We start from the raw sequence: 143,239 nt of genomic DNA on the forward strand, positions 1-143,239 counted from the left end.
CAGGCTGTGCTGCTATGTCTGATAATGCTCTGGGCTCGCTTCTGTCAAGAGATGTGACATTTTAGGAACCACCTTTGCTGAAGCAAACTGGGTCTTGTCATTCTCCCGGAAGCCAGTGCAGGGCCAGGTGCTGTGGGAAACAGGCTAGGCAATATCTGAGTGCTACAGGGACTTACTGTCAAGGCCTGTGACTGTATCCTTTACTGTGACAAAACGGATGGCAGAAGGGACTCAAAGGGTGTCATGTCACACCTTTAATCATGCCCTTAGGTCTTTTTTTTTATTTTATTTTATTTATTTATTTATTTATTTATTTATTTATTTTTTGGTTTTTCGAGACAGGGTTTCTCTGTGTAGCCCTGGCTGTCCTGGAGCTCACTCTGTAGACCAGGCTGGCCTCGAACTCAGAAATCCGCCTGCCTCTGCCTCCCAAGTGCTGGGATTAAAGGCGTGCGCCACCACGCCCGGCCATGCCCTTAGGTCTTGTCTCTAAATCTGATCTCTACACTTCTAAGTCACACTTAGAAGTTAAGTTACACACCTTTAATCTCACACACCCAGGGTATCTAAACCAAGATTATCGGAGTGTGCTCAGCTGTTGTAGGCTATTGTAATCCAAGTCTCATGTCAGGGTATATGGCTCAAGATGGCTGCAAAGCTGATAGCCGCTTTCTGCTAAAAGTCGGCCCCCAACAGGTCCCCCTTTTAAATTTTTTTTCAAAATGGAAGGCTGGGAAAACTTACGGAAACCGTGCCTGTCCTAGGTTGGAACAAAGGACACCAGCCTCCCTTTCCCATCATTGGATACTCAACAGCCATTTGTTGAGCTCCTGTCTTAGGATGGTGAGGCCTCCCTTCTTTTAGAGGCAAGGGTCTCGGTATGCTCTCTTTGATTATCCGGCTTAGCGCATAAGTTAGGGGATATACCTCATTAGTCTTGATGACAGAGGTTTTACAATCCCCTACTTCCAGCCTGTAATAATGGACCTGTGTGGGTTTCATTTGAATAGCGTATATCTGTTGTCATACAAAAGCCATCAGTCAGTTGAACCATATCAACCCAAGAGACAAGAGACTTAACAATGCCTGAACAGTCAGTATGATAGCAACACTCTTTTTTAAGGGCAACACATAACTCCCTCTATCAGAGGAGTAAAAAGTGTAAGCTTCTTCTATTCTGTTTATAAATGTCTTAGAATCTAAATCTATAGAAATACAAAACTGATCATAGCTTTGATCTAAAGAAAACAAGTAAGGAAATCCCTGTTCCTGCTCTAGTCAATCTCAAACCCAAAAAACTATAGTAACTGTGGTAGTGGGTTTTCTCCTGGGTCTAAACAATCTAAATTCCCACTGAATCTAAAACAATCTAGTTCCCCACTAAATCATAAGCCAGGGAATCAAGAGTCCAATAGAGCCACCCTGGAGATTCAGGTGGTGATGTCTCCTTCAGCACTGATAACTTCTCAAGTCAGGTTTACTTGTTGATCTGTTCCAGTTTGAAGGCAATTGTGAAGCATCTTCATGTTTCCTGTGAAGAAAAAATACGCTTCTCAGAGGGTTTCTCCTCCCTGGATTTGTTATTGTCTATTTGTTTAATCACTCTCTCTGGCAGCCAACGTGCAGCATCTGCAGTTTGGGAATATATGCAAGCAGAACCTCTTCCCCAGATAAGCACTGGATCTGGCCCATTCCAGGTTCCAGTTAATGGGTCTTTCCAGAGGACTGTTGCAAAATTCTTTTTGGTATCAGGATGCCAGAATCTATCTGCAGCAGATTTTCCTTCAGAATCCAAATTTTAAAATTTTAAAATGAAGAGTGCATGATGAAGGATATTTCTGGGGGATCCCTTGGTAGGGTACCATTCCCCCTTTTTAATTTTTTCAAATTGACATTTAATGGTTTGGTGTGCCCTTTCTACCATACCTTGGCCCTGAGGATTATATGGAATACCCGTTTTATGTAGTATTCCCAATCTTTCACAAAATTGGTGGAAACTGGAGCTTGTATAACCTGGGCCATTGTCAGTTTTTATCTGTTTAAGCACACCCATTACAGCGATTGTAGCAAGCATATGAGCGATCACTCATATGCTTGCTTCTCCAGTTTGTAATGTTGCATAAATGAAACCACTGTATGTGTCTACACATACATGTATATATTTTTGCTTGCCAAGTTCATTATAATGAGTAACATCCATTTGCCAGATACTGTTTGGTATCAGTCCCTTTGGATTTACACCCAAATGAGGAACTGGTAAAAGTTTAACACATGATTGACATTGTTTAACAATTTGTCTAGCTTGTTCTTTGGTAATTTTAAACATACCTTTTAAAGTTTTAGAATTAAGGTGATGTAATTCATGAGCCTTTATGGCCTGATTCAAATTAGATTGCTGATCTGATAAAGTCACTTTGGTGGATAAGGTCTCAGATCCCATTTCTGGAGTTAATACTATGTGGGTGGCAGAACTGAGGTCTAGTCCTGCGCTTTCTGGTGTTGCTCAACTAAGTTCTGAAAGGGATTGGTGTTTGTTGGCATAGAACTGACTGCTCCATAAGCCTGTTTTAGCTTGTGTCAGTTCGGGGCCTGGAGCTGGCCCCTGTTCCCGTTTCCCTGATTATGGGAAAGGGTGTTACCTTGTGCATCTTGTTTAGACCTACAATCACTAGCCCAATGCCTTCCACGTTTGCAATGTGGGCAGAGCCCAGGCTGTTTTCTGGGCTGTCTCTGGCTTAACTCATTTTCTACCTTGCAATCTCTTGCAAAGTGTCCAGGCTTACCACATTTAAAACATGCCTTTCTGTCTTTACTTGCCAAAAAATCTCTTACTGATTGTCCTTGCATGGCAGCTGCCATAGCTAAGCCCTGTTGGTAAGAGGGACCTATGTCAGAACAGAGTCTGATATAACCCGTAGTAAGGTCTGTCTTTTTCCTATAAGGTCTAATGGCCGCTTGGCAGGCAGGATTAGCATTTTCATATGCAAATTGTTTCACATAATCTACACCTGCCTCTGCATTACCAAAAATCCTCCCTGCTGTTGTCATTAATCGATGAACAAAGTCAGAAAATCGCTCATCAGGCCCTTGCCTGACTGTTGTTAAAGATGCACCAGGGTCTCCCTTTACTGGAAGTTTATGCCAAGCCTTCATGGCTACATTTTGAATTTGAGCATATAAACCTGGGTCATATTGCATCTGGTTATCACTAGAAGCAAATTGCCCTTCTCCTACTAAGGCATCAAAGGACCAACCATTGCCTGCCTGAATGTTTCTCCTAGCTGTCTCTTTACAATTCTCATGATACTCTGATTTCCAAATAAGATAGTCTCCACTGCTAAGAACTGCTCTCACTAACGTATTCCAATCACTAGGAGTCAGCCACTCCTCTGCAACAAACTCTAAAATTGCAAGAGTAAAAGGAGAAGTGGCACCATATTGTGATACTGCATTTTTAAATTCCTTAATAATTTGAAAATTAAACCCTGTGTGATGTCTCCAAGCAACCCCTTGAACGTCTCTGGTCTCTGATACAGGGAAAGCCTCAGCATCTCCCTCCTCTGGCTGATCTGTAGCTGAACTAAGGCTAGAGGAGAGGGACTGCCTTTGGACACTGGGTTGAAGAACATGAAAATCCAGGGGATTTTCACAGTTAGTCTCTTGAGACGTCTTCCCTGTCCTTAATTTCTGTAACTGATTACTTAAGTCCTGATACTCTTTTTCTAACTCTATCAGTTGTTTAAGGGTAGAAATTTTGTCCTGTAACTCCTTTTTGGGATCTACAACCATTGTCTCCATTGGGGGAGCACTTGGAGGTGGAGACACATAGGGCATTTCAGCGTCATAAAATTTGACTTCCTCTTCCTCTTGGTCAGCACAATCTGGCTCTGACAAATTGTCATCAACCTTTGGTTGTATTTTGGATTCTAACTTATGCTTCCTTTTATTTTGAACAAAAAGGACAGCATTCAAGAACCAAAGCAGAAAATTAACACATGTGAGCAGCAAACAAAACCAAAACAGAGAGTTGAATTCAGGCTGACTAATTTCTTGTCCCATTTTCATTACCTTTCTTGAAGCAAACCAAAACAGAGAGTTGGGTTCAGGTTGACTAATTTTTTGTCCCATTTCCTTACCTTTCTCTACGCAGCAGATTCCTGCGACAATCAACAGATCCTTCTTCCGGTAACGTCCCTCACTGGATCTCTCATTCTTGCTGCCTCTTGTTGAGTGACAAAAAAATGTTGGGAACCGCACTAGCCCCCGTTCGGGCGCCAAAAAAATGTTGTGGCCCGAGCAAAATGTTGAGGCCTGGGCTGCCCCACGCGTTTGGCGGCCACCCGTATCCCGGCCCAAGCTGCCACTCCGGTCCGCGGGTTGGGGTTCAGCAAGAGAGAGAGTGAGGACGGACTCGAAGAATGGAGACCAGAGTGTGATTCAGTCCCGTTTATTCTTCAGTCTCTCTTCCTAGTCCAAGTCCCAAGTCTAGCTGTACTCTCTAAAGAGTCTCCCTTAAGAGTATATTTCCTCTAAGTGTCTGATTCTCTCATCTCTCTTCTGTCTGCCTCTCACCTTTATATGTCTCACTTCTAAGCCATGCCTTTTGGTCATTTAATCGTGCCCTTAGGTCTTGTCTCTAAATCTGATCTCTACACTTCTAAGTCACACTCTTAAGTTACACACCTTTAATCTCACACACCCAAGGTATCTAAACCAAGATTATCAGAGTGTGCTCAGCTGTTGTAGGCTATTGTAATCCAAGTCACATGTCAGGGTATATGGCTCAAGATGGCTGCAAAGCTGATAGCCGCTTTCTGCTAAAAGTAGGCCCCCAACAAAAGGGAGAGACACTGACATGGGCTTATTGAAACTGTCTGTCACGATGGTGAAGACGGGGCTGCTACAGTGGCTCAGCCAGAGACGGCAGGAGGTCCTGGTGTAGCTGCTATATTGCTTTTTCTGGGATGAGGCAGACCACTGATGAGGTATTAAATAAAAAGTCACAGCCAGACAAGGTGGTGCATGCTTTTAATCTCAACATTCAGGAGGCAGGGGCAGGTGGATTTCTGAGTTCAAGGTCAATCTAGTCTACAAAGGGAGTTCCAGGACAGCCAGGGCTACATAGAGAAACCCTTTCTCAAAAAATAAAAGAAAGACAAAGTGTGGAGCAGAGACTGAAGGAAAGGCCATCCAGAGATTGCCCCACCTGGGGATCCATCCCATATATAGTCGCCAAACCTGGATGCTATTCTGGATGCCAGGAAGTGTTTTCTGACTGGAGCCTGATATAGCTGTCTCCTGAGAGGCTCTGCCAGAGCCTGACAAATACAGAAGTGCATGCTCGCAGCCAGCCATTGGACAGAGCACAGAGTCACTGATGGAGGAGTTGGAGAAGGGACTGAAGGAGATGAGGGGGGGTTGCAGTCCGGTGAGGGGGGCAGCAACAGTGTCAACAGGCCAGACATACCCTCCCCCGGAGCTCCCAGGGACTGGACCGCCAACCAAAGAGTACACATGGAGACTCCGGCCACATACGTAGCAGAGGATGGCCTTATTGGACATTAGAGGGAGGAGCAGCCCTTGGTCCTGTGGGGGAATGCCAGGGTGGGGGTGGGTGGGTGGGAGTCAGTGGGTGGGAGAGGGAACACCCTCACAGAGGTAGAGGGAAGGGGGGTGGGATAAGGGATTTCTGGAGGGGAGACCTGGAGAGGGAATAGATAATATTTGAAATGTAAATAAAGAAAATATCCAATAAAATAATTTTTTTTATTAAAAAAAAAAACAAGAGAAACACGCACATGCACACACACACACATGCCCACGCACAAACACACACAAAACAAAAAGAAAGAAAAATCTCACCCAGAGTTCAGCTTGGTGGGTCAACGGGCCATTCAGACTTGCTGACAGGAGCACAGTGCAGGGAAACTCAAAGGCATGGATGACTCAGAAAGCTGTGTCACCCAAAAGTCCCACATCTCTGTGGGATGGCCTCCTGAGAATCACACCGTGGAGTCCTGCTTTCAGTTTCCCTCCCTTCTATGAACTCAAGGGGAGTTCAAGGCAGAGGGGAGCAAATGAGTCCTCGAGCTCGGGGCTGGTGACCTCTCCACCTCTCTCACCATCTTGGATGACGAGCATCGGGCCCAGGACCCTTACCACACACCTAGCCTCTGAGTGTGTGTGCTGGTTTCATTGCTATGACTCCGGGGATGAGGGATAAGAGGTCTACTGGTCACCACAGCAATCTTTGCTCCACCACAGAGGAAAGTTTTGACATACCTGGATGCAAAGCTACCAAGGGGAGGGGCTCATTTGTATCTTGGTGGACAGGAAGGCCCACCAAACTAGAAACCTGTCAGCTGTGGCCTTCAACAGCCTGCCCCTAGGGACCTATGTGTACAAGGCCCTGAAGATTTCACAACCTCCCGCAAGCTCTACAAGCTGGAGATCAAGTGTTCAAATGCCGGAGCCTCTGGGGGATATTCCACATTCAAATCTCACAGTGACTAAACAGGACTGTCCGTTTGCTCGGTGTCTGCTGCTCACTGTGCACCAAGCGTGTGACAGATGAACAGGTCTTCTCATTCACACGTCAAACCCCTGCGAGCGAGCGGTTGCTATAATTATCTGCCCTTACAAGATAAGACAACTGAAGTTCTGAGGGGAAGGGACAACTCTAGCAAAAGCAAGGAGGAGAGGGGGAGGCAGGCCCAGCTTTCATACCTCAGAGCCAGTCTCTGTTTCCCTGTTCCCTGTCACCTAACACTCCCTCTTCAGGCATTATTGGAAGCTGAAGGGCGTGGTATGGTTGGGGAGGCTAAAGATGTGGGTTTGGGAACCAACTCCTCTAGTTCCCCGGGCCAGAGTCAACCCTCTCCAGGCCTCAGTTTCCTAGTCTGTAGAATGAAGTGATGCTTTGCATATAACTGAAAACTAGGGTCAGAGATGAGTGTGCCTTGCCAGTCTGTGAAACCTAAGACGTGGACTTCTTAAATGCCAATGGGAGATGCGAGACAGGAAGTGGCCAAGTGTCTCAGAGTCGTTGTTCCGCCCCAGTGGAGGCCCTAGAATAGGAAAGGCTGGGTAAGAGGACAAAAACAAAACCAGGAGTCTTTATCTAGAACTTTCCTTTCAGAACCTTCCAGGGAAACAGAAACTTCTGGACTGTCATTGCTGAGTTCCAAACATTCCAGAGGGCTCAGCAGGAAATCTGTCATCATCTGACCCGGGCGTTGGCATCAGCCAGACAGAAGGCTGGCTGGGAAAGCCCCTCCTACTGGCAGCCTCTCTGTCTTGGTCCTGCCCTGCACTGAGTCGGCCCTCCCCACAGCTGCAGTGGAGCAGATGGCTGCCCAGCCCTCCCACTAGGACCGGGAGTCCCTTCTCTGGGCAGCAGCTTCATCCCCGGCCTACAGAAAACTGTAGGATACCAGCATACTGTGTTCCTGATGCAGACCTTTACCTGCAGGGTCACAACCCTTCCTGAGTCCTTCTTGGCTGGTGGGGAAGTGTGTACCCCACACCTCTCTGTTGGTGGATGGAAAGGCTCAGTCCCAGGGGTGCCCAGGGAGTGGCTATGTCCCCAGCCTTGCCTTTAGCACTGTCTGAGAGTCCTCTGAGGATTGTGACAGACGCTGCTCCCCTTGGCCTCCCTCGAGGTTCTGCTGAGGGCTTAGCACTGACTCCCATGGGTGTGCTCCTGGGCTGTCCCCAGTGCCAGTCACCAAGAGCTCAGATCACTCATAGAAGAACCCCCATGTCTGCTCCTCTCTGCGCCACTCAGTCCCTAGGTCCCTCTGTCAAAGGCTCCTCCAGGATTTCTAAGCCTATTCCGTGGGGGTCAGGTTCATGGGCTCAGGGAGGGGGCTCAGGGCTTGTCCAGTCTCACCCTGTCACCCAGGGCTGTTGACCTTCACCTTTCATTTGGGGAATTTACACAAGAGTCTTTTTCCCCCCTTGGTTTTGTATTGGGAGGGCTTGAACCCAGGGTCAAAAAAAAGTGCCCTACAAGCGAGCCACAGTTTTCACAGGACTTTTTTTCCATAGCTCTACTGCAATAAAACTGATATAAGTCACCATATAGTTCACATGTATAGGTCAAAGTGCTGTTTACTATGTATGGGAGTTTTGCTTGCATGTACATCATGTGCACACAGTACCCTCAAAGGTCAGAAGACAGTACTAGATCCCCTGGAACTGCAGCTACCACGTGGGTGCTGAGAACGCATCCCAGGTCCTCTGCAAGTGCAGCCAGTGTGCTTAACCACTGAACCATCTCTCCAGCCCTGAAGGGCTTTTTCTTAATTGTTTTATTTAAAAATATATGTGGTGCGTGTGTGTGCCTGTGCGCGTGCGCACGTGTAGCTGTCTGCATGTCTGCATGTGAGTGCACAGGCCAAAGAAGACAAGATGTGTTGGATCCCCTGGAGCCAGCTGATGTGAGTGTTGGAAACTGAACTCAGCGCCTTTGGGAGAGCATCAAATGTGCTTAACTGGGCTGGAGAGATGGCTCAGTGGTTAAGTGCACTGACCGCTCTTCCAGAGGTCCTGAGTTCAGTTCCCAGCAACCACACTGTGGCTCACAACCATCTGCAGTGAACTCTGATGATCTCTTCTGGTGTGTCTGAAGAGAGCAACGGTTCTGAAGAGAGCAATGGTGTACGCATATACATAAAATAAATAAATTTTTATAATAAAAATGTGGTTAACCACTGAGCCATCTCTCCAGCCCATTTTGAGGTCTGACACCTGCAGTGAACCAACACACTTTGGCCTTTTGAGGAGCTCCCTTAAAACAGCAAGAGGTGGGATCTGAAATTACAGGATTTTGGTTGTTTCCAGAGAGTGTTTTCTGGAACCTAAACTGGCCTTGAACTTTTGATCCTGGTGCCTCCAGCTTCCAAATATGAAATTATACTCAGCTCTTTTTTATATTAAAAAAAAAAAACCATGACAGGACTTGAACCCAGAGCCTTGTGCATGCTAAGTGAACATTCTACCCACTTAGCTACACTCCCAACCCAAAGTCTTGATGCTCAGGCTCAAAGCAGTCATCTTCCTGGCTTGGCCTACCTGGTCAACGTATAAGCATGTACCGGTGTCCAGTGTCACAGCCTTTCTCCTGAGTGCTGGTAGCTGGGGGCTTTCAAAGGCCTCCAGATGAGTGGGAGGTGACTGGGAACCAAAGAAACCTCTGTCTCCAGACACCTGCGTATCTTCTCGTTCCTCACAATCCCACTGTTAGCAACATGTGGACACAAGGCCTGGGGAAGTGAGCCCAGCTGTCTGACAGAGCTGCGTCTCCGAGCTGACCGCCAGCCTGTCTACACTGATCTTGGCTTGGCTTCCCAAGGGCTGAGACTCCGGGGCTGCACACCTCAGAACTCCATAGTTGCACTCCATGGCTTTAGGTTAATGTTTTCTTTGGGTTCTCCTTGGAGACAACAGCCAAACCGGGCAGGCGCCACCGTGTGAAGGAGATAGGGTGAAGGGAGGTGAGTCCGCCACACACTGGACACCTGACTGAGGAGAAGGAGGCAGTGGGAGGCCAACATCCTCTCTCCGGCTTTATTTACTTATTCGCCTTCGTTATTTGTTTGTTTGAGGGTTTGTTTTTGTTTTAAACAGAGTCTCTCAAAAAAAAAAAAAAATAGAGTCTCTCAACATAGCTCTGGCTGTACTAGAACTTACTCTGTAGACCAGGCTGGCCTTGAACTTACAAAGATCTGCCTGGCTCTGCCTCCTGAGTACTGTGTGTGTGCCACCACACACACACCTAGCAGCTGGCTCGTCCTCCATTAGTTCCACTTGTACCCTGTCCTCTCTTCCTTTAAAGCAGTGACTTTAGGGGCCAGAGGTCAACAAAGACCCCACCCCACCCCACGCAGAGGCAAGCAGGATCCCTTCTCATCCTTAGTTATCATCCCCATCACTCGAGGGGGTGCTGCTGGAAGGAAGGAGAGAGACAAGAACCCCTTCCAGAAGCTTCCATCAGGTTTTCCTTCACTTTTGGAATTTCCAGAAGTAACCAGAATTGCTTAAATCAACTTTGGTCAGGAAATGTGTAAGCAGAACAGGTCATTCAGACAATACCTCCTGAGGCAAAGTGTTCAGAGGCCTGGAGGGCAGAAGGCAAAAGGCCCTCAGCCTCTGCTTCTGCAAGGAAGAGGAGGTCGGCAGCAGAAGGGATTTGCTTGAGGTCTTCATCCAGTGAGAGGCAGAGCTGAGCTCCTAGGTTTGCTGGGTCTGCTGCCTTTTTGATACCTTTACCTTTACCTTTTTGATACTCTCTCCACGGAAGGTGAAGCAGAGAGAGACTCATCAGGAGTCTGTAAGGACAGCTTTACTCATTCTGAGGCAGAATGCATAAAGTACAAGCCATTTCTCACCCCTTCAGCTGGAAAGGTGAGCCTCTCACCCTCATTTCACAGAGGAGAATAAGAAGCTTGTCTGAGCAGGGCAGTGGTGACGAATGCCTTTAATCCCAGCACTTGGGAGGCAGAGGCAGGCGGATTTCTGAGTCCGAGGCCAGCCTGGTCTACAGAGTGAGTTCCAGGACAGCCAGGGCTACACAGAGAAACCCTGTCTCGAAAAACAAACAAACAACAAAAAAAGAGAAGCTTGCCTGAGGTGAGGTCAAAGGGAAATGCTGGTATCTGAACTGTGCTTGGTATCCCAGGATCCCAGCATGCCTAAGGGGTCAAGGTGGAGGCTCACACAGTGAGTCAAAGGTCAGAGAGACTGCCCTCGACCAAGTAGAGACCCCGAGCCATAACCAGGGAAGGACAAAGGCCCACTGAGGGGCTGAGACCAGGACAGCTGGCAGGCCAGCCTGCAACCTGAGCCCATCACCACCCAACCGCCCAGCCTCTCGGGTTCCAGGTCTCCTTCCCAGCCCCCTTCCAGGAGTCTGAGGTAGAGATGCAGGTTTGACAGACAAGAAGTGCTCAGCTGAACACACCACAGACACTTCTGCTCAGAGGCACCTCCAGAAGTTTGGGACAAAATGTCTTGTTTTAGAGACAGAGAAACCGGGCAGTGGTGGTGCACGCCTTTAATCCCAGCACTTGGGAGGCAGAGGCAGGCGGATTTCTGAGTTCGAGGCCAGCCTGGTCTACAAAGTGAGTTCCAGGACAGCCAGGACTACACAGAGAAACCCTGTCTCAAAAAAAAAAAAAAAAAAAAAAAGAGAGAGAGAGAGAGACAGAGAAACTGAGGCCAGTTGTTCACAACTGTTCAATCTGTTCTTTCTGCCCTTTCAGTTCTACTCACCTGGCTGGCTCTCAAGAAATACCGTCAGAATGGCTGAGTGCATGAATGGGCCATGCTCCTGAGTACATAACACACATGGTAAAGCAGGCAAGGCTCAGGTGACAGCTGACTGTCACAGTTCATTCCAAGCCCCCATAGCAATAGGGAAGCCAGTCACCAGGAGCAATGGCTTTGCTCTCCCAAGGCTAAACCACTCATAGGCATACAACCTGGAATCCATCTCAACACCTACATGTGAATGCACTATGAGAAGCTACCATCAGGGTCCTTGTACGACCCTAAGGGAACCCAGAAAACTAGACAGAATACCTGTTGTACTGCCAACCCTTGAGAGGCGAAGACAGGAGAGTAAGTTCAGCTACGTAGTGATTAGGGGTTTGCCTGGGACACAAGAATACATGAGATCATATCTCAAAAAAAAAAAAAAAATAGGGAGGAAGAAATAGAAGGAGGAAAAGAGAGAGGGGACTGGAGAGATGGTTCAGTGGTTAAGAGCACTGACTGCTCTTCCAGAGGACTTGAGTTCAATTCCCAGCAACCACATGGTGGCTCACAACCATCTGTAATGGGATCTGATGTCCTCTTCTGGTGTTGTCTAAAGAGATCCACAGTGTAAATAAATGACAGAGAGAGAGAGAGAGAGAGAGAGAGAGAGAGAGAGAGAAGAGAGAGAGAGAGAGAGAGAGAGAGAGAGAGAGAGAGAGAGAATGAAAGAAGGAAGGAAAAGAGGGAGAGAAACTAGAACATAGGTTAGAAGAGAATATCCCAGTGGTTAGTGCTTCCGATGCAAGAAGCCCTGGGCTCCCTCCTAGCACTGTGTGGTGTCTCATTGTACAACTCCAAGATGTGGTTGGAATGAGGGTCCTCTTCCACGACATAGCAAGTTCAAAGCCAGCTTAGGCTACATGAGACTGATCCTTACTCAAATAGCAAGAAAAAGCTTAGATTATTAAAAAACAAAAATGACACTGGGGCAGAGTCAGGTGGATGTCTGAGTTCCAGGACAGCCTAGTCTCCATAGTGAGTTCCAGGACCGTGAGCTACATAGAGAGAGCGTGTCTCAAACAAACTCCCCGCTGGACCCTGGAAGGAGCAGGCCACGCCCAGATGTGAAGAATGACCAGGGTGAGGTCCTGTACTTGTAGTGGCACAGGGACCTGAGTCTGCCTGGAAAGAGCCAATCACCTCAACTCCATCCAATGTGGAATGTGGCCAAGTCTAAGATGGCCACAGACAGGTTTAATGGCCTATTTAAAACTTGTGCTATCTGTGGGGTCACTCGGTCAGACAAATCTAATGATTCTATTCTCAGATTGACCAAAGTCAACAGTGTCATCTCAAAGAACTTCTGAACAGAGGAAATTGGGTAATATTTGACATAAATAACGAGAAACAGAAACAGTCCCAGGTCTCTCTGGGCTGGAAAGTCCACGTCTGTTTTCCTTCCTCCCTGCTGAGACGTATCTGAGCTCCTAGTTGCCTGAGTCCAGCTTTCTGGGCCCTCCACTCCACAGCAGTGGATGCCATGACCCAGCTGGTGCTGGGCAATACCAGGGTCCAGGGCCACTACTTACCCACAAGGGCTGTATGACCTGCGAGGTATGGGGCGTGGAGGGTGGGGAGCCGGGACTAGGCACTCCTCCATCCCTTCCCAACCCCCATCTGCACAGCCGAGAAGTCTTGCACCCACGCACATGCACAACACCATCCTTTGTCCCTGACTTCTCATTGTTCCAGGATCCTTACGTCACCCTTTCCCCAGAACTAGCTCACGTCTGTGGCTGAGGCCGTTAAGCAAGTTTTAACCAACAGAAACCAACGGATCCCTGGCTCCTTCGTGGTGATCCTTGGTCTGCTACAATCCACTTTACAAGGTGTAAATGCCAGCTCCAGTCCCTATTGGTCAGAGCACTCACACCGGGGATCTAACTGGTTGATAGCCAACCTATAAGATCGTCCCATAGGACCTCCTGCCCCACCCCTAAGCAGATTTGCTGGAACCACATTTGGCTTTGGGTTTTTGCAGAGGATTTCTTTGCTTCCTCTGACTTTTCTCTGGCGCGGGGCCAGTTCCGCGTGCTCTTGAACCCACCTGAAAGCATTGTTCATTGTTCACGGAGGTGCAATTCTCTTTCCTCCCTGTGCCCCCCCCACCCCCCCTTCTTCCCAATGACTCCTTTTGGATGTTCTGCTCATTCGAAGTCATGGCCACCCATTATCTCTTTAGGCAAATCTCTTGCCCTCTTTGAGCTTAGGTTTCCCCATGAGTATATTTGGGCTGCTAAAAGCCACCCAACCAGGTTAAGAAAGAAGTGTGCCGCGTGTCGGTTTCTGCCTGGGAGCCCGCAGTAGATGGTGTGTGTCCTGCTTGGCTTTAGTGCTTGTGGCTGGCAAGAAGCCCAGAGGCAGAGTTCAACCAGGAGATGGGGGAGGCTGGAGTCCAGGCCTCAGCTGGGCACCAAGCTTGCTGAGTGACCTGGACTAAGTCCCCATGCCTTCCTAAGACTCAGTTTCTTCATTTACCAACTGAGACTTGGTCTAGAGGAGCACTTCCCAAGCTAAGAGGCATCAGAGGAGGCCGGAGGTGGTGGCGCTCGCCTTTGATCCCAGCACTTGGGAGGCAGAGGCAGGCGGATTTCTGAGTTCGAGGCCAGCCTGGTCTACAGAGTGAGTTCCAGGACAGCCAGAACTACACAGAGAAACCCTGGAAACCCTATATCAGGGGGGTGGGGGTGGGGGGAAGAGGCATCAGGGGAGATGCCGTCCTAAGTGGAACATTTTTATCAAAAGTCCACACCTATTGAACGCTAAGATTTCTGAGGCAGGACTGGCACAGACCTTTAATTCCTGTACTCAGGAGGCAGAGGCAAGAGGGTCTTGACTTTTAGTCAGTCGGTATGATTTAAAGTCCTAGACAGGGAGAATGTAGTTGTTCAGTTGGTGGAGTGGTTGCCTAGTGTGCTCGAAGCCTGGGTTCAGTCTCCAGCGTGAATGATGGTACATGCCGTAATCCGAGGATTCAGTATGTGGAGACAGGAGCGTGAGGTCCTACATGTCACAAGCCCCGTGTCCTAGGAAGGCCTAACAGCGGCCACTGTTGCACACACGGATTAAAGCAACCGTTTCCTCATGGAAAGTACTGTTTGACAAGGCTGTGTCAGCGAGGCTGTATAACCCAGCATTTTCCTAACACACGGCCATAGGCTGCTATCTGTATAGAACCTCTGTGGCTAGCTTGAGAAATGGCATCCCTCCCAGGAACAAGGACTGAAAACCCTGCTAGGGCCAGGGTTGGGGGACATCCTCAGAGGCTCCTCCAATCCTGAGCTTGGAAACATCCCAGCAGTCAATTCAGTTCCTCCCAAGGAAGGAACTGCATGTGTTCCGCTGAATAGCTCTGGCTTGAAGACCATTACCATTGTGGGAAGAGATCCGGCCCACTCCCGTGTTGCTGTCTTGCACTGAGAAGAAAAGGCAGAGAGCCTCATGTTCAGGGAAGTAAGGTAAATGGGGTTGTCTGAATGACGGAGACAAGGAGGTGACACTGGAGCAGGAAAGGGAGTGGGGTTGGGGTTGTAACTGTCCTGGCAAAGATGAAGATGGTCTGAGAAGAGCATCTTCTATCCTGCTGGTACCAGACTGTTGAATCAGAGAGTCTCCTGAGGCATTTCATGATGAAAGGAAAAAAAGTAGTCAGGCAGTGGTGAGGTCCTACATGTCACAAGCCCTGTGTCCGGGGGAAGGCCGGTAAGAACAGTAGCCACAGTTGCACACACGGATTAAAGCAACCATTTCCTCATAGAAAGTACCATTTGGCAAGGCTGTGTGTTTGGCAAATCTTAACAGAGACAGGCAGGTGGATCTCTGAGTTAGAGGCCAGCCTGATCTACAGAGTGAGTTCCAGGACAGCCAAGGCTATACAGAAAAGCCCTGTCTCTAATAACAAACAAACAAACAAACAAAAGCCGAAGCCCAGCTGGGCAGTGGTGGAACACACATGGCTTTAATCCCAGAACTTGGGAGGCAGAGGCAGGTGGATCTTTATGTGTTGGAGGCCAGCCTGGTCTACAGAGCAAGTTTCAGGATTACCAGGGTTACACAGAAAAACTCTGACTCGAAAAATACAAAATAAAATAAAGATAAAAAGGAAAATAATTTCAAAAAGGCAAAAGGCCAAGCTTGGTGTGGTGAGCACATCACTCAAGAGGCAGAGGCAGGGGGCTGGAGAGATGGCTCAGTGTTTAAGAGCACTGACTGCTCTTCCAGAGGTCCTGAGTTCAATTCCCAGCAACCACATGGTGGCTCACAACCATCTGCAATTAGATCTGACGCCCTCTTCTGGCTTGCCTGAAGACAACTACAGTGTACTCATATATGTAAAATAAATAAATAAAATCTTAAAAAAAAAAAAAAAAAAGAGGCAGAGGCAGGCTTGGTTTACGCAGCTGGTTCCAGGACAGCCCGGGCTGGCTACATCATGAGACCCTGTCTGAAACAAAACAAAACAGAAAGCTAAAGTGGACCAATGAGATGGCTCAGCAGTAAAGGTGCTTGCTGCACAAGCCTGGCAAAGTTAGTTTGTTCCCCGGAGCCCATTTAACAATGGTAAGAGAGAACCAACTCCCAAAAGTTTGTGCCTGACCAAACATAAGCTGTGGCAGAGGAGCACATAATTGTTTTCAAAGCTGAGTGAGTATACAGAAGGAGGAAGATGTTGTCTAGGAAAACGGGCCCCCTTCTAAAAAGACTCAGAGAAACTGAAGACAGAGATGGTTCCAAGACAAACCAAGGCCCATCTTCCTTGGACTTGCTAGACGGAGGGTTGTTTGCCCTCTCCTTGAACATGGGGTCACTGACGACTTGACCAACAGCGTATGAACAAAATGACTGCAATTTTGGGAAATTACAGCTACTATTTCCCATTTCCTGGGAAGTTTGTTCTTGGAAGGCAGCCACCATGCTTTGCCCGGGGCACTGAAGAGGCCCTGTTTGGTATTTAGGCTAATTTTCCCACCTGAGTTCCAAGTCGACAACTGGCAATAGCTTTCAGAGATGTGAGAGAGGAAGCCTTAGCTCACACTGGGTCTGCTCATGGTTTGACTGCAACCCCAAGGACGCCAGCATCTCCATCAAGGATGCCAGCCCTGTTCAGCCAGCCTGCAGAACCCCAGGAGCCAATGAGAGGGGCTGAGCCAGCCATCAACAGCAAACACCTATAATCCTAGCACTTGGGAGGCTGAGACAGGAGGAGTCACAGAAGTATAAGGCCAGCCTGAACTACATAGTGAGACCCCCTCCAACCCCAAAATCTGGGGAAAAAAAAACCAACCACAAACCAGGTTGCCTAAATCTGAGGTCTAATCTCACCTCTCTCTATGAGTTTCAGTCTCTTTATCTCTGAAATGAAGGTGGTTACATCAGAGCCTAATATAATGGCGACTGAAGGAGAGGAGTCCAAGTTAGCAGGGTCCGGGGCACACACCTATAATTCAGAGCTGAGCAGTGTAGTGAGTTCAGGGCCAGCCTGGGGTACATGATAATCAACAAAGGGCTCGTACTGAGATGGCTCAGCAGATGAGGACACTTACCACCAAGCTTAACAACCTGTGTTCTATCTGTGGGACCCACATGGTGGAAGGGGAGAACCCACTCCTGAGTGTTGTCTTCAAACCTCCACATGTGTGCCTGTGTACATAGACCTATGTGTACACACACACACACACACACACACACACACACACACGCTTGGTTACACACAGCTGAGTAAATAAACATTTAAAAACCTTGTCAGGGTGGCACACGCCTCTAATCCCAGCACTTGGGAGGCAGAGGCAGGCGGATTTCTGAGTTCAAGGCCAGCCTGGTCTACAGAGTGAGTTCCAGGACAGCTAGGGCTATACAGGGAAACCCTGTCTGGAAAAACCAACCCCCCCCCAAAAAAAAAGAGAAAACAAAGAAAGGAAGGACAGAAGAAAGAAAACCTTGTCAGGGTTGGAGAGATGGAGTAGCTGAGTAGCTGTTAAGGGCAGTAACTGCTCTGTCAGAGGACCCAGGTTTGTTTCCCAGTGTCCACGACAGAGGCTCACAACTGTCTGTAACTACAGTTCCTATGCCCCCTTGGCATCCATGGGCAACTACAAACACATGACAGCCACCATGCCTGGCTTCCTTCCATGTGGTCTTAAGATGGAGCCTCGGGCTTGGGTAGTACTTTACCAACTGGAAGGTCTCCCTAACCACTGGCTTTTGTATTTTGTATTTTTGAGACAGGGTCTCACTACAAAGCCCTAGGTGGCCTGGAACTCACAGACATTCACCTGCCTCTACCTCTGCTTCTGCCTCCCAAGCACTGGCACCACCTCCAACTTTCTTTCTCTGCCTTGGTCTGTTTGAGCCTCAGAAAGACCTTGTAAGCCTGGCTCGTGGCAGTGAATTGGTCCCCATTTAACAGAGAAAGAAACTGAGGTCCAAGGTATTAGTAGATCCTCTGTCCAATGTCTCAGTGCCTGCAACAAATCTAGTTGTCCCTTCAACAAAGGCACCGGGATCTAGAGGCCCACAGTCATCTCCCTGTGTGGGTTCTAGAAGCACTGGCCTGTGCTGCCTTTTGCTCCACAGGCCTTCTGGTGTTTTTCTACTTGGTGATGGACAGCATCCAGTGTAAGACATCTTCAGGAATGCCTGACATTCCTTCATCAGTGATTCATCCTTTCTGTTGGGCAAGTCTTTCTCTTTCCTTTCCTCTGGGAATTTTACTAAGGGCTTTGAAAGCTAAGGACAGGCTGAGGATGGTGTCTAAACTTGTAATTCCAGCATTCCAGAGGCTGACCTGGGCCACAAGTTCAAGGCCAGCCTGGGACACACACAACCTTGTCTCACAAACAAAAGAATACGGCGGGCCATTGAGATGGCTCACTATGTAAAGCTGGGCAAGGAAGCATGCTGACCAAGGTATGTGGAAAGAGAGCTGACTCCTGAATTCATACGTGCACGTGCATGTGTGTGCTTTCATGCGTGTGTGTGTGTGTGTGTGTGTGTGTGTGTGTGTGTATGCACATGCTTGCATGGGGAGGAAGGTGGGGAGTAGAAGGGACTAATTTACTTCCTTCCACAGATGGAGGAACTACAGTCCAGGAGAGATGTGACAGTTCCCAGGGACACAGCTATCTGAAACCTGGAATGAGAGAGCAGGGTATCAGGTCAGGTTCCTGTGAGTCTCACAGCCACAGGGAACCTCCCTCATGCAGCTCCATTCTGCAGTCTGGAACCCTGACTGGGAGGTTAGGCTGTTTGGGATGCCCCGCCCATTGCCCCGCCCACTCCTTCCTTTGCTCATTTATTCCTTGGGGTGTGGGGGACTGAGTTTGGAACACAGGGCCTTGTGCATGCCATGCAAACACTCCACCACTGAACCACCCAGCCCTACCACTTCCTTTTCTTTTGGTATAAGGACCTGGTTTGTCATTATGGGAACCAGGTGGCCTTCACTCTGCCCGCTGTCACGTCCCTGGAGCCATGTTTATAGGTGGTCCAAGGCCTAGCTCAGCTCCTCTCTAGTCCATGAGCTGTCCTGAATCCTTCCCACCCATTCCTTCCTTGTCTTAGTAGGCTGAAATAGGTCTCTTCTGTTTGCATTAAAAGACTCTAAAGTAAGGCATGGTGACACAAGTCTGTAATCTTGGTCCTCAGGAGGTGGAGGTGGGAGGATTGGGAGTTCAAGGCCAACTTGAGCTACATAGCATGTTTGAGGTCAGCCTGGCTTACCTGAAGACTCTGCCTCAAAAACCAAAACTAAGGGTCATATGTACATTTTTAATTTTGTTTGTTTGTTTTTTGTTTTTCAAGACAGGGTTTATCTGTGTAGCTCTGGCTGTAGACCAGGCTAGCCTCGAACTCAGAAATCTGCCTGCCTTTGCCTCCCAAGTGCTGGGATTAAAGGTGTGCACCACCACTGCCCGGCCATAATGTACATCTTTAATCTTAGCACTCAAGAGGTACAGACCAACAGAGGCCAACCAGCCCTATATAGTGACACCCTGTCTCCAACAAACCAGAACAAGAATCTTAAATGAAATACTTTGCCAAGCATAGTGGCTCACACCTCTAGTCCCAGTACTTGGGAGGCAGAGGCAGGCAGATCTCTGTGTTCAAAGTCAGCCTGGTCTACAGAGCGAGTTCCAGGACAGCCAGGGACGCACACAGAGAAAATCCTGTCTTAAAACACCAGAAAATGAAACACTCACTTTCCCGTAGACAGTGAAGACTGAAGTGGACAGGAGTGGCGGAGCTTGTACCTTGGCAGTCCTCAATTCCTGCCTCAACAGCCAGGCTGCTTACCCCCCCCACCACCACCACCCCAGGACAGTGCCAGCTAGAGAAGACAGGTAGGTTCTGAGGTAGGAAAAAAATGTGGTGTGCGAACTGACTGGATCTAGAATCAGATCCAAATCTGAATCCACGATCTATCAGCCTCATTGTGAGAGCCTAGCTCTCCTCAACTACAATGTGAAGAAATGAACCAGGCCCCAGGGAGATTGTTGAGTAGCTCACTGAGTGGATTTTTGACCTCAGGGCCCCGCCCCGACTCAGTTCCTTTGTGCAATGAACTACCTGGGCCGCCGCTGCCCCAGGGATAAGGATAACACTTGCCTTCTATGGATGTTTTGAGGGTCAAATGAGATAGGAAGTTCTTGGCGCGGTACCCAGACGTTTAGTAAGTCTTCAGTAAACAGGGCGTTATGACACAATCATGGCAGGCTCGGTCTGGAAGACCCTGGCAGTCTATCAGGAAACAACAAATCCTTGGCCTCTCTCCTCACCACCCAGCTCTGGACCTCAGACACCTTCCTGGATTGCCCCAGGGCTCTGTTGCTCCTACTAGGTCTCTTACGCTAAGCCGTGCGGGAGGAACGCAGTTCTGGCTTCTCTCCCATCACGGCATTCAGTTTAATGAGAGCCTGAGATATCCTAGAGCCCACCCAGCTTCAGGTCTTCTCCAAGTCTCCAAAGGTTCCTGGGATGAGCCTAGCCCCTCCCTCCACTCCTCTTTCAGACTAGAAACAAGTAGAAGCCAGAATGTGGCCTATCCAAGAGTGCAGTCTCTGCAGGCTGGAGCCTGGTACAGCAACGCAAGTCCCTCTAGCCTCCTTTCAGGCCAGCCTGGCCCTCCTGGCCTAAGGCCTTTGCGGGCTTCTGTGAAGGAGCCACGTGTGCTGGCCCGGAGCCACTGCGGCTCTTGGGCGACTCTCACAATGGCTCCATTCAGAGTGGAGCCGGTTCATGGGGCAGGGATTCGGGTTCAGACACTGCGGAAGGGCCTGGCATGGATGGAGGGAGTGGTGGTGGCAGCCCTCAGCACAGCACAGCCTGATGTGGGGGTGGCCACCCCCACAGCTGGGGCCACCGAGCTAGGGCTCCCTGGCGCCCGGCAAGTGTAAGTGTGGGAGCAGACAGAGGGAAGGATTACTCATGGGCCCTCGCCCATGCTCTCGCTGGCATCTGTAGGCCCCTAGCCAGGAATGACGTGGGCTTGGTTCTCAAGCAACCCAGCTGTAACAGCTGGAGCCTCTGTTCGTCTTCTCCTGGGGTCCTGAACAGGAACCTGCGGCTCCCTGCAACAGTCTCTGTCCCCTCATCTCCTCAAGCCGCTCAGCATTAGATGAAAGCCTTCACTGGCTCACTACTGACAATCACCTCAGGGTCCAGACTGCCTCCTCCTCCCGGCAGCTTTCCCACCTGAGCTTCAAACTCTACCGTTGGCCGGGTAAGAAGAAAAGCAGCCTCATAGTATAGATAGACACTGTCGGGATTCCCAGACCCAATATTTGATGACTGTTTCTGGCAGTCACATGACCTGAACCAATCCAAGGCTGTTCCATCCCCCAGTTTGGGCATAAAACTCTGGAGAGGTTTTGAGGAGGCGGTCCAATTGATAAAATAGTTTCCAATCCCAGATCCACATGTGACAGCACACATTTGTGATCCGAGGGCGGGGAGAGGTGGACACTGGAGGATTCCTGGTGTGCCGGCCAGCTCCAGACCAATCAGAAACCTTATTTCAAAAGTCTGCCTTGTTGGGGTTGGGGTTGAGGTTGGGGTTGGAGATGGGGTTGGGAATGGGATAGTGGTTCAGACTTTTGTTTGTTTGTTTGTTTTTTGTTTATGTTTTTCGAGACAGGGTTTCTCTGTATAGCCTTGGCTGTCCTGGAACTCATTCTGTAGACCAGGCTGGCCACTCAGAAATCCACCTCCCAGGTACTGGGATTAAAGGCATTCACCACCACTGCCCGGCTGTGGTTCAGGCTTTTAAACCCAGCATTCCAAACCCTGGCAGTGAGCTTGCTGTCATTACCAACAGATTGGAAGACTGGGGTGGATTGCCAGAGAGAATTGAAGGAGTCAGGCTGGTGGGAGGGGGCCAGGCTAGCCCAGGTCTGTATCTGTGTGGTTCTGGTTGTTAGGCGCAGGGACCCTGCTCAGAGTGTGCAATGTGCCAGGCTGAGCTTCAGACTTCCACAGTCTCTTCACTGAGCCTCTCATATCTGGAGTCCAGGCCTGCGTCCCCCAGTGCCTCCTGGGAAGTCTGGGGAGCAACCCTGCGTCCCCCAGTGCCTCCTGGGAAGTCTGGGGAGCAACTGATTTTGCTTTCTTCATAAGTGAGGCGTTTGATGTAGAAAGCTTTAAAAAGGCCGGGCAGTGGTGGCACACGCCTTTAATCCCAGCACTTGGGAGGCAGAGGCTACACAGAGAAACCCTGTCTCAAAAAAAAAAAAAAGAAAGAAAAAAAAAGAAAAAGAAAGCTTAAAAAAAAAATTCTTGCAGGTTTGCCAGGCATGGTGTCAAACTCTTGTAATTTCAGGCTTGAGATACTGAGACAGGAGGACTGAGAGTTCGAGGCCAGCCTGGTCTACATAGCAAGTTCTAGGCCAGCCAGAGCCACTCCTCTGAAAAACAGAAGAGGGATGAGCCTGGGAACTTTTTCCAACCCAAATCATCCATTCCCAAAGGTCACCCTCTGACTCTCTATGTTCCTACTCCCTCTTTAGGAGTTGGGTTGCACTGTGTACCCAGACACCCTCTGGACCTCATTGCTATCCTCTGAAACAAATTCCCTATGTCCTGGTGAAAGTTGGGGCTAGCTGTAGAATTCAGGGAGCTGAGCCATGAGTCCAGCTTCCATGGGGTAGCTTATGAGGTGGTTTAAGTATGCTTGGCCCCAGGAGTGGAGCTATTAGGAGGTGGTGTGGCCTTGTTGAAGTGGGTGTGGCTTTTTGGAGAAAGTGTGTCACTGTAGGGGTGGGCTTTGAGACCCTCTTCTAGCTGCCTGGAAGACAATAGTTTTCTTCTGACTGGCTTCGGATCAAGATGCAGAACTCTCAGCTACTTCTCCAGCACCATGCCTGCCTGCACACTGCCATGCTTCCTGCCTTGATGATAATAGACTGAACCTCTGAACCTGTAAGCCAGCCCCAATTAAATGTTGTCCTTTTAAGAGTTGCCTTGGTCATGGTGTCTGGTCACAGCAATGGAACCATATAACTAAGAGCCTACTGACACCTGTGTCTCTAGCAGGTCTGGTGGTCATCATAGTCTAGCAGAAAGGAGGCTAGGATGAGACCAGAAGACCTGGTGCAAAGGTTGGGTCCTTCAGGGGTTTGGGGTGGCCCACGGGAAGGATAAGGGTGACTGGATATTCTCTGGAGTCTGTCTGAGTCCTCAAGCCACAGGCCTGGACCTCAGCTAGAAGGCCCAGGGTGCTTGCTGACTATCCACAACAGGACTACATCTGAGTAACAGCATGCCTCCAGGAAGGACAGGGTCTCTATGAGACCAAACTTGTCACTTGCCAGCCATTTGCCTGAGAAGATACCTAGAGGGAAGGCCCCTCCCAACTGATGGCAATGGCCCTTTGAAAGTGGGAAGGACTACAAGCTTTTAGGGAAGGGCAAGGCACTAGGAAGATTTGTAGAACAAGTAGCCTGGGCAACTGATGAGGCCACCACTAGCCACTGCTTGTCATCACATCTCCCAGGCTGGCACAGAGCTTTCAACCATGTGTGCCACACCAGTGGCTTCACAGCTGACTGATATGTGACACTAGGTCAGGTCACAGACTCCAGGCTCAGTCACCTCATTGGAAGAATAGGGTTAGTTGATTTTGTATCGTTTCTATTGCAGGGTCTTGTGTAGTTGCCCTGCACTCTCTGTGTAGCTGGGGATGACTTTGAACTTAGATCTTTGTGCTTTTGCCTCCTCGGGCATCCAACACAACCCTGGTTTAGAGTATTCTCCTTTAAAGGTTGATTTTATTTATATATATATGAGTATTTTGTCTGCATGTGTTTATGTGCACCGCGCACGCACACGCATGGCTGGCATCCATGGGGGTCAGAAGACAGCACCAGATGCCTTGGAACTGGAGTCATGGACAATTAATGTGTGGTTCTTGGGAATTGAACTTACGTCCTCTGGAAGAGCAGCCAGTCCTCTTAACCTCTGAGCTGTCTATGTATTCCATTTTCATCTTGACAAGGGCCGGAGAACTAGGTACAGTTTTCAGGTTTGAGAAGCACAGAGGGAGGCTTAACACACAGTTAATTCGAATCCACACAGTGAGTAGCTGAGATTGGAAAATGCACGTTCTCTCCCGAGAATGCAACAGAAAGGCTGTCACAGGTCACATCTCTCAGAGCAGGCAGGCGTGGGAAATGTGTGCCCATGCAGTCTCAGAACAGGCTCTGGCACGCAGCAAGTACTTCTCAGATTCAGGGTGAAGGGCTGGAGAGATGGCTCAGCAGTTAAACACTTGACGTTTTTCCCAGAACCCACACAGTGTCTCAGAACCACCTGAGGACCATCTGACCCATAAGCCCACCTAATGGCCAGGTCCCACCCCCCTGGGGCCAGAATGGCTGGCCGCAGCTCCCCACCCTCACCTCAGCCCCACCCCGCTGCTCTAAGAGACATAATGGTCATTTCCAGCCCCTCCAGATGCAGGCAGCCAAGCTTTGCCCTACAGAGAAAAATAAACAAATAGCCCAAGATTAGGCCACAGAATCCCACCAATCCCAGGCCACCCTGGAAAGCCCCGCCCCCAAATCCTATATAAAGCCTGCCTCCTGCTTGGTTCTTTGCTTTCTCTCTAGAGCAGCTGTGAGCACCCTCCTATGTCTTTCCCAATAAACCTCTTGTGTGAGGTTTGTTGTGTGGTGTGACTTTGTGGTAATCCTTGGCTCCTGATGGCTAGGCTACCTTTCTCTTCAGAGCTGCAACACTTCCACTGGGGGAACCTTTCCCCTCAAAGCTGTAACACAGATCCAGTGCCTTCTCCTGGCTTGTGAGGGCCTCAGACATGCACATGGTATACAGAAGGACATACAACTAAAACAACCATCTACATTTAATAAAATGTAGGTGGAGATATGAACACCCAGCTCAGTGTTACCTCACCACCAGCAAGACTGAGGAACGTTTGTGAGGTAGCTTAGATCTGTGGTTCTCTGCCTGTGGGTCGCGACCCCATCGGCAAACCTCTGTTTCCAAAAATAGTTATATTACGATTCATTACAGTAGCAAAATTACAGTTCTGAAGTAGCAACAAACATAATTTTATGGTTGGAGTCATCACAACAGAGAAACTGTATTAAAGGGTCACTGCATTAGGAAGGTTGAGAACCACTGGCTTAGAGAATAAAGGTGCTCTCGGCCAAACTTACTGATCAATCTGAGTTTGATCCTGGGACCCAAATGGTGGAGGGAGAAAATCAACTTCCACAAGTTGTCCTCAAACCGCCACATGCAAGTCACAGCATGCATGCACTCATCACCCTCGCCACCCCTCACCCCAAATTAAAAGGTTAATACAATAAAGAAAGGCTGGAGAGATGGCTCCGTGGCTAAGAGTGTTTACTGCTTCCCAGGAGGACTTGAATTTGGTTCCCAGCACTCATTTCAGAGAGATCACATCTGCCTGTAACTCTGGCTCTGGAGGTTTTGATACAGTTAACATATCCTGCAAGTATAAAAATAGCCCTTTATGTTCAAATAACAGTGACGCAGGTTTAAAGTTTGAACCCATATGACTTGGGCAGGACATCTTTCCTTCCCTTAGACATTTCCTGAAACTCTCAAACAGAACTTTAAACTGTGTTAAAGATAGCCTACCTTCCTGTATCCCTGTGGGGTGGTTTCTACCTCATCAATCTTAATCCTGTCAGATGCTGTCTCGGGAACCACCCAGTGACCTCACCTAGATTTCTTAGCAACCAAAACCCTCCGACATCCTATATATGGCAATTGAAAAACACCAAGGGCTAGGATACCCCTATGAGGTGCCTGGACCCTTATGTCTTATCCTTCCTTGAAAGACCGAGACTTACAGTCTCGGGTGTGTCTCCCATCCTCGTTCTCCCAACCCTTAGGCTTTAAATATCTCATTGAACTTCAGCTTTGCTTCGTATTATCTAGTCCTGAGATTCCTTTCAGCACCAGAGGCATCAATTCCAGTTTGCCTTCAGTCAAGGTGCCTAAAAATCTACGGGAACTCCTCCAGCTGCTGCGGGTGAGGGCGACAGCGAAGAGCGGGGAACAGTCTCAGGAGATGCTGGGCATAGGAATTGATGGATACAGTCTCAAGTGAGGCCTAAGGAACCTTGTGTCCCCACTCTGCCTCTCCAGGTTGCTTTGATCCAAGAGTAGTGGGGTATTGGTGGCTGCCATCAACATTTTGGAGACAAAGTGTCCTGGAGCTTGCAAAAAGAGACCAAGATGACTGGGTAGCTCAAACCTGCAACCTCAGCACTTGGGAAGCTGAGGCAGGAGGATGACTGAGAGTCTGAGGCCATTAGAGAAAATTTCAGGATGGCCTATAGTACAGAGTGAGTGTCTGCACTCAAACCAAACCAAACCAAACGAAACCAAACCAAACCAAACCCAAACCAAAGAATAAAAAAAAAAAAAAAAGCACCGACTACACTAGCCGTTTATGATTGGGGGAACTCGATCATGTGGTCTACCCTGGACCAATGACAGCACCTTGAAGCCTCTGGAGCCCAAAGTTGGGCGGGAGTGTGTCTTTCCGTAGTGGGTTGGAGGGAAGAGGGATTTGTTGGGAAGCCACCAGGGGGCTGTGGCTGGAGCTTTGAGAGCCTTGTGGGCTGGGGCTAGTGCGGGAGGAACCCCGAGTTACACAAACAACTTAAGCAGCAAGGAGCTGCCCTGCACTCTGTGCTGTGGACCCCCGGAGGAAGTGGTTTATTTGGACTGAGGGTGGAGGTGTGTTTGCCAGAGATCCCTAGAGGCTTGAAGTCTGAAACCCGAGAAAGACTTGGAACGCCGGGGGAGTATGGGAACAGGGTCAGAGGGGACAGTATGAGGCAAAGGTCTGTGGGCTTCAAACGCCAAGGCAGCGGGGAGTATAGAAGGTGATATCAGCCACAGAGCCAGAATCGAAACTGGGGGCGTAGCTCAGCTAGAAGCACGCTTACCTAGGAGGCACAAAGCCCTGGGTTCAATCCCCAGCACCTCATAAGACAGGGGCGTGTGCCTAACATCGCTTGGGAAGTGGAGGCAGGAGGATCAGAAATTCAATGCCATCTTCAGCTTCAGGTGAATTTAAAGCTAGCCTGAGATATCCCCCTGAGAGCCTGTCTTAAAACAAGACTCGAGAGAACTCCAGCGTATAATGTTAAGGGGTGCAGCAAGGTAGAGTACCTGCACAGCTGCACTTAAGTTCCTGAGTTCTGTCTGTGGCATCGTCTCCATGTGAGAGGGGAAAGGTTAACAACAGGGAGCATTGCTGAGTAAGTCGTGTGACAGCTTTATCTACTTGGGAAAACTGTTACTCCCCATAGAGACAGGAAGGTTAGTTGATTTTCTCAGAGCTACACAGTGGGTGGAGCTGAGCAAATCCAGGAGACTCCAAGGGACTCAGGTCCCCGCCCCGGCAGTAGGAAGGAGAGAATACCTAGTCGCTCATATCAGGCGGGAACACATCTGGTAGACAAAGAAAGAAAGCCCCAGTTTGTCTCTGAGAACTAAGATGAGGTAAGAGAGGTATGTAGAGAGATCTAAGACGTTGGAGATGTGGCTCAGAGACGCTGGTTGTTTCAGACACCAGGCCAGCAGGAGGGGGCTGTGGAAGCAAAGCCTGCGTTTGTCAGCTGTGACTGGGGTGGGCAGCTTGGCCTTGCAGACAGATTTTACTTTCCCATGTACTTGCCCTCAAGAAAAACAAGAAAATTCATTATTGCTGGGCGGTGGTGGCGCACGCCTTTAATCCCAGCACTTGGGAGGCAGAGGCAGGTGGATTTCTGAGTTCGAGGCCAGCCTGGTCTACAGAGTGAGTCCAGGACAGCCAGGGCTACACAGAGAAACCCTGTCTCGAAAAACCTAAAAAAAAAGAAAAGAAAAGAAAAGAAAAAAGAAAAGAAGAAGAAAATTCATTATTGATAGCCCTCTGGGAGCTGGGGAGGTGGCTCAGTGGGCAGAGTTCCTGCATCAGAAACACAAGGATCTGAGTTCAAATCCTCAGCACTCACATAAAAAGCCAACCTGGTGATGGGGCATGTGTAACCACAGCGGAGAGGTGAATCTCTGAAGCTCATTGGCTGGCTAGCTTAGCCAATCGGTGAGCTCTAGGTGCATTTTATTTCCCCTCTCTCAGGAAATAAAATGGAAGGCTGGTGAGCCGGCTCAGCGGCTCAGCGGGTAAAGACACTTGCTGCCAGCCTGGATAACCTGAGTTCCACCCCCAAAACTCACACGGTGGAAGGAAGAACGGGCTCCTACAGGTTGTCCTTTGACCTCCACGTGGGTACCATGTCAGGCATGTGTGCAGACACTGAAGTGGAAACGTAAGGGATCTTTGAAAAGTCAGTTGGATGGTGTTTTGCTGGGGCAAACACGTGAAGGAGTGTTTCGTTAAAGTGGACACACGTATGAAACGCTAAGGCCGACTCGTGAAGGAATGTTTCACGGAAGCAGACACAGGAGAGAGGATGTTCTGCTAATTTTTTGCTAATAATATGAATGTATTGGTTGGTCCGCCTTACATCGTGTAGTTGAGCCCCGTTTGTTGGGACGCCATAGAGGGAAACACACCAAATAACTGGTGGTGGTGTGCTGCAGTTTCTTGCCCCTGCTTCCGAGAACTCGGGCTGATGCACGTACTGAGGCAAGGCACTTGGAGGACACTCGGAGAACTTCTCGTGGTGTTCCTCCTGTCCCTCCTGCTGGCTCCAGCCTTGACTGAGGCCTGGTTGTCTCTGCTAGGTCCTGTCACTGTCATTGCTGTCCCGACTCTACCGAACTGGACTGCTGGTGTATCGGTGAAGTGTGTGTGAGTAGATCTAGCTGCCGCTGCTGGCCTGTGAACCGAACTGCCGATTTCCAGACAACACAGATGGGAGTTGCTCCGAAGAACCTTTCTAAACAGGTCCACTTCCCCTGTATCCTTTCTTTCCCACTACCTCTGGTGGGTGGTGGGCTAAAGGGAGGTAAAAGCGTTTTAAGAACCATCTCTAAGAATAGAATTTGGAAAAATTAAAATTATAAGACATGAGCACACAAACACAAGTAAATAAATGTAATAATAATATTAATATTTTGTATATCATTATGTTACACATTATATTTTATATAATTAGTTATATATAGTTAATAATAATAATAGCTCAAAAATTAAATAAGAAATATGGGCATTAAGACACCTGATGTTGACCTCTGACCTCCACATCCAGGTACACAACATGCACCCCATATATACATTCCCAGCACAGAAACACACATGCAAACAAGCAAGTCATCTGTGACTATATGTACACCAACCTATTCATGTATGCATAGAATGTCTTTGTTTTGTTTTGAGACAGGGCTTCACATTGTGACTCTAGAACTCTCTGTGTAGACCAGGCTGTCCTGTGAATCATAGACATGCACCTGCCTTTGCCTCCCAAGGATGTGCACCGCCATGCCCTGGCGAGACCCTGTTTTGTTGTTTATTTATTTATTTATTTATTTAATAAATATGAGTACACTATTGCTGTCTTCTTTTTTTTTGTTGTTTTTTTGTTTTTTTTTTTTGTTTGTTTTGTTTTTTGTTGTTTTGTTTTTCGAGACAGGGCTTCTGTATGTAGCCCTGGCTGTCCTGGAACTCACTCTGTAGACCAGGCTGGCCTCGAACTCAGAAATCTGCCTGCCTCTGCCTCCCAAGTACTGTAATTAAAGGTGTGTGCCACCACTGCCCGGCTATCGCTGTCTTTAGACATACCAAAAGATCCCATTACAGATGGTTGTGAGCCATCCTGTGGTTTCTGGGAATTGAACTCAGGACCTCTAGAAGAGTAGTCAGTGCTCCCAACCTCTGAGCCATCTCTCCAGCCCTATTTTGTATTTTTTAATTTAACATGTATTTATTTTAGGTATATGAGTGCTCTATCTGCATGTACATCTGCAGGCCAGAAGAGGGCATCAGATCCCATTACAGATGGTTGTGAGCTACCATGTGGTGGCTGGGGATTGAACTCAAGGCCTCTGGAAGATCAGACGTTGTTCTGTTCTTAACCACTGAGCCATCTTTCCAGCCCCGAGACCGTGGGTTTTTTGTTTGTTTGTTTTTGTTTTTTCAAGATGAAGAGGGAAGACATGCCATCAGGAGGGGGAGGGGAAGCTACCGGGCCTTAGCTGGAGGTCCAGCCCTTCTAGTCTCCTGAACTCCAAAATGTTTCTGAACATTATTTCAAATCTGTAGAAAAATTGCAAGACACATACAATGAATCCGAAAATACTCTTTGCCGATGTCATCTTTTTTTGGTCACATTTTCTCTATATACAAAAAGACTTATGAAGACATGATGCACAGCTATTCAAATAGACATATAGCTGGATATCGTGGCTCACACCTGGACTCTGGCGTTTGGGAGGATGAGGCAGGAAAATTACCATGCAGCCGAGGTCAGCCTTGGCTATATGCCAAGCTCAAGGCCAGCCTAGGAAACAGGGAGACCCTGTCTCAAAACAACAATCATAAAGAATAAAACAAAAATAAAATATTTTAAAAGTTGTATTAGCACATATTAATACATAATAATGTGTTTTAATTTTTAAAATAATTATTTGTCAACATCAGCCCATATTCTTTATTTTTCCCCTGTCTTTTTTTTAAAGATTTATTTATATATATTTATATGAGCACACTGTAGCTGTCTTCAGACGCACCAGAAGAGGGCATCAGATCCCATTACACATGGTTGTGAGCCACCAAGGGGTTGCTGGGAAATGAACTCAGGACCTCTGGAAGAGCAGTCAGTGCTCTTAACCACTGAGCCATCTCTCCAGCTCTCTTTCTTTTTTGAGGCAGGGTTTCTCTGTGTAGCCCTGGCTGTCTTGGAATTCTTTCTGTAGACCAGGCTGGCCTTGAACTCAGAGATTTGCCTGCCTCTGCCTCCCGAGTGCTGGGATTGAAGTTGTGAGCCACCACCGCCGGGCTCCTTTTCTTTCTTTCTCCATGGACTTCATTAGGTTGTGTACAGGTGCATGGGTAAGAGGTCATTTATAAGAGCAAGGGGGCCTTAACCTCAGCTGCACCACTGAAGAAGATGTCTCCCTCTCACAGCAACCATGAACTGCTTAGAGATCCTCCGGGATGGGCGGGGCCACCGTTTCTCCTCCAAGATGCTCCCAATATGGCACAGGCAATCAGCTGCTTGCAAGATGGAGAGCCAGCAGCTGTATCATGGCCAGAGACAGTGTCCCACAACACCGCCCTAACTCTCACCCCTCTCCTGTGATCTTCCCCAGCCTTGCTTTTTGTTTGTTTTGAGGCGAATGTCATATGTCCCAGGCCAAGCATGGAAGACCTTCAATCTCCTGGTCCTCCTCCCTCCATCTCTAGGCCTAGAACTTGCCACAGACCCAAAACTCCTACTTCTACCTCTAAATTGCTGCGAGTGTAATTGGGCCAACATGCCTGGTTTATGTGGAACCGGGAGTGGAACCAGGACTTCGTGTGTCCTAGGCAAACATTCTTCTAACTGAGCTACATCCCCAGACCGTAATTTCAATGGCTTGTGTGTGGGGGGGGGGGGGGGGGAGGAGGGGTAGGTCAGAAGGCCTTTCAGTACTCAGATATTAGATTTAGGAAATTTACCAATCAGTCAGTACTTTTATTTTTAGAGCTAGGGTTATAGAGACGAAAAGTTCAAAATTCAAATAAGACAGAAATCCCCACATTTTAACAGTCAGATCCTGACCCAGTGCCTTGGAACAGCTTATGTAAACATTCAAACAGGTAACTCCCTGTTACCCACAATGCCTGGCCCTAAAAGGCCCAGAAGAACAAGTCCTTTAAATTTTACTGCTTAACAGTGTGGTCAGCCTGTCTCCTCCCCTATGGACCCAGACAAGTGGCCTGTGAGATAAGACCCACAACCAACGCCCACTGCTGAAAGACTTCCACCCCTCAGCCTGGAGATGGGAACCCGTCCCAGGGAGCTGAGTTGTCCTTGCTTTGTTGATTTGTGTTTGAGACGGACTGGCCATGAATCCCAGGCTGCCCTTGAATTCATGGCCTCTTTTGCCTTGGCTTTCTGAGTGCTAGGATCATGGATGAACACTACCATCCCCTGCAACCTTCTTTTAGTTTGGTCATTTAGAAGAAACAGACCAGTTATTTTACGGACCATTCCTTCAGTGGGGTGTGTCTCATTCTCCTGTGGTTCACACTGGGATCTGACCTCCCTCTAGGCTGGATTGTTATAAAAGTGACACCATGTGACTCAGTCATTTCCAGAAGTGCCAGGTGTTTGTGTGCCTGATGTTAGGATTTGTCACCTGTTATGAGTCCGGCAGGTTTTTCCATTCCATAAAGGTATAATTTTCCCACTTCCAAGTAGGGAATGAACAGTCTGCTGGGACACTTCCAGGTCACAAATATCTGCTTCCAGCTGATCTGAAAGCTCTTATCCCCTTTAACTTTGTCGCCCTCACCCCCTGCAGGTCCTGAGATGGCTTCTCTCAGCCTGGACTTTAAGCCTTCTGCTGTGGGAAACCATTGTTGTTAGCAGCACACAGGGCTGTGTGCTGGACACCCTTTTCTCGGTTGCAGGGGTGGACCCTGCAGCCAGATGGGCATGGGCTGGCTCATCCAAGAAAGGAATCCTTCCAGAACCACACCCCCCAAACACAGAGGCCAGAAGCAGATGAGAACAGCAGATAAGCCCGGGCCTCACTTGTCAGGACCCTGATGGTGTCTGGGAAGGATCAGCTGAGACAAGGGGCTTGTCCTTCTGCCACGGGGCTGTTCCTGGTGCGTTGTGGAACGGGGCAGGGCAGAGGCAGCGGTACAGGGCGTTCTGCGGGAAGACAGGCTGCAGGCAGGCCCCAAATAAGGGCATGCAATAGGAAGCTTGGCTCCAGGAGTGCAGACGCCTCACGCGCAGGAAGCAAACCAACCAGCCCTGCCCAACTCCCAAGTATCACACAAGCTGCCAGCAAGGGAGCGGGGGGGGGGGGGGGGGGGGGGGAAGCCTGGGGCTGTCAAGGGGGTAGGATGCGGCTGGGAAGACATCAGATGCCTGCATCGCTGGGGCTCTGCAGGCGCACCTCAGAACTGGAGAGCGCCTTTATTCTTTGGGAAGTGAAGGGCTCTCTCATCTGGGAGAGTTACAGATGGCTTCAAGCCTCCTCTGATTGCAAGCTACAAAGCAAGGAACTGATTGTTCAGGCTTCAGAAAGACCAAATAAATAAGCCGATAAATGAGCCGTGAATCACCAGAGTCCTGAGCCACGGAAGAGTGGAAGAAGGGTCCTCAGTCAAACCGAACTTTCTGAGGAGGAAGGGCTGGCCTGCTGGGCTCTGGTGTTGCTAGGAGCAACTGAGGAGTTTTCTCAGGGCAACGCTGGCTGTCCCTGCACCTTTCAGAATGGGAAATGGTCACTTCATCTGAGCCAGGGCCACTAGCTTTGCCGTGAGAACCATTTCTCGATGTCAAAAGTCAGGTCTGTATTCTGAGCTGAAAGGGCTCCTGGAAAGGCAGGCATCTGGGAGAGACTCCTTCTTCGCTCACCCTGTGGCTGCCAGCGTGACAATTGATGGTGACTGTGGGTGGGTGGGCGGGGCTTCGAAAATGTGCCCTCTGAAGTCAGAGCAGACTTGAGTTCGAATCCCACCCTCTCTCTCTCCACTTACCAGCTGTTTTACTCTGCTAAGTGATAGATCCTCACTGAGCCTCCACTTCCCCCTGTAACGGCAGCACTGTGACATTTAACCTGGATAGAGAACCGGAACCAGACAGTGTTGTGTGATTTTTTTTTCCTAGACAGATGAACACATGTCTACTTATCAACCACAGACCAAAGAAACAATTCATACCCAAGTCTGGCTTGGTTCACCAACAGATTCAGTTAGGGTTACTTACAGGTGAATGGCAGTTTGTCAGTGCCTACTCACAGAAGACAAGGTTTCTTACTCTCCCCAGTTAACTGTCTACACATCCTCAGGGAGGGGCAGGGACTTGTGAACTTCTTGCCCCAGCAACCTTTAGCTGCTTATGCACACATATGTTCCTACGGATGGGCGGCTCTTCCAGAGTTCCTTCTCTCAGTCAGTCAGCTGCCTGTAAATCCTGGGGTCTGGGCTTCAAGAGCCTCTCCCCTAGCAAGCCCCACCCCCACCCTTCTGTGTGTGAGTGTATCCCGGTAGCTCCCCCAGCAACAGCTAACCTTCTATATATCTTCAGGGAGGGGCACTCAAGCCACTCCCACTCTGAAAGTTTAACTGGCTCAGCCTTTAGAAGCTTCCTGTGAGTAAGTCCCAGCTGCTGGGATCTCAAGGCCCTCGAGGGCCTCATCAGGCCTCCAGGCCAGTGTTCCACAGCCGATAGTACATTGCAATGTATGCAAAAGGCACATATTAAGTGCTCCATAATCCACTAGTAACAGTACAGGGTCTGGTGATGGTGATGATGGTGATGATGATGGTGGTGGTGATGGGGATGGTGGTGATGATGGTGGTGATAATGTTGGTGATGATGGTGGTGGTGATGATGGTGGTGGTGATGATGGTGGTGATGAGGATAGTGGTGATGACTCTTTTTTTTTTTTTTTTTTTTTTTTGGTTTCTCGAGACAGGGTTTCTCTGTGTAGTCCTGGCTGTCCTGGAACTCACTCTATAGACCAGGCTGGCCTCGAACTCAGAAATCCGCCTGCCTCTGCCTGAGTGAATAGAGAGATCCAGTTAAACTGCACAGGACTCACTATGTTCACTGGTGTGTCAGCAGAAGGCCTTCCTGATGACAGGGAGAACCGTGATCGCTGGACACATAGCACAGACTTAATTTGGGTGGTAGCCATCCAAGATTCGGCCGCGATGTGGAGGAGGGTAAGGGCTAGGGAGGAAGTGCTTCCTTTCTTCAGAGCTGCAGAGAGAGCTAATGGCCTCCCTAGGAACCCAATCCAATTAAAGGCCTGGCTTCAAGTCAACTTGGGTTCCTATCCTGCCTGGAACAGCTTCCAAGTGACAAAAAAACCCCCGAAACCTGTAACTTCCCCAAGACAAGCCAGTCTCCTGGCCCACAGAGCTAGAGGACGGGTGGGGAGTAGGGTTTCTGTTCCCAGGGGAACCACAGGATTTGGGTGAAGTTGGGGGAGAACGGAGCAGGATGGCTGCAAGCCATGAGAAGGAGCTGAAAGCAGGCCAGGGGTCAGGGTTCTGGCCTTTTTCTGCTCCCTTCTACCCCGTGACAGGGAAGGGCACAAAATGAGGTGAGGAGGAAGAGCCTGCCTTAGGCCACACAGTGTCCCACTGCAGAACTGGAAAGACCAGCAGCCAGCCTGGTCAGACAATTGCTTTCTCAGAAGGTGCAATCGAGGTTGTTTTTTTGTTGTTGTTTTGTTTTGCTTCTCTTTAAAGATTTATTTTAAGCTGGGCAAGGTGGTGCATGTCTTTAATCTCAGCACTCTTGAGGCAGAGCACTGGAAAGGCAGGCAGATCCCAGTGAGTTCAAAGCCAGATCAATGGCTACAGCCAGGGCTAAACAAAGAAGCTCTGTCTCAAAACAACAAACAAACAAATAACATTTGCTTTAAAATCATGTGTTTATGTGTGTCTTTTTGAGTGTATGAGATTCAAGCTTGGAACCCCTGATACGTGTTTTTATATACGGAACCCCAGTCCCCTCAACTGGTGTGTGTGTTTAATTTGTTTGTTTGTTTGTTGTTTTGGGCAAAGGTGGGCATGGTACCCAGCACCTAGCTCATGCCAATCAAATGCTGTACCACTGACTTATAACCCTTGCTCCTTCCTTATTCCTCCCTCCCTCCTTTTTTCTTCCTTTTTTTCTACCTTTCTCCTTCCCCATCCTCCTCTTCCTCTCCATACAGGGAGGGTCCCAGGTAGCCCCGGGCTACCCTGGGTTCCATGTGTACAGAGAGTGACCTGCAATTTCTGACCCTTCTGCTTCTACCTGCCTAGTGCTGGGGTTACAAATTTGCATGGCCATGCTTGATTTTATTCAGTGCTGGGGATTGAACCCAGGGCTTGGTGCCTATGAGACAAGCCCTTTACCAACTGAGCTAAATCCTTACTTTTCTCCTTCTTCTCCTTCTTCTTCTTTTTCCTCCTCCTCTTCTCTCCTTCTTCCTCCTCATCCTTCTTCTCCTTGTCCTCCTCCTCTTCTTCCTCCTCATCATCCTCCTTCCCCTCCTCCCTCTTTCCTCCTCCCCTCCTTCTTCTCCTCTTCTTCCTTCTTTTGTTTTTCAAGACAGGGTTTCTCTGTGTAGCCCTGGCTGTCCTGAAACCAACTCTGTAGACCAGGCTGGCATCACACTCAGAGATCCACCTGCCTCTGCCTCCCGAGCCCTGGGACTAAAGGCGGGTGCCGCCTTGCTTGGCCATGCTTGCTTTTCCCCTCAGGTGCTGGTGATTCCAACTCAGGCCCTCTTGCTTGTACAACAGACACCCTGAACAATCTCCTTAGCTCTTTTTTTGAGACAGTTGGCTACATAGCTCAGGCTGCTCGGGAATGCATGCTTGTCTGTCTGTCTGCCTGCCTGGGATGCCTGAGATGGCAAGCATGTACCACCATACATAGCTTATATTATCATTCATGTTTTGCTGACACAGAGTCTCATGTATCCTGACTCTCTTGCCCTGACTCCCCAAGTGCTGGAATTACGGATGTGAGCCTCCATGGCTACTTTCTGGTGCCCTGGAGATCCAGATGGGAACTTTGGATCACTCAACTCAAATACTCTACCAAACACTGTACCTGCTGAATTCCTTCCCTGGCCACCCCTTGTTCTCGTTCTCTCTCTCTCTCTCTCTCTCTCTCTCTCTCTCTCTCTGCATTTTAAAATTAATTTAATATTGCCGGGCGGTGGTGACGCACACCTTTAATCCCAGCACTTGGGAGGCAGAGGCAGGTGGATTTTTGAGTTCGAGGCCAGCCTGGTCTACAGAGTGAGTTCCAGGACAGCCTGGGCTATACAGAGAAACCCTGTCTCAAAAAAATAAATAAATAAACGGATAAATAACTTAATATTTATCCGTTTATTTATTTATTTTTACTTATTCACTTTACATTCTGTTCGCCGGCCCCTCTCCCTTGTCCTTTATTTTTAAATTACTAGTTTGGGCTGTGCATCTTTGTGTGGGCACCTGCACCTAAATGCATTTAGGTGCAGATGCCCTTGGTGTTAGCATTTTGTCTAGGCTCTGCCCCACAGTTACCTGGCAACACCAGGTGTGCCTGACTCACTATAAAAGGGGCTGCTTGCCCCTTCCTCACTCTCCTGTTCTTGCCGCCACTCTGTCCTCTCACCCCTTCTCCCCTCCCTACACTCCCCCCCCCCACGTGCTCATGGCCTTCCTCTATGCCTCTGATGTCTCTGTCTGTCTCTACTACCCTCTCAACTCCCCTCCCCATGCCCTTAATGAACTCTATTCTATACCGTCCTGTGGCTGGTTCCTCAGGGGGAAGGGTTGCCTCAGCATGGGCTCGAGGAAGCACCCCGTTCCCCATACCTTACTACACATTCACCAAACTTCTTCCTCCTCTCCTTATCTTCTTATAAACGCAACATTTAGAGGTCAGAGACTTTTTTCCATCCCTGTGGTGCGGGAGTTTAGTTAGAGGGGGTTGTGAGTCACATGATCACTGAGCCCACCTCTCTCCAGCCTCCTACTGATTGGTTGGTTTGTTCATTTGAATGCTAATGAGAACTCTGTGAGGTCAAAGTCAGAGAAGACTAGGAGAAACACGGGTTTGAAGATAGGCTCTACCATTTACCAGCTGTGTGACCCTAGGCAAGCTGTTTAACCTCTCTGAGCCTTGGTGTTCTCTACTGTATACATTGGGTCTTCACGATCTTTTCTCTCATGAAGATCCAGCTACTGGGCCAGCCTGGTGGCCAGGAAGAGCTTCGGAGCTTTCGATTTCTTGAGCTGAGAAACACTGACTGGAAATGGGTCTCCACCTCTCAGGCTTGTTAAATGACTCGCTCCCTCCTCAGAGGTTGGAAAGGTCAGTCATTCTATAAATACTGCATTCAGGTTAAACTTCAGCCAAACTTATGGCTTGGCTGCAACCGGCAAGAAATTATAGGATCTAGTTCCCACTGTACGGACATACTTGAATTCAAAGCCAAACTGAAATTTTCCATAGCAGAGTTGATCCATAGAGGTCTTGACTGGCATCACCAAAGGTTAATTGAGTAGTTATTATGTGATAGGAGCCTGGAGAGAAACAGCCAAGCAAAGCTCAGGAGATGGAGATATATTTCATAATTCACCTCTCCACCCTCAACTCAATACGTAGGCCTAGGACCCAGAGATTTGTCATAGCAGAGTTAGTCTCGGCTTTATCGCTGTGAAGAGACCCCAGAACCAAGGCAATTCATAGAAAAGAAAACCTTTAATTGGGCAGCAGGAGGTGGTTCAGCAGTTAAGAGCATGTATGCTCTCACAGAGGACCTGAGTTCAGGTCTTAGTGTTCATGTCAAGGCACTGTCAAATCTCCTGTAACTCTAGCTCCAGGGGACCTAGTGTCTCAGGTCTCTGTGGGCACACTGGCATTGCATGGACTCACACAGCACACACATACACACAATTAAGAAATAAAAGAGAGGCTGGAGAGATGGCTCAGCAGTTAAGAGCACTGGCTGCTCTTCCAAAGGTCCCTGGTTCAACTTGGAGTGCCACGCAGCAGCTCATAACTGTAACTCAAGTCTCTGGGGGATCTGACACTCTCCCTTGGTCTCCCTAGGTACATGGATTGCATATGGTTCACAGATATTCATACAGGCAAACACTGATACACATAAGCATAAATCAATTTTTTTCTGAAGAAATAAAGCAAATCTTTATTTTTTAAAAAGATAAATAATCCTGGCCATTCTGTGCAAAGTAGATTGAAGGGAGAAAAGAGAGGAACACTACTCACCCTGGGGAGCATACACATAACTAAAAGGAAAATAAATATCAAAAAGGAATATACCAAGAAGAGACCTTCGTATGAATAATATAAGTGGCTAGCACTTATCTATGATTCTGTGTTTTGTGAACTATCTTCATTAACACTCTCGGTGACTGTGAGTTGGTACCTTCCAGTCACATGGGTTAGGCACTTTGTCCCTGCTCTTTGTGCAGTGCAAGGACGCTCCTTGAAGCAGAGGGCAGAGGTCTTTGGATGGGGGAGTCACAGATGTTTGGGAGTTTATCTTATGCCCTGCTCACTCTTCATGCAGGGGAGCACTGGCTCTGAGATGAGACTGTTGATGGCTCCTCCATCGGCAAGCCTCGTGACATGGGGGTTAGCTGTTCCCTGAGCTTGGTTTCCATATCTGCAAAAACTAGGACTAGGAAAAGTGTATCCCCTAAAAAAACAAAAAATGGCCCCATGAGGAAACAGGATTGACTGTGAAGGCCCCGGCTTGGCATGTACTGAGAGGCATGGGGCTGGCTGGACGGGCAGCACAGTGTGCTAACACCCAGAGCTGACAGAGCTCCTATCATGTGCTGGATGCCACTGTAAGTACTTCACCCCCATTAGTCCATGGCTGAGCCTGTTAAATGGTTTCCATTTAAATCTGCTCCTCAGAGAAGCACAGAGAAGGTCAGTTGGCCACCTGAGCTGGTGACAGTCAGGACTGGATGAGACCAGGCAATCAGCCTGCTGGGAGCTGACTGGAACACTCTCCCCTCCACACACACACCTTGTGTTTTGGAAACCTGACCCCTTGTGACATGGTATTTATTTATTGAGACATATATCTTATGTAACGGTAGGCAGGCACTCTTAACTCCTAAGCTATCTCTAGCGTCCCACCCCTCCTTTTTTTTACGTGGATTCTGGGATTCAAACTCCTGTTGCCCAGCATTTACAGCTGAGCCACTCACTGGCCCCTCCCCTTGCTTGTTAGATACAGGGTCTCACTGTATAGCTTGGGCTGGCCTAGGTCTAGAGCCTGCTGCTGCTTTCCTGCCTCAGCTGCAAAGTGCTAGGATTCAGGCTCAAGGAGACCAAAGCCTCCCCGTGCTTGGGTCATGCTCTCTTGTGTCCAGGTACGACGTGACACCTTATGTGACACATTATGTCAGTATGGCTGACATAATGGAGCTGTTTCCTGTAGGCTTGGTGTGACCATGGCTGTCCTGGAGCAGAGCAGCTGTGCTGACCCATAGAAACCTTGGCCTGCTGTCATAGCAATGAAACAAACAAACCCATATATCAGATAGCGGAGCCTAAGGTATCAGGGCTGTTAACATTCCCTCTTGGGGATGGGGAGGGTCACCAGACCCTCCCCTGAGATTCCAATCACCGCTCCCTCTTGCCCTAGATGACAGACATATCATCTTAGAGACGCTGGAGCTCATGGAGGTCACAGACCGGGGTGGGGCTTCTCCGTGATGGCAGCTGCTCGTGAGTCACCCATCCTCCTGTGCGTATCCCAGGACACTGAGGAATTCACCAAGGTGGACTTGACTGACTCTTTCCTTGTTCTGCCTCTTCCCTCTCTATTTGAGGTGACTAGGTGTTTAAGCCTCCCCAGGAAAGTCACCCAACCACATGGCTCAGGCATTCTGTGTACACTCTCACCAGGAATATTCAGGCATGGAGTCATCACCCAAACCCAGTAAACCTCTTCCCTGGAGAAGCCTATGCGATGTCGATGTCGGGAGGCAATATATGTACACATATTGGTTTCCTTTCTCTTGCTGTAACAAATAACACAACCAAAAACAAGTTAGGGGAGGAAAGGCTACTTATGTAGCCTTCCGGCCACAGTTCTTCACTGAGGGGAGTCAGGCCAGGACCTCAGGCAAGAGTTTGAAGCAGAAACCACAGGAGAGAGATGCTTACTTGCTTACTCCCTGCAACGCTCACTCACACAACCATGCTTAGCTAGCTTTAGACAGCCCAGGACCACCTGCATAGGGATGATGCCAACCACAGTAGCTTGGTTCTCGTGCACCAGTGAATAATCAAAGGAAACCCTTATAGACACGCATACAGGATGGTCTGATCTAGGCAATTCAATTGAGACTGTATTCTCAGACAGTTAAAGCCACCTAGGACTATATACTAGGAACACGCACACGTTTCTGGAGAGGAAGGAAGCAGAGGCTGGACGAGTGCTGGAAGGGCCCAGCTTACACAGGTGATACCCGGTGACCATCTAAGGAGTTACTGTTTTGAGCAAAGATCTGAAGGACGGGAGTGAGTGGGAATTCTGGTAGACAAAGGGTTCAGAGGGAGATGAGAGCAAGTGCAAAGGCCCTGAGGCAGCAGAGTGCTTGATAGGTTCAAGGACTAGAAAGGAGGCTGCTGGGGCTGGGGTGGGGCACACAAGGGAGATCAGGTGGGGATGAGGTCAGAGGGGTGTGTATGGAGGAGAACACACCTCCACCCATCTTCAAGATTTCTCTGTGTTATAAAAACAAGCAGGAGCACAGGGCAAAAATATCTTGCCTTTCAAAGTTGGAAGCAAGGAGCTGTGGGACCTCCCTGCATAAACACAATATCTCTTCTTTCTCCTCTTCCTCCCCCTCCCAGATCTGTCTGTGCTCCCATGCCTGTGAGCATTAGAATAGAAACTGAGACCCCTAGGCATGACTGTGACCAGGTTCCCAGGCACAGGCTCCAGGTCTGACCCAGAGCCTGAGGGGGTCCATATAGGCAGACGTAGTCCTGGAGACCACACTACCTCAGAACTTGGAAAATGTCACAGGCTTCCTCCCATTTAAGCAAAGAGACAGAAAGACCCCTTCTGTGGTGTTTCCTTGTATGGGCCATCTCTATGTTGGTGGCTGGGGGCCAGCATGGGCCCAGCACAGACACATGTGAGTAATTTGGGGACCCAAACTGACTTGGATAAACTGTAACTGGGATCCAGTGAACTCATTGATGTCTTTGGGCCAGTGTGGAGTCTTTTTAGGCTCTGCTGGGTCATTTTAAGTGTGTGTGTTTTGAATTTACCATTTGGGATCATAGTGGAAAGGGTAGGCTGTGAGGGGACTTTACTCTGCTCACAGTTCTGTGAAAAATTAACATGGGGCCCGGTTCAGAGTCCAGCCGTCCCTTCTATTTGTTTCTGGTTCAAGTTTTGCTCTACAGGACAGCCTGCTGGCTTTTCTTACTTTATAACAAACTAGCTTGTCACTGAGTGGGAACATGGTGCCTGCCTTGCCTGTAGGGGTGGACAGGACACCAGAGGCTCCATGAGGTACCAGCCCTCCCTAACTACATAAGGCAATAACCAACACCACCCTCTAGTCTAAATACTGAAATGAAGTCTTAGGTTTTTGTTTACTTTGAGGCAGGGTCTAATGTAGCCCAGGCTAGCTTCAAACTCATTATATAGCTGAGGATGACCCTAAACTCCTGATCTTCCTGCCTGCCAGTGCAGGGATCACAGGCATGGGGCAGCACACTCAGTTATGCAGTACAGAAAACAGAATCCAGCACTTTGAGTCTGCTAGGCAGACAGGCTTCCAAATGACCTAAATCCCCAGCCTACTAAAACTTTATTGTGCTGGGCAGAGGTAGCACATGCCTTTAAATCCCAGTATTTGGGAAGCAGAAGCAGGTGAGTTTGAGTCCAACCTGTTCTACCAATCTAGTTCCAGGATAGCCAGGGGTACACAGAGAAACCCTGTCTCAAAAAAAAAATATATATATATATATGATTGTTGGCTGCAGTGGTGGACACCTTTGACCCTAGTACTTGGGAGGTGGAGACAGAGACAGGCAGATCTGAGTTAGCCCCTTTGGTCTACCTAGTGGGAACCTATCTAAACAAAACCAAAACTGAAACCCTGGTGAGAGAGAGAGAGAGAGAGAGAGAGAGAGAGAGAGAGAGAGAGAGAGAGGCCATCTAATCATCTTGTCTGCCATTACTATTATATAGTCTTGCAATATGTCCAGACTGTCCTCAAACTCTCAGCCCTCCTGCCTGAGACTCCTGGCCTCCTGAGAGCCACGTATAGATGCCACCAAGTCAGGCCAAGGTTTAGGGTGTTTAAGGCCACCGACAAACTGTGAACTTAAAACAGCCTTACTCCAGAGCATTGCTGGGTCTAATTGCTGGGGCACAGCATCCGTCTCAGAGATCTAGCAACTTGGATCGGTTGAGTGAGGATAAAGTTGCAGGTTGCATCGCATTTTTACACATCATTCCAATTTGTTGAAGCACTCTGATCCACACTAGGCACAGAGGATGCGAGAGAACCGTGCCGCCCCTCCCCCCCCCCCAGCCCCCAATTTAGCCTTTCTAATCAACTCACTCATCACCCTAACCTGGGAGGCAGCACAGTATGAGCAGATTAAGGAAAGCCAGAAGGCAAGTTTTCCAGAGGTGAGGTTCACTCCAGGCATTCCGCGGTAGATCACGTGTCTCAGGCCCCTGCCTTCAGGGTGTAAAGTACTCAGGGCCCCCTGCGCGCAGAGGGAGGGCGGCACTCAGGTGACTTTAATACTCATTAAAGTTCTCCAAGTGAACGGAAGACAGGAATCGGTCCAGGTGGGGCACGGATAACGTTTTAAGAGTCTGGCGCTGCTTCAAGCACCGGGGTTGTGCAGGAGCGGAGTTCTGTCCCACCGTTTTGGCCTAATTCAGAACCTGGGACACAGCACGACTTTATAAGAGCTTTTGAGTATCTCGACTTCTCATAGAGAAGGATCCCGAAAGGACGCCCGCGGTCAGAAGAAGAAAAAAGTTCTTCTTAAGGACATGAAAACTTTCGCAAAAGTTTTCCAGGAAAAGGCGGCCGCGCCTAAAAGAAGGAGCCGAGGAGGCCGCCGCCCCGGGAACGGGAGGGGACGATGAGTCCCTGCGGCTGCAGCGGGGGAGAGGGCGCGAGGCGGGGCCGTCGCATGAGGTCACCTGGCACCCAACCAGCGGCAGCTGCGCCGCGGAGGGAGGCGGTGTCAGGCTCCGGCTCCGGGGACCTTTCCCTCCCGCCTCCTGGGGGGGCGTGGCTCCCGGGGAAACCGCCCCGCCAATGCGCGCTGCCCAGCCTAGGCCGCGCCCCCCAGCGTCCCCCAGGCTCCCCAGTGGTCGGTCCGCAGAACCTAGAGCGCTCCCCCGCCTTCCTCGCCCGAGGCCACGCCCTCCACCTCCGGCCCACCCATTTTCCCCCCCACCCCGCAGGATCCTAGGGCGCCCGACCGATGCTCCGCCCACACCACGCCCACCGGGCTCCGCCCAGCGGTTTGAAGCGGCTGGGACCACAACCCCCTCAGAGTCGCGCGCGAGGCGTGAGGCGGTGCTGAGGATCTGAGGCCACGGGCAGCTAGACGCCGGGACTGTCCAGCGAGCGAGCGGCGGGAACCCGCAGCCACAGCAGCCCCGGAGCCACAGCCGCAGCCGCCGTCCGCGGAGCCCAGCCCAACCGGCCATGGCGCTGTCGATGCCCCTGAACGGGCTGAAGGAGGAGGACAAAGAGCCCCTCATCGAGCTCTTCGTCAAGGTGAGCGCTCAGCGTCCCGAGCGACGCGGGCTGGTGTCCCCCCCGCACCCCAAGCGCCCCCACGCGGCGTCCCCGCGGCCCGAGGCGGCGCCGTACCCCCCGCACCCCTTCCCATTGTCTCGGCCCCGCGCCTTCCCGCCTCGCAGCGGGACCTTGGCGGACCCTGCGGGCGCGGCGACAGAGAGGCGACTCCGCAGGGCGGGACGCGCCTCCACCGCGCCGCGTGGGTCCTGTCACCCTCCTCGCCCTGTCCGACCCCACCCCGCCGCGAGCCCCAGCTCGGGCCGCCCGGCTGATGGCTCACCCAACTTACTTGAACGCTGGCGCCTGGCCGGTGTGAAACTGAAACTTTAATTTCGATACAATGTTAAATAAAATAAAGGGGCCCGGGGGACCCGGGAGCCTTAAACCCAGCAATTGGGAAAAGTGGTCTCGGGAAGATCGGGAGTTCAGGGCCAGCCTTGGCTACTTAATGAACCCAGGGCAACCTTGGGATACGTGGGACCCTCAACCCAGCCCTCCTCCCCAATGGGGGAGGGGAGAATTTTTTTAATGCGGGCGTGGTGACTAGGCTGTGACCCAGCAGTAGAGGCTTGAGTGCCTCGAGTTCGAGGCCAGCCTGGGTTACAAATGTGAGCCTCCTGACACACACCCAAAACCCAGACGACTAACTGCAAAGAAGAAGAAAAAAAGGAAAAGAAAAGAAAAAAAAGAGAAAAGAAGGGTGGATGCCCCAAGGCTTCCGGAAAATACGGAGATTCCCGACTTGGGTTTTCCTGCCGGTGTTTTACCACCATCTGGTTTTCTTGTTTCTCAAGCGCGTCGTTTTCACATGATGCAACCGTTTGGCCGCTCTCGTCGGTGTTGCCACCTCGGCAAGCGCTTTTGATTTGAAAGAAAACCTGAATTCTCCGCTCCCTCGGGCTTAAAAAGGTTCATTCCTCTCGCCCTCCTCAGCTTGTAAATCCTGGAGCTGCCTTCTTCGCCTAGGAACACGCTCTGAATGCTCTCTGCGCCTCTCCCTTTTGGGGTGAAGGAGAGAAAAGTTAGCAAACATCTGGGTCCCCTGCTTTACCGAGTCTCCTTCGAAACCCTGACATTCTGTTAGCTACTAAATATCCAGGCTTATGAGGAAACCCACAACACTAGAAATTCAACAGGCATCCAGTACTAAGTCTGCTCTTTCTTAGTTTTAATTTGAAAGAGAGGAAATTATCGAAGGATATATTCCAGAGGTGGATGGTAGAAATCTGCAGGGTGGTCATAATGTTTGCCTTAGTGTTTTCTTTTAGTTGTGGGTTTTATAGAAACTTTTTTCTCTTTTGGTCTAGAGCAGCAGTTCTCAACTGGGGGGGAGGGGTGGAGACCCCTTTGAAAGGTCTAAGGACCTTTTTACAGAGGTCACCTAAGACCATTGGAAAAGGCAGATAATTTCATTACAATTCATAGTAGTAGCAAACTTACAGTTATTAAGTAGCACCAAAAATAATTTTACGGTGGGGGGGGGGTCACCACAACATGAGGAACTGTATTAAAGGGTCACAACATTAGGGGAAAAAAAGGCTTAGGGCTCTCAAAATATCACAATCTTTGTGACTGGAGGTGGCAGACAATACTTTTGAGGCATGTAGGAAGGAACTTGAAGAAATGGGGAGAAGGGCATAGAAAACTGTAGAGAAGGGAACAGGCTAGGCCAGAGATGGAGAAGAGACATAATGGTTTACCTCTTCTTGGCTGCCCTCTCCTCTCTTTCTGAGACAGGGTCTTCCTCTGGATCCTGTGCTGTCTTGGAACTCATAATGTAGTTCAGGCGGCCTCAGGCTGGGATTACAGGTGTGAAGCTTCAAATCCAGCAGGAAGGACTTTTGATAAAGTAAAACAAAGCCAAAAGCAAGCTCTAAAACTGTATATGCTAATGAGAAGAGCAGTGCTTAGTGGTAAGAGCAGACCTTAGAGGCGTTCGTCACGGCACTCGGGATTATAATTATATAATTATGTGTTGTACGCCTGGCCCTTTAATTCCAGCCTTTGGAAGGCAGAGGCAGGCAGACCTCTGAGCTGGAGGCCAGCCTGGTCTACATAGTGAGTTCCAAGCTAGCCAGGGCTGCATATAGAAAACCCAGCCTCAAAATCAACAGCAAACACAACAACTCAGAGTCACAGATACTACACTTTATAGCTTCTGCTCAGCGTGGTTTGGAAGGTCCTAGCCAATAAAATATGGCAAGAAAAAATGTTTAAAAACTAGGCTAGGGATTGGAGATGTGGTGGAGCACTTGCCTAGCATGGGCAAGGCCCTGTGTGTGATTTTTAGCAACACACACACACACACACACACACAAACATACACTCTGTTTCTCTCGGAAGTACATGACGGATACCTTATGCTGTGCTCAGTGTTGATTTAATATTTCCATAAGGAGATGGGTGGGGTGCATTTCCCCAAAGCTGAGTCACTTGCGTACCCCTTCCCAGCATTCCATATTCGTAGTGTGAACCACTGAATTCATAGGTCTCTGGCCTTGGAGGTCAGAGATCAGCCGTATAGTTTTGTGCCCATTGGCTGGGCTATCCTGGGCAATTTTTTTTTCTCAAGCTTTTTTTCTTTTTTCTTTTTTTTTCTTTCTTTCTTTTTTTTTTGTCTGTGACATGATCTTTACTCTTTTAGTATAAGCCAACTTTGCGCTGCTACAGACCCAGTTGGTTGTTTGAAAGGAGAAAGAAAAGGAAAAGGTGGTAAAGGCTGTTGGGTTCTTTTCAAACCCTGGATGTAGGAAATGTACATGGGGAAAAATACTCTAGGGTGGTATGCTAAACAGCGTGAGTTTTTCAGTCAAGTATTCTGAGTTTGTAGCCAAAAACTTTTTCCTTTTGTTTTTGCTTTTGGACATAGGCTCTTCTGTAGTTCAGTCTGATCCGAATTGGCTCCTGAACTCACACCAACCTCAAACTAATGGCAGTCCTGCCTCAGCTACCCAAGTGCTTGATTTATTGGTGTGAGTCACCACTATATGGCTGAAAACTTTTTTTGTGTGTGTGTTTAAAAAAACAAAAAATGCACCTGGAGAGATGGCTCAGTGGTTAAGAGCACTGACTGAGCTGGGCAATGGTGGCGCACGCCTTTAATCCTAGCACTTGGGAGGCAGAGGCAGGCGGATTTCTGAGTTCGAGGCCAGCCTGGTCTACAGAGTGAGTTCCAGTACAGCCAGGGTTACACAGAGAAACCCTGTCTCGAAAAAACCAAAAAAAAAAAAGCACTGACTGCTCTTCCAGAGGGTCTGAGTTCAATTCTCAGCAATCACATGGTGGCTCACAACTATCTGTAATGGGATCTGATGCCCTCTTCTAGTGTGTCTGTAGATAGGGACGGTGTACTCACATACATAAAATAAATCTTTTAAAAAAAAAAAAATGCACTCATTGTGTCTGTGTGTGGGAGAGCACACGTTTGGAGGTCATTGAGGAACTTAGTGAATTCTCTCCTTCCACCTTGTTGGTTCTGGAGCTTGGACTCAGGAGCCACAGGAGCCACGCTGCAGGCTCGCAAGGCTTGCAGTGCTGAGCTGTCTGCCTGCTCTGTGGTGCTCTGTGTTAAGCTACATAGTGCTGGGCAGGAGATTGCTTCTTTTCCCTTCCAGGGCACAAAAAAACAAAAACAAAAAAAACAAAAAAAAAACAACAAAAAAAAACATGTTTAAAAGCTATTTTTATCTTGAGCTATGTATGTGCACATCTGTGTGGGTATATGCACGTATTTGCAGGTGCCCTTGTGTTCAGAAGAGGATGTCAGATCCCCTGGAGCTAGAGTTAAGGTGTTGTGTGCTGCCCAACATGGATGCTGGGAATTGAACTCTGATCTTCTGCAGGTCCTGCTGCATGGCTACCACCAGCAGTAAGCACTCAATCCCTGTGTATGTCTTGTCTGTCCTTCTTTGAATTGGAAACAACACCCCCCCCCCTTTTTTTTTTCCTTGTTTTTGGATGGGTTTTCCCTTTGTGTCTAAGCTAGTCTTGCACTCCCTACAAAGCCCAGGCTGTCCTCTAAGAGCAGCTCTGCCTCAGCTTCCTGGGTGCTGCATTACAGGCATTCAACACCCTGTTCTTGAACAACTTATTTCTTAGGTCCTGATGTTGGGTCATGAACTTTGATCCTTTGTCCTACTTTCTGTAGCCCACGGATGCCAGTCCCATGTGAATAGCTACTTACCTCTATTTCCTTTGTAAGTTAGTACTTCTGATCTTTTCGTGTATCTGCCATATTTTCTACCAATATATCTTCTTGGCTATATCTGTAGTTAGGGTCCAAGATTTCTGTTTATGTAAGGGTAAATAAATATTAACTCATGAGCCACAAATGAAAGAAGCAGAGAGGTGATTACTGACCTGTGTACTTGGTGTTTCTCTCTTTTTATTTATATTTTTATTTGAAACAGGGCCTTACTCTGTAGCTCAGGCTACCCTTGAATTTGTGGCAGTCTTCTCTCCTCAGCCTCCAGAGTGCAAGGCTAACACACAGACTGAGGGTAATCAGGCATTTGAAGTTCTGTTTTGCTTGTATGACCCCGGTTTGTATCAACACCACTGTTTCTCCACTTTGGCTGCATCTGTGTGAAGTGGTGTATTTCTTATTCAAGTAAGAGGTAATCTCTCTGCAGGACTTAGTTTTATGGGCCATAATGTAAACTTTATGTACTACCGTTTTGAATTGGGTTATCACTGTCTGCAGTAGTCCCAAGCTTCTGGGATTGGGAGGGGTTTTTTATAGGATGTTAGTCTGCAGAGTGAATTCAAGGCCAGTCTGGACCATATGGTGATAACCTGTCTGGAGAGGACTGGGTTGTAACTGGGTAGTAGAGGTCTTGCTTAACTTGTTATGTCCTAGGACTGATCCCTAGTACCACAAAACAAATGACAAGATGGTACATGCTTATGGAGTCAAATGTGGTTCATGGGAAATTAGGAGCTAGACAGAAAAATTGAAGTAGGCTTGAACTTGACCCTGAACAAGTAGGGGGCTAGGTAGGTTGGAGGTAGGTGAGAAAGGGAATTTGAGTTTAGACATCACTTGTGAAGTCCCCCAGGAGCAGCTGGGCCTCTGAAAGGAGGAGCCAGATAGTCAGATCCTGACAAGCCGAGGCTGAGCCTTATAAGCTCTGGCCTTGGTTTTAGTGTGTGCATTTATTTTCACAGGCTTTGCTCTCCAGGGACTTCTCCCTCCCGCCACTGCTGGCCTGCTGTCTGCCCACCTCTTCCTCAGCCCATCTGGGGAGGTGTGAGTGGATCCTGCTGCCAGAGTGAAGTGGGAGTTTTTTTTATGTTTAGTTGCAAGGGCAGACTTCAGTGCTTTCAATAAATTTTCTATAGAAAAGTGGTGCCGAGATTGAACAATTGAACTTAAAAAGACAGTGTACCCTTGTCTAACTGGTTTGCTCATTTGGGGTGTCTAGAGCGAGGAACTTTTAAGGACTTGGAAATAGTGTAAAATGTGAGGTTAAAGGAAACTGCCCTTGTTCCTGTTATCCTTGGGCTGTTTCTGGAGCCCTAAAACAGGCTACTTTTGTCAAATACCAAGGTGGTGATTTGGTGAAATATAAAATTCTGACAGGGGACGCCTAATGCACTAGTGACAGGAAAGAGACTTCAGGTTGTTTTGGAAGGATGCCTGAGGGGTGCCTAGAAGCCAGGAGGGGAGTGGTGAGCAAGACTTCCCCTTCCCCTGCTTCCCCAACAGAGGAGCCTGGGCTTCTCCTTTTCCGGTTTCCGGAGTAGGGGATGAGTGAGTCTCTGGGAAGTGAGTTAGGCAGGATGGGAAGTGTGATTAAGGCAGGATGAGTTAAGATTTTTATCAAGCAGAACAGAAAACTAGGATAGGTTTGCTGGGTTAGAGGCTGGGACAGAGAGTGGAAGCGAGTCTATGATGGAAAATGACATTTGGGTTATGATTACAAACCATTGGAGTATGATTTAGCTGAAATCTAAATTTAGTTCAGGGCATGTGTTTGTGAATTTCTTAGGAGCTTTTAGTTCTGTTGCTTTTCTTATGAGACTTGGCTCACAAGACCTCAGTGGTCAGTACCAAGTATTAGTGTGAAGAGTATCAATTAGCTTTTGGTTTTTTTTTTTTTTTTTTTTTTTTTTGTTGTTGTTGTTGTTTGGTTGTTTGTTTTGGTGGTACTAGGAATAGAACCCAATGCCTTATGTATGCTAGGCAAACACACTATCACTAAGTAATGCCAGCCCTTAAAATTTAAATTATTTGAGACAAGGTCTCATGGTACAGCCTTCGGTGACCTGGAACTCTCAATATAGACTAGATTGGCCTTGAACTCAGAGATCCACTTCCCTCTGAGAGCTGAGATTAAAGGTAAATGTTCTGACTCCTGGTTCCTTTTAAAATATATTCGTTTATTTTATGTGTGGGAGTGTTTTGCCTGTCATGTTACATTTGTGTGTGCTTCGTGCCCAAGGAGGCCAGAAGAAGCTGTCAGGTACCAGAAGAAACTGGCATTGCATAGTTGTGAGCCGCCATATGGGTGCTGAGAATTGAACCCTGGTCCTCTAGAAGATCAGCCAGTGCCCCTAAGCACTGGGCCATCACTGCAGCCCCAGGTCTGGAACTTTTGATCTTCCTGTTGCAGCCTCCAGAATAGCCTGGACACCAGGCACAGCAATTGGCAGTATTTAAGTTTTCCTCTTTTTATTTTAGAATGTAAAATCAGGAGAATGTATTAGACTATGAACTCATGAAGTCACCACCTAATAAATAAGACAGTGTTTGGAATAAGAGCGTTTACATTTGAGTATTGAGTGAACAAGTAGCACTATTGGAACCAGGGCCACGTATGAACCCCAGACTGCACCACAGGCTTCTACCCCTGGAGGAGATTTGTTTCTTTTTCTTTGAATATAAAATGCAGCTCTAAGCAAGAAGCCCAACAGTGTTCCATGTTCTTTTTGTTTGTTTGCTTTTTTTTTTTTTTTTTCTGGTGGTGGGGTGATACAGGCACGTGCGTGCCCATGTGTGTGTGTTTAAGAACATTTAATTCTTGCCATAGAGTTGCAAAATTGTCAATCACCTGGTATAACACAAACATTGAGTCTTACCAGCATGCAGCCCAGCTCTTGTATGTGTGGGAGAAAAATAAATCCACGCAAATCTGAATAAACAGCGGGCATGAAAACTGCAGTTAGGTGGAGCCAAGGTCAGGACCTGGGAGGACTCCCCGGTGCTCTAGTGCTCTCCCGTGGTTTTCTTGTCGAACAACCAAAGCAGTTGCTTTATTTTTATTTTTGAGGGTGGAGACCAGGTGGTAGATTACTCAGGTGCATAGTCATTAAAATCTAGAGGCAAATGAATTAGGAATTTGTACCATTTAGGAAAGGGGGGGGGGGGAGTGGTTGCTGTGAGATGTACATACACTAAGGGCACAAAAGAAACGGTTGTTAAGGGCTGGAGAGATGGCTCAGCAGTGAAGAACACTCACTGACTGCTCTTCCAAAGGTCCTGAGTTCAATTCCCAGCAACCACATGGTGGCTCACAACCATCTGTAATGGGATCTGATGCCCTCTTCTGGTGTGTCTGAAGAGAGCAACAGTGTACACAAAGTATGTATTACTCATACATAAAATAAATAAATCATTAAGAAACGGTTGTTATGCATGAAGGGTGTATACTCTTGTACTGCTTGGCCAGAGGACAGCATGTTTTAGTGAATACAGTAGCCTAGTCTAGTCTCTGGCCATCAGTAACATGGGTGACCCTTGTATTTCACAGTCAGTAGGGCCTTTAATTGCAAATATGCCCTAGTCTTTTTTTTTTTTTTCCAAAGACTGTTTATGAAAGAGTCCTTGAGAGTTTTTGTGTAATGTTTTAGTCTTCCTGTAAGAATAAAGTGAAAGAGGAGGCCGATCCTATATGTGACGTGTGTGAGTTGAGTTGCGTAAGGAAAACTTACTTAGGTTTATAAAAGAAACTTAGATGGTGTCCATTTCTTTCATAAGCAGTTGCTCTGTCTGGTCTTTGCTAAAGGAAAGGAAAATTTTATTTGTTTGTTTTGTTTTGTTTTTGAGACAGGGTTTCTCTGTGTAGCCCTGGCTGTCCTGGAACTCACTCTGTAGACCAGGCTAGCCTCAAACTCCAGTTGCCTCTCTCTACCCTGGGATTAAAGGAATACAGGACCATCCCTGCCCTCAGAAAGCTCACATGCAGTTACAGTCCCCTACTTTCTCAGCTGAGCTATCAAAGGTCACCGATAACATCTAGAATTGTTCAAATAGGTGTTGATTAAATGGTTGTCAGGTAGGAGTTCCCTTTGTGTGCTCTTCAGGAGAAATCTGTTCTAAAAGTGGAAGCTGCTTTTCAGAGTTGACTTTACTACTGTATGTGTGGACTAGGGAGGTGGGGAGATCTAGTCTGCCCAGGATCTGTTGGGTGTGTACAGGGATAGTGATGGAAGCAAATAGCAGTGAGAGGATTAAGCAAAGGCCCTCTTTTTCTCCTAAAGTAACGTTGGCCGATGGGTAGATGAGCCATGGTGGACGACAGTAGTGAGCTGCATAGCGCCATCTTTTGACTGTAATACATGGTTAGGCCAGTGGAAGCTGGGAGTAGTAGTTCATCCTATGCTCCTGAAGTTGCAGCAGGAGGGTTGTTACAAGGTCTAGGTTAGCCGGGCGGTGGTGGCGAACGCCTTTAATCCCAGCACTTGGGAGGCAGAGGCAGGTGGATTTCTGAGTTCGAGGCGAGCCTGGTCTACAGAGTGAGTTCCAGGACAGCCAGGGCTACACAGAGAAACCCTGTCTCGAAAAATTAAAAAAAAAACAAAACAAACCAAAAACCAAGGTCTAGGTTAACTTGCATTATATAATGAGTCTCTCTCTGTCTCTCTGTCTCTCACACGCACACACACACCACTCAGCAGGCTGAAGCACAAAGATCTCTAGTTCAAGACTAAAGAGTCCATACTCAAAACCAAACAGAATAAAACTTAATTCTAGCAGTTAGGGGGTGGTGGAAGGCAGATCAGAAGTTCAAGATCCTGGCTGGCTTAGCCATATGATCTAGGCCAGCCTAGGCTGTTTGAGACCTTGTCTTAAAAAACACAGAAAGTCCCTCACAAACAAAAAGCCAAATTCATTGAAAAGAGCTTAGGAATGATTCTCTATGTGATAGTCTACATGAGATAATTGATTTAAAGATGAGTGGGATATTTAGGGATGAAAGGTATTACTGAAGCTGTACGTGGCTTTTTAGTAGTTGTTTAAAGAAACTCATGTATTAGTTTTATGTCCTAATCTGTAAGTAAGTTAGGTTTATCTGAAGTAAAACTGATACTTGCTGGTTGTTGAATTAATTATAAACAATTCCCGCTGGGTGGTGATGGTACATGGCTAGCACTTGGGAGCAGAGGCAGGTGGATCTGTAAGTCCCAGGACAGCCAGGGCTACAATACCTTTGTGTGTGTGTGTGTGTGTGTGTGTAAGTGAAAGAGAGAGACAGAGAGATGGAAAGACCAAGACAGAGACAGACTGACTTGCCGCCCTGGTTGACCTTGTATCTAAGGCATTCTTACTGCCTCCGCCTTGTTAAGTGCTAGTTTTACAGGCATAAGACTCATGATTGACTTGTATGTTTTTCTTATATTTTTATATCTTTATATATGTATGCATGTATGTGGTGTACCCCCTTGACTACATGGAAGTCAGAAAACAACTTGTAAGGAGTTGGTTCTCCTTCACACTGTCGATCCTGAGGTTGAGCTCAGGTCATCAGGCTTGATGTGGCAAGTGACTTAATATCTGCTGAACATCTCACTGGCCTTAATTTCTGTCTTTTCTTTTTGAGAAGGGGTTTCAGCTAGCCCAGGCTAGCCTCAAACTCCCTAAATAACCTAGGCTTGCCCTGAGTTCCTGATCTTGGGACTCTACCCTGGGTCATCTGGAAGAGCAGCAAGTGCCCTTGACCTGCTGATGTGTCCCTCCAGACCATCTCCAGACCTCTTGATGAGGCATTCCTGATCTTGCAGAGGACCAGGGTTGGTTCCCAGCACCCACACAGTGGCTCACATCCATCTGTCAACTCCTGTTCCAGAGGATCCGATGCTACTTTCTGGCTTCCAGGCATTTTCCTGTCACTTCAGAATGAAGAACTTACATCTTTTAAATGCCACAGAAATATCAATCAAATATTGCCACATCAATATCTGGTCTCTTTTAGGATCGAGAGGTTGAGGTTCTCAGCTACATAGCAAAATGGAAGTCAGCCTGGACTCAAGAGATGCAGAGAGAGGGAAAGGAGAGGAGAAAGGGAAGGAAAAGAAACAAGGAAGGGAGGGAAGAGGAAGCAAGCAGACACCAGGTCATTCCCAGTGTCCCTTTCCCTGCTGTCTTTTTGTCTCTGTACAGCACTTAATCACAAGTAGATAGCTTTCTCTCCAACTAAGTCTGCATGCTGTAACAATGAAGGAGTTGCCTACAGATGTATATATCTCCTACATCAGTGCCTGAATCCTTATGAAACAAAGGAAAGGAAGCGCAACAGAACAGAAACAAACCCAAACAGCTGAAACTGGGGGTACAGGAAAGGCTCTAGAAGTTGAACAGATTTCAAGGAATTGGAATGGCAACAAAGATCTATGGAAACACAGAAGTATGGGACACGTTTAAAACTATTCTCCCTAGAACGGAAAGTACACTTGCAGCCACAGCAGGAGATACGCATTGCCACACGCACTGTGTTTTGAAGATCCGGAGTAAGATGTTCCTCCTCTTCGTTACTTGACAAGTGCAGAAACCATTTTGTGACACTCTGCTAAGTGAAGAACTAACTCCAGAGCCACAGCCTGTCATTCAAGCCTACAGCTGTCATAGTTGAGACCCAGTAAATGGACATATGTGCCTCTTGCTTTCTGGGCCTCTACCTTAGCTAGTCCTTATTCCATATGGGCTATGCTGCTTGCCCAAAGCCACCTTTCCTATCACATTCCCATTTGTTTAACTCTACGTGATTCACTAAGTCTGTTTACATGTCTTTATTAGTTCTTCAGGATCACTTTTCTGTTACCTATCAGTGGAGAACCATTTCCACTCCACATGTCTTTGTTATAGTACAGGAAGCTCAGTGTATAGATAGGACCCCTTGTAGGTCATCTTTGTGTCCACTACAGTATTCTGTAGATTGCTTGCTTCCCACCAGGCGTTCAGTAAGTCTTATTGAATGAGTAAATGCACTTAAGTACAGTTGATAGGCCCTAACTCTACTGCTGCTGGTTAGAATTCATTATAAATACTCTGTAAAATACACAGTCCTTTGGAAAAGGAGTGTCTGTTTGACAGTTGTATTTGATGAATAGTTGACAGAAAATAAAGCACAGGCTGGCTGATATTGCTGGTGTGTCATTAAAACACTGATGATTTAGTGGTGAGATTTTTCCTAATCAGCATTTCTCAGAATCTTCCACTCACTCTTGTGTGACAGTCCTTAGCTGGAAGAGATCTCAACTTACAGTGGTAGTCTCATTTAACTCGAGCTTTTAGGATGGCTTGGTGCTGCTTACAGTATGCTGATTTTTATTTCTCTTCAAAGTCCAAAGCAGTACATTAAGAATTTTTTCTTTTGGAAGCTGGAGAGATGGTTTGGCAGTTAGTACTGGCTGCTCTCTCAGAGGACCTAGTTTGGTTCCTGTAACTGCCTGTAATTCTTAATTCCAGAGAATCTGATGTCCTCCTGGCCTCAGGGCACTGGGCATGTATGCAATACACATACACAGGCAAAACAAACACAGAAAATAAAACTAAATAGATTGCTTGAATGTCACAGGTGGATCTCTGAGCTTCAGGCCAGCCAGAACTACATACTGAGGCCTGTCTCCCACCAAATCCCTGGAATAAAACCAACCAACCAACCAACCAACCAACCAAAACAAATAAAACAAGACCAAAACGAACAAACAAAACCCAAAATGTCTTATTTTAAAGAATTTTCAATTTTCTCATTTCAGGTCCCTGATAAGGTGTGTGTTCCGCACCCCCTTCTTCAGCTAGGGAGTGAACTTTGAGACAGGGTCGGTAGCCAAAGCCAACCTTGAGCTCATGTAGTCCAGGATGCCTCAAATGCTTGGCAAACTGTCCCTACCTTCTGGTTGCTGAGGTCACAGACAGGTGCCACCACTGCTGGCTCTAGGGGAAGCTTTGTGTGTATGATTTTTAAAAAAATTTTTGTTCATTTGATGTAGGGTCTTATTCTGCAGTCTGGTTAGGCTTTGGAAGATAAACTTCGCATGGTAAACTACAGGAATCTTTTCTCTAATGGTGGAACCAAGAGCAGCCTTTCCCAAAATAAAATGAAGACTGAGCTTTCAAGATTTAACTTGATTTTTTTTCTCCCTAGGCGGCTTACATTTTCTGTCATTTTATAAAATTTTTACCATTTTTTAATTCCTTATTTCCTTAAGTGCCAGTTGGATGCCAGGAGCTGCTCCAGGCCAAGGGGAAACAACGCAGATGCACTCTGCAGCTCCAGGCTGGAGGAGCGATGGTGTAGGAAGGAACATTCTGCCAGAGTCCCTGAAAACTCTGTCCTGGGGAGCCATTGTACTTGCCGGGCTGGGAGGCTTGCTCCACTTGCAGAAGCTTGCCCGAGTGTATTTAGAGTAGATGCTTAGTCTCCCGGACTTACTCTTCTGTTGCATTTCTCAAATGCAGGGCAGAAGCAAGGCAGAGAAGAGTGTTCATACTTAATCGAGCTGCTGCAGATGTTTGTGCAGTGCTGTGTGTAACTGCATTATGGGGTAGCTCGTTGGATTATTCTTCAATAAAATGCTGCTGAGGAACCCCATCTCCAACCCCCTTTCCACACGCTTTATTCCAGAGACAGCCAGCGGGAAAAGAAAGAAACAACAATAATAAAACAAAACAAAACACATGACTGGGAAAATGCAAGTGCTTGCTTGTTAAAGTCACAAGAATGCTCATTCAAGAAGCCAGGCAAATAGGTTGAAAGAGTGAGGCAAATCGCTGGCTTGGGGCTGGGGATGTAGTTCAGTGGTAGAATGTTTGCCTAGCAACTGAGGGTTCTGGGTTGGATCTCCAGTACCATAAACCAAACCGACAAATCCATACAGAACAAGTGAAAAGAGCAATCTGGGAAAGCCAGTGTGGTAGCTCATGGTTGTTGTGCTTTAGTGTACCTCAAAAGGAGAAAGCCTTTTCCTCCTTCCCTCCCTCCCATCATTTCTTTCTTTTTTACTTTTTTTGAGAGACAGACTTTCTCAGTATAGTCCATGCTAGCCTTTGAAACCTGCAGCCTTCCTGCCTCAGCCTCTAAGTGCTAAGATTTGAGGTCTGAGATCTCCAAGTTAGAGCCAGAGGGTGATGGTTGCTTACAGTATCACCTGTGCTTTCTATGTTGGCACTAGAACATTCCTCCATTTCGAAGGTGCAGGTAATTGGAATTTATATTTCAAGTGTACAGTTAAGTTTAGTGTTTTGCTGTTTGTCAGAGTGTGCTAGGTAAGAGTGGACACTGGAGGTTTGGGAAGGCGTCTCAGCTGGGGGGAGTTGCTTGCCATTCAAGTGTGAGGACCTGAGTTTGGATCCCCAGGACCCATGTGGAGCCAGATACAGCAGTGTGCACCTGTGATCTTTGTGCTGCTAGTACATCGACTCCCTAGAAGTCTGCAGACAAGCTAGTCTGACGTGGGTAGTGGTAAGTCAGAGACCCTGTCTAAATACAGCAAAAGGTGCACACTGACACCCAAGGTTGTCTCTGACCCCAAATGCCCTGGCACATGTGCCTACCCATACACATTTTAGTTTTAAAAGTTGGATTCTGGAGCTATGCAGCTGTGTTTAAATCCTGGCTCCTGCTTCACTTGGTGTCTCCACTGAGGTAATAGAACCTGACTCGGGCTTGGTAAGGTTAGAAGTTAGTAAGGAGCACAGAGCGAACACAGTGGGCCCCACTCACTTGCTCTAATGCTGCCTTCGGGAGTCAGAGTTAGACTGCTGGTCTAATGTCAGTCATGTGTGTGATATGTGTGGTCTCAACCTCGAAGGCATTACTAAGATCTGCTTGCAAAGAGGCTTTGCAAATAGGTGGGGGATTTTCCATTGTCAATCAGAAGTGAGGGGCTACTATGAAAAAGGCCCAGGAGGAGCCTGGGACTCCTTTCTGAGTAAGGGCGTGCTCCATCTTAATTCATCTGCTCAGCCTCAGGACTAAAGCTAAAGCATTAGGAAGAGTGTCTTTCTCTTCTTCCTCTTTTAAAGTGAAATTTCAAAAGTGGTCAAGAGTCAGTCTGCGGTGTTAAGTAGAGTGGTTCTGTGGAGGTACTTTGAGTGATTTTTGTTTTCCTGTGCTGCCAGATTTTATTCTTTTTTATTTTTGCGGTATGCTATTAAGTTGATTGGTTATATATGAACTGGTATTGAATAATGCTCTCTTAAGGGAAATGTAGATACGGTTAAATATTTTAAAGTCTCTATCCCAAGAGATTCTGAGTTCATTTAATTGTTAACAGAAGAAATAGTAGTGTAAATTTACATGATTTTTTTTTCTTTTTTTTTTTGAAAGAGTTGAAACCCAGGCTATCACTGAAATTAAAATCCTTATGCCTCTGCCTTCTGAGTGCTGGGTTACATGCTTGTGCTACATGCCTTGTTTGCAAACTATATGCTTATATCTATCTATCTATCTATCTATCTATATCTAATCTATCTATCTATCTATCTATCTATCTATCTATCTAATTATTTATTTTTTAATCTCTAGCTGGCCTGGAATTCATTCTGTAGACCTTATTGGCCTAGAGCACAGACGTCCTGCTTCTGCCTCCCGAGTGCTGGGATTAAAGGCATGTGTTATGATCGGCTAGTCATTTTAAGGGGGAAGGGTACAACTGCAGTCCCTTTGTGTATTTATTTCTAGATTCTAGGTGTCTGGCTTCTTTCTTGTATCACAATGGGATGGTAATAAAGCCTTAAAACTTGAGTATGACTGTGATTAGTGGGTGACTCAAGGATCATAAAGTGACTTTATCTTTCATCTTATTATAATGTTATAAACTTTTTGAAAGTACTTAATTTACTCCCACGCAGGACACAGTAAACCGATAAAAGCCAAGATATTAAAGCCAGGATAATAGACAGTTCTGGGTGCTGATTATGGGGCAGGCACAGTCCCCAATCTTTTATATGTGTTAGCTAAATTAACCCTCACATAAACTCTGAATTATGCATGTCAGTTCTGTGTCATGCGTGAGGTTCAGAGAGGGCCAGTAAGTAGCAGTCCTGGGGTCTGCACTGAGGTCTTTGAGATTTAATATCTGATTCTTTCTTTCCTTTTCTTCTCCCACCTCTTTCTTTCTTTTTAGGGTCTAGCTTGAACCCCAGGCCTCATACATGGCACACAGGTGCTCTACGGTGGACAGACACTCCTGCAGAATACACTGCTTGGTACAATGTAGAAGGAATTACAGGGTTTCCATTGCTTGCCCCTTTGTGTTTTGGAAGCCGGGTTAGTCAGTCTCTTCCTCTCTAGCAGTCTAAAGGAGGAGCCTCACTTGAACATCACACATTTTGATTTCAGAATTGTTTTCAAGTTTAGCTATGCCAAAGTAGGCAGAGTTTAAAAAGCCACAGCCTAATTTGTCAATGTTTTTCTCCAGCCTTCTCTCTTTTCTTTCTTAAAACCCCCACTTCAGAGGAGCCCACCCGTTGCATTGTTGATAGAAGAAAAGCAAGGAAGTTTCTTTTTGTGGAGAGAGGAAATGGCTTCGGTCAGGACTTCATCCATATTAGGTATAAACTAAATATAGCTGTGTGATCCAGGGCTGAAGTCACACTTACACAGCTTCCTAAGCTGGGATAATGAGATCAGCCAGTACTTTTCAATCTGCCTTCCTCCCTTGCTTTTGGTTCACTGGAAAGGCTACTCCGTGGATTAGTCCTGTGGTCTATATATGTCTCTGTTCCTTAAAATATGTTAGAACGTTTACAGGGACTCTTAAAGTAAACGTAAAATAAGCAAGGGAAATATTTTGACTTTGTCATTGTGTCGCTATCCCCACCCCCACTCCCTTCAAACTGGCTTTTTAAGTGTTAAGCCTTTGTCAAAGGTATCTTTACTTGTGGCTGGTCCTGTGTGAGCAGCATGATCTGTAAGTTTTGTTGTTTAGTGTTTTCTCTGCTTAGATCCCAGTGTAGTTAAATGGCAATAAGGTTTGTTCTGATTGGCTGCCTATAGAGGAAGGCAGAGGAACAGCAAGATGGGAGAAGCCTCCTGTTTTAGGCCAGAGCACATATTGTTCTCAGATAAGGGCTCTTGAAGCTCCCCAAAGCACTTCTTGCTCACAGTAACTGTGTTCAGCACTTGTGGTCCTTCTTAGAGCCCTTTGCAAGCGTGCCAAGATACCCAACCACATGAGAATGTGCATGCCCCTAAGGGAAGCCTTGTTTCTGCTTCTGGCTTGTCGTTCTAAAAAACTTTTTTGAGACAGGCTCTTATTGTAGCCCAGGCTGGCTGGAACGCACTGTAGAGTCCAGGCTGGTCTCAAACTTATGGCAGTCCTTCAGCCTCAGTCTGCCAAATGCTAGGACTTACGAGAAGCTACCATGGCCATCTAAGGCTTAACTTTCTTTTTTTTTTTTTTTTAAGATTTAATTAATTAATTAATTAATTAATTAATTTTTGGTTTTTCGAGACAGGGTTTCTCTGTGTATCCCTGGCTGTCCTGGAACTCACTCTGTAGACCAGGCTGGCCTCGAACGATTTATTTTATTTATATGAGTACACTGTAGCTGTCTTCAGACACACCAGAAGAGGGCATCAGATCCCATTACAGATGGTTGTGAGCCACCATGTGGTTGCTGGGAATAGAACTCAGGACCTCTGGAAGAGCAGTCAGTGTGAGTCAGTGAGTGCTCTTAACCGCTGAGCCATCTCTCCAGCCCAAGGCTTAACTTTCAAAGGTAAAATTTTATTTATTTAGGAAGTCTCATTCTGTAGTTCTGGCTGACCTGGAGCTCACTGTGTAGACTGCCAGGCTGACTTAAAATTTGCAGAGATTTCCTATCTTGCCTACTCAATTACTGGAGTCACAGGCATGTGCCACAATGCCTGGCTGCTCATGGCATCTTATGAGAAATAGCTTGGAACAGAACTAACTCTTAACGAATTGAATTTCAAGTGTCTTAGGGACTCAGTTTCTGAAGCTGAATGTTCTCCAGGATCAGTTGAGGTAGCTTCTGCACCCTTCTCTGACCTCCTTGCTCCCTTAGCAGAACAAGCCCCTTCTGCTCTCTGTTTCAGCTTGTGCCCTTTGTGCCATTCATCCGAATCTCATCCCATGCTGCTTTGTTCCTGTGAATTCCAGGAGTTCAGGACCAGGGCTGGTTAATCTTCACTGGATCTTAAGTCAAATGTCCGAGAAGTTGAGTCTATCTTCATTGTCAATGTGGTTGGATTTGTAGTCATCCTGGAGACACACTTGGTGGTGTCCATGGCATTTCTAGAGAGGTGTAACTGAAGATTGAAGATGTGCCCCTAATATAGGAGGTACCTTCCCTGCAGAAGTGAAGAGGAAAAGGATTGTTGTGTATGCTGGCATTCACTTCACTTGCATGCTGCCCTTGGTGGATGCAGAGAGGCCAGGGGCCCTTCTGCCTCAGTGCTTGCCCTCCTGTGTCAGACTAGCCTTTCAGACTATGAGCCAAACAAGTCCTCCTTAAGCTTCTTTTGTCAGTATTTTGTCATAGTAATGAGGAAATGGTGAGTCTGTTTCGTCTGTTATAGCTTCCACCTACCACAGTAGGGTAAGTAGAGGTATGTAAGAGCTAGTTCATTAATTCAGGAAATATTCATGTATAATACAGGTATAAAGTTCCACAAAGACTGTTCTGCCTGTTGCTGGTGTGGGTTCCATGTTACATCATAGCAAACACCACAGATGAATGTGTGTTTGGTCTCTAAGCTTACAGCATGCGATTTGGGTTTGACCAGGAGCTTATTCTATAGCCACTGGTCTGAACCTAATAACAGGTTAGTGAGGAGTGTTAGAGTCATAAAGTCCTGTAACTGGCAGGCCAGGCCAACTCCTGCGTGTATGCTGATAGATCTCTGCTGTTGGCTGTAAAGTGGGGGCTGTCTAGTCTAGTCTAGGTTTATTTTATGCAAGGTTGTAGCCTTGGGCTTACGTGTAGACTCAGATAGAAAGAAAGTTAAAGCCTGGGCTGGTGTGTGTGTGTGTGTGTGTGTGTGTGTGTGTGTGTGTGTGTGTGTGTAGAGCTCAGGTGCTTGCCTAGCATGCTCAAGGCTCCCAGTCTAATTCCCAGACCATGTGGTTCCAGTATAATTGGAAGGTGGAGACAGGAGGCTCAAGTTCACTGCTATCCTTGTCTATACAGTGAAGTCAAGGTCAACCATATAGGAGACCCTTTCTCAAAAAATGGGCTGATGGCAGGGAGAAAGTTGACATCGGAGATGTCATCTGAGCAGTTTTCTGAGATTAAGTTTTAATAGCTGGAGTAAAAATTTGTAATATAAAGAAAAAAATCTAAATAAAATGCCTAGACTTACATTTATCGAGTGACAGTATTTTACATTGGAATATCCTAAATGACCAAGCTTTGCTTCCTGCAAATGTAAATGTTCTTAATCTTAGCCTATTTCCTGAGTCCTAGTCCAAAGTCAGATTCCTGCCTTGAGCTTACTTCTTTGTCCTGGCCCTTCCTCATTCCCATCCCTAAAAGCTCTCCACACCAAAAGCATTTAGAAATGTTTTAATTGACATATTAATACTATATTTTATTAACATTTATTAATTTTATATTTTATTGGCATATTTATTTTAACATAAATTATATGTTTTAGGATGGCATTTTTTCACATGTATATAATATTTTGAAGGGCTGGTTTGGTGTTTTAAAGCACCTGTCACTCTTACCAAGGACCTGGGTTCAGTTCCCAGCACCCACATGGTGGCTCATAACCATCTGTAACTTCAGTTCCAGGGGATCTGACACCCTCTTCTGATCTCTGCAGTCAAAACAACTGATTCATATCAAATTTAAAGATTAAATATGTTTTGATCATGTTCATTCTACCCATGACTCACTCTTTCTAACTGTCGTTAATTCTTGTCTGTTTTTTAAGCCAGAGGGTTTCTTCAGGGTTGCACAGTAGAGCATGGATGAGAGGTTAGGTACTAGAGCCCCTTACCAGCAGCAGTTCTGTTCCCTCCCCCACTCCCACCCCCCTTTTGAGACAGGGTTTTTCTGTGTAGCCTTTGTTGTCCTGGAACTCAGTCTATAGACCAGGCTGCCTTTGACCTCTCAGTCATACGCCTGGGGTGCTGGGATTAAAGGTGTGGGTCACTGTTGCCCAGCCTGTGGCTATATTATTCTGTGAGGTGAGGATTTAAGAAGCATAGTTTGGCCTTGCATTCGCTATGTGCCTAACCTTGACCTTCTGATCCTCTTGTCTTCGTTCTCCACATCATGTGTTTGCTACTACAGCTGGTTTATGGGGTGCTGAGGATCAAACGCGGGGCCGTGGTGCTGGACAAACTGCTTTCCTAATTGAGCCACTCTCTAGCCCCATTGCTATCATTATTAGTCTACTGTTTAACTTAGTAGGGGTCCCAAAATTGGCTATTACACAATGTTGTGCTATAATAATTAATGTCTTATAACTAATCTGCATATTCATATAATTCTGTTTTCAGCGTTTACCCTCACATTATCTGATTTGCGCTATGTTTTGTGTTTTGAGTCAGGGTCTTATGTAGCTGCCTGACTTGGGTATAAACTCAGGTCCTTTGGAAGAGCAGCAAGAGCTTATAACTGCTGGGCTGTTGTTTCTCCTGCCATTAATTTAGTATTTTGAGACAGGGTCTTACTGTGTATCTTAGGTAGGCCTCAAACTTGCTGTTCTTATGCCTTAGCCTCCTGAGTGTTGGGAGTTAGAGGGATTTGCTGTCCCCTGCTGTTCCTAACAGTTTGTTTCTTTCCCTTTTTTTGCTGGGGCAGATGGTCTCACCCGTAGCCCAGGCTAGCTGGACACTGTGCAGACCAGGCTGGCTTGGAACTAGCGACAGTTCCGAGCACAGAGGTTTCAGTTGTGTCCTTTTTACGGTTTCCGAGTTGGGGGGAGGGCGTGGTCTCTTGTGTTGCTGACCTTGAGCTCGCCCTTCAGCTGAGCATGACCTTGAATTCCTGATGCTTCTGCCTCACCGCCCCACTCGGGGCTGACAGCTTTGTGTCACCATGCCTACCTTACAGTGTCTTTATTGGAGAGTTTGGAAGAGAGGTTTCTAGGGGAAAAGGTGGCTATGCTTTCTTCTGGAAAAATAACAGACTTTGCCTTTGTCTCGGGCTTTGGCTAGTGATCATAATAAGTAAGCAGGGCTATGGTTTTCAGTGTGGCCCTGCTCTGCTCAGGTGGAGTGTCTGCGGGTTCAGATGAGACAGTTGCGGTTTGATCTGGTAGAGATTGACCCCCTCTTCTGTTCAGCATGTCCTTCAGGAGGGAACGGAAACTGGGCATTCTCAGCTGGGGCTAATTCCTTCCAGTAGCTTTTGATTAGTTACTTTGCATTCAGTATTTTAAGATTCAACTTTTATTATATTTTAGCATTTATGCAGCTTTTATAAACATTTGATGTATTTTCTTACTGTTAAAAAAAAAAAAAAACCCTTTCCATTCCCACCTACCTCTCTCCCAAGTGTTGCTGAGTCTGAGAGTGGTTTTTGGTCTATAGACTCTACAGGGGAATAGACATCTGGGGCTGGTCACTACCTACTCTCCTCAAAGGTTCCAAAGTCTCTTGAGCCCTTTGTTACTTCCCTTCACCCCAGTCATAATCATGACAAACATAAGGTTGTATTTTTCCCTGTTCAGTCTGACCATTTGTTTCTATCCATCGCCTCTGACAGCCCTGCCCGTCCTGGCTCCCACTTGTCTGTCATCAGCTCTATACCTGCGGCCAGATTTCCATGTGTTAGATTCTTTTTTTTTTTTTTTTTTTTTTTAATTTTTTCGAGACAGGCTTTCTCTGTGTAGCCCTGGCTGTCCTGGAACTCACTCTGTAGACTAGGCTGGCCTCGAACTCAGAAATCCACCTGCTTCTGCCTCCCAAGTGCTGGGATTAAAGGCGTCCCCGCGCATGTGTTAGATTCTTATTGCCTTAAATGGAAACTGTGCTTTGGCCTCAGTGTCCCTATCTCATTCCTGTCATTCTGTTCTGATCTCATGCTGTTTGTTTCCTCTTCTTCAGATGAGCCCATCAGTATAGAGCACGGAATACCTATGCTCTCTGCTTCTCAGTGGATTCTTGCTGATCACGGTCCACATGTTTAGAGATGTTCATCTAGTCACTGGTTAAATATTTATAACATAAAATGTGTCTTCTTCCCCATTTTACAGAGAAGAAAACAGAGCCAGAGAGATTAAGTTTCCAGTATCACAGGTGGTGAAGTAGAAAAATCAGTATGCTTCAAAGCAGGCATTCCTTCTGAGAGACATTGTGTTCTGTCTCCGCACTCAGGGGGCAGAGGCAGGCAGATCTCTGTGAGTTTGAAGCCAGCCTAGTCTATAAAGTTGTTCCAGGATAGCCAGGGTGACACAGAGAAAAAACCCTGTCTTGAAAAACCAAAAAAGAAAAAGAAAGCTCTTGGTAAACATTTATCAAACAAACCAATGAATTGTTTCTTCTTTGAGCCTTTTAATGTGGGTTCCGAAGTCTTTTGTGGCTTAGTCCTGTGCTCACTGAGCCTACTTAGCAACTTCATTCCCCTTGATCTAGATGTCTGTGGGCATTGCCTCTGAAGCAGCTCCCTGTCTTTTCTCTGAGTACTTGGCTGCCCTTAAGCACTTAGTAGTTTTATATTGATATTATCTGTTTCTTTCACAAACTGTAAGATTCTGGAGATCGGCTCTGTTCATTCCCCCTTGTTAGCCCCGCGCCTGCTGCGATGCTTGGAGACTGCTGGGAAGTGGAGCCGGCTTCCAGGCACAGGGGCTGTCAAGTGTTCTCAGACCTTGCGGGCAGATGCTACCAGCTCACTCGCAGCTTAGGGCAGTCTAGATGGCAGCCATGAGAAAGAGCTGACTGTAGGTGGACAGCACCCTGGGCTGCCGCTGCTGCGCCACTCAGAGTGTTCCTCTTCTTATTCCTTGTCATGCATGCATCCTTCTCCTTGGTGGTAACCCTGGAGACTAAACCCACCGAGCTAACCCCAGCCAGTCTAAACTAGAGGTAAATGGTTTAGCCACTTGTGATCATAAATAACAGAAGTGCTGTGTTCAGTGTGGCTTCAACAGGTAAGAAGACACTGTGTGTGTGTGTGTGTGTGTGTGTGTGTGTGAGAGAGAGAGAGAGAGAGAGAGAGAGAGAGAGAGAGAGAGAGAGAGAGACAGACAGACAGACAGACACACACACACACACACACACACACATACATACACACACCAGGTACCAGCTGTTTCAGAAGTGCTGTGTTCAGTGTGGCTTCAACAGGTAAGAAGACACAGTGTGTGTGTGTGTGTGTGTGAGAGAGAGAGAGAGAGAGACACACACACACACACACACACACACACACACACACACCAGGTACCAGCTGTTTCCTTCTGACTCTCTTTTTTGCTCTGACTTGTGGTATTGATTTCAACCTCAGGATACTATCAGATCTGCCACGATATCACATCCAAAAGGGTTCCCCTTCTACAGTCTTTGGTGTTGTGTGTATCAAAGACTCTGAGAACTGAACCCCAGGGCTTTTGCATGCCAGGAAAATGTTTTCTTACTGAGCTCTGTTCCAGCTCTCTCCCTGGGATCCACAGGTGAGTCATCTAAGGAGGAGGTTCAGCTTTATAAACACTCGTGTATGTGGCTGGGGCCTTTTCTTTTAAAAATAGAATTATTAGCCACATTTCTAGCTGAGTCAGAATTTTGTCATTTAGCAAGGAAATGGACATCTGAGACTGTCTCAGCGAAGGCTTCTTTCCGGCTCTTCAGCGTAATCATGGGTAGCTGTGCTGAAGAGGGCAGGAGCCCATTTTTGTTAACACACTGAGTTTGAGTCCAAGTGACCCTGGCAGTGACTGGGGATAAGGTTATTCAGATAGGGGAGCACAGTAGGTGCTGTATTTCAGTTTGCCTTTTAAATTAAAGAGTAATATGAAAAAGCATTTTGTACAGTTTGAATTTCCTCAATTCCCAGTCATTTAGACTAAAGCAAGACATTGTCAAGTATATTGTTTTCATAAGAAATGCCAACTAAGAAGAAGAGCCAGTAGTGACTCATTAAACCAAAACACAAATTATTGGGGTGGGGGTGGCTTATGGCCTTTCCCCCTCCCCTTGAGAAAAGGGTCCATCTGCCTTTATCTGGGATTAAAGGCCTGTACCACCACATCCAGCTGCTCTTGAATTTCAGTATCTGGTTGTCTTTATGAGACTATAACTGGCTTGGATTAGTTAATTTATAGTATGCTCTGGTTTAAGATGAGATAGGATAGATTTTATTTATTTATTTATTTATTTATTTATTTATTTAGAGAAAGGAGTTCTATGTAGCCTTGTCTGGCTTGGACTATGTACAGACCATGTTGGGACTCAGAGATCCTCCTGCCTTTGCTCTCTGAGTGCTGGGATGAAAGGCATGCACCATCACTATGGACCAACAAAAAGCATCCTTTTAATAGTGAGTTAGTTAATGTTATTTACCCACTGGTTGTCAGTTACTGACCTTCAAAAAGCAGGGTCCAAAGGAGAGTTTAACCTTGGAGGTGTCCTGAATCAGACCTGAAGCCAGATCTGGTCATTTGCATTTAGATCTATTTCATTGAAGACTTTGTTCCTAGGTGTTTGAGACTCCTGCTTGTGAGTACTTCCCAACAGATCCCCTATCTCCAGACCTTTTCTACAATCATTCTGGATTCCTAATTCATTCTCCTGTATTTTGGGTAGAAAGGTTTTGGTTTGCTGTGAAAGGTTCATGTCTATATGCTAAATATTGTAAATTTATATATTATATTTGTCATACACAAATTATACATATCTAAAAGAAAGGGCGTTCACTGAGTAGCAGTCTCTCCACCCCTTACTTTGGGGCCTCCTGTTATTGTGTGCATTAACTGTTGATTTCCCATAACAATCTGATCAGGTCTGTACAGTCCTTTGTAGAAGAGGCTGACAGCCTGCCGCAGCCAGGGTTGCTTGACTGCAGGAATGGTGGGGTTTCCTGAGACTTGTCTAGGTGAGCACTCCTAGCTGGCTGGCACCCTTTGCCGAGTGAGCAGATCCATGGATGAACTGGATCAATTCCAAGAACTTGCTTTGCAAGAGCAGAGTTCATCTTCAGAGGTAAATGCTCTGTGTGCCCTCCTGGAGTTGCATCTAGCCCTGATTGGTTGTACTGTGACTTCAGAAGGGGTCAGTCAGTTCCTCTCTCAGTGGCATAGGCTTCAGGAACAAGGAAATGAGAAACACCTGAAGTCTGCAACCTTTTGTTGTTATTTTGAGACAGGGTCTCTCTATTATGGAGCTCTGGCTGTCCTGGGACAAGTCTGCAGTCTTGTTCTTGGCTGTTTTATTTACAAAGACAGAACTTGGGAACAACATGATTTCTCTATGCCATATCATGACTTTGTTTATCAAATTATAATACTGTGATATGGTACAGGCTGGCCATAGTTCTAGAGTTTTGGTATCCTAAGCAAAGATTATTTTGGCTTCATTCCGGTTGTTGTACTCAGTTTTATGTACTTATGGAATAGTTTATTAGTTTATTGTATGTCTGTGGTCGTGGTGTGTGTGTATGTGTTTGTAGGTCAGAAGACAACTTTTTGAAGTAGACTTTTCTTCATTTACCTTTACATGGACCTTGGGGATTGAACTCAGATCACCAAGCTTGTGCTACAAATGCCTTTACCTGCTAAGCCATTTATTTCATTGGCCTTATATAGAGTATGCCGTAAAACACTTCCACGGGCCCCTACATGCTCAGTGTGTACATACAGACAAGCTAGCATAGATACACAAGACATAAATAAAAATAAATTTATGGGGGGGGGGCAAGGATCAAAAACAAAACACAAGGCCATAATATATATACACATACATATACATAATGCCAGTCGGAAGGCTTTAATGTGGAAGGTTCTTGGAGTCTTTCCCCTCTGTTCTCTGAAAGACAAGGAACTCTGAAGACTCTAGTGATGGAGTGTTTTAGCTGAAGGGCTTGTTAGGCTTGTCTGTCTTGTCTCTCCCCCCCCCCCCCCCATGGTTTCTCTCTGTGTAGCCCTGGCTGCTCTGGACCGAAGTATGTAGAGAGGCTGGCTTTGAACTCAGAGATCCTCCTGCCTCTGTCTCCTGAGGGCTGAGATTAAAGGTGTGCACTACCACCTTGTGTGTGTGTTCCTTTTATTTTCTCTTCCAGTTAAAGAATTAAAAGGCAGGAAAATTCTAAAGCCCAACAGGCAGTAGCACCTCAAGCACTGCAGACAGAATCAGAAGTTAGGGAAGGAGGGTATTGGAGACATGCACGCTGCAGACACATGCAGGGAAAAGACCCTCTGCAAGCCTCTGCAAAGCTGAAAGCCACCTCTTCTTGAGGTCTGCCGGTTTTGAAGCCCCGCAGAGCCTTCCTCCTCTACTTTGGGATTGGTCAATTTGAAGACAAGACAGCTGATTGGTCCACAACAGTTATGTGATTTGACCAGCTATGGCCCTGAGGTTGTTGAGCCAGTCCTTCAGCAGGGGGCCTGCTAGTGGGAGACAAGGCTTTTGTTTGTCTCAGAGGAGGCTGAGGAAGAAGCCAGCCATCGGACTTGGAGCTTCACCACCTTTATTACCTAGTCATGGCCCCTTCCCTGTCTGCCCACCTAACTCCTACCTAGTCTCTCACTAGGGCTGAACCTAGGATGACATGCGTGCTAAGCAGGCTTAACAGAACTTGAAGATGAAGAGTTAGGGGACATTCATTTACCATGTTACTTTGTGACTGACTTGTAAATAAATCTAAGTCAGAGCAAGTCATTTGAGTGCTCATAGCTCTGGCTCCCTCCCTCCCTCTGTCCCTCCCTCCTTTTCTCATTAGTTATGGTTTTGGCTTAGGGGTTTTATTCCATAGAACTGGTTCTCAACTTGGGAGCCCCTTTGGGGTAATGTATCAGATATACTGCATATCAGATATTTATATCACGATTCAGAATAGCAGCAAAATTACAGTTAATGAAAGAACAACGAAATAATTTTATGGTTCAGGTCCCCACAACATGGAACTGTATTAAAGGTTGCAGCATTAGGAAGGTTTGAGAAACCACTGCCCTTAGGTTCATTAAGTGCTGGCCTCAAGTTTACTGTGTCATCTGCTAGTATGAAACTCATTCCTCTTGCCTCAGTCGCCTGCATTCTGGGCTACAGGTGTGGACACCCACAAGGCATTTAATTTCAATCACTAAAATCTACACTAAGGTAAACGGAATATTAAACCATGTAAGTCATTCTTTTGGTCATACATTGCTCTGTGTGTGCTCTAGAACATTCGTGGAGGTGAAGAATTCAGTGATTAGTAGGTGGTTCTTGTCTTCAAGTTCCAGCTTCGTACCAGGGGAAGAGACCCTGGTTACCATCACCCCTCACTCCTGGTCTTGGGAAACAGATAAAGTTAGTAAAGCCCCCGTTTAGTTAGTTTTAAGTGTGACTAAAGACTGATTAAACTAGGTTTTCTAAGTGAGCAGTTCCTTAACCTTGACTTAGTAAAACATTAAAATATTCATGGTGTCTGCCCCTGACCCTATTCTGTAATGCGGGCGATAATCCAGTGGTTTCCCATTAAATGCCAGTGTCCTGCAGTTGCAGAATCACAACAGGCCTGGAGGAGGAGGGGCTAGTGAGTGAGAGCCACTTCAGGACAAAACTCAAATGAGTGCTGAGATCTACCCCACCTCTGAATATAACTAATTATCTTCCCTTGGCCAACCCTGAACTGGTGATCCTCTTGCCTCAGTCTACTGAGTGTTAGGAACACAGGCATATCCTATCAAAAACCTGCTGATATTCCTTTTTTGGGGGTTTTGGTGTTTGTTTTTTGTTGTTTTGAGACAGAATCTTAAGTATATATAATCTTGGAATTTATTTGTAGACCAGGCTGGCCTTGAACTCAGAGATCCTCCTGCCTCTGCCTCCTAGGTGCTGGGATTAAAGGTCTGCACCACCCTGCCTGGTTTATGTATTGAGTTTTAAGCCTGCATTTTCTCCTTCGTTCAGATTGGATGGTTTTTACTCTTTAGTTTATAGGTTCTTTCCTCTCTGCCTTCCGTTTGACTTTTGAGGCTGTATTGGTCAGCTTCCTGTTACTATAACAACTGAAAAGTTTTGTTTTGGTTTATGGTGTTGAGACTCACAGCTTTGGTATGGAATCTGGATGGCAGTAGCTGGTAGTACATGGCAGAACAAATTACTTATTTATTTGTCTAAGAAGCAAAAGAGAAGAGGAAGGTATTGAGGTCCCGTAATCTTGTCAGTGGCATGTCTACAGTGACATAAAGTTCCTATTAGGCCCCATCTTGTAATCGTCTGTAGTGCCTTCCATTTGGGCCATGGGGACCAAGCTTTTCAGGTGGGCGAGCTACTAGTACCGAAATCTCAGCAGAGTCGTCTGCTGACCCTTTTATTTTGGTTACTATGTGACTTTGGGTTTTAAAGTAGCTGGTGGTTCTTTGTGTCTTCTGTTTATACTGCTTTGCTGTGAGGATTGCTAGGGTTTCATTTGTTTCAAGGCTTATCAAAGCCTTTTTTATCTCAGCTCTTAGATATTTTGTCAGGTAATTTTCTTATCTGTCATCTTGCTTTAGTTGCCTTTTAAAGATTTGGTTTGATAGAGTTCTTGGTATTGCATAGCACTTCATTCTAACAGCCCGTTCGACTCTTCTGTTTAATCCTGTCAGGGAGTACGGGAGAGGCTGTGGGAGCAGGGGCAGAAGTACAGCCCTGTAGGCAGAGAAGGGGGAAGTCCAGGAGCTATGGGGCCCACTGACAACCACAGCTGGGGGAGTCAGTGCTGTGACCTGACAGAGACAAATGCCACCTGACCTTCCACCCAGCTCACCAGTACATACCCTTTCCTCTGGATCTCTGTCCAGAATCAAGCTAGGGTTCCTGCCCCCACCTCTGAAATTGGAGTCTTTGGATGTGAGACCAGATTTTTTTTTTTTTGCATGTTTTCCTTGTATTATTTTATTTTACTATTTATTATTATTCATTCTCTCTCTCTCTCTCTCTCTCTCTCTCTCTCTCTCTGTGTGTGTGGGGGGGTGAGCACTTGTCACGGCAGGCTTGTGGAGTAGGTTTCTTCCACCATTCTGTGTGTTTGGGGGATCAAGCCTAGTCTTCAGCCTGTGTGACAAGCTCTTGACCTGCTGAGCCATCTTGCTGGTACATTCCTTTGGTTCTTAAAATAAAAGCATACAAGTTTTAAATTTTAAAATACTTTTTAGGTGTCCGAGTGTTTGCCTGCATATGTGTTTGGTGCTCATGGAGGCTAGAAGGGGCCTCCTTCAGATCCCCTGAAACTGGAGATACAGACAGTTGTGAGCCACCATGTGGATTCTGGGAACTGAACCAGGGCCCTCCTGAAGAGAAGCCAATGCTCTTAACCGGGGCGTCTGTCTAGCCCGTTCCTTGGATTCTTTTAAATCAATAAAGCTGAAGAAGTAGACTTGCTTTAGAAAGTAGATTTTTGCACAACTTTCAGAATTAGGACTTAGTGATTCATTCTGGCCATAAATTCTGAATATGTTTTGTTCTTAATAAAAAAAGAGTTTTTAGTAAAGTTCATTTATGACTATCCTGTGCTCTCTGATTACAGTGGTGTCTGGGACCCTCTTTCTTTGGGCACCTTTTGTTTCTTCTCCTTTTTTGGTTTTTCGAGACAGGGTTTCTCTATGTATCCCTAGCTGTCCTGGAACTCACTCTGTAGACCAGGCTGGCCTCGAACTCAGAAATCCACCTGCCTCTGCCTCCCAAGTGCTGGGAGTAAAAGCGGGCGCCACCACCGCCCGGCTGTTTCTTTTTTAAAGCTCTCTTGGCTCTTATTATTTTGTTTCGTTCAGAAAGCTTTGGTGTTAGATGTGACACCCAGGGCTTTGTGAGCACCGGAACCCTGAGCTATCTCCTCAGCTACTACCTAGTATTAGTTAGGAATTCAGTGACTTGTTACTGATGTGGTATTTTACCGATGCACTTCAGAGTGGTGCAGGGTTATTTTAGGAAAACAGTGCTTCCCCCCAACCCCAAACGTGTATCACCAATTATTATAGTTTGTTTAGGAAGTGGCAGGGGCATTGTCTGTGGAGGGAGAGAAAAGAAACAGAAAGTATGCTTTTGTAGACTCAATTTCTTTAAAACATGCTATGGTTTTAGATGCTTTTTCCACCCAAATGTTGCACAGGGAACGGTAATGCAAATTGCCTTCTGCTCATAGACACTGCATGGCTGTTTGCTGTGTGTGTAAACAAGCAGGCGGACTTCCATATGTCTTGTTTCCCTTTTCGCTTTGGTAAGACCAAAACCCCCAAACGATGCATTGTTCAGATGAAGCAGGCTGAGGAAGCAGTGCTCTTGGCTGCCATTGTGAATGACCACCGCCGTGCAGGATTAGCTGAGGTGGCTTTCTCCTGAGACAGGCTGGGATGGCTGAGGCTGCCCTCCAGCTTGCTCTGTAGTAGATGACTGAATCTTGATCCTCCTGCCTCTGCCTCTCAAGTGCTGGGATTGTAGGTGTGTGGCACCACACCTTTCTCCCCATCTCCCTTTGAATCTTGAGGGGTGACTGATAAAATTAAAGATTTGTCTGGCTTGAACTTCTGAAGGTTCTTCTTCATTCATCATTGTGCTCAGGGCAGTTAACTGCTTCATTCAAGTAGGATTAAAAAAAAGCTTAAACAAGTGTCTGATTATTTTTTTTGCTCCGTGAAATAACATGAATGTACGGTATTTATAATGTATTTTGTTGTTTGGTTGGTTGGTTTCTTTTCAGACAAGATTTCTATGTGTAGCCTTGGCTGTCCTGGAACTCAATGTAGACCAGGCTGATCTTGAACTCAGAGACCTGTTTGCCTCTGCCTTTTGAGTGCCAGGATTAAAGGCATGTGCCACCACTGCCAGGCTCTACCACCTTTGATCATTGGCAATTATTTAACTTGTTGAAGACAGATATCTATAAATTTCCTGGTTTTGTGTTGCCTTATAAAAAATAGTTTCCAGGCAGTGGTGGCCACACACACATTCAGCACTTGGTAAGCAAGGCAGTCTGACCAAACCCAGACCGAGGACTAAATTGGAGGCCAGCTTGGTCTACAGAGCAAGTTCCAGGACAGCCAGGACTACACAGAGAAACCCTGCATTTAAAAAGAAGGAGGAGAAAGGAGGAGGAAGAAGAGGAAAAGGAGGAGGAAGAGGAGGAAGAGGGGGAAGAATACTGTCAGACCCATGGCAGACCTGGCCTAAGTCAGATGTATGTGCCCTTGGATATGGTGTGTTTCTCAACGAAGCAGCCTGTGTTAATTTTCTATTTTGCTGTGATAAAAATTATGACCAAGGCAACTCATAGAAGGAAGGATAAATAAACCCTTAAGGGCTCTAGAGGAATGAGAGTTGTCACCATCATAGCGGGGATGTGTGACAATGGGAACAAGGCTTGGCTGCTACAGCAGCCACTGAGAGCTCACATCTTAAACCATAAATAAACCATGACTTATACTCCACCCCCAGTGACATACTTCTTCTACTAAGGCCACACCTCCTAGTCATATCTAAACTGTCACAAACTGGGGTCCACGTGTTCAAATGCCAGAAACAATGGGGATATCCCCATCAAACCATCACACATCTCTTAGCCAAATGTGACTTTTAAAGATAAGTAAAATGGGCCGGGCAGTGGTGGCGCACACCTTTAATCCCAGCACTTGGGAGGCAGAGGCAGGCAGATTTCTGAGTGTGACACCAGCCTGGTCTACAGAGTGAGTTCCAGGACAGCCAGGGCTACACAGAGAAACCCTGTCTCAACACACACACACACACACACACACACACACACACACACAAACGATAAGTAAAATGCAATTTTCATCACTCTGGTACGATCCTCGTTTTAAGCAGTCATCAGCCAGCTGTTGCTGCTGGCCGCTGTGTGGAAGGTTGCAATAGAGGCACACAAGAGACCAACATAATTGCCATTCCTGATACTGTGATTGGAATTCATCGGCTGCTTACGTGTCATCATTTTGACCTTGTCTTTAATGTTTGTTCTGTCTCCAGGCTGGCAGTGATGGCGAGAGCATAGGAAACTGCCCCTTTTCACAGAGGCTCTTCATGATCCTTTGGCTCAAAGGAGTCGTGTTCAGTGTCACAACTGTTGACCTGAAAAGGTAAGGCTTGGCTGTGCTGTGGAGTCGGCTCCCGAGTGTGCCGAGTGTGCCGTGTACCTTCAGCTTGGATCCTTTCCTGCCCTTTGCTTTGCTTGCACATGAAGGAAACAGAAGTTATTCAAGTTCTCTGTTACAGGTCTAACTTGTATAAACATTAGGGTCGATTTACGGTGTCATCTTCAAGTCTTAGTTTTTCTATTGGTGCATTTGCCACCCTTGGCGACATGTGGTTGGGTCTTCCTTGGAACCCATTAACCTTAAATCTGTGAGCAGCCCCTGAGCCAAGGTTTAGTGTGGAAGCAGCGAAACCTTGAGTTTCTCACGTAAACATGAGCCATCAAGAGCTTTGCCTTCTGGCTCACATATTCCTAGTTTTGTGTGTAATTGTGAACGGTAGCATCTGGGTGTTGGGGCGAGGGTCTGGGGGGAGTTGTAGCTTAGAGGTAGAGCACTCACCTAGCTAGCTGCCGTTTGAGGTGAGGAAGGAAAGAATGGGAGTTTTAGAGAGCTGAATAATGTCGTCTGTGTCATTTAGCCTGTTTCTCAGGGAATAGTATGTTTTCTGTGATATGAAAGCACTTCTGGTATAAAAGGAGAACAGTCTTGCTGGTTGAAGATGTGTATCTCGGTTTCTCTCCAAAGGCTAAGGGAGGCTAAGAAGAGTTCTGACAAGTAGGACGCCCCCCACTCCCTGGGGAACTTCTGGGATTTTTTGTTATGTTTTGTTTTTTAGCCAATATCTCTGAAGAACACTTATGATACCATAGTCCACAAAGACAGATCTCAGTAGCTCTCTGGCCAGCCAACCTAGCTAAAATGCTGAGCTCCAGGTACAGTAGGAGAGCCTGTTCCTGAGGCTGGAGAGTTGGATTTCCAGAGGACCCAGGTTTAATTCCTAGCATCTTCATGGCAGCTTACAACCATCTGTAACTCTAGATCAGACACCCTCTTCTGGCCTCTGGGGAGCACCAAACATGCAAATGGTACACAAATATACATATAGGCAACACACACACACACACACACACACACACACACACACACTAAAAATTTTAAAATTTGTATCAATGGAAACTCAAGGATCTGGCTGTGGAACTGTCCTGTTTGTAAATGTAATATAAGAGTGTTCCCTTTTTAGTGGTATGTATTGAATGCAGGGTCTCATGTGTGCTAGGTTAACACTAAGCCATTGCCGTAGCCCTGTAGTGCTCCCCACAGCAATACAGAAATGCTGCGGCCTTGTGCACTAATTACTTTTGAGGCATCTGACGTTGTTGAGAGTGTCTCGGGAAAACTGTTGTCAGGCTGCTGCTGGTTGACGGTGGCAGCACTGGTGGGTGTTTATCCTGAGAGTTGGCATGGAGCTGTTCCCACTTAGGCGGGCATCCCAGGGATCGATCCGTGCTTTATCATTTATTTACCTTTTTTCCCCCCTTTCAAGACAGGGTTTTTTTGTGTAGCCCTGGCTATCCTGGAATTCTCTCTGTAGCCTAAGCTGGACTCAAACAGAGATCCACCTGCTTCTGTCCCCCGAGTGCTGGGATTAAAGTAAAGGCCTGCACTATCATTTCCTGGCTTCCTTTTTCACTTCTTTGGACAAGTGTCGATTTCAAAGTGTATTTGTTAGCTGGGTACGGTGGTGCATCTTTGGGAGGCAGAGGCAGGAGCATTGTTGTGTACTCAAGGCTGGCCTGAGCTATAACATGCGACTCTGTTTCAAAGGGGTGGGTATATTTGTTGAAAACAACCATGTAGTCTTTCAGGAACCCCTTTGGAGATAGTGTATGAATTTAGACAATGAACCTTTGATATTAGTAAGAGTTAAGATGACTACAGCTCCTGGGAAGACATTAGTCTGTCCATGTTGGACAGAGCTGTTTTAAGAAAGAAATAAGTCATGCAGTAATCCTCTATTACTTTTATTTTCCTACATATATTCAAAAAGGAAGTTTCTGAGTATAACTCCTAAAAATAGACCATACACCAGACACACACACCCTTACTAGGTTATGTCTAAACTGCATGGTGGTTTCCTATTCAGTTTGGCGTGGAACAAATGAGCTGACTGCCATGCTTTGCAGAGCTTTCTTTGACCAGTTGAGTACAGTGCCTGATTGTGTGACAGACCAGGAACTGAGTCTGGGGCATGGAGCGAGTGCAGCAGGGCCACCTCACGGTCACCTACTTGTCGAGCACAAGCCCTGTGAGGCATTGTTGCTGCAAGCTCTTGACAGTTGGCGGTTGGTAGGTTTGAGAGTATTGTACTCCATATACAAAAAGTGGTAGTTGGGAAGTAGGTATTTCAGTCTTACAGCCAGAAAATCCCAAGGGTGGTGCATGTTCTCTGCTATTGATTTGATACATTTTTCTAGGGCTATGTATCGGACCGATAGCAGAGAACACTGAAAATTAGGGCCTGGGATTGTTTTGGTTTTCTCTAGAAACCTTAGGTCTCTGGTACATCTAAAATACATTTTGCAGTATGCCTGGGTAGCAGTCATCCTGTCCTGCTCCTCTCCCAGGAACAGTTATTACAGGTGTTTGATACCACACTCAGCCTGAATTTTAGGAGGGCCAAACCGAGGTGTTCAAGGCTCTCCCGCCTTCAGCCAGCCAGGTCACCAGTGTTGCCATGGAGATCATTGTTTTCAGACCTTTCCCATGAGCTTACAAAGTTTTGAACATTTTTAAAAGAAAGTAACCCAAGAGAGTGAGTGTTGACTCAGAAAACAACATATATAATAAAGTCGTCACTGAAGAGTGACAGGTACTCTGTGGTACCTTTCATAATATACACTTAGTTTGTGACTCTTTTTAGAAATCTGTGGGGGAGAAAATACCTGCTGAGTTTATTTTTCTGCATATCTTGGAAATTGCCCACTTTTGCAGTAAAAGTTCTGATCATAGAATATGCCAGTGCAGAATGACAGCCCCCTAGAGCTTCTGAGAAGCCCACTCTGCCCCCTGAAGTAGTGATCGTTAGCTTTCATTCTAAGAGCAGGCAGGGTTGGCTCTGGCACTGTGACATGCCTTCTGAGTCTCAGTCGGTGTTAATGACCGTGCTGGCCTATGTGCGCCCTCTGTGAGCCTTCCAACACTCCCATTGCTGGCTTCCAGTGCAGCCTTAATGCTGTAGTGGGCGTTGTTTCCAAGCCTGTTTCTTTTTCATGATGAAGTTGTATTAAAGCCATTTTGGATAGAATGGCATCCAGGCTGCAGAAGGACTCTCGATTTCACAATTGCCTGAAACAAAAGCTGTAGATAAACACATATTAGAACTGGCTGACACTGTCACATGTCACTGTGTGGGGGAAGAAACAGGGTGGCTTGGGAGAGTCCCGCCATAAGTTTCTCCCAAGACCTGGGGTGAGTAGCCTCATCTTCCTGAGGTCAGTTATTCATAAAAGATAGGACAGAGTAGAGACTAATTCAGTACCAGCTGTGTGGGTGTGCTTTTTTGTTCCAGTGTTCAGGGTACTTTCGTCTATTTTCAGACCATTTTTAACCTCTTAATGAATAGAGTTGATTGGTTTACAGCTATGTAGGTGACAGGCTCATGGCTGTAACCAGGGTCTTAATTTTAAGACTTGAACTATATTCATTCTGCCCAGGAGTTCCTAAGCCAGAGACTAGCATCTCTATTTGTCCTCTTACATCTTAGTCAAACCTACCAGGACTCTTGGTATTAATGGTGAGAAGGGAAAAGCAGGGAGTATAAAAAGGTGACCTTAGCAAGGGGGCCTGTGATCTCAGAGTTTGGGAGTCAGAGGATCTCATTTGAATTCCAGGCTAGCCAGGGACACATAGTGAGACATTTTCTCAAAAGACAAAAACCAGCCAGGCAGTGGTGGCACATGCCTATAATCCCAGCACTTGGGAGGCAGAGGCAGGCGGATTTCTGAGTTCGAGGCCAGCCTGGTCTACAGAGTGAGTTCCAGGACAGCCAGGGCTATACAGAGAAACCCTGTCTTGAAAAACCAAAAAAAAAAAAAAAAAAAAGACAAAACCAAAAGAAGCTAAAGTATAAAATTAGTGATGTGGGATTGGAGAGATGGCTCAATGGTTAAGAGCATAGGCTGCTCTTGCAGAGGACCTGGGTGATGGCTCAGTGTAGAAAGGAGTGGCCGGGCAGGCAAGAAGACCAGATCCCCAGGACTCAAGTACCCTACATTCTAGCACCTGCATGGTAGCTGACAACTGTCGGTAACTCCAGTTCCAGGAGATCTGACACCCTCTCATAGACATACATGGAGACAAAATACCAGTGCACATAAAATAAAAATAAACAAAAGTATTTAAAATAAAAGATTAGGGGGCTGGAGAGATGGCTCAGTGGTTAAGAGCACTGGCTGCTCTTCCAGAGGTCCTGAGTTCAATTCCCAGCACCCACATGGTGGCTTACAACCATCTGTGTTAAGATCTGGTCCCCTCTTCCGGTGTGCAGGCATACATGCAGGGAGAACACTGTATACATAATAAATAAACAAATATAAAAATAGTGATCTGTGGAGAGACAATCAGAAGGACTTGCTAAGACACTAGCATCTATACAGCCTCTAGACCTCTGGTTTGGAGAAGTACATAGAAATGATAACTTCAAAGAGCTAATTGTCTGTCTGTCTGTCTGTCTGTCTGTCTATCAGTCTATCATATGCATGTGTGTGCAGCCAGAGGGGAATGTTGGGTGTCCTGCTCTATCACTCTTCTTAACCTCTTGAGAATAGGCTCTTTTATTTTATGTGTGTGCGTGTTTTGCCTGCATAATATGTGTGTGCACTACTTGCATGTCTGGTGCCTACAGAGGCTAGAAGAGGGCGTTGGATCCCCTAGATCTGGAGTTAACAGATGGCTTGTGGGTGCTGGGAATTGAACCTGGGTCCTTAGGAAGGGCAGTTCTCTTAACTTCTGAACTATTATTCCATCTCTGAGAACAGGATTTTACCATTTTGACCAGGCTGGCTCTTGAGATCTGTTTCTTTCCCCTCACTGTTGGAGTTACTGTCACATGTGGCCACCCCAGGGTTTTACCTGAGTCGTAAGGATGTGGACTTGGTCCTGATGCTTGTCCAGCAACTACACGAACCAGCTCACCAGCCCCAACGTTAGCTTTTTTTTTTTCTTTTTTTCTTAAATCATAAAAGGCAGTCATGTCTGCCATACCAGTGAATCAGATACTTTCTATATGCTTTCCCTTGAGAAAATAAATGGGGGTCATTTTTTGAAAGTCTGGGAAATGTACAGTTCTATTCTTTGTTAACCATGAAAAAAATCTGACACTGTCATAATGATTTCCTTCTTCAAATGTCGGCATATTATTTGTAAGCCAGTGGTGTGAATCAGACTCACAGTCTAGTTACTATAGTAACAAAATTGTTATGAAGATTATTGTGATAGTTAAACTTCAATGTAGTTTCCCAATAGTTTAAAACGAAGCAACAGAGCCATGCATGAGACTGATAGTGTCAACCAAGCCTTTTAAAAGGAGTTATAAATGCGAGTAAAATCTAATTTTCAAATAAACCCACAAGATGTTTTCAGTTTTATTATGTCTCAAGCTGGGCATGGGGGTGCATGCCTGCAATTCCAGGATTATAAGGAGCAAGAAGCTTGAGTTCCAGGCCAGCCTGGGGTATACATGAGATCCTGTCTCAAAGCATCAGCTGCACATCAGCAACCCGTCCATCAATACCCACTTCCCCATCATGTCTGTCTCTCTTGTCCCACTTTCTGAAGTCTTGGGTAAGTTGAGAAATGAGTGGCTTATTCCGGGTACATCTTCAGTAACAGATGCATGGGTGACACATGCAGACAGTAAGTGTAATGGAACAGCGTGGCCTTCTAGAGAAATTGCTGGTTTCCTGTGGCTAGTCAGTCATTCATGAAAGGCAACTTCATCTTCCTTCATGAGGCTGACTTAAGCTGCTGAGACTGTTTGACCAGCTCTGCAGTTCAAGACCATTCTACAACAGACTCTGAACTAGACAGTGCGCGTCCGCCCTTCCATCTGCCTCTGTTCCTCCCTCTGCCCTCTTGCCTAGGGTTTTGCTACTGCATATTTTTGTTAGAAAAATGATTAGTGAATATTTTTCTTTTCTTAAAATGTATCTATTTTTTAAAGACATTTTTATTTTTTAATTATGTATATATGTGGAGTCCAGAAGAGAGCATCAGGTCCCCTGAATTGTTATGCTTTGAAATTGGTATCTTTGAAACAGAACTCTGGAGACATACTCAGTCCGTTCCTCTCCATTTCAGTCAGAGACAGGTGACCCACAAGAGCCAGCTTATGCCAAGCACCTGGAACTCAGCCACCAGCCTCACACCTTCCAGTTGTTGCCAGTGGGATGAATTAAATTTTAATTGAAATTAAGCCACTTAAACTGCTTAGAATATTAACTCCAATTGGATTTCCTTTTTCCTTGTTTTCTGTCTTGTGTTTGCCTCTCTTTTGTTGGTGGTGTTTTGTTTTTCATCTAGAAACAAAATGGGAAAGAACAGAATAATGTCTTTCGGTTAGCAGACTGCTAGAGTACACCAGGGGTACAGCTGGAGGCAAGGCCTCGCTCGGCTCTGGGGTGAGTGTGTGCACAGCTCAGGCAGTATTTCAAGGTGGAAGCCCAGGTCCTCAGCTTTAGTCACTTAGGGAAACTTGAACAGGCTTAAATGAACTGTGGAATATGTGTTGAAGGTCTTTTAGGAACCAAACTGATGTCCTAGAATGTTCAGCCATTGCCTAGTGACTCAGTTCCATCACCCCAAGCTGCGGGCACTTTCTGGAAAGCACCTGTAAAAGGAGCTTGTGGGTCACCTAGAACACTAAGGTCCTTAATGTACCAGGGATGACTGGAAGTCACAGGTGGCTCTGTGTGACTGCAGCATATAGCTCGTGGAAAAGTCACTTCCCTGCCTGACACTCCTGGTTCCTGCTGTTTACCCATTCAGAGGTGATAATGTTGTCCCCAAATCTCTCATTGGGAATGAAGTGCCTTCATCACAACAGTTAATCTTTGAAAGCAGCTTTATTATGACTTTGTGATTTTCAAATCTGTATAGCTTTCAAGCAGAAATAAGATAGACTAATTACTAGTCATTGATATTAATGGAAATTGCTAATCATAAGTCTGCCTGGCTTCAGGTTCCATTGTTGAATAAATCCTAAATTAGTCAGATTTTATTATTACAAATCATTTGATCCTGTATAGCCAGTTCTGAACCCTTAACTCTATTACAGTTAAAACAGATGCAGGCTTCCTTCTTATATACTTTATTAACGCGACACTGGAAGCCCTGAGGACTGTTTGCATCCCTTTGCTTAGCATGTTTGAGTTCTATATGTGTGGAGGTAAAATCCAGTCCCAAAGAAGCTGTCGTTCACTTGGCTGATGGAGCGGGCGACTGAGGCTATGCAGCTGGGAGCTTTAACCAGTCCTCTATTTAGGCTTCACCCTCTTCCTTCCTCTCTGAGAACTATGGTCTTCTGGAAACATGTTATTCTGGGGAGCTTAAAAGCTGCCACGCTTAATTGTAGAAGTAAAAGCTATTGACTTCGGTCCCTTCCATGGGCTGTTTTTAAAGCACTGAGCCTTCTCTTCTCTTTTATCCCACTCTAACCTGTTCATAAAATGATATTTATGAAAAGATAGGCCTTATGTTTTTGCCTTCCACTTAGGCTTATAATTTACTGTCTGTTAAACGTGTTGATAAAGTTATGCTTTATGATTTTTGGTGTGACAAAATTGTTTTCCAGGGGGTCAGTTTGCATACAGTCAGATCATTTTCTTACTCATTGGCATTACTCCATGTGCACTTGTGTGCATACATGTGTTTGTGAGTGTGTGCTCACTGTGTGTGCAGTTCCTGAGTTAAGGCTTCATGCATTCAAGGAGATGTTCTGATGCTAAGCTTTAGCCATGGTCCCATCTTTGTGCAGTTTGCATTTTGATGAGATGCTATTTTATTATTTTCTGCTTCTTTTTGTTTGATTAATCTTTTTAACTTGAAACTGAAGATTTGAAAATGTGTAAACCTTGAACTGTTAAGAGTTTCTGGATCCTGTACAAGGAATTGAGAAGGAAGCAGTGTGACAGTCTGAAGGCCTTTAGAGAGTAGGTGGCTTACAGACCAAAGGCCACCAAGGTCAGGGACCCTGGGGTTTTTTTAGTGATGGAAGATCAGCTGGATTCTTGGGTAATGAACCAAGAGGACACTTCCCCTTTCCCAAATGAGGTGAAGTAGTAGAATTCTAATTTAACTTACTTTGAAAAGCAGCTGTAAAAGTCTTACATTGTCACTATTCAATAAAGGTGGGTCTGGACCCTCCATTCTGTGCTGAGAGCTTTTCCTTGTCAGACTAAAGAATACTCAGGGAAAGACAGAAACCAACCCAGACTTTTAAGTGGCCTCTTGTGCAGCTGGGACTCCTGTAGATGTTGTCTACAGGCACAGTTTCCTTGGGTGTGGAAGAGCTAGAGATCCAGCAGAGGGAAGGCCGAGTGGGGAAGTTTGAACTAATCAATAATTAAGTCTTATTTTTGTTTGTTTGTTTTGAAACTGGGTCTTTTTTATATAGACTAGGCTGGTCTTGAATTCAACCTGTCTGTGCCTTCTAGTACTGGGATCAAAGATGTCAGCACACAGCTAATTTTTACATCTTTGATTAGAATGTAGCCAAAGAAAGAGGTACTTTTTTTTTTCTAACCTAAATTAAAAGATGGAGCCAGAGAGAGGGGATGGATGGATGGATGGATGGATGGATGGATGGACGGACGGATGGATGGACGGACGGATGGATGGATGGACGGATGGACGAATGGACGGATGGATGGGACCTGGGGAAATGAATACAGCAGGACTAATCATGGTGCACAGGGTCTATTTTTTGGGAATCCTTTTTAATGTCAAAGTAATTCTCTCCTTTGTGATAAACTTAAAGATATTTTAAATTCAAATTCTTTGCATTTGTGGCCAGAAAGGAAGGAAGAGGGCAGGCAGGCCGGCTAATTTAAAAGTAAGATAATAGCTGTGGGCTGTGCTGGCGGAGGTAGGAAGCTCTCGGAAGGTTTGTTGATCGGTGCTTTTTTTTTTAAGATTCATGTTTACTTTTTTAATTATGAAAAACTTCAAACATATCAGAATGGAATTAGCCAGCTACTGTGGGTAGCCCTTACCTGTAACACCAATACTAGAGAGGCTGAGGCAGGAGTGGTAAAAGCTCAATGCCAGCTTGGATCTGGGTTCAAGTGAATTTGAACACAGTGAATTTGGGACCAGCTTGGGCTGTAGGAGACCTTGTTCATACCTCCTGCTCAGTCATAGAATTTATCATTTTTATGCTGTTCCATTTTTAGCTGCTTTTCTGAAATATTTTAAAGTAGCTAAATCTTTTTAATGATTTTTTTTTTTTTTTAATGTGTATTGGTGCTTTGCCTGCAGTATGTCTCTGTGATGGTATCAGATCCCTTGGACCTGGAGTCACACACAGTTGTAAGCTGCCATGTGGGTGCTGGGAATTGAATTCGGGACCTTAGGAAGAGCAGTTAGTGCTCTTAATAGTGTATATGTGTGTCTGTGTGTGAATGTATGCACATGAGTGCAGGTAGCCTAGCAAGAGGCATCAGATCCTTTGAGCTGGAGTTATAGGTGGTTGTGAGCCACTCCATTCGGGTGCTAGGAACTAAACTCAGGTCCTCTGGAAGAGTGAGCAGTATGTCTTGCTTTTTTTTTTTTTTTTTTTTTTTTTTTTTTTTTGACAGTGGCTTTTTATACAGCCCTGGCCAAGATCCGTCCGAGCCAGGAACCAACACTCTTTGCTGTTGATTATAACCATCAAGTTTAACCATCTTTCTCAAGTTTTTATGGTATTTTCAACTTTTCCTAGTAGGAAAATGTCCTTCTTATTGCGTTTTGAATTTCCTTTAAAAAAAATTTTTTTTTTAACTTATTTTATATATATGAGTGCACTATAGCTGTCTTCAGATACAGCAAAAGGTAGGGCATCAGATTATTACAGATGGTTGTGATCTACCTTATGGTTGCTGGGAACTGATCTCGGGACCTCTGGAAGATCATCCAGTGCTCTTAACCACTGAGCCACCTCTCCAGCCCCTTAAATTTCTTTAGTATTTGTATATTTGACGTTTTCTGTGTACTCACTTGCTCTGTCTGTCTCTTACCTCTTAATTGCTTTTGAGACAGTCCTGCTTTGACAGGCTCTTTGTTCTTTGAGTGTTACCCAGATGGGTGAACCAGGAGTGGAACCTATGCTCCTCCTGCCTTCTTGAGTGCTGGGATTGCAGGTGTGCCACCACTCCCCAGTTGCTTCTTGCCAATTACTTTTTTTTCTTAGATTTTATTTTCATTTTACACGAATGGGTGTTTTGTCTGCATGTATGTTTGTGCAGAGGCCACAGGGGTCCCCTTGGACTGGAGTTAACAACTGGTTCTAAGCTCTGTGTGGGTACTAGAATTCAAACCCAAGTCTAGAAGAGCAGCCAGCGCTCTTAACCACTGAGACTTTCTCCAACCTCTCCTCCCCCTTGCATGATTCTTTGGACCTATATCTACTCAATCTTTGTTTTGAGACAGGATCTCTATACCCTTAATTAGCTTTGATCTAACTATGTAGACCAGGCTAGCCTCAAACCAAGACCTGCTGAGAGTAAAGGGGTATGATTCCATTCCTGGCTTTACTTAATCTTTGGATGACTCAATTTGGACAAATCCTTACAAAAGTGTAGACCTTTCTTACATATCCATGAATATTTTATCCATTTTGTATTTGCGTGCTAACATGGACAGAGGCAAGAATGGGGTGTGAGATCCTCTGTGTCTTTCAGGTGGCTGTAGTTGCCTTCTATGGGTGTTGGGAGCTAAACTTGGGTCCTCTGAAAGCCATCTTAACCGATGGGTCTTCCTTCCAAGCCAAAGGATGAAGGATTTGTCTTTTGTTGATGAATTAGTTACTCTTAATTGTCTTACGACACATTTTGTGATGTGTGTGTGGCTCATTGTGTGACTGTACATGCAGCTCCTGTATGTTGTGAGCAGACACTGGACTGGGCCTTGCTCATTCTTACAGATTTTAAGAGTTAGAGCCACTGAGAACTTGCTGCTGCTTTTTCAACGTGACTAGTGATCTCATCCTGACACTGTTGTGCCTCACAGGAAGCCTGCAGACCTGCAGAACTTGGCCCCTGGGACCCACCCACCGTTTATCACCTTCAACAGCGAGGTCAAGACGGATGTAAATAAGATCGAGGAGTTTCTTGAAGAAGTCTTATGCCCACCCAAGTGAGTATCTGCGTGTATGGACACATGGCCATGCTTTGAAGCTTTGCTTATTAGTTTCCAGACAGGTTTTTCCTGAGGGTCTTTAAATTCTTACAGCATTGATTGGAATTACCAGGACACGCTTAGAAGGTTAATGCTTACTTAGTGTCAAAATGGACTTTCAGCTTAGCCACACTAAGGAAGGCTGGGATCCGGCTAACCCAGCTACTGGTGAGCAAGCCAGGTTTCCAGTTGGGAAGTCTAGATGGATTGTGTGGTGCTCCAGCACTGACATGTGCTCTTGGTCAGGTTTGAAGGGAGCTTTCTGAAGCAGTTGCCTAGGAATCCTTAAGTTATTCTAAACGGTCAAGTCCCATAGGCACTGTAATGGTCATTAAAACTACAGATAGAGAGGGTTTGTATTCGTCTTTCATTTTTAAAGCATTATTAGTTTTCTCTTTGGTTTTTCCATCTTGATTTAAATGTATTTCTTTTATTAAGGAAGTATTTGTATGCTTTATGTATATGAGTGTTTTGTCTACATGTATGTCTACATACCAGATGGCATCAGATGCCATTCTAATTGTGAGCCACCATGTGTATGTCGAGACTGAACTCAGTACTCTGGGAAGAGCAGCCAAGCTCTTGACTGTGAGATATCTCTTAACTCCAAAAGTGTGTGTGTGTGTGTGTGTGTGTGTGTGTGTGTGTGTGTGTGTGTGTGTTTTCTGAGCGACCCTTTCTTGCCAGTTGCTTTTATTTGTATTCTTCTTGTCCAGATGAGTTTCCCAGCAGTGAGATTACTGGGTCAGATGGTTCGAAAGTTGCTCAGCACCCCTCCCATCTCCCCACTAACCCCTCCTCTGACATCCACTCTCAATCCGTCTTCTGTGCAGCTGTTAGACGGCAGGACAGCATGGATCAGGAAATCAGGAACTGAGGCTTAGCCCCTGCTCTCAAAAAAGCACAGCAGTAGCCTGGCATTGGTGGTGTACCCCTTAAATCCAGCACTCAGGAGGCAGAGGCAAAGTGGATCTCTCCAAGTTCAAGACCAGCCTGGTCTACATAGTGTATTCTAGGCTAGCCAGGGAGACTGTGTCTCATAAAACAGAATGAAAGCACAGTCAGATACAAGTGGAGAGACAGAAGTAGCTAGAGGAAATGTTTGTTTAGAGAACAGACAACACTGAAAGTAAGTTTTATTTATGTATTTTTAAGCCATCTGGTGAATTGCAGCAGCAAATGGAGGAGTGACCCCAAGAGACTGTGTTGACTAAGTGGTGTTTCTTTTGAGGACCTGAGGAAGGAAGGATGCTAGAAGCTGTTCTGCCGTCTGTAATTAGCCTGTTACACAATGGGCTGTGTGTAATGTGACAAGAACTGGCCCTGGATTAGCAGTGTTGTGCTAACCCTGAAATTGCATTCTCTTAACCCTGCTCTACAATGCTAACAGCCTACCAGCTAGCCTCGGCAGTCCTTTCTTTGTAAGGGTTTCAAGTTTCTCTTGTCACTCCTTTCCAGTCATCCTGGGTTTCCTGAAAAGTATCTGCAGAACAACACATAAAGACTATCCTGACTCCCTCCCTCTCCATGCTAATGCATCTCATTTGGATACAATAAATCACAGCCCAGGTCTCTTTCCAGTAGACAGGGGCTTTATACACCCAACCATGCGTCTGACACTGTCTCAGGATTGTTCATTAAGACACTTGGTCTAATTGCTGTTGATGGGAGAAGTTTCTAAGGTTAAGACCTGAAAGATTGGAGACTAGGTGGACCCATTAAAAAGAAAACCTGCTTGAGGTTTTTTAGAAGATAGCCCTTTTCTGAATTCACAATAGCAAGTGGAAGAAATGTGAATAAACTACTCTGGTTCTAGCACTCAGAAGACTAGGGCAGGAGGGTTGAGTTTGAAATCAGCCTGGAATATATATTAGTGTGTGTGTTTGTGTGTCTGTGTTTGTGTGTTCGTGCGTGTCCTTGTTTCACAACACAGACTAAAAGAATATGTTGTATTGTAATACAGTTTAAGACCTTCAAATTTTGTTTCACCTCCATTTTAATTTAAGGGAAATAGACCAGGCAGCATCTTCCCAAATAAGTTGAAATAAGTAGTTTAGTGTGAATTTTTACCTCACAGTCCATTTTCTAGAACCTTCCAGCTGATTTATATTCTGTGACAGGGCTCAGTGTCTGAATGCCTCTAGCCGAGACTCTGAGGTGAAGCAAGCCCTGCTGAAGGCAGGAGGAGGAGTAGCCGAGCCTTTTCCCAAAGACTGTCTGTCCACTCTCCAGAAGAAACACACTGAGTATGTGTGGCTGAAATTTAAAGATGCAATGTGCACGAGTGTGCATACCTCTTTCAAGCTGGTGTGTCCCGTCTTTCTTAAGTTGAAAACTTGATCACAACACAGAAGAGGATTTAGTATGATGTCTGAGGTCCTATTTATCTATCACACAGCACTGTGTCCTAAATATACTCCAGCCTATTTAGCACAGAGGGAGTGGGGAAAGCCTGGCACTGGTTGGCCCACCACCTCCTGTTTTTGTCCTCAGCTCGCCGTGGATGATCAAGATGCTTGCCCAGCCCAGGCCCTTCTGCTGTCTGGTTCCCCCACACTGCTGCGCGGGGTCAGGCCGGTGCCTGCATACTAAGCAGCCAGCTGTGAGAGCTGTGTCCTCTGGTGCTGAGACTAGATAGAGCTTTATGTCTCTGCAGCTCTTTTACAGTTGTCTTCTGATAGCCTCCTTGCACTAATGGTTGCCATGGTGGACTTGAAGATGGAGTACATGCCATCCCTTGACAAGCCACCGTTTCCTTAGCATTCTGGTCATTAAATGGAGGTGGGAGTGGATGTCCTTGGATTGCCAAGAATATTAATATGTGAACAAAAGCACCATGCAGAGCTTTGTTTCCTAAGGGAGAAAACATTTAAAAAGTGCCATAGAAAACAGAGGTGTTTCTTAAGATTGGTAACCATTCAGAGATGTCTGTAGCCAGCAAGAGGTTGCTGGGGAGAGAACTTCAGCTGATGTCCTCTGGAAGGATCTGTAACCCAGTTTTATGTTTTCTATTTAGGTACTTAAAGCTTTCACCAAAACACCCAGAGTCAAACACTGCTGGAATGGACATCTTTGCCAAATTCTCTGCTTACATCAAGAACTCAAGACCAGAGGCTAATGAAGGTAAAAAAGGAAACAAAACCCAAGCAACAGTTTGAGCTGCTATGAAGATTGTGAGTGTAAGGGGCTGTGTGAAGTTCAGCCTTTCCTTTAAGTGTCTGAGCTGTCAGTCAGGAGAACGATGAGACCCTGAATAAGCGGTTAAGCTGCTGCTCTTCCAGCGTTTGCTTCAGGGCCGGCGTCTTGTGGGCAGGTGTGTGGTGAGGCATTGAGTTCTCAGACACTGAGAATGAGTTACCCAGAGGGGAACCGCAGAGAGCTGGGGCCTTCAGAGCAGTGGGTACACAGCAGTGGTGGGGGCTGACATAGATGGATTTGACAAATTGATCACTAAGTCTCTTGCTTATTATGGGGTGCTGGCAGCCTGAAATTAGCTCCCACCTTTTGTTGTGTCTGTGTGCTGATTACTCTCAGTGAAGAATTGTTGGAGTAGTCTTCAGAGGGCAGTTAGACTGCAGCCTTCAGGTTTCTTTACATCGTGACACTAGAGTTTGTATTTCAGATCATTATTACGGTGAGGGTAGTCTAGTAGTGCGGATACAGTTTGTTTGTTTAGTTAAAAGATACCAAGTGTGAGGCCAACCTGGACTACACGAAACTGTCAAAACAAAACAAAACAAAACAAACAAGTATATGCTCCAAACCCCAAAAGTTAGAACAGTGACAAAAAGAAACAAAGATAGGTACCCTAAAAATATTTGGAGTCTGCAGTGGTTGGAGGCAGAGTGGTCGCTTGGGTTGGGCACCTGTGGGCTAGCCCACAGGGAGGGGTGGGCATCGGTGCTGTGAATAGCCGCAGAGACTAAGAATGAAGTGTGGGCTGGCTCCCCGTTATTTCAGTCTCTAGCTATGGCTCCTTCCTAATATTTGGTTTCATAATTCACTGTGGGATTTCCATGTCTTTGCTCTTGGTTTTTGGAATGCTTTTCTTCAGTGAAGGGGGAAGGGACCTTTTTAGTGCCAGGCCTGGCACCCACCTATTTTTACGTGTTCTGTGGCTGCCTTGGTTTAGAAGCCATTTTCTTGAGTAATTGGCCGTTTTCCTGACTAATGTTCTACCCAAGCAGCTTATCCCCTAAGCAAACGTTAGGTTGGAGAACTGCTTCCCGAGTGGCTGCGTTGCCTGCTTGCCCAGCTCGTGCTCACAAAGCCAGCTTTTATACCCAGGCCTGCTACCTGACCGGCCTTTGTGCTCTCTTGGTCATAATGTTTTTATTTCTGTGTGCAGTGTTTGAGGCCTGGAGAGTTGTTGCTTGGGTTTCTTTTACCACACAGTGGGGAGAAGAGGAGAAGAGATGAGTTTTCCTTTGCCTTGGGAGTGAAGGCTGGGGAGGAGAAGTGACTCACTTAAGTATAACTTTGTATTCTATTTTTTATCTGTCAAGTTGTTACTGCTTTAAGTGGCCACCTACGCCCACTGTCGTTACAATGCTGCACCACTAATAAAGGGCACAACAAACACGTGACGTGGAAGGCTTTGTGGTCAGTACCTGTGGGGAAATAGGAAGTCTAGTTGCCAAGGTTCTTTTTTTCCCTCAAGGGCCTGTCACTGCTCTGAGACTTTAGAAAACACTTTTAAATTAAATTTGAGCTGATTGCTTGTCCGTGTGTGTGTGTGTGTGTGTGTGTGTGTGTGTGTGTGTGTGTGTGCGCGCGCGCGCGCACTCTCGCTCACACTACAGTTCTCTTACCGTGTGTTGAGCAATTGCATATTTTCAATAAGCCTAGGCAGCGGGGCTGCACCTCCCAACACTCATAACCACAGTTTATGCAAGTCTATGTTTTACCAGCCTAGTAAATGTTTATAAAATCCAATATATTTGAATATTTAAAGACCCTTAGGGCCCAATTCTAAGGACTTAAATGTCTAGATTTGATAGCCTTAGCCATGTGAACGTGGGCCAGGGCCAATGCTTAGATTGAAGTACAGTGTAAACCAATAGGATTTAGGGAAATGAGGGAGAGGGAGGGAGGGAGGAGAGACAGATGATAGGTGATAGATAAATAATAATATAGATTGATCAATCAATTGATCTTTTGGTAACAGGTACACATTGGCGGAGTAGATTTATGTAACCTAAGCACTAAGAGAAATGAACCAGGCTTGTGGCGCACATCTTCAATTCTACCACCACCGCTGGGGCAGGGGCCAGCTCGGGTGATGGAGACCTTATCTCAAAATTCAAAGTCTCAAAATTACCCACTCTGGGGATGGAAGAACCCAGAGCTTCTCACATACTAGCCGAGGGCTCTAACACTGAGCTCTCCCCAGCTCAGCTGGGTATGTGTTTTAACCACAGGGATGTTTATACACATTGAATGCTTCTGCCTTGAATCTGCCCATTGAAATCATATAATAGAGCAAGTTATGCTTACTGGAAAAGCTAGGGTTTACAGGGATAACTTTTGAAAGATGGGATCTTTTTGTTCCTTGAGACTATCACACATGCACACAATGTACTTTGATCCTGTTCACTCCCCTCCTCCCACTAACTCCACCAGATTCGCTTCCATCTCTCCATCTTTCAGATTCACCCCGTCTCTCCATCTTTCAGACTCACCCTGTCTCCCTACTCTTTCAACTTCATTTTTTTTTTTTTTTTTGTAAGCCCATTGCTTACAATTTGCTGGGGTTTTTTTTTTGGGGGGGGGAGGGTGTTCGAGACAGGGTTTCTCTGTGTAGCCCTGGCTGTCCTGGAACTCACTCTGTAGACCAGGCTGAACTCAGAAATCCGCCTGCCTCTGCCTCCCAAGTGCTGGGATTAAAGGCATGCACCACCAATGCCTGTCTGCTGTTCATATTTTCCAGTGTGGGATTACCCACTGGAGCATGGGTGACCTACCAGGAACCACAGCTTCTAAGAAAACTGACTCTCTCTACCCAGAAGCCGTCAATTGTTAATAGTTCCTCAGCCAAGGATGGGGGTTCATGAGTCTCCCCATTCCTGTGCTGGAATGCTGACTGATTTGGCCTTGTGCAGGCAACCCCAGCTGCTGTGAGTTCATGAGTATATAGGGTCCCGTTGTGTCCAGGAGACATTCTCTGATCCTCCCTGACTTATATATAATTGGGGAATAAATTCAATATGATTTTAGTATGTAATTCAGTGACAGATCCAAGGTTACTGGGAGCCACTTTATATAAAACGTGTGATGTAGGGCACATTCATATTATTGTGCATTATAAATGCTTCCTGCCCCTGTGATCCCAGCACTCTGGGGGTCAAGCAAGAGGAGATGACGGTGCATTCCAGACATGGCTGGCTACAGAGCAATCGCCTGGGAACCCCCACATTCCTCAAATCCCTCCATGTCAAAACAAGTCTGCCTCAGGCTTTATAAATGCTCCTTATTTAATAGGGATCTTATGTGCATTTTTCAGTTGTTGGACCTTGTAGCTGGCCTCTGACCATGCTATCAGGTACTGCCCTTGAGCTAGATTACAGATAGGTGTAGGAAGGTTTGCACCTTTCCTCACCCTTTGGGAAGGCGTCTTACCGACTCAAAGGATAAGGAAAAGTGCACACCTTCAGCTCTCAGGAGGCCCTCAGCTCTCCTGAATTCAGATTACAGCCCCATGCCACCATGTTCCCCTGAATTCAGATTACAGCCCCGTGCCACCATGCTCTCAGGATGCAGATCACAGCCCCGTGCCACCATCTCTAGCTACTTTACACATTTTTTACCAAAATTTCAAAGTCTGTACCAGTTTGTATTTCTACTAACTACAAGGTGTTCATTTCCATATTTTCATAAGCCAAAAATATTTTTTATTTTAATATAATTAATTCTAAGCTATGTATACTATACTGCCTTTTTTGTTTTGTTTGTTTGTTTTTTGAATAGCTTCTTAGAGATAGGAGAGTAACAGTCCTAATTTCCAGACAGATGACTTTCTGGTGACCTGCTGCTGCCCCCCAGTGGTTAGTCTTGGTGTCTCCTGATCCTTAGGACAAACACCTTTGCTGTGCTAAACTTGACAACTTTGTTCCTTTCAGTGGCTAGTGCTATTTTGGAGCCTCCTAGCACCTGTGTCTTTTTTTCATTGGTCATACCTTACAATGACACATAAATTATTAATAATGATTGACGTAGGGGCTGGAGAGATGGCTCGCAGTTAAGGACACTGGTTGTTCTTTGAGAGGACAGAGGTTCAATCCCTAGCACCCACATGACAGCTCACACAACTCTTTAACTCCAGTCTCAGGATGTTCAGTACACACGTGGTATACAGACACACATACAGGCAGAACACCCATATACATGGAATAAAAATAAAAGTTTAAAACATTTAAAAAATGATGGTTAACATAAATTATAACTGATTTCCACTGGCTTTTATTCAGTCTTAGGATTCTCTTAAGATCCCAGCACTGGGGAGGCAGAGGCAGGTGGATCTCTGAGTTCAAAGCCAGTCTGGTCTACAGAGGGAGTTCTACAGAGAGCTGCTGTTGTCCATGTTCTGTCTGTACTGTCCCTGCTCCTCCTAAGGCTTACTGGCCTTGTCTTTCCAGCTGCACACAACTGGCTTAGTCCACGTTTGAGTCATGACAGTCATCTCAGTCCATGTAGCTTTTAGGGAGGCTGCTGCCAGTTCATCCTGTACCAGTGACTTTCCAGTCTGAACTCGTGCCTTGGGTAAGGCAGGCTGAGAGCCCAGGCTTTCTCTTTAGGTTGTCTGCACACGCATTGGTGCCTCTTGACACATTCTTCATGGGTGGGTTATGCTTTCCATCTTGGAAGAATTTCTCCCAGCTGTGAATTAGTACAATTGCCTTTTCCCATAGATCATTGCAGTTTAAATATCAATAGGATTGAGCCACAGCACGCTTGTGAGGGGCACAAATGGTGCAGATGGTTTTGTTGGCTGGCAGGATAGACACCACTCTCCTTCAGGTCTGCCCTTGCTCAAACTAGCATGCAGGCAAGCTGAGCTGAGGGTAGGAGTGAAATTGGTGCCATTACTGGGGCACACCCTGCCCAGGGCTGGGCTTCCGCTCTGATGGTGCTCTCCTGTGTTTCAGCACTGGAGAGGGGGCTCTTGAAGACTCTGCAGAAGCTGGATGAGTATCTGAATTCTCCCCTCCCTGATGAAATCGACGAGAACAGTATGGAGGACATCAAATTTTCTACACGTAGGTTTCTGGACGGCGACGAGATGACATTGGCAGACTGCAACCTGCTGCCCAAGCTCCACATTGTCAAGGTAGGCCGCTGGGGGGGGGGGGTGCCACCAGGAGCAGTGTTCCCTCACCAGAGCCGTTCTCTACCCCAGCCAGAGTCGGCACAGGTAATATATCCTAGAGCTAACTAGGTAGAAAATCATGTTTAAAAGTCAACTGTATCAGGAACATGTAGTCCTAGTGCTCAGGAATCGGGTAGAGGCAGGAAGACCAGGATTCCCCTCTCGAGGCCAGACTAAGCTACATGACACCCCGTTCCAAGGAGAAAAATTTTGAGACTTGAGCAATTTTCCTCCTGTGGCTGAATTAAAACCCAAGGGATGTAATAGGTGATTGTGAACCGGACTGACACTGTCCAATTCTCTGTGGTGACCATGACCTAGCGTTCAAAGACCACAATGTTAATTCTGTGAGACACCAAGCTAAATGCACTGCCAGTGAGCATTTGTGGCGCAGTAAAGATCCAAGACGAGAAAAGATGCTTGTAGAAGCTGGTGTGCATGCAGTCCCGGCATCTGGGAGATGGAGGCAGATGAGGCTCTATCGAAAAACAGCTCAAACTGAAAAAGGAAGAAAACAAACTTAGAATAGTCTGTGTTTAGACGGCTGTCTGTCCAGTGATTATACTTGGCCATCTCCCTGTGCCCAAGGCAGTCTTTCCTAGTCTCTGTTGTGTTTCCGGTGCCCAGAGTAGTGTGCAGTTCTAGTCTACGTGCGAGATGTGCTTCCCACTCTGTGAGTGTGAGCATGTTCACCTTGGTAACCTGGGAGGCCTGCCCTCTGAGTTACAGGCTGCTAGGGATCAAACTCCAGTCTTCTGGAAGAGCTCCTGCCCATGGAACGTGCTAATAAAGGTCTCTCCAGTCAGACATGCCTCGTGTGGTGACTTGGAAGAAAGCTGTAACTCTTGGTCTATATTATATTTCAGGTGGTGGCCAAAAAATACCGCAACTTTGATATTCCTAAAGGAATGACGGGCATCTGGAGATACCTGACAAACGCCTACAGCAGGGATGAGTTCACCAACACCTGTCCCAGCGACAAGGAGGTGGAAATCGCATACAGTGATGTCGCCAAGAGACTTACCAAGTAGAGGGCACTTTGAGAGATGCCTTCAGATTCCCCCAGACTACGCTTTCCTAACAGACTGCTCCGCCTCCTCTAAAGTAGAAGTGTATTGCACGACCATGCAGTTACTCAAGACTAGGATTAAGGGTAAACAAAGTAGGCCTGTCCAGTATACACTCCTGAGCAGTATCTAAACTCCTCTACCCAGCCCACCTGCCCTGCCCATCTGCTGCCCTCCAGTTTGGAGGCACTTCGCCACAAGCGTGTCACCCAAGAGACAGTTTGCTGTTACTCTGGAGCCCTGACCATCACACCAGTTCACTGTGTGGATGGCAGAATTTGAGGTGCAGTGTTCAGCTGTTAGAATAGTGCCTGTAACATCAGTGGACTCCATGCTGCTGTGTGCATGGTCCAGGAATATTTATGTACTGGGGGAGTTGTAATACTGAGTAAGGAGTCTAGAAGGCTCACTGCTGTGTCAGACATGCTGTTCTGGAGTATTTGACAACTCTGCTTCTGTAGAGATGATGGTTTCTTGGTAGACACTTAATTTTGCCTAAAATGTGTCATTTATATAACTTGTGACATCCGATACTACATAGAGAAGGACTAAGGGTTGGGAAGGCATTTTCAAGATGACAAGAGAAGATTGGGCAGAGTCTGTCTCCCTTACCTGTGTGAGGGTGTCACCCAGGGCCACTCATACATCTGCAGCAGCAGTGCTGCTTTCGCTGTGACTGACTTTTCTTTTCTCTCTTTTTGTGGTGCTTGGAATGGAACCCAGGGCTTTGTACAGGCCTGACAAGGCTCTGTCCCTGAGCTGCACCAAGCCCCACCTCCCTTGGTGTAACAAGCTCCTTTCTTGGGTGACCACCTATCTTCCTGTCTTTGAGCAACAAAGACTAGCATGTGAGCCACTCAGAAGATAAGCAGTTTCAGGGGGAGTTTGCTGAATTTGTTAAGTACACTTTACTCTGGAGAGAGGGTAAAGAATGTGTCATCTGGGCCATCTTAAACTCCCTTGAAGCTCAGGCCACCTGCTCCTGTCCCACCTTCATTTGCATCAGACTGAGTGAGAGGTCCTTTACTTCTCTTGGGATAAATTGTAGTTGTCATAGAGAGTATATTTCCACAGTTTTGCCTAATGTCAGTCATCACACAGAAGAAGATCCCTCTGTTTTTCTTGCCGTTTGTTTGGAGAACAGGGTCTTACTCTGAAGCCCTGGTTGGCCTGGGACTTGATAGACAGACCGAGCTGGCCTCAAACTTGTGGCGGTCCTCCTGTATTTGCCTCCTGAATGCTAGCTAGGATTTAGGGCCTGTACCACCACATCTGCTTGTTTTCTCAGTTTTAAAAACAAAGCCTGAGCTAAAAGCTGTTTGCAGTCTAACAAAGGAGAATGAGCTTTGTAAAACAGTGGCCCCTCCTACCCAAACAAGATGGCCTTTCTCAGTAGAAAGTACTCCAGAGCCTGCTTGTGACTTTGTACCCTTTGCCACATTTTTTTGGTGATTTTTTTTTTTTTTTTTTTAAAAAAACCATGTTCAAGAAGTGCTCTTTCTTACAGACGTCTCACTCTGCAGTTGGCTGCTGTAAGGTGGCCGTGCAGCCTTTGGCGTGCTGACACTTAATAAACGTCGGCTCTATGGAAGCGTTCTGACTCAAAGCAGCTCTCTTTTAAAACTTAGCAATAATTCACTTGGCACAGGGGAAAACTTGACAGTGGTCCCTGCAGCTCAGGGAGATGCCTTGGCCACAGGTTTCACCCTTATTGCTGATCAGGGTGTGAGCACCGTGCAAACTGGGTGGTGGTATATCTGGTTCCAATGAGGAGGCACCATCTCTTCTCTTCTGGGAAGTGACCCTGCAGTGTCTCTGTGGGTGGAAGTGTCCCAACTTTGCTTAGTGATGACTTGGCCGTGGGTGGGGTTGAGTCTTGAAGATTCCAGAGAAGAAGTGCCTGTTCTTTCTGAGTGGGCCAGGCGAGGGTCTCTGGGTAAGAGCTGTGCTCCTCACACCAGACGAGCTTCAGTGGGTGTGAAGTGCCCACGCTTGGGCCTTTACTCTCTCTGGCTTCCTAAACTGCCTCTTGGTTGCTCTTGCTGTCTCTAGAGATCCAAGGAAACTCTGTCTAGGTTTTGGCAAAGACAGAATTGTTTTCCTTTCTAGAGAAGCACAGTTTTATATTGAGAAAGTCAAACAGATTTGTGATTGGCAGATGGACAGAAGCTTACAAAGGAAGAGCCTGCAGCAAGCACTCTGTACTCTGTGTGCAGAGATCGTGGCTTACAATCTTGAAATGTAAAATGTGTTTCCACGCGGCTGATGCAGTACGTGGGCTGACGGCCACCGCTGACTCCTCCCCCTGCCCTTTCTTTATAAGCCCTCTCCATCTTGGAGCAGTGATTCTGAGTGGAGTCTCAGAATTTTCCAGTGGATACTAAGAAACTATTGAACAGTGGGAAGCCTTGTTGTTTTAATACCATAACTTCCTTTTTGATATAGATCCAGACTTTGAATACAATGCAGTTTTCTCAGTAACATTTCCTTTCATAGCTCTAACCTCCTGAGCAGTTTATACCGTTAAGAGGTTCTGACTGGTTTGTACACTAGGCGGATTCAGCTCTAGAATTTAGGCATTAGTACTTTTCCTGAGTTATACTTCCAGAACCTCCTCAGAGTTGCATGTAGATAGCATTTATTTCTGCATATTTAAAAAAAAAAACCCATTTAGGAAATAAGAAAAAATGAGAAGTAGGAATTATTTTTTCATGAAGATTTTGGTCCACACCTCATCGAGTTGTAACAGATTCAGCAGTTTTTTTGAGCTGGCAATGAAAAGAGAGAGCAAAAGAGCATTTGTTAGTGAAATTCACAGACTTCTAAAAGGTCATTATCAAAGTGGGGGAAATTAAGATTATTTTATCAAGGAAAAAAAATTAAGTCCCAGGCCATAAACATATCGCTCCCAAGCCACAGTGCTGAGCAGCTTTGGAGCAGTTTCTAGAATGTCTTGGGTAATTGAAAGCTCATTACAAAATGCTTGCATTTTCTTCTCTCTGGAACATCAACACCAGTATATTGCTGGCAGCTATTGTATTAAATAAATATATTTTCACTATCAAAGGATTCTTTTTTTTTTTTTTTCCTTCTTCATAGACATGACTTGGTATAAAGCTGTTCTGAGACCACTTTTCAGATTTGATTCAGTACATTTCCAAGGAAGCTTACTAACTCATAACTGGTGCAGAGAATAGTAGAAACCAATACTCATAGCAAAATAGAACAGCTTTTAAAATTGTGTGTGTATGTGTGTATGTATATGTGTATGCACATGTGTGCTCATGCACGTGGGTGTCCGCAGAGAGCAGAAGGAGGCATTAGATCCCCTGGAGCTGGACTGGCAGGCTGCCTGGCGTGATCCTGGACAGGAGCACTATATGGTTTTAACTGCTGAGCTCACTCTCCAACCCTGGGTCCAGCAATTTATTTAACCAGATAAAAACCTCCACTGGAAACATCCAGAAAAGGTGAGACAAGACCATGCCTCGGAAACCTTGTGACACTCAGGAGTTGTTCTGTCACAGCAGCACAGTGAGGTTGGAAGGCATAGGAATGGGTGGAAGTGAGAAAAGGGTGGCAATTGCACACACATATGTGCAATCTAAAATAATTTGCAGATTCTTAACAGTTCAGCTGAATTTCTATACATAGCATTAGATAGCAAAGGCCGGGGCCTGCAGAGATGGGTCAGCAGTTAAAGGCATTGGTCCAGAGGACCTGGGTTTGCACTCCCAGCACCCACAGAAGTGGTTCAGAACCAACTGTGATTCTGGTCCTATTGGATCTGTCACCTTCTTGGTTTCCTTGGGCACCCAGTATGTGTGTGGCGCACAAACACCCATACAGACAAAACATCCGGATACATAAAAAGAATTGAAAGATTTCAAACATCAATATAAATGCCACATATTTGTACTAAGCAGATGAGAAGTTAAACCGCTAACACCGCTTTCCTCAGGAAACCTGGGTGATGGAGAGAAAATGGGATCTATAAGTACCTGTTTTGAAAGAATCTTTTAAGAGATAAAACTAACCCTAAATTCTTAGTTACGTAAAGCCAAATCTGGCAAAATGTGATTCTTCTGTGGAGGGAACTACCAAGGATTGAAAAGTTGAGTAGAAATCTGGGCCTGGATAGATGTACCATTTCATAAAAGCAGAATTCCAATCTATCTCAAATATATTTTTATGCCAACTTTCCATCCCTTTGGCAAAATATCAGACATACACTTACGAGGTTGTTGTTAGATTTTCAAAGTCACGGTCATGGAAATTCATGTGTAACACCAGCCTGGAGGAGGGGGTGTGGAGAATAGGGTGGAGATAGGTGGATTCCAGGGGCACACAGTGCTAGTCCAGCAGAAACAGCAAGCTCCAGGTTAAAGAAACCCCATCTGGATGGATCGATGGATGGATGGATGGATGGTAGAGAGGGAATTAATGAATGAACAAATGGTAAAGAGCGTAGAGGGAGACCCCAAAAGCTACCTCTTGCCTCCCTTGATGAATATGTGGGTGAGCACACCTTACATGCTCACTTGATGTAAGAGTAGTCAATGGAATTGGGGCAGAGACTCCTCATCTAAAGAAAGAAGTAGACATCCAAACCCAAGAGATATTTAGAAGCCAAGTGCATGTGATCAGAGAAGAACCTACTATGACACCTTATAGATGATGCTAAAATTTGTAAGAAAAAGTGCACAGGAACATCAGAATGGTGTTAGAGCTCTCGATAGAAACATGCCCTGCAAGCCAGGAAACCTGGCATCATAAGTCCTGAAAGTAAAGAACTGCCAGCCAAGATTGCTACATCCAGCAAAGTCCTCTTAAAACTGAGAGAACAAGAGGACATCCCAAGACAAGCACCAGCTTAAAACAGGTCATGACCACTGAGCCAGCACTGCAGAAGGCACTTCAAGGAGCCCTAAGCTAGGAGGAGAGAAGAAGACAGACATACACCTCATGCAGCTGCAGGAGCAAAAAGCTAGGAAAGGATCTGCAGTGTCCAACACAGTCAGCTAGAAGCCCCCAATGCAAACAGGAGAAAGAAAACAATAATCCAACCAGAGTAAAAACAGGATTACAGCAAGTAGCAGATCTCTCAGGACACTCCTAAATGCAAATAGTCTTACTGCTTTAAAACATACACACTAACTCCGACTGGAAGTCAGATCCAATTATCTACTTCAGCTGTGGCTTTTTAAAAAAAAATTTTTTTTTTCATTTTGACACAATGTGGAATCACCTGAGAAGGGAGCTGAGGGAATGTCTATGATATCCTGTGGTGGTGTCTAGGGAGGATTTTCTTCCTATAACTGACTCATAGGGATCTTTTATCTTTGGTTAGGTTTATACTTAGGTTTTTGAAGCTATTGTTGAAAATTTTTTTCTGCTTTCATTCTCAGAAGAGATTCAACTCATTCCCCATCATAACTCCAGTAACATTCTTCACAAAACTATCTCAGGATGTGTGTGTGTGTGTGTGTGTGTGTAGATATATATCATTAATATATAGAGAGATACCAGGTTACACACACACAAAATACATAAAAATCCAAAATAATCATAAACAGAACAATGTTATATGTATCACAATATCTGATCTCAAATTTTCTGCAGAGCCATAGTAACAAAAACAGCATGGTACTGGCACAACCTCAGATATGTAGACCAATGGAATAGAACAGAAATAAACTCATGTAGCTACTACTACCTAATATTTGGCAAAGGTGTCAAAAACATACATTGGAAAGAAGTGTGTGTGGGCTGTTGGGCAAATTAGATATTCATATGTAGAAGAACAAAACTAGACGCCTAGCTCTCAACCTGTGCAAAAGTTGTACAAAATGGATCAAGGCCACAGTGTAAGGTATGAAACACCAGCTAGGGGGAAAACGTGTAAAACCTAGGCACAGATAATGTCCTAGTTTCATATCCGTTGCTGTGGGCAAATACCTCGCCTAAGAGTGTTTGGGGGAGGAGGGGCTTGTTTGGCTTACAATTCCATGTTGTAGTTTATCAAATGAATCCAGCCATGCTGCCAGCTTTTTTACTCAGCCATCTGCCATCATACTTATACGGTTTAGGGCTGAGCCTAAGGAATGGTGTCACCCACAGTGGGCTGGGCCAATCTCCCACAGACATGTCCACAAGCTAACCTGATTTGGACAGTTTCTCACAGAGGCTCTTTTCCCAAGTGAGTCTAGGTTTTAGCAATATTGCTAGACATTTGACTTTTAAAACTAAACCCCACAGGTGAAGAATTTCTGAAAAAGTAACTCTAGAGGCAACAGCAAGAATAGATGTGTGGGGCTGTGTGGTATTAAAAAGGTGCTGCATAGCAAAAGCAATCATCGGAGTAAAGAGGTGCCTAGAGAATGAAAGAAAACCACACATCTAACTGGGGATTAATGTCTAGAATCCAAAAATCTAGAATCTAGATTCTTCCCCCAACCCCTTCCCTTCTCCCTCTTGCTCCAGCCCCGCTCACTCTGCTCACCCCCCCCCCCCCCCCGTCATATGAGGGCATCAGATCTCATTACGGATAGTTGTGAGCCACCATGTGCTCATGACCTCCGGAAGAGCAGTCAGTGCTCTTAACTGCTGAGCCATTTCACCAGCCCTAGAATCTAGATTCTTCTTGAATTAAAAAATGAATCATCCAGGGCTGGGAATATAGCTTAGTGGTATAGCCTTTGTCTTGCATGTACAAGGATCTGGGTTCAGTCTTCAGTGAGAGGTGGGGGGAGAAATAGATCAGAAACAAGGACTCAGAGTGGGAGATGGGGGATTCAGTAAAGGGAGGGCTAGGGAAGAGTGGGGTGCCGCATCAGCACACAATTTTATATCATTAAAAGGGGGGGGGGTCTATGGCTAGCAATCACAAACTCAAACAATGTTTAGGGGCTGGAGAGATTAAGAGCACTGACTGCTCTTCCAGAGGTCCTGAGTTCAATTCCCAGCAACCACATGGTGGCTCACAACCATCTGTAATGGGATCTGATGCCCTCTTCTGGTGTGTCTGAAGACAGCTACAGTGTACTCACATATATAGATAAATCTTTTAAAAAATCCATGAATAAGTGGGCAAATAAACCGAATTCAGTCCCTAAAAGAAGAAACATGAGATAACCAATAAATATTTGAAAACCTGTTAACCTTCTTAACTAACGGGGAGATAAAAACTGCAACTCTATTGAGAGTCCATTTTATCCCAGCCAGAATGGCTATTACCACGGAAACAAATGCCTCACAGGGCTGGAGAAAGTACTGAGCAGTTAAGGGCACCCATTCTTCCTGCTGGGATCTGAGTTTGCTTCCGGGCTTCACACTGGGAGGCTCACAACCGCCTGCAGCTCTGCAGTTGTACACACACACACACACACACACACACACACACACACACCCGCCCGCATGCTTTTAAAAAGGGTCTGTGCTATCAAGGATGCAGGCAGGAGCGGCCCTTATTCAGGGTGGTGGGAATGCAAGCTGGCACAGCAGCCATGGAAATCAAAACAGAGGTTCCTCAGAAAACAAACTAGGGCTAGTCCACTCCCCAGCTGTACCACTCCAGGCATCTAAACGCCTCAGAGATGCACCCACATCGTGGTTATTGTAGTGCTATTCTTAATAGCTAAGCTACAGAGCTAGCCCAGGGGTCCAACAAGAGAGGAATGCATAAGGAAATGTGGCTTATACACAGTGGAAGTGTTTTCAGCCATACAGAATGGGGCTGTTCTCCGCCTTGGAGCGATCCGCTCAGCCCAGCCTCTCTCAAGTGTCTCTGCTGCCTAGCTTTGCTCTGTAAACGTCCACTGAGACTGAACATCAGAGACAGAAGAGACTAAGAGAGTTGTGTCCTCTACAGAAAAAAGGATAAAACGGTGGCCAATCACACTGTGTGGATTAACTCAGACTCAGGAAGAGAAACATTGCCTGCCTTTTCTCATTTGTGAATCCTAGATTTTTGTTTAGACGCAGTCACATAGGCACAGATGACATAGAGGTAGAAATGAAACTCCTGAGGAGGGGACAAAAGGGACTAGGGTGAGGTGAGGTGAGGGCCATGGAGGGAGGGGGATAGGGTTTGGGTATGTTCAAATTACTATATATATATGGATATATATATATATCCTTTATAAATGGCATATATTATATATAATATATTGTATATATATTGTATATATACATGACCTATATAAATTACACAAATCACACACCACACACACACACACACACACACACACACACACACACACACACACGGCCTATTGTGGCCTGGTTGAATAAAGTCAAAGTCGAAGGGGGCAGTGATGGACAAGGAAGGGCTCAAGAGAGAGCTGGGAGGGTAGGTGGGAGAAGGAAGGAATTTAGATATGAAACAGGAGGGGACTATTGGAGGGAAGGAGGGGTAGCGGGGCTCCCGTAGTCACATCATCTCTACAGCTGTGCTGCCTGCAGTATAAGAGAGACAGCTCCCGTGGCCGTCTGACTGGGGGCTAAGCTGACATGGAGATCTGTACGGTAATACTGAACCACGGAAGGGCATGAGGTAGTGATAGATGGTGAAATACGGGTGAGCCAAATGACTGCTCCACGGTACAAGTGACCCCAAAGGTCACATACTGTGGGGTCCCCTTATTTCAAGTGTCCTCAGTACTGGGGATGGAGGACCAGGGAGTTTGCCAGCCAGCCAGTCAGTCTAGCAAAAACATTGAGCTGTAGGTTGATCTGGGGAGACAATCTGCCCTCCACATGTGCATGTGTTTACAAGAACACAAACATATACGGGGGTGGGGGGTGGTGGGGAGAGACAGACAGATAGACAGACAAACAGACACACACACAGAGAGATACAGAAAAAGAGAAAGAACTCTCTAAAGCAAAAAAGACAAAAGTACAAACCATCTCTCTAAAAACTAATTAAAGAATCAACCCACAAATCCATGAACTTCTCTAAAATCCAGGCAGAATAAAAACAAACTCAACACACCTAAACTCGTCATGGTGAGTGGGGCAGTGGTGGCGCATGCCTTTAGTCCCAGCACTTGGGAGGCAGAGGCAGGCAGATTTCTGAGTTTGAGGCCAGTCTGGTCTACAGAGTGAGTTCCAGGGCTACACAGAGAAACCCTGTCTCGAAAAAAAAAAACAAAAACACAAACAAACAAACAAACACCACATCATGTTGAAACTGCCCACCATTTAAAATAACCTTAAGTCAGCCAGAGTAGTGGAACAGAGCCGGTGTGGAGACCACGGGGAAACCAGGGTGGCTTTGCAGCTAGGGTACAGGTCATCTTTAAAGGGCTGGGGGAAGTCTGCCAATATAAAGTTCCATACTCAGTGAAGACACTCGGAGAATAGTGCTGTGGTTCATTATAAAGCGGAAGTGGGGCTTGCGATGGAACCCCCTCCTCCGCATGGTACACTGATTGCCTAGCAAGCCTGAAGCCCTGGGTTCAATCCTGGTACCGTGTGAATCTGTAATCTCAGCTCTGAGGAGGTGAACACTGGAGGGTGTGAAGCTCAGGGTCATCTTTGGCTAGATAGTGAGTTCAAAGCCAGCCTGGGATATAATACCCGGTCCCAAATTATTCTTTTTGTTTTAAAGAAAAGAGGTGGAGAGAAAGAGGGGACAAATTTAAACAGCAACCAAATAGACCTAACTGATTTGTGCAAAATACTACATCCAACAGCTTCAGGGAGGGCTTTAAGGGAACATGGGACAGAGTCTAGCAAAACAGAGAATGCACTCTGGTCTGTAATTCAGGCCTTAGGAAAATCCTGTCAGCCACTACTGACAGGCTTCCCGACCACACTCTGACATTTAAACACTTTCACTTAACAAAGGTGTGGATATTACATTAGCAACTATTCTGAGTGCCTTACCATATTAGAGCTCTTTCATGGTCCTTATATAGACCATCCCCATTTCTGGATAAGGAAACTATAAAGACAGAGGTGTGAGACGTTTGTTTGTTACCCAGCTCAGAAACCACAGTCCAATGACAGACTGAATAGCGGTTATGAAGTCTGTAATCTTTAGAAGTGTGCCTCCTTTTCTCATTAAGGTTGGCAACCAAACTAATTAGATTATCAGGTAAACTGAGGCCCAGCTAGGGCGCACCCGACACTGGGTTTGTTCTCTGGGGGCACGTCTCTGACAGCAAGCACAAGTTAAGAAGCCTAGTTAAGTTGTGCACACCCAAGTCCTGCTTTAATGCTTCGTAGCAAGAGGCCAGATGGACCCTGGTCCTAAAGCCTTGGCTGGCACCAGGCAGACGAAGGCTTTCTCCACACAGCCGGCAGAGGGCGCAGGCGACCCTCTCTCAGGCGCCACTTCTGCAAACCGCGCGGGGCCAGCTGCAGGACGCCGGCAGTTTGGGGAGTTGTCAGTTCAGATCCGCAGCGTCGCCAGCTTCCTTCCTCTTTATCAGATCTGTCAGGGCCGCGGCGTGTCGTGAAGGCACCTCCGGCCTCCTTCCCTCCTTCCTGTGGCGAACGGACGCAGCCATCTAGCGAGCGAGCGACACTTCGCACCCTGTCACTTCGCACCCCAGGGCCAGGCGGGGCAGGGGGAGGGACGACACCTACAGCAAGATCGGTTCACGCGTGGGCCCTTTGCGCCTCTGCATCCTCTTCTCGCCTGCGCCCCGCACACTGCCAGGTTTGGGTGGCAGCTGGGTCGAGGCGGAGCGAGGGTGCTACTGTGGACTCTTCAGGGGTCCCTGGACCTCGGTGACTCCCAGCATGGTGCATGCGTGGCTATGGCTGGAGCCACACTGAGCAGTGGGTGCTTCCTAAAAGAAAGAGGTGACAGTGTACAAAATATCTCCAAAGATCGGTGACATTATCTCCATAAAAAAGTATCGTAGGCTCTAATAGAACATGTCACTAGGTCTGCACTCAGAAAGAACATTGGAGAGGAGGTGGGAGGAGTGGGGGAGGGGTGGAGTGTCTTGCCGCACCTAGGACAAGAGTCCTAAGCAAAAGTTCCCTTGCTCTCTGACTGCCTCCCTAAGTAAGAGCAAACTATTTGTAGATAAGGCTGGCCCCAAACTCATAGAAATCCTCCTGCCTCTGTCACTCGAGCACTGGAATTAAAGGCATATGTCACTATGCCATGCTAGTGCAATTTTTTTTTTTTAAGATTTATTTATTTAATTTATATGAGTAAACCATTGCTCTCTGCAGACCCACCAGAAGAGGGCATCGGATCCCATTACAGATGGATGTGAGCCACCATGTGATTGCTGGGAATTGAACTCAGGACCTCTGGAAGAGCAGTCAGTGCCCTTAACCACTGAGCTATCTCTCCAGCCCTCAACCATTTTTATTCATCCAGCTATAGCACTGAGGTAGCTTCCTTCCTTCCTTCCTTCCTTCCTTCCTTCCTTCCTTCCTCCTTTCCTCCCTCCCTTTCTTTTTTCTCCCTCTTTTCCCTCCTTCATTCCTCCTTTAGCACCGGGTTAAATGCTATCATCTCCCATGTTAGCAGGGGCTGGCCAGGTTGACTTCCTGGCCCAGCAGTGGGGCAGCCCAGAGCTTACTAAGGGATGTTCAGCACCCTCTCCAGGGGCCGCTAACTGAGTCCATTGGTTCCCATGACACCTGCTGGGTGCTCTGGCCCAGTGGGGTGTTGGAAGAGGCTAGTCCTGTTTGCTCTGACTGGAATGTTGGGGCTGGGGAAAGCAGGAAGACTAGAGGAGGCTTGGAGACACCCCAAATTCCAGCACTTGAGATGTGGGGACAGGAGGATCAAGAATTGGGAAGTCAGCCTCTGTTGGGCAGAAACACCTTCTTCAAAACCTCCAAACAATTTCTCCCCAGGTTGGGGAGGCGGCACAATGGATAAAGTGCTTGCTTCACCAACAAGAGGATCAGAGTAGACATGGCAACCCTGGGGAGGTGGAGACTGAGGTCTTTGGGTAAGCCGGCTAGATGAGGCTAGGCCCCCATCATCAAGCTCAGGGTTTAATTGACAGAGCCTACCTTCATGAACAAGATGGAGGGCAATGGAGGCAGATCTATTGGCCTTTAGACTTCACAGACCTGCCTACGCATGCTCACTCATGCAGACATAAACACACACATCCATGCTCTCACACCGCACCTGTGTGCTAACAGAAAAACGTTTTGCCTCCTCTTTAATTGTTTAAAAAAAAAAACAAAAAACTGCTCCGGGTTTCTACAGATTTTTGTGGGACACAGGGGTCCTTGCAGGAATCACAAGCTTGCCTGTTTTGCATTTTTGATCAGGAAATGTGAATGCAATCTCTTCCAAGTCTCTAGCCCAGGATCAATTTAGTCACCGGCAGTTGTTTTTCAGAGGGAAAATCTAGCCGTGCTTTGCAATCACATTTGAACTTGATATTCTACACCCGCTTTTCCTTATCTGATGTCAAGTAGAAATAAATCCTCACGGCATGAAGCTGGATTGTCTCCAGCGTCTGTGGGACAAGGATGGTCAAGGCTGAGTGACTGAGAACAGAGACTGGAGTTCCTTGCCTAGCTAAGGCCAGAGTGGGCTGCAGGGGGTTAGCGTGGATTTGGTACAAACCCTTGAGGATCAGCAGGCAGTAGCTATGAAGCCACACCTGTATCTTTATCCTCCCCTGCTGGATTCTATGGGTCTCTTCAGCTCTAGGGTGGTACAACGCCACTCTCCAGCCCACAGGCAATCCTTGACACCCAGTGTCCATCTTAGTTAAGACACATCTGTATGGGACATCCTGATGATTAACCAATCAATATCAGTGTTGTTGGCTAGGTGTGACTAAAGAGAGACATTGGGCGTTTCTGCCTTCCAGAAGCGTCCAGAATGACAAGGGAGAGCCGATTTAAATAGAGACAGGCAGGCAGTGCAAGCCAGGCATGAGGCTGTTTCATGAAGCCACAATGCTCAGGGACAGACCTTTACCCAACCAGCCTCGACTGACTTATGAAGGAACTTTCCAGAGAGAAATCAACAAGGATGAAGGAGAGTACTGCTCTTGTGTTTTATTTATTTTATTTTTATTGCTTAAGTGATGACGAAAGTCTTTCTGCTCACCGAGAATGTTTGGGAAGCACCGGAAGCCAAAGACTTGGCAGCAGCCCAACCCTTGCCTCAAGTTGCCACCTGCCCTCAGGGACAGCCTACTTCAGTGTGTCTCCAGCCTGTTGACTAGGGGTTTCTTTTCCTGTGAGGGTGGCAGGGCTTTATTCTCTGTCACTAATAGACTATGTTGCAAGTATCTGCGCGTCATCTGGCACTCTAGATTTTGGTCAGATCTCCTCACTGTGTGCCTATCCCACGATGAGCAGGGCTCGGTTGTTTCCAGTTCTCATGGTGACACATTTAGTCACAGCGGAGGGTGACTGCGATGAGCACGCATCTGGGGCTGTACTCAGAGTATGGAGTGCGGAGGAAATATTCAGAAATAGGAAATGAAAGTGTGAGCGTCTGAGGGAGGGGGGAGGGGGAGGCGTTCACCAGCATAGCCTTAGGAAACAGATTAAGATATGTGAACAACCGTTAATCCCAGCAAGCAGAGGCAGGCAGATCTCTGAGTTCGAGGTCATCCTGGTCTACAGAGCAAGTTCCAAGGCAGTCAGAACTACACAGAGAAACGCTGTCTCCAAGCAAGCAAGCAAGCAAGCAAGCAAGCAAGCAAGCAAGCAAGCAAGCAAACAAACATAAAAAAGACAGACAGACAGACAAAGAAAGAAAAAATTTGAACCAAAGGAGCTGTTTTAAGGCTTTTGATAGGTATTATGGGGTGGGGGCGGGGCTTGCTCCACTCTATTCCTCTCCGCTTCGATGGAAGCCACGCCCTCTTGCGGCTGAGCAATGCCCACAGGCCCCGCCATTTTTATCTCCTTTCCATTGTTTCTTGGCTAGTATCTTATCCACCGGCATCTTAATCTTCTCAACTAACTTATGTGTTCTTCACAAGTTAATGATTTGAGGAAGTTTTATTTATTCATATCAGTATTGTGTGTGTGTGCACATACCCCAGCACAATGTGGCAGTCAGAGAGCAACTTTTGAGAGTCATAGGTTCCAGTGACCAAACTGGAGTCTCCAGGCTTTTGTGTGACAAGTGGCCTGATGTCACCAGTCCTGATTCTAGTGTTCTCTCTGTGGTGTGTGCTTTTCTTTAGTTTTGCTTGTTTTGAATTCTCTTCTCTGTCTGTCTCTCTCTCTCTCTCTCTCTCTCTCTCTCTCTCTCTCTGTTGTGTGTGTTTGTGTGTGTCGCTGTGGATTGAACGTGGGCTTCACATGTGCTAGACAGGCCCTGTCTTCTGAAGCTGCATCCCCAGCCTCTGTGGGGCGTTTTTATTTTTGCAGTACAGTTCTGTGGTTTCTTCCACAGATTTGAAGCTTTGAGAACCCTCTACCTGTTTAGGTCAGTAGGACAAGAAGAGCTCAGGTGAGGAAACTGAGGGACTTGCCTTGCAGGCACACGGTGGACTGGACTGGTACTTGGGACACTGCCAGGCACAGCTCTTCAGCCCAGTCTGTGGTCACAGTAGAAAGAGGCTACTGAAGACTGTAGGCAAGGTGATCGTAATCACAGAGGGGCTGCTGGGCAGCCAGTGCCCTTGCTCTGACAGCTGACGGCTGCAGTGGACTCCCAGCAGAAGCCGTGTGGCACAGATTCTGGGGAGCCAAGGCTTTGGCACCAGGCCAGTCAATCATTCTTTCAACTGTACCTCACATGTGGGATTCCAGAGCAATGTTCTGCATAGTTCTTGACTCAAGGGCACAAGGAAGAATCCCCAGGTTTAGAGTCCCCTGTTCTTTCTCTGCAATTGTACGCTGATGGCTCTGATCACTCACCTCCACCTTCCTCCTCTCTACCTGGTGCGACTGCACTCTAGTCCAGGCTGGACCATGGGGCTACAGCAGCTCTGCCTTCCTGCTCAGTGAGTCAGGGGAGTCTTCATTGGGAGTTTCTGAAGGGTGCTCAGGTGAGCAGCCTTGTTAGTGAGTAAAAATTCTGACTCCTTTGAGATTGTGTTTTGCTTTCTAGATAGACACTCTATAGAAATTGTGTTATACCTTGTCTACATTTTCATCTTTTGCAAGACGGCACTTTTTTTAAGTATAATTTATTTTTATTTTATATGCATTGGTGTCTTGCCTGCATGTATGTCTATGTGAGGGTGTCAGAAGCCCTGGAACTGGAATTACAGACAGATGTGAGCTGTCATGTGGGTTCTGGGAATTGAACCTGAGTCCTCTGGAAGAATAGCCAGTGCTCTAACCATTGAACCCTCTCTCTGGCCCCTAAGGTGATACTTCTTAAACGACATGCTTAACAATTTTAAGTTACCCAGAATTCCTGTCTCCTAATACAAGCATTCTTTTCCCATCTTGCATGCACGCATGATCTTCTCACCTGCCTCTGTGTGTGTGTGTGAGTGTGTGTGTGTGTGTGTGTGTGTAGACGTGCTTTCTTAAGCAGCTTCCCTCTTCCCTGTCTGTAGCCTGGCCATATATGTTCACATTTTATACGAGTGGGAAATACTAGTTTTAGAACATCTGAAAAAAATAGAACCTCACATTTTTTGTGAAATAAACAATCTTCAAACATTAAAATTTTTTTCATTGAGATGCACTATTGCCTGAAAGACGGCTGGTACAGCCACGAGTTTTGCAAACTAAAAGGGGCTGGTGCTGGAGAGATGGCTCAGCAGTTAAAAGCACTGGCTGTTCTTCCAGAGGTCCTGCCTTCCATTCACATCACCCGTGCAGTGGCTCACAACCATCTGTAACTCCAGTCCCAGGAGATCCAACTCCCTCTCTGGCTTCTGAGGGCACTGCACACATGTGATGGGCAGATATGCAAGTATGTAAAACAATCATACATGTTGACGTTAGGTCTAGTTCTTCCTCCCAGCCCCATGTCTTCAGAAATAAAGACACAGACTCAAGATAAATTTACAAGTACTTCGGCCATATACCTAGGATTCTCTCTGACTAGATCATAACTTAAAATGAGCTCATGTATTCTAATCTGTATTCTACCACATGGCTGGTTACCTGTGCTCGGGTACCATTCGCCTGTCTCCTCACATATTCCAGGCCCAATCTTCCTGTCCTGGAATCCTTTCTCTCTTTTGGATGTCCCACCTCTATTTCCCATCTAAGCCATAGGCCACAAGTTTTTTGTTTGTTTGTTTTTGTTTTTTCTTTTTGGTTTTTCAAGACAGGGTTTCTCTGTGTAAGCCTGGCTGTCCTGGAACTCACTCTGTAGTCCAGGCTGTCCTCAAACTCAGAAATCCACCTGCCTCTGCCTCCCAAGTGCTGGGATTAAAGTTGTGCGGCACCACCGCCCAGTGGCCACAAGCTTTTTAATTGACAGGTGATACAGCCATACAATATACAAGATATTCTCTTTACACATGCACATGAAAGAAAAAGTGTGCCACCTTGGGAGTTCCCCACCCCCTGGCCCTGGTTGACCTGCCACAAGTGCCCCCTATGCAAAGGAGCCAACACTACCCCCCTTTTCAGGGTGTGGTCTCTCTGCACAGTCCTGGCTGTCCTGGAACTAGCTCTGTAGATCAGACTAGCCTCAAACTCAGAGATCCCCCTGCCCCTGCCTCTGCCTCCCCAAGTGCTGGGATTAAAGGCAAGAGCCACCACCACCCAGCCAATATCCCTCATAAAGCGCAAATAAATTTTGACTAAGTTTTGTGTGTATGTGAGTATGTTCATCTGCGTGTTTGAGGGACTCACATGCACCTGTGTACTCATTCGTGGTGAAGGCCAGAGGACCACGTCACATGGTCTACTCAGTCATTTTCCATGTTTTGTTTGTTTGCTTGCTTGTTTTTTTGTTGCTGCCTCATCCCCCACCCCCTTTGAGACAAGGTCTCATTCTAGAGTTCTGACTGGTCTGCAACTCCTGAACTCACAGATATCCAGCTGCCTCTGCTTGCAGAGTGCCAAGGTTAAGGGCACGCACTAGCATTTTCTGCCTGGTTTTTGAGACAAGGTCTCTCACTGATTCAGCTGGACTGGTTGATCCAAATGCTCTAGGCTTCCTCTTGTCTCTGATCCTCTAGCACATGGTATGCCCCGCCATGCTGCCTTCTCTGTGGGTGCTGGGAATCCAAGCTCAAGTCCTGTGTTTGAGAGGCAGGCACCTTCTTCACTGAGCCGTCTCCAAGGCTCTGGAATTTTGACTGTTTTTGATCTTTGCATCCACAAGATCATAAAACACGTCCTCTCTGGCATCTGCATCTCTTGCCCCACTTTGTGTCTGTGCATTGTGCTTCAGAGCTTGCTGGAGTAGAAAACTCTGCTCTCTTGCATCCAGACCTCTCCACAGCGCACCTCCAGAGTCTTCATGGTATAGCAGTTGGCTTCCCCAGAGTGAGCTATAGAGACCAAGGCACTCGTTCATCACCTTGGAAGTGAGGTACTCATCTCGGGGCCATTGAGTCAGCCCCATACAGGATGAGAAGGGCTCCATCAGGAGGTGGCATCGCCAGCAGCCTTGCAGAAGTTGGCACTGCTGTTTACCATGTAGAGAATGCCTTTTTATAGCCTTTCCCATCGGGTTACTGGAATGGAAATTCTTTGCTGCGGTAGTTGATGCTGACACAGACACCTTTGTGTTCATGGCTTCCTCTTCTGGATTCTTCTAAGCACTCCATTTTTGCCAAAGGACTCCCTGAGTCAACAGGTTTTGTCATATTTATGGTTATTATTTCCAAGAGAAGAAAGCCAGTGGCGGGCGTTTTTGCTGTGACTTTATCTGTATTAGGCACCGCCAACGTGCTCAGAACATAAGTCAAGCCTCAGTCCTGAAGAAAAAGACAAATGAGGGTAAGAGAGATGGCTCAGTCCTTAACAGCATGTGCTACTCTTGCGGAAGAACTGAGTTTGGTTCCCAGCACCCACAGTGCTGGCTCACAACTGCCTATAACTCCAGCTCCAGGGGATCTAGTGACCGCTTCTAGCTTCTGAAGGATTCTGCTCTCATGTGCACATACCTACACAGATACACATACACAGAGATAACATGTGCACACATACACACACAGATACACATGAACAGATACATACAGACACACAGAGAGATACACAGATATACATAGAGAAACACACATAGAGATATACACACACATACACACAGATACACATAGATACAAGATACACATGGAGACACACATATGCAGATGCACACACATACACATGCACAGGTACACACACACAGATACACACATATACACAGATTCACACACAGAGATATACATGCACACATATACACAGATATAGATACATATACACAGAGATGCATGCAGACACACACACACACTTAAAAATCTAATGTTTTGTTTTATGGTTTTTTTGAGATGGAGTTTCTCTGTGTAGCCCTGGCTGTCCTGGAACCTGCTCTGTAGACCAAATTGGCCCTGAACTCAGAGATCCGCCTGTCTCTGCCTTCTGAGTGCTGGGATTAAAGGGCTGTGCCGCCACTGCCTGGCTTCAAATAAATCTTTCAAAAACGAAATGAGAAAGACAAAATGATAGATGTCAACAACCATTCATTCAGGGGTTGGTTCCTTGATGGTTGAAGGGGTGTCTCTGTTATGAGGAACCGGACCCTATTCTTCAGAGTTCTTGAATGACTAGTCCTCTGCATGTTTCAGAATTGAATTTCCTACCAGAGATAGAGGGAACAGGATGGTCCTGGGTTCCACTTTAGCTCCACAGTGCACCCGCTGAGTGAACACGGGCAAGGTGCCCCACCTGCATGCCTCAGTATCCCCACCAGTGAGATGGGGACCAGAGCACCAGACTCTAGAGTAGTAGAGACAGTGGATGAGATGTCTTTGCCATCACATCTATCCCACCAGCAAGGGTGGTCCCTTCTCATTTTCCTGCTTCCTTTTCTGGGTTTACAAGCTTGGCGCCTTTGACACTTGATGGCTGAAAGACTTCCGATGCTGTGTCTCCAGGGAGGAAAGAAGAAAACTCACCACAGTGTTTTATTCCCTCTCTCTAATTATAAAAGCAACGCATATTTACTGTAGAAAAATCTGGAAGCTGTGGGAAAGTACTAAAGAGGAAATAAAAATTACCCGCAATTTCACGCCCCAGATCTGCCACTGTTCATATGTGGGCGTGTCTCCTCCAGGGTGTTGGGGCCAGGCCTTATTTTGAGAATTCTAAGATGTGGCTCCAGGACAGTGTGACAAACAACTCTGGGCCAACACTACTAGGGATTGGGGGAGGGGAACAGCCTCACTTTTTGTGCATGTGTGGAAGCAGACAGGATTTCAAGACTCAACTTCAAGTCACAAGCCTGAGGGGGCAGAACAATCCCTCGTCCTCCCCAGCCCTACCAGCCAGTGCTCCCAGCCTGAAGAGCTCCATGGCACCTAACTGTCCTGGGGCCTCAGTGACCAGGGCTACTGTGTGGTGTGGGGAGCGTTCATAGTAGGTAAAGTCCTTGGGCTTGCTGGGCCTGTGTGAGCACACATCTGTGTTCCTTCCTCTGAGATGAGAAGACACGACCCCTGCCATCTCCAGTCACATCAGCACCAGCTGGGTGAACATGTGCAAAGCGATGGAGGAAGCTGTCTCTCCCAGCCCCTCACCTCTGAGTCAGTGTCCTCACTGTGTCACCCTGTCCCCCAACCCTGGGACAAGGGCTTTATAAACACATGGCTTTCACCTCTGCGTTTGGAGGTTTCAGCCTGTGGCCCACTGGCCATGGACATGGTGCTTTGGGACCTGTTCATCATGGTGGCAGCTGGCGCACAGGGTCTAACTGTTCACCTTATAGCTAGGATGGTAACAGCTGGGGGACCCATAGCCCCCTTCAAAGTCAAGTTCCCAGTAGCTGAAAACCTCCCTCTTGGCCCCACACTTACATTTTCTACCTCCTTTCCCTTCCTCCGTGCTGAGGATGCTTTTCCCAATTTCTGAAGGTATCTTCGGTCCCAGAATTGGAAAGTGCAGATTTGGGGAGTGGCCTCTTCCCTCCTCACGTGACCTTGGGCAGCTGTCATTGGCTTTTGGGAACGTCAGTTTTACATCTAGAAAATGGGGTTCTCACGTGTCCAATAAACATTCACATCTGTGCAGGTCCGAGGACAAAGAAGGAGGGATGATGCTGTGTGTGTGTTTGTGTGTGCGCGCACGCGCTCTATGTATGTGTTGTGAGCGTATGGGTGCATATGCATGTGCACATAGGTGTGTGTGCACTTTGTGCGCATGCGTGTGGAAGCCAGAGCTTGGCACTGGGGATCCTCCACAATAACTTTCCACCTCAGTTTCTGTTTTGTTTTTATTTTTTTCACATCTCTTTGTTTCATGTTTTTGTGGATGTGGGTGGGTACCCATGTGCCACAGCTTACACATGGAGCTGTCGGAAGACAACAGATTTTCTCCCTCCACTATAAAGGTCCTCGGACTGACTTGGATCATCAGGATTGTCCCTGTCACTGGCACTCCACATGCATTTTCTGAGACAGTTTCTCACTGAGTCACTGATGGGCTGGACCTGGCAGGCTGCTGAGCTCTGGGGATCCCCAGGGCTGACGCTACAGACATCACCAAGCCTGGCTTCTTAGGTGGCTCCTGGGTGTCGGGCTCCTGGCCTCTCGCTTGTGCAGCAAGCTCTTTCTGGACTGAGACATCTGTCCAGACGCACCATGGACGTTTGTGCAGCTGTAAAGAGAATGAAAAGGCGAACAAAAGAGATGGAAATGAGGCATTTCGGGAAGATGTGTGAGACCAGAATCGTACCATTCTGACCGAAATAAGTCCTACCCAGAAAGACAAGTGCCACCTGATTCTCTCACATGTACAGCCTAGACTTAAAATTACACTTGTGTGTGCACATATATATGTGTGTGTGTGTGTGTGTGTTTGCATGGAACTAGAAAGGGGACCATGGGAGGAGGAGAAAGAGGTCTTAAGTGAGGGATGGAATGGCACTTACAGAAACGGGAAGAGAGGGAGGGATGTCTGGGAGAAGGAGACAGCCAGAGGGTGCAGAGCCATGGGGAGGGCTGTGCGGGAGGGGACAGACCAGAAACAAACACATGTATTACAAACATATGTGTGAAGATGTCCTAACCTCTTACTCTACAGACTATCAGAAACTTTAAAATATCCAGTTGTCTTCCTGGGTCCACTCCCAGTCTTCCAACAAGCAGTGACTCCATCTCCTACCACCACCACCCCCATCCCCACACAGGGGATGTCACATGTCACATGTCACATGTAGATGGGCCTGTTTCCTGACCTGGAGCACTGGGGAGACTGTACTCACCACGTTGTGCTGGTGGGACTGAGCAGATCTGGGCCAAGGGCACAGGACGTGTGGGGCTAACCTCTTGTGTGGCAGAAAACCCACAATGTGCAGCATCCGGGTCACTCACGTACCATGGGGCCGAGTGGGGACCAGGAAATGAGGGTGGGTAGAAGAGGCAGGTGTTTGTGAACCCTGCTCAAAGCCATCACTGAAGGTGGAAAGGGCGTGGGGACAGTGTGGGGCTGTGGGATGGGCCTGCTCCCATCCCTTGCATGTTCACCCTGCTGTGGTGAGGTCCTTGTCTCATGAGGCCATGCAGAAGGGGACTCAAGAGCCAGCACAGTCCCCTTAGGTTGACATTCTCCTGGGGGCCCAGCAATATCATGTGGGTGGGTGTGTGAGTGGGTGTGGGGGACAGCAAGGAGCTGCATGCTCCGGGGGTGAAGGAAAGGAATGGAGGCTTGGCTGTGTTTTTCTTGTCATGTTTTGGGGCTTAATTATTATTATTATTTGTTTGTTTTATAGACAGGGTCTTTCTGCATAGCTCTGCTTCTTGAGAAATAGTATAGACCTTTAAACTCACAGATCCACCTACCCCTGCTTCCTAAAGTGCTGGGATTAAAGGTGTGTGTGTGTGTGTGTGTGTGTGTGTGTGTGTGTACACCACTCTGGTGAGGCAGGGCTTAAATTTCTTTTTAACAGGATAGAACAGAATTCAAAAACATGTAACACAGGCATTGGCAGGGCTGGATGGGGCGACTCTCTTGGTTGTGACTGAGGGTCATAGGCTGGGTAACTTAAAGAGAAAGAAAGTTCTTCAGTTTATGGTTCTGGGGCCTGTGAGGTTCAATGGCCAGACACACTACAGCATGGTTGAGGACCTTGTAGCTGTGGCAGCAAGGTGTCTGGGATAGTAGCTGTTCTTCTTAGCATAACTCTGGAGACAACCCATTATCCATGCATCCAGAGACAGAAGACTGTTTTCCAGGTCTGAGCTGGTAAGCCAACTTACTTCTTGCATCCCACTGAAAATAATCTGTTCATGCACTATTTGGGAGATCAGGTGGCCAGCTTAGAAGATACATTCAACTGAAAGCTGTGACCTATGGTATTAGAGGTGAATAAAGTTACTGTCCTCCTGGCATTGGAGTCTGATGGAATCTTCTGGAATCTCAGCCTCACAGACTCTTTCCTTATTTGTGATTTTGCCAGAGTTGGACACCTTAGCTCAATGTTGCTTTGAGGCATGATGCCACCTCAAGACCCCTCAGCACAGGGGGCAAGAGTGGAGATTCAGCCAATGGGGACTGTTACTGGTATTTTCTTTTTGGTGGTTAAAATGAGAATGGCCACCAGAGGCTCACATTTGAATAGTTGGTTTTCAGTTGGTGGAACTGTTTGGGAAGGATTAGGAGGTGTGGCCTTACTGGAGGAGGTGTGTCTCTGGGGCGGGGTTTGAGGTTTCAAATGACTTGTACCATTCCCAGAGTGCTCACTGCCTTCTGCTTGCTGATTGAGGTGTGAGATCTCAGTTGTCCTGCAGCCAGGTCTTTGCTCACCATCACCCTCTGGAACTGTAAGCCCAGCTAATTGCTTTCTTTTATAAGCTGCCTTGCTCATAGGGTTTTACCATAGCAATAGAAAAGTAACAGATACAGTGCTTGTCTCAAGCCCTTCAGTCATGGGTCATATACTCAGGTGGAAGAGACCCTAGAGATCAAAGAATCCATCTGTTTGTCCTGTGACCCGTCCCTTCCACTTCATCCCTGCTGGTCTGTGTTCTGCCCCTGATCTTCTTTACCGTGCACCCCCATCCCCTACTCCTCACAGTCACTTATGCTATCTGCGGCAGCAAGTAGAGAGAGTGCACCAGGAATGGCTTGTAGCTTTTAAACTTTGAAGCTCACCTCCAGTGACATACTTCCTCCAGCAAGGCCACACCTCCTAAACTCACTAAACAACCCCACTAACTGGGGACCAAGTATTTGAACATCTGAGCCTTGGGGGACATACTCATTCAGACCACTACAACTGTGGATGTTTCCTGCATGCACTTGCTGTGGCCACGGCACACTGGTCCACCAGCTGCCTGCTAGCACAAGGTTGGATGCTCCCTGCTCTCCAGCCAACTGCCTGCTGAGAACTGTGGAGTTCTTTCGGGCTTCCCTTTCGAGGAGACGACTCTATCATTAACCTTGACTCTGCATGGAAACATCACTAAGTGGTGGTTCCCCCACTGTGTGCTAGCTAGGCCTGAGCTGCCTGAGCATAGGTTTGCTGTACTTTGACAAGAGTCTCTCTAGAAGCCCATGCTGAGCCAGTCTCAGCAAGCACCAAGGACCCTTGTTCCTGGATGTGCCAGGGGACAGAGTCCCAGGCAGGAGCTGGAAGCCTGGAAGTTCCAGACCGTCTGTGCCCCTTGCTTGTTGGCTGTCTGTGAGATAGTTCCTTCTTTTAGTTTTCTCCCTCTTAAATGGGGTTTAGGGGTGGCAGTTGTCTGCCCCAAGGCTCTTGGAGGCTTTGCATGCGTGTGGATGCCAGTCTGCAAAACTGTGGGGCTAGGGACCATCTCCAGCACTCTGGATAGCTCTTCCTGCTTCTCTGCTGCTCTTCTGTCTTTTGGAAAGAAAAGTGTCTGTCTGCTGCTGCAGCCTTTGGCAGCCTGAATGGAGCTGGTGTGTCTGCTGCCCATCTCAGGGAAGTTGCCATTCACATAGAAGAGCATAGTGATGCCCTCGTCTAAGCCCAGAGACTCAGGTTCATGAAGAACCTTTCAGATCACCCTGGCATCCACAGCATGAGGAGGGACTGGTATCCTTCTGGATCCAAACAACGAAACAGAAGCACTTTGTTGTTGTGTTTGGATTTTTGAGACAGGGTTTTTCTGGGTGGCCCCGGCTGTCCTGGAACTCACTCTGTAGACGAGGCTGGCCTTGAACTCAGAAATCCACCTGACTCTGCCTCCCAGGTGATGGGATTAAAGGTGTGCACCACCACTGGCCGGTCAGAAGCACTCTTGTCTCTGGATGGACAAAGGAACGTAATATAGGATGTTGGTTACACAGGCTATAGGGGAGCTGAGACCAATGACACAAGGAGACAGTGAGTGGACCTGGAGATAAAACACTGCAAGAATGGCTGCTAGCCCAAGGATGAAAGGACCAGCAGAATTAATGGGGTTTGCAGAGCCCTGAGTCTTGGCCACTGGGGCCATCAGAGGCTTATTGGATGGGAGCTGAGACACAGAGGAGATGCGGCTACTACTGGGGACCTGCTGGGGCAGGAGAGAAGCAGGGCACTCCAGCTTCTTTCTTCATGCCTTCCCTCAGCTCCCTGCCTTGGCAGAACCCCCCCCCCCCTCTGGAAAGCAGATGAAAGCAAGGCTGGGAAAGGCAGGATTCAGGTCAGTCCCCCATGGCACAGAAAGAACACAGCCAAGGCTGGAGTCCAGCTCCGTCATGGTGATTTCCACTTACGTTTTGGGCATTGGGAAACTCATCCTCCTAACTCCACAGGCAGCAGCCAGAGTCCATCAGTATAGACCAGGCCAGCAGAGCCTGAGGATTTGGCTATAATGATGGGCAGGCAAGCTTAGACCTCTGCTCAATTCCAACCTAAAGCCAGTCCGGCTTGCCTTTGAGGCAGAAGGCTGTCCCCAGCCAGCAATGCCTGCTCTCCTCCACTCTGGTAACCTTTACCCATCAAAGGTCAAGCAGCGCTCCCAGGAGACTTGCACCCCTCACTGTGACAGTACTCTGTGTTGTTATATAGCACTAGGCTTCTCTGAGCAGGATGCTGTGTTCATTGTGAATTTCTCTGTCTATAGCACTATAGTGTCAGGTATGGACAGTGCTTAGGGAGCTTGACCTTGTCTCCCCACACAGTACGTGGGGCTGTTGAGCACGGTGTAGGCATCGCTCTCTGGAATTCTCTGAGAACCCAGAGGCAGATGTTATCATCCACAGTGTCAAGAGAGTGCACAGGCAGCGTGGCTAGTGAGGAGGGATCTCAGGCAGGAGTCTGCCTGGGAAGGCTCAGCCATGTGGCCTCCCTCCCGCCCAGCTGGGCAGCAGGGTAAGGTCCCATGAGCCATCTCAGCTGTGGGGACCTGGTTCCTGTGTCTCAGGGTCTACGTCAGCCCCTTGCAGGCAGGAGTCATTCTCCATAGCCACTTCTCCATTCTGAGTGAGCAAGACGCCAGGCCAGGATGGCAGGTCTGACCGCAGGACAGATGTTCCCACATGTGGAAGTGAGTACAAGCCTGCCACACTGTTCTCAGGGTGTCTCCTACCTCGGCTGTGGGTGACACGGCCAGCTACTGTCTGGCTGTTCCTTCTGTATACGCGTCACATGGTCTTTAGGTTCTTTCTACATGGGGGCAGCACTTTTTCACTTGTCTGGTCCTTTGAAGGGAAACCTAGGGCCATGACGACCGCTAGTAATAGCTGCCTCACTAAAGCACGTGATCAACAATCCTGCATGGAGTGTTTCTCAACATTTATACCACAGCTGTATAGGGTTGAGAGTAATATTGTTCCAGTTTTGGAAGTAGAGAAACCAAAGTAATTGTTTTGCTTTAAGTCACACAACACTATGCACCTAGAGGTAGACTACCACGTCTCTCACTTTTTACGCCTGGATCAGTGTTCTACCAGCTCTTGAGAGCACCAAGAAGCCTTAAAGGGATTTATGATTCTATTTTAGCAGGTCTATGATGTCATTCAAAGTAGACACATTTCTATTTTATACACCCCGAGGAATAAAAATGCTGCCAATAAAATTATAATACTTTATCACTTAGAACTTTCTATTCTGTCCTTTAGAGTTCTTTTAGGTCTATAAGCATTACGTGTGTGTGTGTGTGTGTGTGTGTGTGTGTGTGTGTGTGTGTGTCTGCATCTACGTGTGTGTGTCTGCATCTACGTGTGTGCATGCATGCCTGTGTGTTTACACCACGGGAAGGACATCACAATTCACAGCTTCTGATCTCTTCTGGCTTACCTGTTCATTCATCACCGAGGGTACGTAACTCCTGCCATGCTGAAGAAAGAGCTGTTGGTTCTCATCAGACAGATGGAGATCCACACAGTCCATGTCTACCTAGGAAGCATCTGTTTGTGCAATTCCTTGTTTTATTCTTCATGTGTTTGTTTTTGTTTTGTTTTTGTGACACAGTCTCATGTAGCCCAGGCTGGCCCAAATGCCTGATTCTCCAGTCTCTTCCTCCCAAGTGCTGGCATTGCAGGTGTGAGTCACCAAGCTAAACTTAGAAGCGGCGTTTTTTTCTCAGTGTTCTCAGATGGCAAAGAGCCGCTGGCACACGTTGTGCCATTGTGTGGCCAGTGTCTGCGACTCCCCAGTGAGGAATGCTGCTAAGCCCGCAGGCTTCACCACCTCCTCCACCCTGTGCCCACAATGGTTGGGTTTTAGGACTTGAAATCACACACCCCCATTGTCTCAGAGGGTGCTCTCCAGCCACAGAGTCCCCTGCAAATGTGATGTTCAGTATCGTCAGGCAACTAGGGAGTCCTGCCAGCAGCTGTGGTGGAGACACACCCAATTCCAGAAATATTAAAACAGGACAAATCCAGCCACTCAGAGATACCCAAACACAGTGTCTTCCCATTGGGACCACTGTGTTTATCAAACAGGGATTAGAGCCTTTGAGAATCAGTACATTTTGAAGACTTAGGCCTCACAACAAAGACAGGTCTTGGTCCTCCTGGCCATCAGTTTCCCTGGTCTCTCCTTCCCTCCATCAACTGAGATGGACCAGTCTGTGCTGCCACCTTGGTTCGTAGCAGAAAGATGGGGGTGATTCATGCTCTCCCCCACATTAGGGAGCTGCCTTCTGGGAACTGCACAGGGGTCTTGGAATGCATCCAGGACAGGGGTGATTTCATCAGCTGAGAGCTCTTATAACTGGGTTTGAATTCCAAATTCTGATCCCCAAAGCCAAGTATGTTTCAGAGTCAGGCAATGTTTGAAGCACTGAATGAAAGGCCAAGAACAAGGCTCCTTCCGTGTGCAAAGATGGCCTGGGGAGGGCCACTTGCTGTACTAGTGACTGCTAGTTCCACTGACATTACATGGCCTTGAACAAGCTCCACAGGACTCGCTGTGAGGATTGTTAGCTGTCTTTAGTATTTCAGACAGGGTCCGTTCATGTTACTCAGGTAGGCCTCGAACTCATGATCCTCTCGCCTCCACCTTCCTAGTGCTGCAGTTACAGGTCTGTACCACCATGCCAGCTGTGGCTGTTTATATATGACCCTTCGGAGAGCTCAGAATCATGTCTTCTGTAGCTTGGTTCAGACTAGCCTATCTTGCTTCCCACCTGTTGTGATGCACGCAGGCCAGGTTCCCAGGTTGAGAGGTACCCTAGTTTCATTTCTATGGCTGTGATAAAATACCTTGACAAAAAGCAGCTTAGGGTTTATTTTAGTTTACAGTTCCAGATTACAGTCCTTCACTGTGGGGAAGTCAAGACAGGAATGTTAAACAGCTGGGCACATCTCATCTAGTCAGGAGCCATGAGTAATGAATGCATGCGTGTCTACTTGCTTGCTGGTGCTCAGTCCGATTTCTTCATATACAGGTCAGGACCCCCTGGAGTAGGGAATGGTGCCACCCACAGTGGGCTGGGTTTTTCTACATCAGTCAACTTAACTAAGACAATTCCTGACAAACACACCCACAATCCCCAAGACAAGACAAGACAAAGTAGACAGTTCCTCATGGAAGCTTTTCCCAGATGATTCTAGGTTGTGTCAAGTTGACAATTAAAGTTATCGATAACAGACTAGGAGAATGAGCATGCAGGGGTGGGGTGAGATGGAGGTGGGGAATCTCTACTCCAGAGAGAGCAGACGAAGGGAGAATGGCATGAAGGAGGGAAGCATATCCTGAGCCAGGCTGAGTTGAAGGGGCGGGGAGATGGAGAATGGGGTGAGGACAGCAATCTGGTCCCCTTCCTCCCCCAATTCTGGGACAAGTCTTCAAACTAGAGCCAGATGACATTAACTCATGCCGTGTTCTGCCCTTCTCCCAACTACCAGTTGTCATTGTCTTCTCTGAGCCTCAGTTTCCCTAACTGGAAAACCAAGAAAATAGCATATAGGCATGTTTAGCTATAGGGCTCAGGGCAGTGTGTTCTGCTCACAGGACATTGTGTCCTCAGTCCAGGATCAGGACCTAGAGCACTGTCTGCAAATGAATTTATGCAAGTATCAGCACCACTGGGGAACTTACCAGAAATGCAAATTCCCAGGCTGCATTGTCTGAGTCAGGAGCTCCCCAGAGATGGCTCATGCCTTAGCACACACTCTTGGAGATTCTAAGGAAGCCTGTTATCTGGGAGCAGAGGATGTTAGTTAGCTCATGGTTCTGTTGACAGCCCTATGACACAGGGACAGTCAGCATGTGGAGAGGATGTGTCTGTCATCCTTACTGGATCCTAACCTCCAACTTCAAGATAATTTGATTTTCTCTTTTGTTGTGCGTGTGTGTGTGTGTGTGTGTGTTCCTGTGAGGATATAAGCATGTGTGTATTGGTGTCTTCGGAGGCAAGAGGCATCAGATCCAAAGTTAAAGGAAGTTGTCAGCTGTCCAACATAGGTGCTGGAAAACAAACTCAGAATTAAGTATTCTTAATCACTGAACCATTTCTCCAGGCCTTATTTTATTATTTGTCTGTCTATCTGTCCATCTGTCCATCCGTCCATCCATCCATCCTTCTATCTATCTATCTATCTATCTATCTATCTATCTATCTATCTGGTGGGAGAAGAGGGTCTTATGTTGCTCAAACTGACCTTTATCTATGTAGACCAGGCTGGCTTCAAACTCCTAATCCTCCTGCCTCTACCTCTCAAGGGCTAGGACTACAGGTGTATACCACCACACCTAGCTTATGGACTGCTGGAGAGCAAAGCCAGGTCTTTGGGCAGGCTGGACAAACACTGTACCAATGAAGCCACATCTCCAGCCCCTAACTAGCCTGTGCATTAATCAGTGGCTCAGTGGTAGAGCACTTGTGTGCCATGCCCATGGTCCTGGGTTTGATGTGAATTAGTAGCATTTATTTATTAATTAAAAGCTCATTCAACCACTACCACTAGTTGAATCCTATTTTCATTGCTGCCCATGGAAATTTGAACCTTCAAAACCACATCCCATTCCCCAGTTGTTAGCCACTTCTGGTTTTTCCTTCTTCGCACTTGCCTGTTCTGGGCAATGGCAGCACTGGGTTGGCACCATGTGTGTGGTCATATCATCCACTTAGAGTAACACTTTTAAGGTTCATCTGTATTATAACATGTGTTGGTACATGTTGGACTGATGACACATGCAAGCCACAGTCTCTCTCATTCATTTATTCATTCATTCATTCATTCTTAGTCACTCCAAAAAGTAAAACATTTAGACTCATACAGAAACTTGCCCATGGATGTTTACAGTGGCTTTAGCAATAACTGTCAAAGTCAGGAAGAAATCGAAACGTTCTTCAGCAGGTGAACGGATAGGAAAGCTGGTGTATTCAGGAAATGAAATACTCTTCAGCCGGGCAGTGGTGGCGCACGCCTTTAATCCCAGCGCTTGGGAGGCAGAGGCAGGCGGATTTCTGAGTTCAAGGCCAGCCTGGTCTACAGAGTGAGTTCCAGGACAGCCAGGGCTACACAGAGAAACCCTGTCTTGACCCCCCCCCCCCCACAAAAAAAGAAATACTCTTCAGGACTAAAATAAAATGAACTACCAAGCCATGAAAAGAACTAGAAACCATCTATCCAACAACTCCCTCGCAGTGTGCATAATACATTTTTCTTATAAACAAACAAGCAGGGTTGGTGAGATGGCTCAGTGGTTAAGAGCACCCACTGCTCTTCAGGAGGTCATGAGTTCAAATCCCAGCAACCACATGGTGGCTCACAACCATCCATAATGAGATCTGATGCCCTCATATGGGTGTCTGAAGACAGCTACACTGTACTTTGGGCTGGAAGGAGCAGGGCCTGGAGTGAGTGGGGGGGCGGGGCGGGGGAGGGGAACGGAGCCAGAGCAAGAGGGAGAAGGGAAGGGGAAAAAATAAACAAACAAGCAAACAGCAGGGGTGGATAGCAAGATGGATTAGCAGGTAAAGGCATCTGCTGTCAAACTTGACGACTTCAGTCCGATCCCCAGGACCAGCATGGTAGAATGAGAGAACCAATCCCTGCAAGTTGTCCTCTGACCTACACACACACACACACACACACACACACACACACACACACACCAGAGAGAGAGAGAGAGAGAGAGAGAGAGAGAGAGAGAGAGAGAGAGAGAGAGAAATTTAATTTAAAATGGGAACACCCTAATTCCATATTACTAAGTCTAGAAAGGCTAAATAATGTAAGGTGCCAGAACTATGTGACATTCTAGAAAAGGAAAACTATCACCACAGTGAGTGAAGTCAGGGGTCAAGAGTCAGGGGTCAGGGGTCAGGGGCTAAATGCTGAAGCTGGTGAAGTGGTGGAGTGTCTGGTTCACAGAGATTTGACATGTCATTGTGATCTGTGTCAACCGAGTGCAAACTCCAAGGGCAGACACAGACTTCAGACAGAACTGCTGTCCTCGTGGTTTCCTCAGCAGGGACATTTGTATGGCTCTGGTGGTCATGACTGTAAATGATATGGTGTATTTGTGTAAGAGGAGGAACCGTGTGTGTGTGTGTGTGTGTGAGAGAGAGAGAGAGAGAGAGAGAGAGAGAGAGAGAGAGAGAGAGAGAGAGAGGTCTATATATTCCTCTCAGTTTTCTTATGACCCTAAAACTGCTCTTTAAAATTTGTTGATTTTCCATTTTCATTTTAAAAGAGTGGTTAAGAATTACTACTTTAAGCAATCTGTATGTGTGCTCCAACTTTGCTCTTTCCTGTCAATACTGCACTGGCTGTTCTGGTTTTATTGTTTGTTTGTTTGTTTGTTTGAACACTGTGTAAACATTAGAGTCAGTTTGCAACATCTACAATAATATACTTGCATCTTGATGGGACTGCATTGAATCTATAGTTAGAAAAAAACTGATATCATTTTTAAAAATTAGCTATTTTAATTTAATGTGTGTTTGCATGCATGAATGTCTGTGCACCATGTGTGTGCATTGCTCATGCAGGCCAGAAGAGGGCGTCAGATCCCCCAGAGCTGAAGTTACAGGTAGTTGTGAGCCACCTGACTTGAGCAGTATAAGCCAAAGGTTGGTTCTCTGGAGTGCTCCTGACCACTGAGCCATCTCTCCAGTTCCCTCTTCATTAAAAAATAAAATAAAATAAATAAACAGGCAAGCAAAGAAAACCAAAGTCATTTTTAAAGCTGGACATCTGCTGTGTCTGAGTGTCAGCTCAGTGAGCATCTGTAGTGTGCTTGTCTGGTGTGCATGGAGTCCTGGGTTTGGTTTCCAGCACTGCAAATGACAGCGTTTAAGCTGACTCTGTCACTTGGACAATACCTGCTCTAGCTCAGCATGGCCTCACCTTGACCAAAGGCATCAGTGGTGACCCTGTTTTCAAGTCAGATGCAGTGCACAAGAGAGCACTGGATGCACAGCCAGGTGGAAGGTTCAGCCAGCACCTCACACACACACACACACACACACACATGGGCACATACATGTATACATACATATGCATAAATACACACATGCACACAAATGGGCAAACACACATATGCCTCCATGCACACCGGCACACATACATACGTGCATACACACATGCATGCATACTCATGCACACCTCCCCACACAAGCACACATATATACACAACCAGAATAACAAGTTGTTTTCTAAAGTGAACGAGCTATAAACAGCCTTTCTGCTTTGCTCTGACTGTCTGCCATTTATTTATTTATTTTATTTATATTTATCCATCTATTCATCCATCCACTTACCTTCTTATGTACCTATCTATTTATTTATGTATCTCTATCTATTTCTTTATCTTTTCTTCTTTTTAAAGATTTATTTATTTATATATGAATGTACTGTAGACACACCAGAAGAGAGCATCAGATCCCATTACAGATGGTTGTGAGCCATCATGTGGTTGTTGGGAATTGAACTCAGGACCTCTGGAAGAGCAGTCAGTGCTCTTAACTGCTGAGCCATCTCTCCAGCCCTCCTTTTCTTTTCTGAGACAGGGTTTCATGTAGCCCAGTCTGGTCTCGAACTCACTACAGCTGAAGATGCCCTTGTTCTCCTGATCCTCCTGCTTCTGCCTCCCCTCCGGGGTGCCAAGATTATAGGTCTTGATGCCTTGTTTGTGAGGAGTAGGGGGTAGGGGAGTGGGGTTGGGGGTGGGGGTGAACCCAAGGCCTGGAGCATGCTGGGAAGTGCTCCCCTGTGGAGTCTCATCCCCAGCCTTGAGTTCTTCCCGCTTCTGCTTTTAAGAAACGACATTTTTCTCATTTCTACTTCCCCTTTCTCCTCTGATGATGGTTTTTATAGTGAAATTATGTCATGGAAGGCACAGCACAGAAGAATGAAAATGGCCTCGTTTCCCCTCGGGGCCAGCATTAACCCTCTTAAGGGACTCCCTTTTGACTTTGAGGACTTGATCTATGGGAAAGGGGAACTCACTATGTGGCCAGGCAGGCTCCAGGCTCCACAGAGATCCACCTGTCTCTGCTGAGGGGGTCAGCCACTATGCCTGACTCTTTCTATAGTTTTAAAACTACATTAATAAACAATGCACAGAGTGAATGACTACAAAGATGTTTGTGTCTAAGAGTGTTAATATATTTAATAAAAGATAAAGGCTTACATGAGAGGGAAAACTCCAAATATTCACAGTGGTCACCTTCAGAGGGAGCGAGATTATCAGTTACGTTTTCTTATGTTCTTTTTAAGAATCTGTAGTGCTCTGCTTTTTTTTTCCTTCCATGATTAAGGGTTATTTAATGTCATTTTAGAAAACACCATTTGAGCCGGGCAGAGGTGGCACACACCTTTAATCCCAGCACTTGGGAGGCAGAGGCAGGCAGATTTCTGAGTTTGAGGCCAGCCTGGTCTACAGAGTGAGTTCCAGGACAGCCAGGGAAACCCTGTCTCAAAAAAAAAAAAAAAAAGCACCATTTGGCAGGCAGGTGTGGTGGTGTGTGGTTCAAGCCCGTAATCTCAGAATTTCAGAGGTGGAGGCAGGGGGGTCAGGAGTTCAGTGCCAACCCAGGCTACATGAGATCCTAACTTTAAAAAAAAAAAAAAAAAAAGGATTTCAAATGTAATACATTAACATGGGAGCTTGGGCCTCTCCTCTCCTAACCGCCACATCCGAAGTCCGCAGAGAGGAGTGTCTGGTATGGCTGGACCAGACTGAGGTACACGGGACCTTGGCTGTGGTCAGAGGCTTATGTTAAAAAAGCTGAGAAGGGGCTGGGAAAATCCCCAGAGAGCAAACTGAGCGGTAACAATGTCTACTCCTAAACCCCATCCACCCTGGCCAGGCAAGGTGGTGCATGCTTTTGATCCAAGTACTCTGGAGGCAGAGGCAAGTGGATCTCCGTGAGTTCGAGGCCAGCTTGGTCAACGTAGCAAGTTCCAAGTCAACCAGGACCATACAATGGGAGCATGTCCATACTTGACGGTGGTCAAGCATGGAGTCCTTCCTGTGCCCTTAGAGGTAGAGGTGTCTATGACACTGGTCTCTTCCTGCGTTGCAGCTCACAGCTTCCTGTGCTCGGACCAATGTGAGACCTGCTAGCAAGTTTTTCTCTGTGGCTTCCATTCTCTTTCCCACACCCCACATCTTGGTACCCCAGTGCCCCGTGACCAAGGCCAGCTCCCCTCCACCACCATCCTCTTCAGCTCCACCCCAAGCTGACCCTCAAAACCTTTATACACAAGACTCCCCGATGGAGAAGGCCATCCTGTCTGCCCTAGATCTACTCGTCTCTCCAGCTTGTCTGAGTGGGAAGAGACACCGCCTCGCCCAAGCCTTCATGATGTCCTGTTTGTCTGTCTTGAGACTTTGTTTTGCTGTGACCTGCTCATCTGCTGGTGGGACTTGGGGAATGACAATATGAGTTGAGGACAAAGCCTTGAAGATACTGTCCCCCTGTCCCCAGGGGCAGAGCAGGGTTATGTGGCCAATGGCAGCCACCAGTTAGAGCATCGAGGAGTCTTAGATTCCAGCACCCAGGCACAGCAAGGAAGGGACATGGACAGCATCAGGACCGCCCACCCCTTTACAGTCCTGGCTGGCTGGGGCAGGCACTCTGTGGTGGATATAAATATATAAAACAAACAGCCCACTCTTAGTTGCAAACTAAAAATAGGAAGCTTAGAATCCGGCTTCCCAGACTCCTCTGGCCTGGACCACACAGGTGTAGCAGCGGATATTGGGGGGACATGGGCCCTCACCCCACAGCTCTGCAAGGGCCCCATGGGGAGGAGTCGAGGGAGGTCTGGGTTTCTGCCAGAGAGGGTTCTTACACTCTGCTCCTGTGGCTGCTCATTTCATTTACGACCCTGAGCTGAACGGAGCCACTGAAGTGCTCCGGGCTGGGGTGTGGTGTGCAGGGGAGAAACTGTTTCTTCCTGAGGCCATGCTGGGGGTCTGGCTGTTTGTGGAAGTGCAGTCTGGGGCAGGGAGGGGCGCTGGTTGAGAAGGGAGGCAGATCTGAGTCTGGGTCAGGTCCTGTCCTCATGTCCCACAGCCTCAGCTCCTCCAGACTTCTCTTCCCTTCCCCCCCAACAACCCTCAACACCCCCACCCCGGCAGGATATGTTCTTCTCAGGACAAGAGTCAAAGCTATCACAGGCTTTGTCACAGGGTGGGGGCCTTTCTGGGAGCTGCCTCTCAGTCTGCCACAAAACCAGTCACAAGTCACCAAGGCAGTGGATTCTGTGACTCTCAGATGAGATACTCAAGACCTCAAGGGTTCCAGGCTGGCCACAGACTGGCCTCCTCTCCTGTGCAAGCAGTGTGGGACCTCTTGACTGTGGAAAGTGCACGAGCCTGCCTGGGCCTTCTGAAGCTTCCTCCTCAGAACTCAGCTCTTCTTTCCAGGTCCCGGTCCTCTGGTGGGGCCTGAGAGCTCAGGGTCTGTGTGTGACTATGCTAACATCTGGTACATGTGACCAGGAGGGTGGCTCTGCCGGGCAGAGACAGGAAGCTGCTACCGTCAGAGCCACTGCTGGGTGAGGAAACTCCAGGCAGGGCAAGAGAGGCTCTCCTGAGGCTGGGGAGTTCCTCCTAGTATCGGTCCACATTCCTCTCCAAAGCAGGGGGTTTAAAGTGGGGGAGATTTGGTGGGGTGAGGGGACCGACCGTTCCTTTCTCACTGTTGCCTGGAAGCCAGTCCTGCCGCCACCTACAGGCCTCAGTGGTGACTGCATGGCTTCCTCCAGCTGGGGCCCTGCCTCCAGCTAACTGGGGGACATCTCTTGGTCTGTTTCCTTTTGACAAGTGACAGGAGTTAAACACAGTCAGGGGTTTTGCTCTTTGGTTGTATGGGCCACCTACAGGTCCACCCTCGAATAAACCAAATGGAAGTATGTGGGCTGTGAAGACAGTTTCCTGTTTTAACCCAGTGAGAGGTCCTGCTGGGTGACCCACCTAGAGTGTACCGAGGGACAGGTATGCATTAGCTGTGACTAGAATCCTGCGGCGCTGCCAGGTAGGAAAGGGTCCAGCGTCTAGGCTGGGAAAACAGGAACTTCTTGCTGGGGGTTGGTCTTAGGCTGGTACTACAACAGGGCAAGATCTTGAAACTCTGAAGTGGGCACCACAGAGCTACATCTAAGGAAAATCTTTATGTCCCATATTTTATGGTCAGAGGTCACAGGTTGGGGGGTGAGGTTCTGGGAAGAGGGGGATTATCAAGCTAGGTCCCCACACCATTATCCACAGCCCTAAGTTTTAGGCTATGGTCCTCAGCTTGGCAGCTACCAACACCAGGCAGCCATGGAAGTCATGACAGCTCTCTTTGCGAGTCAGAATGACCTCATCTCCAAATGACTGCTTTGCAGTCCCGTCTTCTCTGCTGCCAGTGTTCCAGTAAGCAGACCCCAGTGGGGTTGCTGCTACCTCATAGGGGCACCCCAGAGGGATTACACCCCAAAGCCCCTTACTCTGGGAAGGTCTTCATGCAACAGGGCTTTCCACTCCAAAGGAGCCTCCATCCATCACCACATCCATCCCAGGTGACAGATAGGACCATGCTGTGGCTTCTGCCTCTGTGTGATGGATGTAGCCAGCTGAGGGAGAGAAGGTCAATGAAATCTTGAAGGCCCATCTGATGGCCTGGAGTCCCGGCCAGGCCGGGAGGGGTGGCCTTCAAAAGTCTCTGTAACCACCCTGAAGGAGTTGGATGGCAAACTCCACAGCACTGGGGTATCTTCCCACACAACCAACTCAACCATGTCCAGTGCCCTACCCCCTGCCCAAGAGTAGGAGGTCCCACCCTCCTTCACAACTCTAGAAGCTTGACACGGGTCCTTCAAGGCATCTGTTATATTATTGTAACAAATACAATTTTCATTTTACAGTTAAATAGTACCCAAGACGGACAGTTGACCTGTACAAGCAAGTTGTGCATAAAAAACAAACACAGAAGCAGCCTATAGTGCAAAGCAGGCCCTCTCCTCTCCCTCGGCGGTGTGGAGCCCACGTCAGGAAGACCTGCTCACAGCAGGTAGGGTACCTCAGGGTAACAATGTCACAAAGGATCGGTACCCACCCCCACACATACAGTAACACTGTATCAATCCCTCAGGTTCCTTGTGCTTTCTTTTTAGCCCGTGCTTTCAAGTAGCACTTAAAAGTAGCCTTGCAAATAAGGACCCAGTTTCTTTTCTTTTTCTTTTTCCTTTTTTCCAGCCCGGGCTGCCTAGGCTCACTGTGGTACCCAGACAGACTCAGCCTTCACTGTTAATCGGGGATGAGAAAGGAGTTGATGGGGGCGGGGTGACTTTCTATTTCCACCCCCATTTGGGTATCAGGAAGGGGAGTTGTCTGGGATGGCTTACATAGTGCTAGGTGCTGGGACCCTGAAAGTACCTTTCTTGGTGAGTTGGGACAGTCCGCACCATGAACCAGTAGCGAAGCAGGTAGGAGGGCGATGGGTCATAGCTGTTTCCTGAGAAGAGGTGAGAAGGCCCCTCTGGGTGCAGGGAACTGGAAGGTTACCTCAGCTACTTCCAAGAGAGAATTTTTTTCCCTCCAGTAAGGGTGGGACAAGAGAAACTGTAACCAGGACATTTGACCTCTGCTTGGACACCGCTTTGCCGTTGCACACCTCACCAGAGACTCCGCGGGACCTCCTGGAGGTCTTGTCCCCTTCTGTGAGGAATGTGAGGTCCAGACCCTGGTGGCAGGGTCCTGATGACATCACACTAGCAGAGGGTTGGGCTTCTGTACACACAGACCACCACCTGTCAGAGGTTTAGATGCTTGGTGGAGCTACCTTTTCTTTTGGGTCAAGGTTGTTTTCTTCTAGGTACAAACAAGTTGGGAGTGGGATTGAGGCCTGGGATGCAAGACCCAGAGCACAGCTTGGCTGGACATGGTTAGCCCTGCTCGCTAGGTAAGACTTTCTGCCAGGACCTCTCTGCCCCTGAGAACCCAGTAGGCAATTCAGGCTGGAGTGTGCTGGACAGTGTTGAGGCCTTCCTTGCTTTAGGGACCTGCCACCTGGGATGAGTCTGCTCCAGGGCCTGATGTTTTTTAGGTAAGCTAGAACTCCTCAGTGGCTGCTTGCCTGGAATCATGGGGAAGTCAAGTTGGGGACTCTTGTGTGTGTGTGTGTGTGTGTGTGTGTGTGTGTGTGTGTGTGTGTTGTCTCCTCTCTCTCTACAGACCTTCTCAGGGGTTGGAGTTTCCAGACAGCTTGATGGGTAATGGATGCAAAGGGAGGGCTGGTCCTCAAGGTGGAGGGTCAAAGTCCAGACATCTCTAAGCCTGAGCTTCTCTTGCCAGTCAAGGTCCTCTCCCTCAAGGGCAGGGGTAGCCTCTGATTCCAGAATTAATCCTGGCATGGATGGAGACAACAGAGGTGGGTTTGGGGTGTACAGGGAGAGCAGACATTGATCTGGGCTGGAGCAGGGTCCTGTGGGAGGTCCCCACATCCTCTGTTCAAACTTGTGGCTGGACAGAGCTCTGGAAGCCATCGCCAGCTCTGGCCCCTGGGACCAAGCCAAAGTCTGTTTCTTCTTGTAACCTCGGGCTGGAGGGACGGGTTTGGCTGGCCCGAGAGTCCCCGGAGTGCTTAGTAGGGCCGCCACACGGCCTCGTCCATGCGGCCCGGCGTGCTCAGGGCCGTGGGCGAATTGCTGTGGCTGCCGTCGGCTTCCACGCCATCAGCCTGGCCCAGGCTGGGGTTCATGAGGTTGCCTGCTGCCACCGAGGCGCCGCTGGGGCAGGAGGTCAGCATGCGGGTGGGCGAGCGCTCGCCACCTCCCGCAGTTGCCATAGAGAACTGGTAGGAGCCGGAGGAGGCGCCATAGAAGAGGTGGTAGGGCGCGGGATTGGCCTGGAAGGGCCCGCTCTGGCTCTGCGGGGCCCCGGGGTAGGGCGGAGGGAGGTAAGTGTGGTGGAAGCGGCTGCTGGCCGGCATGCCCGCCACGCTCAGGCTGCCCAGGCTGGTGCCCGATGGTGTGGCGCTGTAGGGGAAGGCGGCAGACATGGCTCCCGGGTAGTGCATCCTGGGGTCCGGGAAGCGGCTCTCTGTGAGGCTCTGCAGCGTAGGGAAGGAGCGGTCAAACTGGCGGGGGTCCGAGAAGGGGTTCAGGTCTGAGGAGCCTGGGGACAGACAGCAAGAGGTGGGGGGGGGGGGTGGGATTCAGGTGCAAGCCAGGATCACTGTGAGTCCTCTCGCACTGTGGGGTCACCTTCCTGGGGATCTCTTCCTCCGGCTGGGCTGTGCAAGGCCCTGTGCAGAGGCTGTGCAGATCAGATGTGGGTGGAACTCTGGGGCAAAGCAGAGGGGACAGCCCTCCCACCTCCTGTGTGTCTTTCCCAGCCTGCTAGGACAGGCACCAGACAGGGCTCCCACCTCATTCTGAAGAATTGGCAAGATCAAGGGTGTGACTAGAATCCCCAGGGGCCCCATGAGACTGAGGCAGAGATACAGAAAGGCTGATTCTCGTACCAGAATGCTCAGAAAGGTTTTTGTTCTCTGCTGAGGCAGGTGTGTGTGTGTGTGTGTGTGTGTGTGTGTGTGTGTAGGTAAGTAGGTAGTTTGATAGGTTGGGGTCTTAGCTGTGGTGGGATCTGCTGGTCCTCACCCCACTTCCCGAGCCTATGTCTGCCAAGGCTGCCCTGCAGGCTGGTTCATGTTGGTCACACAGCTACACTCATGACACCTTCATCTGCCTCTGTTGCAACATTAAACAGTAGCTGGAGGCACTTGGGGGTTCCGACCACACAACAACACCAGGGGTCTGGAATTCTCAGGGGACTCCAAGATAGGAGGTGCCAATCTGCACACCTACTTTTGTGATCATGGGTCCCCAATCCCAGCATTCACACGCACTTTGGGAACAAACCTAATCCTATTGGTGGGAAAACAGGGACCCAGGCAAGGAAGCAGCAGGAAGGTCACAGACCACACTGTCCTGGGCCCCAACACAAGCCAGATAGCCACTGTCGCTTTGTGGAGGCAGCTGGATTCTCCCTGTGGCTTCTGGAGCCACTCAGTCACCCTGGCTTTAACTCTCACTCCCATGTGTCCCTTGTCAAGTCACTTAACCTCTCTGCATAAATTTCCCAAGGACCTAGATCAAATTTAATGAACTTAAAATACAGAGAACACAGCCAGGCCCAGCAGCCGGTGGTGTTCCCTTTGTCTTGCTGGTGACGCTGTCACATTCTTGCTCTAGGTCTCCAGAAGTGGCTGCTTTGGAAACCCAATAACATGAAACCCTGACCTGGGACCCTCCTGGGACCCTGACAGCAGTGGCGGGCATGGTCCCAAGTGTGGCCTAGAGCCTCGGCCTGCTGAGCCTCAGCTCTTTTGTCTCCTTCACCGTGGATGAAAGGCCAGGGGAGGCCCTAGTCCTGGGCTAGCAGGGTTGGTACTACTCTAGGTGAGCCTTCTGGCCATGATCAAGGTGTGTCTGAGGATACAGAGCTCCGGCCTCCTGCTTCCTGGGCTATCTCTGCCCAGGGTGTCAGGTGGCCTCAGGTATCTGGTACTCCTTGGGTCTCTGGGGTATGCATCAGTGCCTCTGGGTCTGGCTGTGGGTCACCATGAAGGGCAGCCCTTGGCTCCAGGTGAGGAGAACAAACATGGGGCAGGCCACTGGAGCTTTCTGAAATAAAAACTGGGGACTCCTTGGCTGGTCAGTGTGCCTTGAGGCCTGGGAGGGAGAGGTGCCTGATGCCCATCTGCAGAGAGGATGCTGCATACAGATGCCTGCGGGCAGGAGACCCTGCTCTCAAAGCAGACCAGTCAAAACTTGTGTGGGGACAGTTGGACTCTGGTCCTGCAGTGGAGAGCCTCGGACATGAGGAGCTGCCACTGTCCCCTCTGCCTCTGTCTTCATTGCTCCAGCTTCTCTTCCAGGTGGAGAAGTACCTGCCCCAGGTGCCCCCTCGGACCCTCAGCAGATCCCTCAGACTCCTGCGCCCACGCTCAGCCTCACAGCCCCAGGAAATCTGAGCTGCCGGGGCCACTGTCAAGCAGCCAAGCTAACAGCTCAAGGAAATGTTTATTTTCTCCAAATTGCCCCAACTGCTGCGTACAGCTGAATGAGTCCTTTGAGCTGGGAGAAGCCCCCTTTGTGGGTGTCTGCAGCAGGGGGCGGGAGCTGGGTCTTGGCATTGCTTGCAGTGTCCAAAGCTAGGGTCAAGGCTGTTAACAGGCACCGAGGGAAGTGGAGGGGCATCCTGAGGGAAATCCCACCAGGAGGGAGGGCCAGGGAGTGTGACTCTTTGCTTGTGAGCCTGCCAAAGCCACTCTGTGACAGGAGCCTCTTCACTTTGTGGATGAGAAAACACAGGCTCAGAGAAGTTAGGTAACCTGCCTCCTAAGATCACACAGCCAGTGCAAGGCAGAGCGAGAACCAGTCAGGTTGACAAGATGGCCAAGGATAGGCTTCTTCCCTAGGGTATCCAGGACCCTCTCCTAAACACCAAATGGCCAGTCAGAGCTAACAAGGGGCTGAAGAATCCCATCTCAGGATTCTGTAAGAGAAGAACTGGCCATCCATGCCATACTAGTTAGGTGAGGCCCAGGGCTGTGGAGAGACTGATTCTGGTTCCTGGGAGCACACAGTCCAAAGACCACGCCCTCTCACTGTGACAGAGCAAGCATGCACTCTTCTCTCATGAGAACCGATAGACAGGAAGCACCGTTGAGCCCTGTTAGTTTTTGGGGTGTCCCCTGGCTAGACCCCCATCCCTTTTAGGGCAGGCTCTGTAGGTGCTGGCCTGTGGGGGTGAGGTACGGGCAAGCTCCTGGTCAGAGCTGAGCATGAGGCAGATGTTGAGCACTTATCTAAAGGGCCTGGGGCTCAAAAGCCAAATCTCCAACACACCAGCCCATGGGTTCCCTACCTTGTGCTAGCTTCCGGGCACACTGAGGGATGGTGCTATGCCCCTGACACTGTGTCATGCCCAGAACACATGGATAGTAATATTCTCAGTAATGCCTCGCCCCACCCCCCATGGAATGACCGGTGTGGAGAAGGGCAGAAGGTAGGGCACAGAGGTACCAGCAAATAGCTCACTCTGATCCTAACGTTCAGGCCCCTCTCAGGCCTACTTAGAAACAAGTCAGGGAGACACTGGACTCAGCCACCAGAAGGCCCCAACCCTCTTCAGCTTCAATTCAATCATATGTCCTGGTGGCCCTGAGCCAGCACTGGTGATCTGAAGGGACAGGTACCACACAGGGTAGCAGCTAGCCCTCAGGCCTCTGTGGTTTGGCATCTGCCCCTGACTGGCCTGAGCTAGCTACATTTAGCTTCATGTCTCTGGCTTATAACAGAAGTATGATGTCAGCCATGGGGCTGGCCAGGCACTGCCCCATGTGGGCCAACAGGAGATTTGCTTGCAGCCTAGTTGCCTCAGCAGAGCAGCCGGGGCAGAACGGGACCCTGGAGCTCTCTATTTGTGTGACTCTGGGTGGAGAGACTGAACTGGGCAGTCCTGGCATCCTTTATCACGGTTTCTGGTGTGACTAGCACTCAGTCCTGGGAAGAGATAGCCTCACCCTATCTTTCCTCACTGGGGGAAAGCTGAGGCAGTAGGGGTGTGTGTACAGTGGGGACATAGTTGTCATAGCTCTATGGACACCACAGGACCACCCTCATGTCCCCGTGGACTAATGAATGTCAGAAGGAGGGATGGCCACATCTGTTCACACTCATCCCGGGGTCAGGCACTGTGCATGAATCAGTGAGTACTTGCTGAGGGAGTGGGCAAAGGCCTGGTACAGAGAAGCCCTCAGGAGACCTGGGAGTGTAGACTGCAGACTGCTCCAGCTGTCCACCAATAAACAGTGGGGGAGCCATCTTCCTCGGGGACTTGGCCTGGGATAGAGGGACTGTATCCTGGATCCTTGTCCATCCCCTGCCTGCTCCCCGTGGGTCTCTGCTCCTTCATACCTTGGATTGGGGTCTGGGCCTGGCTGCTGAAGTGGCTCGTGGTGCTGAGGGAGCCACGGGGGCTGGGGGTGCTTGGTGTCACACGCATGCGCAGGTCTCCGAAGCGGTCGGGGAAGGCCTTGGTCTGGTCCTCTATCTTCTGCCGGTGCCCTGTGGAGCATGGGGAGTCCATTAGCCACTATAATGCCTTGTCCTGCTGGGAAGTTCTTCCTGGAGTCTAGCTTAGGTCTCTGTGGAACTCTCTGATTTTCTGAACAGAACAGAGATCGTGGCTATGTGCCGTTTCAGGATGCCTGATCTCTCTTCAGAATGGTCATTCTTAACATCACACCGAGGGCTCTAACTGACCAGCACGCTGTGATGTTAAGCTCTGAACTACCTAAACCTCCCCAACATGGTCTGACAGGTAAAAATACCCACTCAACAGGCCTAGAAGAGTGGCTCAGGCAGGCAGGTTGCCAAGGAGTTAGGAAAAGCCACCCCCCCCCGTGGTAATACCACCCTTCACCCCTCAGCATGCAGATCCCCACACTCCACGTACCCCACAGTCCATGCATCCTTGTGAGGTTATGGGAGGAGTGCTGGTCACCTGGCCCTGACCAACCTAGCCACCCTCAAGCTCTGCCCTCCTCCCCCCCAGCACCCCAGCCACCCCAGGCCTCAGGGAGGAGGGTAGAGGTGTGGTCATTAGGAGGTATACAGGCTTCTGGTTCCTGCCCAGCCACAGTGTGCACAGGAGCCCCAGGCTGGCTGTGCACCTGCTGAGGGCTAAGGGACACCTGGAGTGTCACTAAGTGCCACAGGCGCTCTCAGTCACCCATCTTTCGTTTCTCAAACAACACACCGAATTTCTGAAACAAAACTGAGCCCTGGCCACTAAGGCCTCCTATCAGTGAGGGTCTGTGCCCATTGGCTCTCAAGTTTCTCTTCCCAGCCTCTTGTTAGGTTCATGTGAATGGAAACCACAGAGGAAGACTTTCTATGGAACTTTCTAGAGGGTATGTGATTGTGTCACTTTCTCTTGGAGTGACACTCCTGTAAGCTCAGTGTCCTTGCCTATGAGGCGGGGACAATGATCAGACTCTCGGAAATACCTTCTCTGCCACCCTGGTTCACGAGTGTGACACAGAGACCAACATTAATGGATGTCCCTTGAGCTTGCTTGTCACAGCTCCTAGCTGTGTGGCTGCCTCTCATTCCTCTCCCAATTCTGAGTGTCTTCTTTGGGCCCATACAAGCTCACACCTCCTGTCTGGCATCTCTGCCTAATGCCCAAACACTAGCTCCTTCTGTCTCCAGGCTTTCTCTGTGACAATGGGGACTGTGGCTCAGAGACATGTAGAGTCTTGTCTGAGGTCACACAGCATATCAGGGATGGCTGGGAAAGTGTAAGAGGGTGTTCAGTGTGAGAAGTTTGCCTGAGTCTTTGGGTCTGGAGTGACGTGGAGGTCTCTGGATTGACAGAAAGGTGGGCAGTACAACTGAGTCTTTCACTGTTCTTTCTGAATAAATGAGGCTGAATAAATGACCTCAGGGCTAGAAAAGCATGACATGACCACTGACCACTGCTGGGATGAGGGACTTGAAGAAGCCGTGGAAAGAACCTGGTTCCTGACTTTGTAAGTGGGGCCTAAAGATTCTGAGACCCATGGAGCTCTGAGCTCCAACACATGCCTGTCACAGGTCCAGCTGGGCACAGGACAGTCTCAGAAACTGAGCAGGGGGTCCTGAAAGGCACAGTTTAGCAAGTGACCAATAGCCAGGGATCCTGCTGTCCTCTCCCGAGGCACCCGCCAAGTCCAGTGATATGCTTGGCAGCAGCTGTCACCACCCCAAGGCTCTAGGAAATGAAGGGGAAGGTGTGGCCTGGGGGCACCTGGAGCTGGCTGCAGACTCTAAGGCCTGCCCCCACCCCCACAAGTCTGTGATAAGACAGGCAAGATAGCTGGGGACTGGGCAGGAGGAGGGGCTTGTGGCTCACTGAGGATGCCTGGCTGGGGTCATGATGCCCTCCTGTCATTTCTCACTCAGTAGAAGCGCCAAAGCTCACCTCCGAGGCTCCTGGAGATGCCAGGAACGATGAATTCCAAGGCATCTCAGCAGGTAGGAAGCCTACCGGATAGACAGAGGCTGAGGGCTGAGCAGATAGCAGCTTAGGTGCAAGGAACTGGGTGTCTCAATCACAAGCTCTAAGGCAGCCAATGGGGCTACGTGCATGCTGGTGCAAAACTCAGGCCTGCTGTCATTGTCATCACTGATGGGCCAAGTCCCCTTGTTCTGAGTCACAGTGGACTGTATCTGCAGCTGTTCCTTTGGCTAGTAGGAGAGCGGGCTGGGGGCGAGTGTGGGCTCAAGGATGGGCCCCAACAGGTGTAACCTGGAGCTCACTCATCACACTCCTGTCTACCCTGAGCTACAGTGTCATCCCTAACACACTGACCACCACAGGGGAGGCAGATGACAGAGTATAGGACACTGAGGCCAGGATGGTGACCAGGAAGCCAGCCTGGATTCCTAACTCCAGGGACCCAGTGGCTTGCCCAGTGCTTTCCCATGATGAAGGGCAGGCTCCCTGGAAGAGAAGACAACACAGGATCGCTTCCTGTGACTGCAGTACTGAAGCTATTGCCAGGGAGAGGCAGAGGGGAGTCTGCTGACCCCACATGGCCAGGGCGCCAGAGAGTCTCAGAGCCACGAGGCTGAGGCTCTCATGCTGGGAGCAGAACTGAACGGAAGCAAGAATGCCTGGCCTGTGCCCTGGGGAGGAGGTGGGCCACAGAAAAAGCCTTTCATTCCTTTTCTCACAGCGAGACCACAGAGCTGTCTGGTTCCCTCAAACACTCGTGTCTTGCCCTTCTGTGCTTCGTGCCTCAGTGGCCATCCCCCACCCCTGGCCCCCACAACCTGCTCACCTATGTCCCTTCCCTTGGAGAGTCACTGACTTAAAAATCGCAAGAACTTAGCATTGGTCAAACTGGCCTCCAGTCTCCAGTAGAAAGGAAGGAGGCAGCTCCTGGGCAGCTCTGGCCTCCTGCTGCCCCTGGCTTGGCCAGCTCTCTCATACCCTCTTTCCTCAGTGCAGGAAAGCCTCTTCCAGAAAGGCTTTCTGTCCTTTGGACCCACCCCGAGAGTCCTATGAACATCCCAGAATGCAGTAGAAAGCAGAGGAAATTGGAATCTGCCGGGCACAGGGAGCTCTCTCCACCAGCAGGCAGGAGGCACACCCCTGCTGACCCTCAGGGCACGTCCCATGAGGGAGAACCGACATGCTTCCATTGTACAGGTGGGAACACTGAGACAGGGAAGAACCGCTGTTGGGCTGACAGCTTACATGAGGTAACTGGCCACCGTTCTCCCCAGAGCCCATCCCAGAAAGTGGACTGGCTGTAAGATTCAAGGCATGAGTGTCATGGTGTTGGGGCCCAGCCCAGAGTGCACTCTGCACTCAGTGGAAGGAGCATGAGCAGAGAAACAGGACTGGGTATCTTAGTTACTTTCAACTGCTGAGATAAAACACTGTGACCAGAAGAACCTTAGAAAAGAAAGCAGTAACTCGCAGTTCACACCACCACTGGGGAGCAAGCCGGCCAGCAGCAAGCATATCTTCCTCTGTGGCCTCTGCTTCAGCTCCTGCCTGGAGCTCCTGCCCTGACTTCCCTCAGTGATGGGTGTGAGCCGAAAGCTGTAAGATAAGCCCTTTCCTTCCCAGTGCTTGTGGTCATGGTGTTTCGTCAAAGCAATAGAAACCGTAGGACACAGGGTCTCAGGGGACACCAGAAGGGTTCTGCCTTGCTTTGAAACTCAGGGCTGAGTCCCAACCACACAGCTACTGCAGATCAACTTGCTTTCCTCCAGGCCTCAGTTTCCACATCTGTCAAGTGGTTGTCATCCTCATCCCCTCACCCCCAGGAGTACATGAGATGATCTGGTTAACATAAGAGTCCTCATGGCGAGGATGCCC

The 143,239-nt window shown here is 47.5% G+C and overlaps 2 protein-coding genes across 2 annotated transcripts in view; one reads left to right on the top strand and one right to left on the bottom strand.

Annotated features, from left to right (window-relative positions):
• Positions 1 to 43,911: 43,911 nt before the first annotated feature.
• Clic4 (chloride intracellular channel 4) lies at positions 43,912 to 99,498 on the top strand. Its single transcript, XM_034502105.1, has 6 exons — positions 43,912 to 44,239; positions 75,560 to 75,669; positions 86,833 to 86,958; positions 90,017 to 90,123; positions 95,145 to 95,326; positions 96,232 to 99,498. Exons 1-6 carry the CDS (start codon positions 44,168 to 44,170, stop codon positions 96,394 to 96,396), a joined length of 762 nt encoding a protein of 253 aa, XP_034357996.1. The 5' UTR covers positions 43,912 to 44,167; the 3' UTR covers positions 96,397 to 99,498.
• A 33,667-nt stretch (positions 99,499 to 133,165) lies between these two features.
• The window catches only part of Runx3 (RUNX family transcription factor 3), a 59,380-nt gene continuing 49,306 nt past the window's right edge, over positions 133,166 to 143,239 (bottom strand). Inside the window, exons 5-6 of the mRNA XM_034502885.2 lie at positions 139,279 to 139,428; positions 133,166 to 135,469 (exon numbers count right to left, since the gene is read on the bottom strand). Of these exons, the coding sequence (XP_034358776.1) occupies positions 134,937 to 135,469; positions 139,279 to 139,428 (683 nt within the window). The 3' untranslated portion in view covers positions 133,166 to 134,936. The remainder of the gene's footprint in view (positions 135,470 to 139,278; positions 139,429 to 143,239) is intronic.

This window comes from Arvicanthis niloticus, chromosome 5, assembly GCF_011762505.2.
Source record: "Arvicanthis niloticus isolate mArvNil1 chromosome 5, mArvNil1.pat.X, whole genome shotgun sequence".
In the NCBI taxonomy this organism is placed as follows: domain Eukaryota; kingdom Metazoa; phylum Chordata; class Mammalia; order Rodentia; family Muridae; genus Arvicanthis; species Arvicanthis niloticus.

What these genes read in the sequence shown, in the direction of transcription:
- Clic4 (XM_034502105.1), top strand. Translation starts at nt 44,168, where the DNA reads ATGGCGCTGTCGATGCCCCTGAACGGGCTGAAGGAGGAGGACAAAGAG. An exon ending in AAGACCAGAGGCTAATGAAG is followed by an intron (nt 90,124 to 95,144) that starts GTAAAAAAGGAA and finishes CCTGTGTTTCAG; the next exon opens with CACTGGAGAGGGGGCTCTTG. An exon ending in CCAAGCTCCACATTGTCAAG is followed by an intron (nt 95,327 to 96,231) that starts GTAGGCCGCTGG and finishes ATTATATTTCAG; the next exon opens with GTGGTGGCCAAAAAATACCG.